The 144,179-nt window shown below is 45.5% G+C and overlaps 1 protein-coding gene across 1 annotated transcript; it reads left to right on the top strand.

Annotated features, from left to right (window-relative positions):
- Nucleotides 1-35,690: 35,690 nt before the first annotated feature.
- LOC147115160 (sorting nexin-31-like) lies at nt 35,691-137,568 on the top strand. Its single transcript, XM_085993462.1, is given in 15 exon segments — nt 35,691-36,201; nt 36,330-36,404; nt 46,956-47,073; nt 49,924-49,988; nt 62,117-62,227; nt 66,316-66,406; nt 68,522-68,609; nt 113,304-113,373; nt 116,016-116,108; nt 118,176-118,379; nt 120,428-120,526; nt 123,349-123,423; nt 133,162-133,221; nt 136,011-136,038; nt 136,041-137,568. Coding segments are annotated over 15 exon segments (1,308 nt in total). The 5' UTR covers nt 35,691-36,141; the 3' UTR covers nt 136,112-137,568.
- Nucleotides 137,569-144,179: the final 6,611 nt, after the last annotated feature.

Here is a 144,179-nt window from a genome sequence, read left to right as displayed (position 1 = left end):
TTAATGGTTATTTTGGCCAGGCCCAGGAGCAGTCCTACAAGGAGGTCCTCCAATCTGCCCGCTCTCCTCCGCACCGGGTGACCAAAGATCAGGATTGTGGGACTGAAGTGCAGCCAAAAATCAAGGAGTAGCCCCTTCAAATAATGGAAGAGGGGCTGCAACCTCTCACACTCTATATATACACACATGAAAAACAGACTCCTCCAGGCCGCAGAAAAGGCAGGCGGCCTGGGCGTCTGTGAACCTGTTTAAAACTTTATTGAATGGGACTGCGCCGTGCAACACCCTCCAGGCCAAGTCCCCAATAAATAAAGGGAGGACTCCGGCCCGTAGAGAGCCCTCCATTGAGGACCTCCGCCTCTGCCAGACAGCAAGATGGCATGCCAAGGTGTGTCCAGATGGCAGACAAAGATGGCAAAGTGGAGAGTGTGCAGGAGTAGCCCGTACAGGAAACCCCTCCGTGCATTTCCCCGAGACGGCTCAAGTTGTGAGGCGCCGGTTCCCAAGAGGGGCTTCGGTGCCGGGCGCCGATGAAGAATTCCGTCCAAATGGGGGTCAGTTCGGACGGGATCGCCCCACGTGCTTGAGCCTCCTCGATACACCTAGTGGAGTCGGGGCCCAGTGCCGCTTTCAGCGACTCAATGGCTTTGGCCGCGAGCTGGATGTTGGCCTAAAACAGGCGCTGCGCCAGCTCTACTGGCACCATCCAGCCCACCCCTCTGCCATTGAGCAGGTCCCCGACTCTAGTCACCTTGCCAGGCACAGCCCTGCACTCCGCCAGCCACCCGAACCCGCGGTCGTGGAGGTGCGGATTCCTGAGCAGCGGCTCCCGAAGGACAGCCGCCACTCCTGACGGGAGAGGCGACGTTGTTCCAGACCCATAGAAGCTCCTGGTAGAAGACAGGCAGCTCCCGCAGGCAAGCATGTGTACCGCCCAGTTTCACAAACAGGAGCTGCGTGTCGTAATTGAGGCCGTGCAGCTGGCAGAAGAAATACGTTGCCAGCACACACCATCTAGGATGATTCTCAACGTACAGGTATCTCTGCCGGGTCTGAAGATGGAAAGTCGCAGCCTGGGTGCAAAGGCACACCAGCACCTGACCGCCCTCCCTAAGCGGGAGACTCAGAACCGCGGCAGAGACCCAGTGCTCCCTTTTGTCCCAGAAGAAGTCGATGAGCTTCTTCTGCATCTTGGCAACAAACACAGGGGGAGGGATCAAAGTGACCAACCGGTACCACAACATGGCGGTCACCAGCTGGTTTATGACCAGCGCTCGACCCCTGTAGGACAACACTCTGAGCAGTCCTGTCCAGCGCCCTAGGCAAGCAGTTACTTTGGCCTCCAGCTCTTGCCAGTTCGCTGGCCAGGCGTCCTCAGCAGGGCTAAGGTAGATCCCAAGTAGAGGAGGTGCGTGGTGCTCCAGGCGAAGGGCCTGAACTCCTCTGGCAGGAAGCCCACCCGTCAGGCCAGTCCTGTGTATCTCCAAAGCAGTCAGCACAAGAGTGACATGGAAAGATCTTTTTTCTTCCAGACTTCTGATCAGTCTCTAATAATTCAAACTGTGCAAACCCTTTGTGGATAATCTGTATTTGTATTTGCAAAGGATTTGGAAAATTTGTATGAGCAGATACTGGCAGAGCCTTATTTTTCTTTCTAATGCAATCTTTGGAGCGGAGTGCTGCTGCTCTTTGAGGGCTGCATTTAAAATAAGGGCAGGAGGTTATTTTCTAATCATACAAATTTGGCTATGAGTTACCTCGCTTACCCTGACCCATGCGGCAATTTGTGTCCAATAATCAAAGCTACTTGGGTAGATTGAGTGGGGATTGTAATGTATGTACCTTTATTAAGGGGGGGAACTACTTTCTACAGCTCATGTATACTGTAGTACCGGCAGTGACCACACCTGTATATAATGCTGAGTAGTAATCTGTTGTTTCAGTTGCAGTTTGAACCACGTTGAGTAAACACCTGTTGTACCGTTCTCTGCAGTCCTTTTCTTATTATTACACGGACGTAACAGTGGCGACGAGCAAGTTCGAACCTACCTGCAACTCTGCATCACCTCCCAGGGATTCGCTCCTGGAGAACAGTGGAAGAAGGTCGAGTCCAGAAGCACGGGCGTCGACCACGGGCAACCGCCCAGTCATCCAGCGGAGATTTGAGCATCGCAGGGGAGGCTGTCGAGAGCCAGGCTTGGCTTTCCAGTCATGGTGGTCCAGCGAAACGGGCTGGCAACAGGTACTGCGCAGACCCTTCCCGGACAGCGATGGGCTAGAGCCCGACCGAGCGGCACAGAAAAAGGCCAAGCAGCGTCGATGGGGGAGAGAGAGAGGGCAGAGCGCACAGAGCGCAGCAGGTGTTCAAGGGCCGAGCAGCGTCAACGGGGGAGAGAGACAAGAGAGAGCAGAGCGCAGCCGGTGTTCAAGGGCCGAGCGGCATCAACGGGGGAGAGAGACGAGAGAGAGCAGAGCGCAGCCGGTGTTCAAGGGCCGAGCAGCGTCAACGGGGCAGAGAGACGAGAGAGAGCAGAGCGCAGCCGGTGTTCAAGGGCCGAGCGGCGTCAACGGGGGCGAGAGACGAGAGAGAGCAGAGCGCAGCCGGTGTTCAAGGGCCGAGCAGCGTCAACGGGGGAGAGAGGCGTGCTGGGAAACGCGAGGTGCTGCCATTGCCACGAGGACCGCAGAGAGCGGCATTGGCAGCAGCGCAGGAGCAGCGCGCGAAACCCACAGGGCGTCGCCATTTGCCACGAGGACCGCCGAGAGCGGCGTTGGCAGCAGCGCAGGAGACGCCATTTTAAGCCGCAGCGGGGAAGAAAGGAAAGCGCGGGAGACGCCATTTTAAGCCAGTCTAACCACACCCAAAAATGCCGAAGAGTGGCAGTATCACAGCGTTCAACAATGAAGTCGAAGATTGGACGACATATGTCGAATGCATAGAAGTATACTGCAAGGCAAATGAAGTGCCAGATGACAAGAAAGCGCTGGTATTGTTGAATTCAATGGGTGCAAAAATGTATGGCTTACTACGAAACCTAGTAACCCCAGAGAAGCCAGTAGAAAAGGATTTTGAAAACATAGTGTCAATCCTACAGGACCACTTAAACCCCACACCGCTGCTGATAGCAGAAAGATTTAAGTTTCACAAAAGGAACCAGCATAAAGATGAAAGTAATGCTGAGTATTTAACGGAACTGCGCAAGCTATCAAAACACTGCCAGTTTGGAACGGGACTAGCAGATACTTTAAGGGACAAGTTTGTGTGTGGGCTTCAAAGTGAAGGAACCCAGAAACGGCTTCTATCAGAAAAGGATCTTACGCTTTCAGCATTGCAGTATCACATGAAGCAGCAGCACGGGGCGCTGCAGAGATACAACGGAGACCGCAAGAATATGGCACAAATGAAATGTCATACGGAACAGTGAAGTGCTATCGCTGCGGCAGAACAACACACGACCATAATGATTGCTGGTTCAAGGACAAAGTGTGCAGACAGTGTGGAAAAGTAGGACACATAGCACGAGTCTGCAGGTCGGGAAAGAAAACCAGCAATAAGAAACCGACCAGAGGGAAATACAAGAAGGTACATAAGATAACGGAGAATAGTTCAGACGAACAAAAGAGTGATAACGACTCCGAAAGCAGGGAACTGAGTTGTCTGAAACTACATAATGTGATCACAACGGAGGATCACCGAACAATTTGGGTCACTCTCAAGATAGCAGGAGTCCAGGTAAAGATGGAATTGGACACAGGATCAGCTCTAACAGTCATAAACCGACGGGACTACGAGCGGTTATTCTCACACATACCCTTGAGAGACACAAAAATTATTTTGAAGACGTACACGGCAAAAAGTCTACCCCAAAGGAAAAATAAGGGTGACTGTTATATATAACGGTAAGGAAACACCATAACTAGACCTGTATGTATTGCAAGATAGAGGACCACCATTACTGGGACATGAATGGATCCGGAAAATACAACTGGATTGGCATTCCATACAGGCACTGACTGTGGCTGACAAAAAGGATGACGACGTCACACCTGGGCGACTGTCAAAGATCCTAACTGATGCGAAAGAAGTGTTCCAGCAAGGACTCGGAACACCTTATGCGATCCGCCCAGCCGTCGAAGCAGAGCTGGAGAGTCTGGAACGTTCAGGTGTACTGTCCAAGGTAGACTGGAGCGAGTGGGCTACACCCATCGTCCCTGTGATGAAAAAGTCGTTGAGCAGCACGCCTGGGGAACCAAGGAAGGTTTGCATCTGTGGGGACTTTAAGGTAACAGTGAACCCAATCCTTCACACCGTACAATATCCACTTCCGCGGATTGAAGATATTTTTGCCTCGCTATCTGGAGGGAAACGCTTCACTAAGATTGATCTGGCCCAGGCGTATCTGCAAATGGAGGTAGAAGAAGCATCAAAAAAATACCTCAGAATCAACACCCATAAAGGTCTCTACCAATACTGTAATGATCAATAACATGTCATTCTATAGTGGTCACTAGGTGGAGCCGTAGAGCTGTGTAGAGCTGTATATAGCTGTATGTATATAAGACTACACTACCCAGCTGTATGTATATTAAGACTACATTACCCATGAGGCACTAGGCTACCCACAAGGCAGCAATCAAGATGGATGCCTCTACAGATACTGTACCTAGTCCACATGTGCTCAATAAAAGTGTCTAGCAAAAGCTAGCTGTGTTCATAATAAGAATGTCTATTTATTAATGAACATAACATGGTACCAGGATGGTGAAGATCTGCTGAAAATTGTGAAAAGCGACATGGAGAATTTGAAGCCGCCAGAGCGTTTGAAATTCACAGGAAATATTGACTACAATTGGCAGACTCTTAAACAACAATTCGAACTCTACATTGCAGCCATCGGATTCGGTATGAAGCCAGACGCAAGGAAGATAGCGTTGCTGCTTACAGTTGCAGGCCCACAGGCGATAGAGGTATTTAATACATTTGTATTTAATCCAGAGGAGAACAGAGAAAAATTAGAAGATGTGCTAAAAAAAATTTGATGCACATTGCTCTCCCAAAAAGAATGAGACCTATGAAAGATACATGTTCTGTTCAAGGACACAGCAGCAAAATGAGACTTTTGATAGCTTTATAACTGATCTGAAACTGAAAGCACAGACATGTAATTTCTCTGAGCTGAAATCATCCATGATTCGTGACCAGATTGTGTTTGGTATTCATAATAAAAAAAGTCAGGGAACGTCTGTCGAGAGAAACCGAACTAAATTTGGAAAATGCAGTGAAAATATGCCAAGCCAGCGAGCTAGCTCGAAAGCACGCGAAGACTTTCAGTGAAATCAATAATGATGCGATTGTAATGAGTGATAATGCTGCTGTCGGTGCTGTGTCCTACAAGGGGAAGAAACGTGGGCAGAACAGAAATGAAAAGCAATCGGAGGATGACATTTTTCATTGTAAACGCTGTGGTTACAAACACCAGTTAAGACAATGCCCAGCGTTTGGAAAAATGTGCACAAAGTGTAATGGAAAGAATCACTTTGCCAAACAATGCTTCTCAAAAGTAAAAACTAAGAAAGGGCAATGAGTTAATGTAATTGAGGACACTGATTTAAGTGAGACATTTTTTGTAGGAATGGTGTCATGTGACAATATCAAAAAGTATACAGAAAATGTGCAGCCCTCAGAAATGGACAATGCTGAACATAAAGTTAATGCAGTAAAAGAGGACAAATGGATGATCCCACTGCAGGTAAATGGAGCATTAGTTACCTTGAAACTAGACACTGGGGCAAAAGAAAACTTAATCAGTATGAGTGACATTAACAATATGAAAGAAAAGCCCAAAATACAGAAAAAGTCAGTACTACTGAAGGACTATAATGGACAGAAAATAGATAGCTTAGGTATATGCAGACTCAAAGTGACAGTCAAAGACAAAGTGCATCATCTCATGTTTTCTGTTGTGGCTGAAAGACTTGATTCACTACTGGGTGACAAAGCTTGTGAGGACTTAGAACTGGTCAAGAGAGTCTACCGTATAAACTGTGCCATAAGCAGACCAGATGACTCGGTGGATTCTGTAGTGAATAATTTCCAGGATGTGTTCAAAGGATTTGGAGTTCTACCATTCACTTACAAGATCCAGCTAAAGCAGGATGCTCAGCCAGTGGTACATGCTCCACGAAGAGTTCCAGCACCCCTGCGTGACCGGCTCAAGAATGAACTGGACAGAATGACCACACTAGGAGTCATCAGGAAAGTCGAAGAGCCAACAGACTGGGTTAACTCCATGGTATGTGTAAAGAAAAAGAACAATGATCTAAGAATATGCATGGATCCAAAGGACTTAAATGCAAACATAAAACGTGAACACTTCCAGATTCCCAAGCGAGAAGAAATCACCAGTGAAATGTCAGGTGCCAGATACTTTACAAAGCTCAATGCCTCACAAGGATTTTGGCAACTAAAACTGGATGAAGAGAGCACCAAATACTGTACCTTCAACACACCATTTGGCAGGTATTGTTTCCTCAGAATGCCTTTCGGGATAATATCTGCATCTGAAATCTTTCATAGAGCGATGGAACACATAATTGAAGGTCTGGAAGGAGTTCGGGTCTATGTTGATGACATCATCATCTGGGGCTCCACACTGAAAGAATACAATGAGAGACTGACTAAAGTGCTACAGAGCATACGCCGGAATGGACTGAAGCTCAACAAAGCCAAGTGTCAGTTTGGCGTCCAGGAAGTCACTTTCCTAGGAGATAATCTATCTGGTAAAGGAATAGAGCCAGATATGGAAAAAGTAAACGCCATACTCAAAATGCCCCGACCCACTGACAAAAAAGGAGTGCTATGCATCATGGGGATGATAAACTTCATTGGAAAGTTCATTCCTAACTTGTCAGCCAAGACAGCCTATCTGCGAGACCTGCTACATAAAACAAATGAGTTCGCATGGACAGAAAGACATGAACAAGAGTGGATGAACATCAAAACAGTGCTGACAACCACACCTGTACTCACCTTCTTTGACCCAACCAAAAGAATCAAAGTGTCAACGGATGCATCAAAAGATGGCCTAGGTGCGGTCTTGCTACAAGCAGAGGGTGAAGATTGGAAGCCTGTTGCCTATGCCTCCAGGTCTATGACTGATACTGAGTGTCGATACGCCCAGATTGAAAAGGAATGTCTAGGCTTGGTAGTTGGACTAGAAAAGTTTCATGGCTACATATATGGACTTCCCACCTTCACAGTTGAGACAGACCACAGCCCTCTGGTTGCCATCATAAAAAAAAACCTGAATGAGATGTCTCCAAGGATTCAACGACTCATGATGAAGCTGCAAAGATATGACTTTGAACTGATCTACACACCAGGCAAATACATAGTGTTAGCAGATGCACTATCCCGAGCACCCAGAATGAGTCATGTGAGCTCTACTGAAGAAGACGTGGATGTTCATGTGAGTATGGTCACTGCTGTGCTGCCCGTGTCAGACACAAAATCAAAGCAAATAGCAGAAGAAACAGTAAAAGATACAGTATTACAAACAGTAATAGAGAACATTCATCATGGTTGGCCAAAAGGTTCCTGTCCAAAATATTTTCACATAAGGTCAGAATTGAGTGTCGCAAGTGGACTATTACTAAAACAGAACAGAATAGTCATTCCACAGGCTCTACATCAAGACATGCTCAAAAGGATTCATGAGGGACACCTCGGAATTGAAAAATGCAAAAGGAGAGCAAGAGACACTGTTTATTGGCCTGGCATAAATAAGGACATTGAGAACATGATAGGCAAATGTGAGACATGTCAGAAACACCAAAACAAACAAGCAAAGGAACCAATGATAGTAGCTGACTTACCAACAGCACCATGGCAAAAGGTTGGTATGGACCTTTTTCATTTAAATGGTAAAGACTATCTAATAGTGATTGACTACTATTCTAACTATCCTGAGATGGCACTGCTCTCAAGCACCACAGCAAGCAGTGTCATAATGCATGTGAAATCCATCTTCGCCAGACATGGAATTCCCAGGATTGCCATTAGCGACAATGGTCCGTGCTTCAACTGTAAGGAGTGGCAACAGTTTGCAGCACATTATGACTTTCAGCACATCACATCCAGTCCTTTGTATGCGCAGTCAAATGGTAAGGCAGAGAAAGGTGTTCAAGTTCTCAAGCAGCTACTGAAGAAAGCGACAGAAAGCAAGTCTGATCCTTATCTCGCGCTGCTGAGCGACCAAGCCTCACCTTTAGACTGTGGTTCTTCACCTGCTGAACTACTAATGGGTCGCAAGTTGTGCACCACGCTACCCTGCTGTGCAAAAGAACAGCAAACTGAGGAACTGAGACAGAGACTTCAACTGTTAAAGCTGAAACAGAAATCATACTATGACAAGTCATCCAAAACTCTAAAACCATTGACAAGGGATGATGTTGTCAGGATTGAGGATCCAGATGCATGGAACAGGAAAGCTACAGTTCTTGAGAAAGTAGGACCAAGGTCATACACTGTTAGAACTGAGGAAGGACAGATTCTCAGGAGGAACCGCCGTTCCCTCCTAAAAACACAAGAGACTATTCAAGAGCAGATTGATGACAATGCCGCAACTGCATCTTGTCATTCACTGCCAGAACAATCTCATGAAGACACATCAGACTTACCCGTGTTGAGAAGATCCACATGTGAAGTAAAAAAGCCTGATAGACTTAATCTTTGAGTAAAATGTAAAGCTTTGAAAATGTGTTGACTGTTTTGAAAATGTTTATGTTTATAGAGCACCAACAAAAGTGTTACTGATATTATCTTTATTGTTTTCTTGAAAGTTGATTGATATTGATTTTGTTAAACCTCAAAGAAAGGGGGATGTAATGATCAATAACATGTCATTCTATATGGGATGCTAGGTGGAGCCGTAGGGCTGTGTAGAGCTGTATATAGCTGTATGTATATAAGACTACACTACCCAGCTGTATGTATATTAAGACTACATTACCCATGAGGCACTAGGCTACCCACAAGGCAGCAGTCAAGATGGATGCCTCTACAGATACTGTACCTAGTCCATATGTGCTCAATAAAAGTATCTAGCAAAAGCTAGCTGTGTTCATAATAAGAATATCTATTTATTAATGAACATAAGAAATACAACCGGCTGGTATTCGGGGTAACATCAGCTCCGGCTATTTGGCAGAGGGCAATGGAGCAAGTCCTGCAAGGGATCCCAGGGACCCAGTGTTATTTGGACGACATCCTGGTCACGGGCGAAAATGACAGTGATCACCTTGCCAACCTGGAGCAGGTGCTCACTAGATTGCAGGAATATGGGCTCCGAGCTAACCGCCCCAAATGCGAGTTTTTTAGAAAACAGATCTCGTATTGTGGCCACGTTATCGATAAAGAGGGGTTACATAAGTCCCCAGAGAAGATTGAGGCAGTAGTCAAGGCTCCAGCCCGGAAAATGTGTCACAAATGAGGTCGTTCCTCGGGCTGGTAAACTACTACCATAAGTTCTTGCCAAATTTGTCTACAATACTACACCCACTGAACACCCTACTGCAAACTGGGGTGCCATGGAAGTGGAGTGATGAATGTAGACGAGCTTTCCAGAAGAGCAAAACACTAATCACATCGAAAGAGGTATTGGCCCATTACAACCCGGCATTACCAATTCGGTTGGCATGTGATGCGTCACCCTACGGCATTGGAGCGGTGCTGTCGCACAAATTCTCGGACGGCTCAGAGAGGCCAATAGCCTTTGCGTCATGATCACTAACCTCAGCCGAGCGTAACTATGCCCAGATTGACAGGGAGGCCCTCAGCCTAGTGTGGGGAGTGAAAAAGTTCAATCACTATCTGCACAGGCAGAAATTCACCTTGCTGACTGATCACCAGCCTCTTGTCTCCATTTTTAATCCGAAGAACGGCGTTCCGGTGATGACTACGCAACGACTACAAAGATGGTCACTTTTTCTAGGGGCGCACCACTATGAGATTGAATATAAGGTCACGAAACAACATGGAAATGCTGATGGGCTATCACACCTGCCACTGCCAACTGCGGAGGAAGCACCAGCAGTGGATCCTGTCGAAATATTCCATTCGACTATAGTTGAATACCTACCGGTAACTAACGCTTGTATCGAAAAGGAAACCCGAAATGACCCGACACTGTCTCGGGTATATGATTTGACGGTGAAGGGATGGCCAGCACATGGCGACTCACTGTTGCCAGCATTCTCGACAAGGAGAGAACAGCTGTCAGTGTGCTGGGGGACCTTGATGTGTGGATCCCGAGTGGTAATTCCACCCAAGTTAAGGGATAGAGTGCTCAATGAGCTTCATGAGGGTCATCTGGGAGGGGTAAAAATGAAAAGCCTAGCCAGGGCTTATGTGTGGTGGCCGGGAATCGATAAACAAATCGAGGACCTAACCAAGAGCTGCTCAGGATGCCAGAAAGTCCAAAATGCACCACCACAGGCCCCTCTACACCCATGGGAGTGGCCCTCATCTCCATGGCAACGGGTGCATATTGATTTTGCTGATCCATTCATGGACTCAATGTTTTTAATAGCCGTGGATGCGCACCCGAAATGGCCTGAGGTCATCAAAATGTCCTCCACCACCACGGAGAAAACTATTGCAGTCCTACGGACCATTTTTGCCAGGAATGGCTTGCCAGAACAGATTTGCTCCGACAACGGACCACAGTTTGTGTCCGAAGAGTTCCGGAGGTTCTTGAATAAGAATGGGGTAAGGCATTACACATCCGCCCTGTATCATCCAGCCACAAATGGATTGGCTGAGAGGTTCGTACAAACCTTTAAGAAGGCAATAAAGGCTATGTACAATGACAACATTCCGCTGCAGCACAAGGTGGACAATTTCCTGTTCGCCTACCGGAATGCGACACATGCAGTCACCAACCAGGCCCCAGCCATGATGTTCTTTAACCGAAGGTTAAGATCTCGCCTGGATTTGCTCAGACCAAACGTACGAAGAGATGTTGAGAGTAAGCAATTCCAGCACATCCATGAGAAGCCAACAAGGAGCTTCAATGTAGGGCAACCAGTCTTGGCCCGCGACTACCGAACAGAAAAATGGCAGCCAGGAACGATATGCACACGGCAGGGCCCACTAATGTACACAGTGGACGTTGGGGAGAGCATCATGAGACGCCATGCTGACCAGATCCTAGAGTCACAGGAACAAGTCAACCCCATGCCTCGCCCATACATACTTGGTGATGAACCCAACGTACAGGTCGCATCTACCCCAGAAACAGTAGCATCGGAAGCTGATGAACCAACCGACGACAGGGGGCCAGAATTGCCTCCGCACCAAGAGCAAGACACTCGGGAAAGGCACTATCCAGAAAGGATCAGGAAGCCACCCCAAAGACTGAATTTATAAATAGACTATTTTCAGCTAATGTTGCATGTTAAAAGTGTTAATTGTAATTAGTTTGATATTTAATTGTTAAATGAGTGTTATGGTACTGTTAATCTAAAAGGGGAGGAATTGTAATGTATGTACCTTTAAGGGGGGGAACTACTTTCTACAGCTCATGTATACTGTAGTACTGGCAGTGACCACACCTGTATATAACGCTGAGTAGTAATCTGTTGTTTCATTTGCAGTTTGAACCACGTTGAGTAAACACCTGTTGTACCGTTCTCTGCAGTCTTTTTCTTATTATTACACGGACGTAACAGGGATACCCAATTTATACAGTGGGGCAGCTTCGTACACCCCCCCCCCCAAATTAAATACCTTTAGTTATACAGTTCTATACTTTAGAGTGAGAGGAGCTTGCTGACAGGGCTAGGATCACCCTCGGTCAGCAGGTACGCTGGGGCGGGTGGGGAGCTGCAATAGGTTACAGGTTGGTACTTTGATGACTTGATCAGAACGCCTCTCACTATTAATTCTCAGGCTGGCACACTAAATGCAGTCAAAGGGATAACTGGCAGCTTGTTCCCAAGACTGTACCAGTCTGTCACTGAAAGCCTTTTGTACTTACCTTTTCCTATTTGTCCTGGTGTCAGGAGAGGGACTTCAGTGCACTGCTCTCCCTCTCTCTCTCCTGTCCTTACTGCCGCCTTGTTCTGCTCTCCACGCAGTGCTGCAAAGCTTGTGACACACAGCAGGAGGTTTGGGAAATCGGGGATAAGCCGGTCCCATTCATCTGTGCAATGACATCTTGAAGCTATTTTGCGTCATGGTGCAAGCAGGCCGATGCACTGAACTGGTTCAACAGTTGTTTTTTAAGAAGGTCACAGGAGAAAGTGGCGGTTCTGATAGGAGACCCACACTTCTGATGCCATCAGCGGTGTAGAGGTGGGGCAATTTCTCCCTGGGCATGCCGCCGAGTGCGTGAACAGTTGTAATGTTAAAGTGCTTTAGGAGAGATGTGAGGCAATTGTGGGATATTTGCTCCAATGTTGTGACATTACTCATGGGGAAACACTTGGTCTATGTTTGACGTCTCCCAATGGCAGGAAAGCGAGACCTGGAACTCAGTGTTAATGGAGAAATTGAATCAGGATCTCTCCAACCATCTTGCCACACTGCTTTACCAACTTTAAAGAAAATGTATTCTTGTATTGCAAATGGCTTGCATAACACAATATGTATGAGTCAGAATATTTCGTTGTAATTTTTTTTAACCAGCATTGAGATACAACAGTGGGTGGTATGAAGGAAATGGGAGGGAAGGAATGGATTGAACTGTATGTGGGGGAGAGGGAGATATTCAGGTCAAAACTCTGATAACAGTTTATATCAATCAACATAAGTGCCAGTCTATCTGAGTTGTCAAGTGAACTTCCTTGAGTAATTAATAACATCAAAAGGAGGTTGTGTTTTGGCAATGAATCTAACCAAATATAAATGGGGCTAATGATTCCTGATGGAAATGCTCTGTAAGGGCTCCCTCTTTTGAGACTAGCAGACCAATATCTTTTTTAAATGTGTTTTCCCCCTCCTTTTCTGAAGGCACTCACTCATGTCGGGGTATGTGTAGTGTATGTACCTTTAAGAGGAACTATGTTTTTGAAGCCCCTGTATACTGCAGTACCAGTAGTGACCACTCGGGTATATAAGCCTGTGTAGCGTCTTGTGTTGTTAGTTCACCTCCAGACTTTGTTCAGTAAACACTTGTTAAATCAACTCCTGCATTCCGTGTCTCTATTAACACACGGATCTAACAGTGGCGACGAGTTAGAAACAAACTTACCTGCAATTCGGCAGCACCTCAAGGGGATCGATTCCTCAGACGAAGGTCGAAGCCAGAAGCAAGAAAAAAAAAATAACTCGAAGAAACTCGAAAACGAGGGCCAGGCTTGGTCTCCAGTCTGTGGTTTCCCCAGCTAAACGGGCTGGTGGCAGGTAGTGCACTGATCCTTCCTGGGCTGCGGTGGGCTACAGCTCGATCGGGTGGCTCTGCAACGGGGCCGGGCAGCGAGTCGGGAAGCAGAAGCAAAGAGAGAGAGAGGGTGGAGCACTCAGGGCGCAGCCGGCGTTCGGACCGAGCAGAGGGAGGGGAATGTCCCAGAGGGTCCGCTCCACGACGGGAACGGTTCTTCAATTACGGAGAGAATATTGAAGCGATATATTTTTTAATTTTTTTTAATAGAAATACCGCGAAAAGCTGCAGGTCGCAACGGGAACCGCGGAGAACAGCGTTGGCAGCAGCGGCAGCGGCGGGAAAGCGCGGGAGGCGCCATCTTAACTCGGCGGGGAAGAAAGAAAAGCACGGAAGCGCCATTTTAGATTTTCAAGATGCCGAAGACTGGCAATATTACTGCTTTCGATAGTGATATAGAAGATTGGACCACATATGTGGAAAGAGTGGAGGTATATTGTAAGGCGAATGAGGTAGCGGATGATAAAAAGGCATCGGTACTTCTAAATCTGATGGGCACAAGGACATACGGGCTGTTACGAAACTTGATCACTCCAGCCAAACCGATGGACAAGAATTTTAATGAGATTGTTGATACCTTACAGGAGCACTTAAACCCAACACCGCTGCTGATAGCGGAACGATTCAAATTCTTCAGGAGGAATCAGCACAAGAATGAAAGTAATGCTGATTACCTCACCGAATTACGAAAGCTGTCAAAGCACTGCCAATTCGGGGCAGGACTGGCAGATTCTCTACGAGACAAATTCGTCTGTGGTCTCCTAAGCGAAGGAACACAGAAAAGACTACTTTCTGAGAAAGATTTGACACTGGACAAGGCTTTCAGTGTGGCTGTATCATACGAAGCAGCAGCAAGAGGAGCTGCAGAGATACAACAAAAGCCACAGGACTTCGGCACCCATGAAATGACACGGGGTTCGAGAGATGTTATCGCTGCGGCAGATCCACCCATGACCAGGAGGACTGCTGGTTCAAGGACAAAGCATGCAGGCAATGCGGAAAGATGGGACACATTGCACATGTATGCAGATCTGGAAAGAAATCCGCTGACAGTAAAAAGGTCAATAAGGAAAAGTACAGAAAGGTACAAATGATGACGGACAGTAGCTCCAAAGACCAGAAGAGCGATAGCGACTCCGGAAACAAGAGACTAAGCTGACTCAAATTACATAATGTAATTGCCAAAGAAGATTACCAGACCATTTGGGTTACCCTCACGATAGCGGGGTCCCCAGTCAAAATGGAGCTAGATACAGGATCAGCTCTGACCGTCATGAGTCGACGGGATTACGAGCGGCTATTTCCGCATATACCTTTGAAAGACACATCCATTGTCTTGAAAACATATACGGGGCAGAAAGTATACCCCAGAGGGAAAATAAGGGTGCCTGTTGTATACAACGGCAAGGAAATACAGAAGTTGTATTTATACATTCTGCAACCGTTGTTGGGACGTGAATGGATCAGAAAGATAAGTTTAGACTGGCACTCCATTCAGGCACTGACGGTGACTAGTAAGAAAAAAAACGATGATGACGTCATACCTGGACGATTAAAAGAAATCTTGACTAACGCCAAAGAAGTGTTTCAACAGGAACTAGGAACCCTGAAAGGCGCCACCGCCTCAATAAAAGTGGAAGATGCGGCAATTTCCAAGTTTTTTAAGGCAAGGCCGGTGCCATACGCAATTCGTCCAGCCGTCGAGGCAGAGCTGGAGAATTTGGAAAAAGCAGGCGTGTTATCCAAGGTAGATTAGAGCGAGTGGGCAACACCCATCGTCCCGGTCATGAAGAAAACGTTGAATAATGATAAATATGAAGAACAGAGAAAAGTTCGCATCTGTGGGGACTTCAAGGTGACTGTAAACCCGGTTCTTCACACGGTACAGTATCCTCTTCTGAGGATAGAAGATATTTTCGCCTCACTATCCGGAGGGAAACATTTCACCAAAATTGACTTAGCACAGGCATATCTACAGATGGAGGTTGAGGAGGCCTCTAAAAAGTATCTCACGATAAACACACACAAAGGCCTGTACCAGTACAATCGACTGGTTTTCGGAGTGGCATCAGCTCCGGCTATCTGGCAAAGAGCTATGGAGCAAGTCCTGCAAGGGATTCCGGGGACTCAATGCTACCTAGACGACATCCTTGTAACAGGAGAAAACGACAACGAGCACCTTGCCAACTTGGAGCAGGTGCTCACGAGGCTGAGAGAACGGGGCCTACGAGCAAATCGCCCCAAGTGCGAATTTTTCCAGAAACAAATATCATATTGTGGCCATGTCATTAACGAAGAAGGGTTGCATAAGTCACCTGAAAAAATTGAAGCGGTCGTAAAGGCCCCAGCGCCTGAAAATGTCTCACAATTAAGGTCGTTCCTGGGATTAGTAAAGTACTATCGTAAATTTTTACCAAACTTGTCGACGGTTCTGCACCCGCTTAACGCACTGCTACAAACAGGAGTAGTTTGGAAATGGAGCGAAGACTGTAAACGTGCCTTCCATAAATGCAAAGGCTTGATCACGTCCAGGGAAGTGTTGGCTCATTACAACCCATCACTGTCAATCAGACTGGCGTGCGATGCATCCCCTTACGGCGTGGGAGCGGTATTATCGCATAGATTCCCTGATGGCTCAGAGCGGCCGATAGCTTTTGCGTCATGCTCATTAAACTCAGCTGAGCGTAACTATGCCCAAATCGACAGGGAAGCACTCAGCCTGGTGTGGGGGGTGAAGAAATTCAACCATTACCTACACGGACAAAAATTTACCTTGTTGACTGACCATCAACCCCTCGTCTCCATATTCAACCCTAAAAAGGGCGTTCCCATTATGACAGCGCAAAGGCTACAGAGGTGGTCCCTTTTCCTAGGAGCACACCAATATGGCATAGAGTACAAAGGAACAAAACAGCATGGGAATGCTGACGGGTTATCGCGCCTACCGTTGCCAACGGTGGAAGAGGCGCCTACAGTGGACCCAGTGGAGATAGTCCACTCGACCATAGTGGAATGTCTACCGGTGACAAATTCTACCATTGAAAAGGAAACGCGAAATGACCCGACTCTCTCACGAGTCTACGATTTAACGGTGAAGGGATGGCCAGCACATGGCGAACCACTGTTGCCAGCATTCTCGCAAAGAAGAGAACAGCTGTCAGTGTGCCGAGGAACCTTGATGTGTGGATCCAGAGTGGTGATTCCACCCAAACTCAAGGATAGAGTGCTAAAGGAGCTTCACGAGGGGCATCTGGGTGGAGTGAAAATGAAGAACTTAGCCAAAGCGTTTGTGTGGTGGCCAGGTATCGATGGAGACATCGAAGAAATGACCAAGAGCTGTCTAGGATGCCAGAAGGTCCAAAACGCCCCACCACAAGCCCCTCTACATCCATGGGAGTGGCCCTCATCTCCATGGCAAAGGGTACATATCGACTTTGCTGGTCCATTTATGGACTCAATGTTCTTAATCGCGGTGGATGCACACTCCAAGTGGCTGGAGGTAATAAAGATGTCCTCCACCACCACGGAAAAAACCATCACAGTATTAAGGACCATATTCGCCAGGAATGGGCTGCCTGAACAGATCTGTTCTGATAATGGACCGCAATTTGTATCCGAAGAATTCAGGAAGTTCTTAAAAAACAATGGGGTTAAGCACTACACGTCCGCCCCATACCATCTTGCCACTAATGGATTGGCTGAAAGGTTTGTCCAGACCTTCAAGAAGGCCATAAAGGCCATGGGTAATGAAGACATAAATCTACAACATAAGGTAGATAACTTCTTGTTTGCGTACAGGAATGCAACGCATGTGGTTACAAACCAAACCCCCGCCATGATGTTTTTCAATAGAAGACTAAGATGCCGGCTGGATTTGGTCAAGCCAAACGTCAGAAGGGACGTAGAGAACCGGCAATTTCAAAGCATGAATGAAAGGCCAACTAGAACCTTCCAGATAGGTCAACCAGTTTTGGCCCGGGACTACCGTATCGAGAAATGGCAGCCTGGAACTATTTGCACACGACTAGGACCGCTGATGTATACCGTGGACATTGGAGAAAGCATAATAAGGCGCCATGCTGACCAGATCATAGAGTCATCCGAAAAAGGACAACCTACACCACAACGCTATATGCCTAGTGATGAAGCAGAGATACCCATAGTATCTACCTCCAATCCGGTGATACTGGAACCAGATGAACCCGACACTGGCATTGAAGCCGAATCGACCTTGCCAAAAGAACCTACTACACCACCGAGGCGTTATCCGGACCGAGTCAGGAAGCCTCCAGAGAGACTGAATTTGTAATTGATTAACTTCAGCAAATGTGTATATTATTGTTCTTGTAAAAATGTTATTTAATGATTACTTAAAATGTTATGTACTATTTATCTAAAAGGGGAGGAATTGTAGTGTATGTACCTTTAAGAGGAACTATGTTTTTGAAGCCCCTGTACACTGTAGTACCAGTAGTGACCACTCGGGTATATAAGCCTGTGTAGCGACTTGTGTTGTTAGTTCACCTCCAGACTTTGTTCAGTAAACACTTGTTAAATCAACTCCTGCATTCCGTGTCTCCATTAACACATGGACCTAACAGTATGGTTTCACGGCTACCCTCTAGCCCAATAGACTTCTTTTGTGAGTCTAGGCAGTGAGTATCGACATCACAATGGAGCCCATCCTGTCTTTGCCCAAAACACATGCATAATTTCCAGCCAGGGTCCTAGATATTGATTATATTATTATACAATATAATGATTTTTCCAAGTCATTCTCACTGATCTATATGGATTGGGTTATTACCTTTCACTGTTGATGATGGTGCCTAGTATTTGGTGCATTGTCACCAGATGTGGAGCTGAAGTTTGGATGAGATTTTTGACTATTGTATAAACATTGTGTGATTTAGTACATCTTTCATGAAATTGCTGGTAGGGTGGGACTGAGGTTGGGCTGTCGGTCTAGTGGAAGTGGGTGTATACAAGCTAGAGCTGGGTGCTGAGCCTGGGTCTGGGAAGCAGGCCTGAAGCTGAGTGTGGAGCGGTGAGGGGGCATGGGCCTAAATGAAAATCAAACTTGGGGTAGATTCGTAAATATTTCAAGATAAAAACAATAACAAAAAATCAGCAAGATAGTAAAGTAAAAGGGAATGGAGTCCTGAGGGGAGTTGGGCAGAGTTGATAGGAACAATCAGACTATTTAACCCATCTAGCTCTTCTTCTGCAGAATAATACAGCACAGAAGGAGGCTATTCGACCCATCGAATCTGCGCCGGCTCTTTCAAGAGCAATCCAGTCAATCCCACTCCCTGGAAACTTTCCCCAAATCCCTGCAATGTTTTCTCCTTCAAGTATTTATGCAAATCCCTTTTGAAGGCTACTATTGAATCTGTTTCTACCACCCTATCAGGCAGTACATTCCAAATCCTAACCACTCGTTGAGTAAAAAAGCTTTTGCTCCTGTCGCCTCTGGTTCTTTTGCCAATCACCTTAAATCTGTGTCCTCTCGTTATCAACCCTTCTGCCATTGGAAACAGTTTCTCTTTATTTACTCTATCTAAACCCTTCATGATTTTAAACACCTCTATCAAATCTCCTCTTAGCCTTCTCTGCTCTAAGGAGAACAACCCCAGCTTCTCCAGTCCATCCACATAACTGAAATCCCTCATCCCTGTCAATTCTAGTAAATTGCTTCTGAACCTTCACCAAAGTCCTCACATCCTTCCTAAAGTGTAGTGCCCAGAATTGGATACAATACTCCAGCTGGGGCCGAACTAGTGTTTTATATATGTTTAGCCTAACTTTATGGCTTTTGTACTCCCTACATCTATTTCTAAAGCCCAGGATCCCATATGCTTTATTAACTGCTTTGTTAACCTGTCCTGCCACCTTCAAAGATTTGTGCACAAACACCCCCAGGTCTCTCTATTCTTGCACCCCCATTAAACTTGTAGCATTTAGCTTGTATTGTCTCTCCTTATTCTTCTTACCAAAATGTATCACCTCACACTTTTCTGCATTGAATTCCATCTGCCATGTGTCCGCCTATTCCACCAGCCTGTCTATGTCCCCTTGAAGTCTATCACTATCCTCCTCACTGTTTACTACACCGCCAAGTTTCGTGTCATCTGCAAATTTTGAAATTGTGCCCTGTACCCCCAAGTCCAAGTCATTAATCTATATCAAAAACAGCAGTGGTCCTAGTACTGAACCCTGGGGAACACCACTGTGTATCTTCCTCCAGTCCGAAAAGCAGCTATTCACCACACTCTCTGTTTTCTATCCATTAGCCAATTTTGTATCCATGCTGCTATTGCCCCTTTGATCCCATGGGATTACATTTTGCTAACAAATCTTCTATACTCAAGGAAATACAAGCCTAGTCTATGCAACCCACCCTCATAGTTCAACCCTCTTAGCCCAGGTATCACTCTGCTGAATCTGCGGTGCAGCCCCTCCAAGGTCAATATATTCTTCCTGAGGTGCGGTGCCCAGAACTGAACACAGCACTACACGTTGTGGTCAAACTGCAGCTTTATATAACTGGAACATAACTTCCGCCCCTTTGTGTTACACATAAGAGACTGTTAACTACGGTAAAAGCTCACAGAATTGAGGGCAAATTATTGACCTGGTTAGGAAATTGGCTGAGCGGCAGGAGACAGAGATGTCTAATGGGCAGGTACTCTAATTGGCAGGATGTGACTAGTGGTGTCCTGCAGGGATCTGTGTTGGGGCCTCAACTATTCACAATATTTATTAACGACTCAGATGATGGCGTAGAAAGTCATATATCCAAATTTGCCAATGACACAAAGATAGGTGACATTGTAGATGAAAGCATAAAATTACAAAGAGATATTGATAGATTAAGTGAATGGGCAAAAATGTGGCAAATGAATTTCAATGTAGGCAAATGTGAGGTCATCCATTTTGGACCTAAAAAGGATAGAACAGGGTACTTTCTAAACGGTGTAAAGCTAAAAATAGTGGATGTCCAAAGTGACTTGGGGGTTCAGGTACATAGATCATTAAAATGCCATGAACAGGTACAGAAAATAATCAAAAAGGCTAATGGGATGCTGGCCTTTATATCTGGAGGACTAGAATACAAGGAGGTAGAAGTTATGCTGCAGCTATACAAAACCCTGGTGAGACCACACCTTGAGTATTGTGAGCAGTTCTGGGCACCACACCTTAGGAAGGATATATTGGCCTTGGAGGGAGTGCAGCGTAGGTTTACCAGAATGATACCTGGACTCCAAGGGTTAAGTTACAAGGAGAGATTACACAAACTAGGGTTGTATTCCCTAGAATTTAGAAGGTTAAGGGGTGATCGGATCAAAGTTTTCAAGTTATTAAGGGGTAGTTAGAGAGAAACTATTTCCGCTGGTTGGGCATTCTAGGACTAGGGAGCATATTGAAAAATTAGAGCCAGATCTTTCAGGAGTGAAATTAGGAAACACTTCTACACACAAAGGGTGGTAGAAGTTTGGAACTCTCTTCTGTAAACGGCAATTGATGCTAGATCAATTGTTAATTTTAAATCTGAGATTGATAGATTTTTGTTAACCAAAGGTATTAAGGGATTTGAGCCAAAGGCAGGTATATTGAGTTTGGTCACAGATCAGCCATGATCTCATTGAATGGCGGAACGGGCTTGAGGGGCTGAATGGCCTCCTCCTGTTCCTATGTTCCTTTATATTCCAGCTCTCTTGAGATAAAGGCCAACATTCCATTAGTCTTTTAAATTATTTTTTGTACCTGTCCACTAGCTTTAGTGATTTCTTTACCGGAACCCTAAATCTCTGCTCCTCCATAGTTCCTAGCTTCTCCCCATTTCGAAAATACTCTGATCTAAGTGGATGACCTCGCACTTTCTTACATTGAACTCCATCTGCCACAGTTTTGCTCACTCACTTAATCCATCAATGTCCTTTTGCAACTTTCTGCTCCCATCTACACTATTTACTGTGCCACCTAACTTGGTGTCGTCAGCAAACTTGGATATGAGGCTCTCTATTCCTTCATCTAAGTCATTTATAAATACAGTGAAAAGCTGAGGCCCCAGTACAGATCCCTGGGGGACACCACTAGTCACATCCTGCCAATTATCCATTATCCCTACTCTCTGTCTCCTACCTCCTAACTAATTCCCTATCAATGTCAATAGGTTGCCACCTTTCGCAGTGTCTTAGTGGAACGTTATTGAATGCCTCTGGAGGTCCCTTATCTACCACATTAGTAACATCCTCAAAAAACTGAACTAAGTTCATTAGACATGACTTATCCTTTACAAATCCATGCTGGCTCATCTGATCAGTTCATATTTGTCCAAGTGCTCAGTCACTCTGTCCCTAATAGTAAATTCTAGTAACTTCCCCACAACTAACAGTAGACTAATAGGCCTATATTTTCCTAGTTTATCTCTCTTACCCTTCTTAAATAATGCAGTGACATTGACAAATTATCCAAATGACTTATAGGAATGCCCACCTTGAAGAAGTTCTGCTCTTCTCTCCGACAGGATTTCTGTTTGTCTCTTTTACCTTGTTCATCTTCATTGCTCGGCAGTCCTGGCAGACTGGAAAACTGCTAATGTAACACCCTTATTTAAAAAGGGCAGTAGACAGAAGGCTGGAAACTATAGATCGGTTAGCCTAACATCTGTGATAGGTAAAATTTTGGAGTCCATTATTAAGGAGACAGTAACAGGACATTTGGACAATCATAATTTAATAGGACAAAGTCAGCATGGTTTTATGAAGGGGAAGTCATGTTTGACAAATTTGCTGGAGTTCTTTGAGGAAGTAACATATAGGGTGGATAAAGGGGAACCAGTGGACGTAGTGTATTTAGACTTCCAAAAGGCATTTGACAAGGTGCCACACAAAAGATTATTGCTTAAGATAAAAAATCACGGGATTGGGGGTAATATTCTGGCATGGATAGAGGATTGGCTATCTAACAGAGGGCAGAGAGTTGGGATAAATGGTTCATTCTCAGACTGGCAATCAGTAACTAGTGGTGTTCCGCAGGGGTCAGTGCTGGGTCCCCAACTCTTTACAATCTATATTAACGATTTGGAGGAGGGGACCGAATGTAACATATCAAAGTTTGCAGATGATACTAAGATGGGAGGGAAAGTAGTGAGCGAGGAGGACATAAAAAACCTGCAAGGGGACATAGACAGGCTAAGTAAGTGGGCAGAGATTTGGCAGATGGAATACAATACTGGAAAGTGTGAGGTTATGCACTTTGGCAGGAAAAATCGTAGAGCAAGTTATTTTCTTAATGGCAAGAAACTGGAAAGTACTGAAGTACAAAGGGATCTGGGGGTCCTGGTGCACGAAACTCAAAAGGTTAGTATGCAGGTGCAGCAAGTGATTAAGAAGGCCAATGGAATGTTGGCTTTCATTGCTAGGGGGATAGAATATAAAAATAGGGAGGTATTGCTTCAGTTGTACAAGGTATTGGTGAGACCGCACCTGGAATACTGCATACAGTTTTGGTGTCCATACTTAAGAAAAGACATACTTGCTCTCGAGTCAGTACAAAGAAGGTTCACTCGGTTAATCCTGGGGATGAGGGGATGGACATATGAGGAGAGGTTGAGTAGATTGGGACTCTACTCATTGGAGTTCAGAAGAATGAGAGGCGATCTTATTGAAACATATAAGATTGTGAAGGGGTTGGATCGGGTGGATGCGGGGAGGATGTTCCCGATGATGGGTGAAACTAGAACTAGGGGGCATAGTCTTAGAATAAGGGGCTGCTCTTTCAAAACTGAGATGAGGAGGAACTACTTCACTCAGAGGGTGGTAGGTCCATGGAATATGCTGCCCCAAAAAGCTGTAGAAGCTACATCATTACATAAATTTAAAACAGAAATAGACAGTTCCCTAGAAGTAAAGGGAATTAAGGGTTACGGGGAGCGGGCAGGAATTTGGACATGAGTCTAGGTTCGGATCGGACATGGCCCTGTGGGTAGCGGAGCGGGCCCAGGGGCCATGTAGCCTGATCCTGCTCCTATTTCGTGTGTCTAATTCTGTTAGATTCAGGAGATGGTTCTATGATAGTAGATTGGCGGTTAGGATCAGATCAGCCATGATCTTATTAAATGGCGGAGCAGGCTCGAGGGGCCGATTGGCCGACTCCTGCTCCTATTTCTTATGTTCTTATGTTTCCCTTCTCATGTTTGATCAGGTATCTACCAAAACTCGCTTTCACAGCCACATCTCTTTCCTCAGCAACTGTCCCCGGCTCCGACTTATTCCACGTGAATTTCAACTGAAAATTCCACCCTTCATGTTTTGGATCCACCCAGGATTACAGTTATCTCCGAGATATTCAGCGTTCCTTGAACCACTGCTCTCGCCGTATCCTGAGATCCACGCTCAATGTCATGCGCCGCCACATGAACACTCTCGACCTCTGTCTTCAGCAGCACCAACTCACTCTGTCTCAAAGCTGTCCTGGTCTGCAGTTCCATTTCATCCTTCGCCTCATCCGGCGCTTTAAGAAAAAACATTTTTTCTTCCTTTCAGGTGTCAAGGATCGCAAACTTCAACAACTTTTGGACACCAAAGCCCCTTCGGAACCTTCTTCCCCTGCACTTTCCTCTGACCCCATCCCTTCTTCCAATCTCACCCCCTGCTGTGTTTTCACTATCCCCTCTGACCTTCCCTTCTCTGACCCCGAACGATCAGTCCTCAGCAAAGGTCTGAGCTTCATCCCCTTACGCCCCCACCTCAATGAATTTCGAGCTCGGCACGACGCTGAGCCCTTTTTCCATCGCCTTCATCTCCGTGCCCACTTCTTTGGCCAGGTGTCTTCCCCCCACATGGCTGACCCTTTCTCCCATTTTCAGAATTCTCGTTCTACCTGGACCCCTCCCTCTGGCCTCTTAACCTCTCTAGATCTTTTCATTGCAAACTGATGGTGTGACATCAGCCATCTCAATTTCTCTGCTCCCCTTACCCACTCAAACCTACTCCCTCTGAACTTGCAGCACTCCATTCTCTCAGATCATTATCATTAAACCTGATGACAAGGGTGGTGCTGTTGTTGTTTGGCAAACCAACCTCTACCTAGCGGAGGCTGAACGCCAACTCTCTGACACCTCCTTCTACCTCACCCTGGACCATGGCCCCACTACCGAACATCAAGCCATCGTTTCCAAGACTGTCTGGAGATCTTCCCTCCACAGCCGCCAACCTCATAGTTCCTCAACCTTACACAGCTTCCTTCTACCTCCTTCCCAAGATCCACAAACAGGGCTGCCCTGGTAGACCATCGTTTCATCCTGTTTTTGCCCCACAGAACTGATTTCTTCCTATCTCAACTCTATTTTTTCTCCCCTTGTCCAGTCTCTTTCCACCTACATCCATGACTCTTCCAACGCCCTCCGCCACTTTAACAGTTTCCAGTTTCCTGGCCTCAACCATCTCCTTTTCACTATGGACGTCCAATCCCTCTACACCTCCATCCCCCAGCAGGATGGCCTGAGGGCGCTCCGCTTCTTCCTTGAACAGAGGCCCAACCAATCCCCATCCACCACCACCCTCCTCCGCCTGGCAGAACTTGTTCTAACATTGAACAACTTCTCCTTTGACTCCACTCACTTCCTCCAAATTAAATTTGTTGCTATGGGAACCCGCATGGGTCCTAGCTATGCCTGCCTTTTCATGGGATATGTGGAACATTCTTTGTTCCAGTCCTACTCAGGTCCCCATCCCTCACCTCTTTTTCCGGTACATTGATGACTGTATCCTGGTGCCGTTTCCTGCTCTTGCCCTGAACTAGAAAATTTCATTCACTTTGCTTCCAATTTCCATCTCTGACTCTTCCCTTCCCTTCCTCAACTTCTCTGTCTCCATTTACCTACCTGGACTACACTTCCTCCCACCCCGCTTCCTGTAAGGACTCTATTCCATTCTCCCAGTTTCTCCATCTCCGTCACATCTGTTCTGACGATGCCACCTTCCATACTAGTGCTTCCGATACGTCTTCCTTTCTCCTCAACTGAGGATTCCCCTCTACCATGATGGATATGGTCCTTGACCATGTCTGTTCCATTTCCCACACTTCTGCTCTCACCCCTTCCCCTCCCTGCCAGAACCACTTGTCCTCATCTTTCACCCCACCAGCCTCCACATTCAACGGATCATCCTCCGCCATTTCTGCTACCCCCAGCGTGATCCCACCACCAAACACATCTTCCCCTCAGCTCCCCTTTCAGCATTCCGAAGGCACCGTTCCCTCCTGGTCCACTCCTCAATCACCACCAACACCCCCTCCCCTTCCTATGGCACCTTCCCATGCAAGCACAGGAGATGCAACACCTGCCCTTTTACCTCCTCCCTTCCCACCGTCCAGGGCCCCAAACACTCCTTCCAGGTGAAACAGCAATTTACTTTTACTTCTTGCAATTTAGTATACTGTATTCGCAGCTCATAGTGCCGTCTTCTCTACATTGGGTGATCGCTGTGCGGAACACTTCTGTTCAGTCCGTAAGGATGACCCCGAGCTTCCAGTCACCTGTCACTTTAATTCTCCGCTCCACTCCCACTCTGACCTCTCGGTTTTTGGCCTCTTACACTGTTCAACGAAGCTCAACGCAAGTTCGAGGAACATCACATCATCTTTCGATGGTATCCACATTTACACCTCTTCTTGACTCATCTTTTGTTTCTTTATTTGATCGCGAGAATATCAGTGCTAATTTGATCCTGTGAGAAACAACATCATTCATGTCCGAGGCCGGGACCCAGGAGCGAAGACGAGCCCAGCAGCGAGGTCAAGGCCCAGGAGTGGCGCAGTGTGGACCAGCAGTGGGGTCAGGGCCCAGGGAAGGTGCGGCACGGGCCAACAGTGAGGTCGGGAAGACCACAATGCATCCTACAAAACCCAGGCAGAGAGGACCTGCGGGAAGGAGGGAGGAGGACAGTAGGAGTATGTTTGTGTGTGTGTGTGCGAGGCCATTGTAGCAGAGCCTGGTCTCCAATCGTCTTGGATCCCCTTGCCATTGGACCAAGACCTTGCTCTGTCAAGCCCGAGTGGTAGCTGGTGTGCAACGGCCACCCCACGTTAAAAGAATTCACGCACAGGCATCTTCCACCCTTTAAAATGAAGTTCAGGACCTGGAACGTCAGGACCCTCATGGACAACCCCAACAGTGACAGACCGGAACGCCGTACTGCTATCGTTGCCCGGGAGCTCATATGTTTCGACATTGACATCACCGCCCTAAGTGAGACCCGGCAGGCAGGGGAAGGCCAGCTCAAGGAGCAAGGCGATGGTTACACCTTCTTCTGGAAAGACAAATCTGAAGAAGAACGCCGCCTCCATGGAGTAGGCTTCGCCATAAAAAATGAGCGAGTTGGATGTCTCAGAGACTCCCCTAGTGGTATAAACGAGTGCCTCATGAATCTTCGGCTCACCCTAGCCTGGAACCAGTGTGCTACGGTCATCAGTGCCTACACCCCAACACTGGAAGCCACAGACGAGACCAAAGAGGAATTCTACTCCAGCCTCGAACAATCCCTGTCCCGAGTCCCAATGGGCGACAAGCTGATCCTCCTTGGCGACTTTAACGCCAGAGTTGGAAAGGACACAGACCTCTGGGGAGGTGTGATCAGCAGTAGGGAAAGCCAACTCCAACGGTACCCTCCTCCTGACGAAATGCTTAGAACAAGGCCTTGTCATAACCAACACCTTGTTCCATCAGAGAGACAAGTACAAGGCTTCATGGCAGCACCCTTGCTCCAAGCACTGGCATCTGCTGGACTACGTCATCATCCGAGCGAGGGACTGCAAGGACGTCCATATCACCTGCGCCATGACAGGAGCCGACGAATGCTGGACAGACCACCGCCTAATCCATTCTGTCATCTCCATCATTGTAGCCCCAAAAGAGCGGCGACAACAGAAACAATGCCGCAGGAAAATCTACACTGGAGCACTCAAAGACCCTGCTAAGAAAGCCCTATTCAGCCTGCACCTCACAACCAATCTGACGACTCCCAGTGATTCAGAGACACAGAGTGTCCACAGCGCCTGGTCTGCACACAAGCCCTCCATAATCAGCACCTGTGAAGAGACGCTCGGTCACTCGACCAGGAAACACCAAGACTGGTTCGACGCGAACGACCAGGAGGTCCAGGAGCTAATAAGCCGCAAGCGCAAGGCATTCCTGATCTAGAAACAGCAACAGAACTTGAGACAAGAAAGCAACTCTACAGACGCCTGAAGGCCGAGGTCCAACAAAAAACTCGTGACCTAAAGAACAGATGGTAGGTGGAGAAAGCACAAGAGATCCAGCAGCTAGCCAACAACCACGACGTGCGTGGATTCTTTAGCGCAGTCAAGACCGCCTACGGCCCAAGCACCCAAGGTCCTACCCCACTGCGGGCCAAGAACCGAGAGGTACTTATCAAGGACAGGGACACAGTCAGTGCCTACTGGAAGGAGCACTTCGAAGATCTCCTTAAGCGAGACTCTGTCTTCGACACGAGTATCCTCAACTCCATCACGCAGCATGCTACCCGCCACCACCTCAGCACAACCCCAGCCCGGCATGAGGTTGAAAAGGCCATCCGACAACTGAAGAACAACAAGGCCTCAGGAGCAGATGGAATCCCTGTCAGGACACTAAAGCATGGCGGAGAAGTACAACTGGCGCAAATTCATGAACTCATTTCTCTTATCTGGAAGGAGGAGAGCATGCCAGGGGATCTCAGAGATGCCGTAATTGTGACCATCTTCAAGAAAGGTGACAAGTCCGATTGCGGTAATTACAGAGGAGTTTCCATGCTGTCTGCCACAGGGAAAGTCATCGCAAGAATCCTCCTCCCAGTGGCTGAAGAGCTCCTCCCAGAGTCGCAATGCAGATTCCGTCCACTAAGGGGCACAATGGACATGATCTTCACTGCGCATCAATTACAAGAGAAATGCAGGCAACAGCACCAACCGCTGTACATGGCTTTCTTTGACCTCACAAAGGCCTTCGACACTGTCAACCGTGAGGGATTATGGAGTGTCCTCCTCAAATTCGGCTGCACTCAGAGGTTTGTCACCATCCTCCGCCTGCTTCACGACAACATGCAAGCCGTGATCCTGACCAACGGTTCCACTACAGATCCAATTCAAGTACGGACCGGGGTCAAGCAAGGCTGTGTCATCGCACCAATGCTCTTCTCGATCTTCCTTGCTGCATTGCTCCATCTGACCCTCAGTAAGCTCCCCGCTGGAGTGGAGCTAATTTACAGAACTAACGGGAAACTTTTCAACCTCCGTCGCCTCCAGTCCAGATCCAAGGTCGTCCCATCCTCTGTCGTCGAATTACAGTATGCAGATGACGCTTGTGTCTGCGCACACTCGGAGGTCGAACTCCAAACCATCGTCAACACCTTCACTGAAGCGTACGAGAGCATGGGCCTTACATTAAACATCCGTAAGACAAAGGTCCTCTACCAACCTGCCCCCGCCACACAGTACTGCCCCCCGATTATCAAAATCCACGACAAGGCCTTGGACAATGTGGACCACATTCCATACCTCGGGAGCCTACTGACAACAAGGGTAGACGTCAATGACAATGTCCAACACCGCCTTCAGTGTGCCAGTGCAGCCTTCGGTCACCTGAGGAAGAGAGTGTTTGAAGACTAGGACCTCAAACCTGGCACCAAGCTCATGGTCTACAGAGCAGTAGTGATACCTGCCCTACTGTATGCCACAGAGACATGGACCATGTATAGCAGGCACCTCAAAGCACTGGAGAGGTACCACCAACGCTGGCTCTGCAAGATCCTGTAAATCCATTGGCAGGATAGGTGCACCAACGTCAGTGTTCTCGCTCAGGCCAACATCCCCAGCATTAAAGCTTTGACCACACTCGATCAGCTCCGATGGCCGGGTCACATCATCCGCTTGCCCGATATGAGACTCCCAAAATAAGCACTGTACTCGGAGCTCCGACACAGCAAGAGAGCCCCAGGAGGGCAGAGGAAACGTTTCAAGGACACCCTCAAAGCCTCCTTGAAAAAGTGCAACATCCTCACTGACACCTGCGAATCCCTGGCCCAAGACTGCACAAAGTGGAGGAGACACATCCGGGAAGGCGCCGAACACCTCGAGTCTCTTCGCGGGGAGGAAGCAGAAGCCAAGCACAAACAGCGCAAGGAGCGTACGTCAACCCAAGCACCCCAGCCACCCGCCCCTTCAACCACCGTCTGCCCCACCTGTGACAGAGGCTGTAGGTCCCGCATTGGACTCATCAGTCACCTGCGAACTCATTTTTAATGTGGAAGCAAGTCATCCTTGGTTCTGAGGGACTGCCTAAGAAGAAGATAACCTCTGCTCCTATTTTTTCACATGGCAGCTATTGATGATACTGCTATCCACATTTACACCTCTTCTTGACTCATCTTTTTTTTCTTTATTTGTCCCATTACCATTTCCTTTTGCTTTGTACTATCATCCCTTTTGTCATTTAATCACTCCTGCCTTCCACCCTATCACAGTCCTTCCTGTTTGTTCTTTCCTCCCCTCCCCCCTTTCCCTACACTTGCTTAAAATCTGTTACATCTCTAACTTTTTCCAGCTCTGACGAAGGGTCATTGACCTGAAACGTTAACTCTGTTTCTCTCTCCACAGATGTTACCTGACCTGCTCTGTGTTTCTGGCACTTTCTGTTTTTGTTTTTATCCAAATGACTTATTACCCACCTTGAGTTCTACTAATTTTTTCAGAACCAATCTTTATCTACAGTTATCTCTTCCAGTTGTTGCAAATGCTCCTCCAGTACACCTACACTCTCACTTCCATCAACATTTGTAAAAAAAAATGCAAAATATTAAAAAGGAAATAGTTCGGGTACAGTCAAGGTACATTCCCACTAGGGAGAAAGGTAGGGCAACTAAAGTCAGAGCTCCCTGGATGACGAAAGAGATAGAGAGTAAGATGAAGCAAAAAAAAGAGCGTGTATGACAGGTCAGGTCGAGAATACATCTGAGAATCAGACTAAATATAGAAAGTTCAGAGGAGAAGTGAAAAAGAAAATAAGAGGGGCAAAGAATGATTCGAGGGATGAGGGACTTCAGTTACAAGGATAGACTGGAGTAGCTGGGGTTGTTCTCCTTATAGCAGAAAAAAGTGAGAGGAGATTTGATAGAGGTGCTCAAAATCATGAGGGGTCTGGACAGAGTAGACAGAAAGAAACTGTTCCCATTGGTGGAAGGGTCAAGAACCAGAGGACGCAGATTTAAGGTGATTGGCAAAAGAACCAAAGGCAACATAAGAAAAAACTTTTTTACGCAGCAAGTGGTTAGGATCTGGAGTGCACTGCCTGAAAGGGTGGTGGAGGCAGACTCAATCACGGCTTTCAATAGGGAGTTGGATAAGTACCTGAAGGAAAAAAATTGCAGGGCTATGGGGAAAGGGCAGGGGAGTGGGACTAGCTGAAGTGCTCTTGTTGGGAGCCAGCACAGGCTCGACGGGCCGAATGGCCTCTTTCTGTGCTGTAACCATTCTATGATTCTATGATTTATTTAATATCTCTGCCATAACCTCATCCTCCACAATTAGACTCCCTCCTTCAGCTGAGTGGTCCTAACCTCTCTTTAATTAATCTTTCAATTTTTATATGCTTATACAAACCTTTACTATTTCCTTTCACATTATCTGCTAGTCTTTTTTTCATATTCCCATATAGTCTTTCTAATGTCTCTTTTCACCTTCCTGCTACACTTCCTCATGATTATCTTTAGTATTATTAGCCCTAACTTTATTATATGCCTCCTTTTAAGTCTGTTTAGTTTTAATCTATTCATCCACAGACATCTATACTTTGATACACCCCCTGTTCGCCTAATAGGAATATATTTATTTTCTACTTTATGCATCTTAAATTTGAAGATCTCCCACTGCTGATCTGTCAACCTGTTTGTGAACATTTCTTCCCAGTTAAATTAGGCCAAATGCCCTTTTATCTTACTGAACTTTGTCCTTTCTCAGTCCAGCACCCTTATCTTTGACTCTTTGTTGTTTTCTGTTGTTACTTTGAACCTAACTATTTTATAGTTACTATTTCGCAATTGATATCCTACTCTCACATCAGCTATTTGTCCTGTTTCATTTCTCAGAACAAAGTCATGCAACATTTATTTCCTTGCTGGACTAGAAACACACATTCTACAAATTCCTCACTTTGATCACATGCGTTACCTTTATTCCAGTCTCTTTGGGGACAATGAAAATCATTCATTATTTCCATGTTGTTCTTGCATAGCTCTCTCAACTATCTTCAGATCTCCACTTCCATCTTATCTCCACTGCTTAGAGGCTCGTTCTACTCACCAAGAATTGTACCATTTCCCTTCCTATTTCTTAGTTCTACACATATGGGTTCTGTCTTACCGCAACTCCCAGGACATCTTAGTAGTAGAATTTTAGCGGTTTAGTAGGATTCTTCACTACCAGTGCCACTCCACCACCATTCTTTCTCCCCTTATCTGTCCTGAAAATGTTAGAACTAGGAATATTAAGTTCCTAGTTCAGTCCACACTTAAGCCATACCTCCATTATAGCTTCCATATCATATCCCTCCACAACGTCTTCTAGTACTCCAATTTTTTTTGCATTCTCTGTGCATTCACATACATACCACTCAATCCTGACTTCAATTTGATCATGGGGAGGCATCATTTGAGCCTGATGTTGTGCTGGTCCAACCTGCATATGCATACTGTCCAGCATGGTTCATTGGATAGAGAGCAGGAGGGCGAACCCTTTTCTACTCCCTAGCCTAGGGGTACCAGGGGCACTTGTAATGTCCTTGCCACCACCTGGCTGAGATCAGAATCAGCTGTAATGTTCCCATGTCAAATAGCTTGCTTATGCTCACATTATAGGCTCACCCATGAAAAATGACTACTTGGACGAGGTACCAGAGAGGGCTGCTGGCACCCAAAATAATTTATTGCAGCAGAGGTCAGTATCTTGAAGAGAGAATTGGTGAAAACTGAATCAGTTTGATATGCATCAATTCAAAAATAAGCCCGTGTTTGGACCTGGATGATTCAGGAGTTGTATGGTTCAGTTACACAATAGGTGGGCATTGCATTAACACACCAAGCTATTGGGGAAAGCAAAAACAACTGACATTTATATAGCACCATTAATGTAGAAAAAATGTCACAAGGTGCTTTACGGAGGTGTAAAGAAAAATTGAATGCCAAACCAAAGAAGGAGCAATGAGGAGGGGGTGGCCAAAAGCTTGGTCAAAGAGGTGGGTTTTAAAAGGGTCTTAAAGGAGGAGAAGGAGGTGGAGAGGCAGAAGGGTTTAGGGCAGGAATTCCTAGTATGCAACCAATGCAGTTGAAGGCATGGCTGCTAATGTTGGAATGAAGATGAAGATCAGTTGTTTAACAAAGTTGTAAGCATACAAGCTTTGAAATGGGAATTAGTTAAATATATTAAAACAATGACCCTATTGAAATGGCAGTTTGGTGATTCCAGAGGGTCTGGAGTTTGGAGGGATCACAATGAAATGCCCAGTTTAAAGTGTTAAAGAACTAACACGTGAAACAGAAACACAGAATATTAAAAAACCATATGCCTTTGAAAAGATGACACCAAGTAAAAGAAACACCTGCTGGTCAAATAGTTTTTATGTTAAACTTGGAAGACAGGAAACACGATTAAATATGCAACCAATTGAGATAGCTAGAAAACAAGTAAGCACTCAGTCAAAGTGTCTTTAATTTATACATAGTAAATATGATACCAACAAGAACACTTTGAAGATATGACTTCAATAGATACACCAAGCAATTACATTGTGTTTGTATTGAACTTGGAGCAGTTAGGAGACTCGAAGTCTGTTAAACCAGCTAAAAGTGATATTAAGAATTGAATGGAAAATCTTCGATAAGAATGTCATCAAACAGAAACCATTGCTGTCATATTGTTTTTATGATAGTTTTTGGAACACCTAAAGGTAGAGACATAATTATGCATGCAGCAGCTAAATTGACAGTAAGAATAGAAAGCATTCAACAGAGAGAATGAATAAGACAATTAGCTTACACCAGCAGAGAACTTCAAAGAATAAACCACTGCAAAAAAGGTATAAAAGATAGACCTTTTCAAACAGAAAGGCAGAAGTCGCTGAAGGGGCCAAGCATTTCTCAACTTTACAGGCACCATCTGTAAGTTTTTAACTTTGAGTCTTGGGGATCAAACGGTACTGTCATTTGATTTTGGTGGATGTTCTGGATTTAGAGATAAGTAAGAAATGTAGAAATGTAATGAAGTAAAGATTTGAGAATAAGGATCTCTGAGAAATAAGAAACGTAAGCTATTTGTATTTTGAATTGTTAATGTTGCGACTGACTCAACAGCTGTTAAATGAATGTCGGCTCTTAAATAAAACTATATATTTTTAGAATTGTCTCAAAGAGTATTTCTGTATAAACTCGCGAACCCAATTTCTGTACACTCTTTTGTAAGGAGTTGCAGAATTCTGGGGGGTATTCCGGACCCTCATAATATCCGGAAGGTTACAGTCTAGTTAAACTTATTAAAAGTGCTATCTGGAGGATGGTAACATCTTCACATCGTTCCTTTCCTTTAGGGAGAGATAGCCTGAACCTTTAGACCCATTTAAGCGTATTATAGAATTCAGCTACCTTTAACTTTAGTTGAAGGTGAACATCTGGGGGATACACCTGATCTGGGGTAGCCCAAAAAGGGCTAGGACTTGTAATTATCCCTTCAAGGGTTTCAGCAGAGGCAGGTGATGCTCTGGAAGTGGAAGTAGATGGTCCTTGTGTGGAAAGGATATGGGGTTTAAATCTCAACTCGGGTTGAATAGAACCCCATTTTTGTGAACAGTCTAGTTCTGCCTGAGTGGCTGGGGTGGGGATTAGGGGGTGGAATTGGTGGCAAGGGTACTGGGTTTGTGGCAGGGGCCAAAGGCAATGGCTTGAGTCTTCCCAATGTTTAACTGGAGGAAATTGCGGCTCAATCAAGACTGGATGTCAGACAAGACAACACAGGCAGTGGATGGGTCGAGACAGGTGGTGGAAAGGTGGAGCTGGGTGTCATCAGCATGCATGTGGAAGCTGACTCCATGTCTACGGATGATGTCACCAAGGAGCAGCATGCAGTTGAGGAAGAGGAGGGGGCGGGCCAAGGGCAATGTTCCCTTTAAGCTCCAGGGATCCCGCGCAGCCGGTGAGCTGGCTTTTAAATTGAAAAAAGAACGTGCATGCGTGGACATTTGAATGTGCCGCGCAGCCCCTTAAAGGGGCCGCTCGGTCCAAAAAAAATGACGGGGAACATTGGCCAAGGGTAAATGCTTAAGGGTCTCTGGAGCTAACAGTGTGGGGGTGGGAAGAGAAGTCAGTGCTGGAGATGCACCAGCAATGATCGGAGAAGTCACATTAAAACCGAAATGAGCAATTGTCACTTCTGATGAGTAACATTTGGTAGATTTTGTTAGACAATCGCTCCTGTGAAGCCCCTTGGGATGTTTTACTATGTTAAAGGCGCTCTATAAATGCAAGTTGTTGTAGATGCAGGGGCTGAGGAAGGACATTCTTGCCATGGAGGGGGTGCAGCGAAGATTCACCAGGCTGATACCTGGGATGGCAGGAATGACGTATGAGGAGAGATTGTGTCGATTGGGCTTATACTCACTGGAGTTTAGAAGATTGAGAGGGGATCTAATCGAAACCTATAAAATTCTGTCAGGCCTGGACAGACTAGATGCAGGAAGGATGTTTATGATGGCCGGGGAGTCCAGAACCAAAGGTCATAGTCTAAGGATAAAGGGTAAGCCATTTAGGACAGAAATGAGGAGGAATTTCTTCACCCAGAGAGTGGTGAACCTGTGGAATTCTCTGCCACAGAGGGCGGTGGAGGCCAGTTCATTAAATATATTCAAAAAGGAGTTGGATATATTTCTTGAGGCTAAAGGGATCAAGGGATATGGGGAGAAGGCAGGGACAGGGTACTGAATTTGGATGATCAGCCATGATCTCATTGAATGGCGGAGCAGGCTCGAATGGCCTACTCCTGCTCCTACTATGTTTCTATGTAGGAGATAATACTATGATTTCATTTAAGTTTCCTTTTGCTTTGGAATGATTTGGGGGTTTATTGTTGGTGCCCCTCTAAAAAGGGGGCACTTTTGTTAGATTTCTTTTATTTGGGTTGATGGTCCCTTTACGGGTAAGGTTGGACAATGCATTTGGTAGATGTCCCGTCTCAAACGATGGGAGGGAGTGTAGTTAGACAGCCCTCCCCCACCTGCTGCTTCAGCTTGCTCAGCCTTCGGGCAGCAGCGAGTTTTGAGCAGAAGCAATCCTGTTTGATCTGTTTTTAAAACATTGAAACGGGTTTGATATTTTTTTTGTGGGGGGGAGGGGAGGGAGAGAAGCGCCTGCCGTATATTGCAAGAAACAAGTCCTGCCAGGGTGTAATTTGAGCCGCTCGCCTGGTATCTGAAGAAGCTCTGGTATTTGCAGCGGTGAGTTCCGCCAGTGGGTTTATCCTCCATCTGCTAAATCTCCATCCCTTACACCGCCTAAAGCTCCCTGGAGCCCGGCACCACCCAAACTACAAGCGTGTCTTCTGTTCAGTTCCCGGTGAAACGGTGTCCTTTGCCCCGGTGTAGAGGGCCAGAGGCGAGATGCAGTTCACCATCGGTCAGACTGAGCAAGGGAGCGACTCTCTGGGAGCGCCCTATGTGGTAAATGCAGCTTCTCACTTTCCAAAATAAACCACTCGGCGGGTCTTTGCTGCTGGTTTTATTTCTCACTGAAATGTTCATTCACTCACTAAAGGCGTCTGTTATTCCTCTCTTTTTGTGTGTGTCAGATTTACGGTATTCACCTGGAGGGATTTCTCTTCTGTAAACTGAGGTACAGCCAACTGCACAGGTGGGATGCAAAGGTAAGGAATTGTGTCCCTATATGTCTACTTCAAGGATAGGTGAGATTTGAGTTAGTTTACGTTGGAGAGATGGTATTGAGATAAATTCAATTTTGTTCTTAAAATGTGACCAAAATTTCTAATTGGTGTTCTTTAATGTGTAGCTGGCCGAATGATGGATATTGAACTTTTGCTTATAAAAGCTAAAGGTGACTGGCTCCAGATCTATGAACTATACGGTGCTTTGAAAGTGTTTCACAAATTAAAATCTTAAGGAAAGGTGCACAATAATCAGGTTGTCAAGTACACAGAGTTATGGCTACCCTTGACTCTTTTTCTTGTCCAGTTACTACATATATGGGGCATTTATCCATTTCTCTCCATTGTTGTTTATAAAACTGGAAAACAAATAACTTCTAATCTTGATGAAAGGGGCATTGGAATCTAAGCTTGCAAGTAGAAGAGCTTGTTTTTCAGCCTTTTTTAAAAATTGGGCCACAACACAGGTCATATTAACCATCATGTCTGTCACTTTTTACTAGAAACTGTTTCAGTATAATTTTGTTTTCAGTGGTACTGAGTGTTAATACACTTATCATAAGATGTCACAGAGGATCCAAATTTACTCCTGTTCTACAGAGTTCCCAATCTGTGCTGTGTTGGATCGAAGGAACCAAGTGAAGGCTACAGTGGACAATCCCATCTGGATGACCCCTGATGCCTTCTGGCATCTAAGTATAATGGGCAACTTTGGGAGCAGGTTGTAAGCCCACCCTGTTGACTTTAGGTGTCAACCTTGGCTCAGTCGGCAGCACTCCTCTGAATCAGAAGGTTGAGTTCAAGTCCTACTCCAGAGACTTGAGCACATAATCTAGGCTGAGACTCCAGTGCAGGACTGAGGGAGTGTTGCACTGTCGGAGGTGCTGCCCTCTCAGGTGGACATAATAGACACTATTCGAAGAAGAGCAGGATAGTTCACCCCGTAGCAGGGTAGCCCTGGCCAATATTTATCCCCAACCAACATCACTCAAACAGACTGTCTGGTCATTTATCTCATTGCTGTTTGTGGCACTTTGCTGTGTGCAAATTGGCTGCTGTATTTCCTACATTACAGCAGTGACTACACTTCAAAAGTACTTGGTATCATAGAATGTTACAACACAAACGGAGGCCATTTGGCCGTGGTGCCTGTGTTGGCTCATTGAAAGAGCTATCCAATTAGACCCATAGCCCTGCAATTTTCCCCCCTTTAAGTATTTATCCAATTCCCTTTTTGAAAGTTATTATTGAATCTGCTTCTACCATCTGTTCAGGCAGTGCATTCCAGATCATTATAATTTGCCAATTACTTTAAATTGATGTCCTCTGGTTACCGGCCCTTCTGCCACTGGAAACAGTTTCTCCTTATTTACTCTAGCAAAACAGTTCATAATTTTGAACACCTCTATTAAATCTCCACTTAACCTTCTCTGCTCCACTTAATTGGCTGTAAAATGCTTTGCATCATCCTGAAGTGGCTAATGGTGCAATATAAATGCAAGTTCTTTCTTTTAGGATGGTGAAAAGGGAAATAATTACTATAAGAAAAAGAACAAGCCAATATACCCCAGAAAAACAAAGTTTAAAAAAAATAATGCACTTTTGTAGCAAACACTATCGTACAGTTTAATGAGCCATCTGTTACTGGACTTGAACCTACCCCCCCAATGCCTTTATTGAGATGATAATACCCCTCTCCAAGTAGCAGATGTAAAGTCATTTAAAAAAATTGCCATGGGAATGCTAGTGTAATGATGACTAAATTGTTGCCTCATTTTTCTGGGCTACAGATTAAAATTGCTAAATATTGTGACGCATCAGTGCATGCCAGATTATTTTAAATCAGATAATAGCACATAAAAGTAAATGAATTAGTCATAAAATAAACAACTCTATTCACACAAGTGACTGATGATGAATAGTGCTGACATATTAGTTGTTAGACATCCTGTGCACAGTACACTGATTAATAATAAAGGGTGTTTACCTCAGCAGAGTTTTGGTCAATGATTGTTAGCTGTGTATTTGATGTAAAGCTGTATTTTTGAGCTGAGATTGAATGCAACATTCTGCACTCTGCACAGAATTTGAGTCAGTTCTGTGGGGCAGACATGGGGTCTATGCAATGGGATTGTACATGTCATTATATCAGTCATGGAATTTTCAAACAAGGTTGTGTATTTGACTGTAGAGTTAAGGACATGGTTGTAGTACAATATTGTATAGCTGTCCTGTCTGAAGCTGAACCAGACTGTTTGCAATCTTGGTGTCATATTTGACCCTGAAATTAGCTTCCGACCACATATCCACGCCATCACTAAGACCGCCTTTGTCCACCTCCATAACGTTGCCCATCTCCACCCCTGCCTCAGCTCATCCACTGCTGAAACCCTCATCCATGCCTTTGTTACCTCCTAGACTTGACTATTCCAACCCACTCCTGGCTGGCCTCCCACATTCCACCCTACATAAACTTGAGATCATCCAAAACTCGGCTGCCCGTGTCCTAACCCCCCCACCAAGTCCCGTTCACCCATCACCCCTGTGCTCTCTGACCTACATTGGCCCTCGGTTAAGCAACGCCTCAATTTTAAAATTCTAATCCTTGTTTTCAAATCTCTCCATGGCCTCACCCCTCCCTATCTCTGTAATCTCCTCCAGCCCCATTCCCCCCTCCCCCCCCCCCCGAGATATCTGTGCTCCTCTAATTCTGCCCTCTTGAGGACCCCTGATTATAATCACTCAACCATTGGTGGCTATGCCTTCAGCTGCCTAGGCCCCAAGCTCTGGAATTCCCACCCTAAACCTCTCCGCCTCTCTACCTCTCTTTCCTCTTTTAAGACGCTCCTTAAAACCTACCTCTTTAACCAAGCTTTTGGTCATCTGTCCTAATTTATCCTTGTGGCTCGGTGTATGTAACACTCCTGTGAAGCGCCTTGGGATGTTTTACTATGTTAAAGGTGCTATATAAATACAAGTTGTTGCCGTTGCTGCCTCTCGGTGACATTATCGGAAAACAGAGTCAGTTTCCACATGTACGCTGACGACACCCAGCTCGACCTCACCACCACCTCTCTCGACCATTCCACTGTCTCTAAATTGTCAGACTGTTTGTCAGATATCCAGTTCTGGATGAGCAGAAATTTCCTCCAACTAAATATTGGGAAGACCGAAGCCATTGTCTTCGATCCCCACCACAAACTCTGTTCCCTGGCCACCGACTCCATCCCTCTCCCTGGCAAGTGTCTGAGGCTGAACCAGACGGTTCGCAACCTTGGTGTCGTAGTTGACCCCAAATTAGCTTCCGACCACATATCCGAGCTACCGCTAAGACCACCTATTTCCACCTCCGTAACGTCGCCTGACTCCGTTCCGCCTCAACTCATCTGCTGAAGCCCTCATTCATACCTTTGTTACCTCTAGACTCGACTATTCCAATGCACTCTTGGCCGGCCTCCCATCTTCCGCCCTCCATAAACTTCAGCTCATCCAGAACTCGGCTGCCTGTGTCCTAACTTGCACCAAGTCCCGTTCACCCATCACCCCTGTGCTCATTGACCTACATTGGTTCCCGGTTAAGCAATGCCTCAATTTTAAAATTCTCATCCTTGTTTTCAAATCCGTCCATGGCCATGGCCTTGGCCCTCCCTATCTTTGTAACCTCCTCCAGCCCTAAAAAGCTCCGCGATATCTGCGCTCCTCTAATTCTGGCCTCTGGAATTCTCGATTTTATAATTGCTCCATCATTGGTGGCTCTGCCTTCAGCTGCCTAGGCCCTAAGCTCTGGAATTCCCACCCTAAACCTCTTCGCCTTTCCACCTCTCTTTCCTGCTTTAAGATGCTCCTTAAAACCTACCTATTTGACCAAGTCTGCCCTAAAATCTCCTTATGTGGCTCGGTGTGAAATTTTGTTTGATAACGCTCCTGTGAAGAGCCTTGGGAGGTTTTACTCAGTTGAAGGTGCTATATAAATGCAAATTGTTGTTCTGGCAATGAGCAGAGAACAACAACACCACCATTTTAATAACGAACTTGCATTTATTTAATGTCTTGCTGTAAAATTCTGCAGTGTAATATGATAAGTACCCTCAATAACTGGAAATGGAGGTTTGCTACAATAGCTGCTCTTTAATGTTTAAAACGGTATGCACTAATTCACACACTATCCAGTAATTTGCAGGCACCTTTACTCTGCATTTTTGAATTTGAAAGCCCCTCATATTACTAATTAGATTCATGTGCAACCATCAGTGTGCCAGTAACACTCCTGTATATAGTAATAATAAACTAATGCCAAGTGCCTGGAATGTTGTTGACTGGAATTGTCACAGTGATTTAACAATATCCCTTTATTTGCAGACATAAGTCACTTGTCTGAGCGACATTACCACAATTGTCCTGCTGCAGGTGATGTGTGTTGGGAAACAAGAGAGTTGCAGATTCTGCTGCTCTTGGTGCAGTGCCAGACTGCGTGTTTATCAATGTGTGTCCCTATTCTTGAAGATAAGAGGAAGAGTCGGAAAAATGCAATTAATGTAAACTTTCTATTGAATACAACAAATTCCCTAAGTTTTTTAAAAAATTGACAAGCCAAAGCTGGAGTGCCAATGATCCCACCAAAGTTGAAAGGATGCATCCTCTTTTTCAAGTACCTCCATGGCTTCGCCCCTCCCTATCTCTAACCTTCTCCAGCCCCACAACCCTCTGAGATCTCTGCGCTCCTCCAATTCTGGCTTCTTGAACATCCCTGATTTTAATTGCTCCACCATTGGCGGCCGCGCCTTCAGCTGCCGAGGCCCTAAGCTCTGGAATCCCTTCTCTCAAACTCTCTGCCTTTTTACCTCTCTCCTCCTTTTAAGATGCTCCTTGAAACCTACCTCATTGACCGAGCTTTTGGTCACCTGCCCTAATATCTCCTTATGTGGCTTGGTGTCAAGTTTTGTTTGATAATCGCTCCTGTGAAGCACCTTGGGATGTTTTAAGCGCTACATAAATGCAAGTTATTGTTGTTGCAGTAAAACAGGAAGTTGTGATTAGATGATGAACCCAAGTGTGTGTTTTAAAGGAGTGAAGATTGTAGGAGGAGGGAGAACTTTAACTTCTCTGCTGAGCCATTAAAGGGAATATTTGAAGGCAGATGGTAATACAGGTAGAACGTCCCGAATCCGGCAACCTCGGGACCGAGGCCGAGCCGGTTTTCATGTTTTTTCCAGACTTTGGAACGTGTTTCTGATGTCCGAAGTCCGGAAATGCCCGAGCCCAGGTTGCAATATTTCCGGACTTCGGACATCAAAAACACATGCCGAGTCCGGAAATGCCTGGGCTCAGGTTGCACTATTTCCAGTTTTTGGTAAGCCTCTCTCAGGGTGTCTGGATTCTAGGACATTCCGGATTCCGGAACTCCGGATTTGGGATGCTCAAACTGTACTACAAAGTAACACAAACATTAACAAACTCTCAGTTTTGTAGAGGGGTCTGAGGGAGGTGACGAATGTGGCAAAAGCAGAGTTTTTGTCTTGAGAGCTGATGGATTGCGTTTTATTGAAATGTATATATTTTTGCACACTAGAGGGGTTTATTTAATATAGAATGCTGATGCGCTATCAATTACTCATAAAAGACTGAGAGTTAAGAGAGTAACTAAAGGCTTTTATTAACAAAAGAATGAAGGTCTGCCTCGAGTGGTCGACCGGTCCAGAAATACAAAGGGCTGGGGAGCAGTCACCTTTATACTAGGACTTGTGGGAGGAGTCAGCCGAGGCATGTCCAGGCATGTACACAGTGGAATACAAACAGTGGTTTACCACATTCACCCCTTGTTTAAAATTGAGTCCGGCAGGGTGAAGTGTATTAAAAGTTAGTGTATTGGAGTCTCTCCGGAGGTCTTGTCTGCCGCTGTGATCGGCGTGGCGACGGCAGGGGTAGTGGAGCTTCCGGCGTCGAGTCCTGCGTGGGCTGTGGCACAGGCGTGTCGTCCTCGTAGATGTCGAGTGGGTCGCGGGGCCCAGGCCTGCCGTCTGCTGGGGCTGGATATCGGATCGTGGGGGGGGGGGGGGGGGTGGTAGTGAGTAGTGGGTTACTGCGGCCCCTGAGGGTGCAAGGTCTCTTATGGAGACTGTGTCCTCCCGCCCGTCCGGGTATGCAATGTAAGCATACTGGGGGTTGGCGTGGAGGAGGTCGACCCTCTCGACCAGGGGGTCCGTTTTATGGGTCCTCACGTGCCTTCTCAGTCGGACTGGCCCTGGGGACGTCAGCCATGGCGGTAGCGATGTCCCCGATGTGGACTTCCTTGGGAAGACAAACATTTTCTCATGAGGGGTGGCGTTAGTGGCAATGCAGAGCAGTGACCGAATAGAGTGGAGTGCATCGGGGAGCACATCCTGCCAGCGGGAGGTTGGAAGGCCCCTAGACTTTAAGGCTAGCAGGGCGGCCTTCCAAACTGTCGCATTTTCTCTTTCCACCTGTCCGTTTCCCCCGGGGGTTGTAACTGGTGGTCCTGCTTGTGGCAATACCCCTAGTTAGCAGGTACTGACGGAGTTCATCGCTCATAAACGATGAGCCCCGGTCGCTATGGATATAGCTGGGGAAACCGAACAGGGTGAAGAGGTCGTTCAGACATTTAATGACCGTGGCACTGGTCATGTCCGGGCAGGGGATGGCGAACGGGAAACGGGAGTACTCATCAATAATATTGAGGAAGTACACATTGCGGTCGGAGGAGGGGAGAGGCCCTTTAAAATCAACGCTAAGGGGCGAGTGGCTTTTATCAGGTGGGCCCTGTCTGGTCTATAAAAGTGCGGTTTGCACTCAGCGCAGACTTGGCAGTTCCTGGTCATGGTCCTGACCTCCTCAATAGAGTAAGGCAGGTTGCGGGCCTTGATGAAGTGGAAGAACCTGGTGACCCCCGGGTGGCAGAGGTCATTGTGGAGGGCCCGCAGTCTATCGATCTGCGCGCTGGCGCAGGTGCCACGCGATAGCGCATCCGGGGGTTCATTGAGCTTCCCGGGCCGGTACAAGATCTCGTAATTGTAGGTGGAAAGTTCGATTCTCCACCTCAAGATCTTGTCATTTTTGATTTTGCCCCTCTGCTTGTTGTTGAACATAAAAGCAACTGAACGCTGGTCAGTGAGCAGGGTAAATCGTTTTCCGGCCAGGTAGTGCCTCCAATGACGCACAGCCTCCACGATAGCCTGGGCCTCCTTCTCGACCGCGGAGTGTCTGGTCTCCGGGCCCTGGAGGGTTCGTGAGAAGAATGCCACAGGTCTCCCCGCCTGATTAAGGGTGGCGGCCAGAGCGAAGTCGGACGCATCGCTTTCCACCTGGAAGGGGATGGATTCGTCCACTGCGTGCATGGTGGCTTTGGCAATGTCTTCCTTGATACGGTGGAAGGCTAAGCGGGCCTCTGCCGTCACGGGAAAAGAGGTGGACTTGATCAGCGGACGGGCTTTGTCTGCATAGTAGGGGACCCACTGAGCGTAGTAGGAAAAAAACCCTAGGCACCTCTTCAGAGCTTTTAGGCAGTGGGGCAGTGGGAGTTCCATAAGGGGACGCATCCGGTCCGGGTCGGGACCGATGACCCCGTGTTCTACAACACAGCCAAGGATGGCGAGGCGGTCTGTGCGGAATATGCACTTCTCCTTGTTATATGTCAGGTTCAGGAGTTGGGCGGTGCGGAGGAATTTCTCGAGGTTTGCGTCATGGTCCTGCAAGTCATGGCCGCAGATGGTCACATTATCTAGGTAAGGGAAAGTGGCCTGCAGCTCGTTTTGATCGACCATCCGGTCCATCTCCCTTTGGAAGACGGAGACCCCGTTGGTAACGCCGAAGGGAACCCTAAGGAAGTGATAGAGGCGGCCGTTTGCCTCAAAAGCAGTATACTGGCGGTCTTCAGGGCTGATGGGGAGCTGGTGGTACGCTGATTTCAGGTCAATGGTCGAAAAGACGCGGTACTGCGCGATCTGGTTGACCATGTCAGCTATGCGGGGGAGTGGGTAGGCGTCCAGCAGGGTGTAGCGGTTTATTGTTTGGCTGTAGTCGATGACCAGGCGTTGTTTCTCGCCGGTCTTAACGACCACAACCTGGGCTCGCCAGGGGCTGGAGCTGCCCTCAATAATCCCCTCCTTCAGGAGCCGTTCCACTTCGGTTTTGATGAAAACCCTGTCCCCGGCACTGTATCGCCTGCTCTTTGTGGCGATGGGCTTACAGTCAGGGGTGAGGTTAGCAAACAGTGGGGGGGGTGGGACTCTGAGTGTGGAGAGGTTGCATCTAGTGCGCGGCGGGCAATTTGGAGGCTGCTGGCTGCGGACTATGAGTGGGGGGAGGGGGCCACCGTACGCCATCGTAACGCTTTTGAGGTGGCACTGGAAATCCAACCCCAGTAGAACGGCAGCGCAGAGGTCGGGCAGGACCAGGAGTTTAAAATTATTGAACACAGTCCCGTCTACTACTAGTGTCACCACGCAGTAGCCGCCAATGTCCGCTGACTGGGACTCGGAGGCCATAGAAATCCGCTGGTGCGCAGGCAGGACTGGGAGAGAGCAACGCCGCACCGTGTCGGGGTGGATGAAGCTCTCTGTGCTCCCGGAGTCAAAAAGGCAGTTTATTGCATGGCCGTTTACCTTAACGTCCATTTTGGACCGAGCTAACTGGTGCGGTCTCGTTTGGTCCAGCGTCACAGAGGCCAGCGTAGGGGTCGGTGTGTCGCTGCGAGTATCAGATGGGTGGGGGTTGGCGGTCTGCTGCGTCCCGGCTGGTGTCCAAGATGGCGGCGCCCATGATTCCCATGTGGCTGGAGTCGTCCAAGATGGCTGCTGCTGCGGTGGTTCGCACATGGCTGGGGAGGCCCAAGATGGCGGCTCGCACGGCCCACACGCGGCGCTGCTGGCGTTCGGGGTGGCTTTGGCCTTGCAGACGCTGGCGTAGTGTCCCTTTTTCCCGCAGCCCGAGCAGGTTGCATTCTTCGCCGGGCAGCGCGCTCTGGGGTGTTTGGCCTGGCCACAGAAGTAGCATTTCTGGCCTTGGGATACTGCTGTCTGGCTTTGGGACACTGCTGCGGTAGTTGGGCCGTTGTTGGGCTGTGGCTGGGGTGGCACGGTGCTATGGGGCTGTCCTACCGTGTCCCAGGTTGTCGTTCCCCGCGGCGTCCACGGTGCAGAGGAGTAGGCATCCATGCCCCGGAAGGCTGCGTCCAGCGTTAGTGCGATGTCGGAGGCTTTGTCGAGGGTGAGGTCACTCTGCTCCAGCAGTCGCTGTCGGGTGTAGTTGGACCTGTGGCCCGCTACGAAGGCATCCCGGATCAGTTCCTCCGTGTACTTAGTGGGCGTTACCGCCTTACACCCACAGGCCCGGCCAAGCACGGACAGTGCTTGGAGGTATTCCTCAGTCGATTCCCCAGGTTGTTGCTTGCGACTCCCCAGAAGGTGCCTAGCGTATACTTCGTTCACAGGGCGCGTGTACTGGGTCTTGAGGAGCTGGAGGGCGGCTGTGTACGAGGTCGCATCCCGGATGACTGAGTACACTCGGTGGTTCACCTTGGAGATCAGGACAGACAGTTTGTCCGCATCCGTTTCGACCGCAGTGGAGGCAGTCAGGAACGTCTCGAAGCACGTGAGCCAGTGAGCAAACTTGGTGGAAGCGTCCGCTTCCCGACTGTCCAGGTCCAGGCATGCTGGTGTGAGGATCTTCTCCATTATAAAAAATTTAGTTAATAAAATTGATGCGCCATCAATTACTCAAAAGACTGAAGTTGAGCGAGTAACAATCAGGCTTTTATTAACTAAAGAATGAAGGTCTTGTCTCGAGTGGTCGACCCGTCCAGAATACTAAGGGACTGGGAGGTAGTCACTTATATACCTGGAATAGTGGGAGGAGTCAGCCGAGGCATGTCCAGACCTGTACCTAGTGGAATACACATACAGACACAGACAGGTATGACAGTGGTTTACCACAGGTGTCGAATTTTGTTTGTCGACGCTTCTGTGAAGCACCTTGGGACCTTTTTTAAACTAGTTAAAGGTGCTATATAAATACATGTTGTTGTTGTTGTTGTCTACACCAGCCTAGATTTTGTGATCAAGTCACTCCAGAGACTTGAGCACAATCCAGGCTGACACTCCAGTGCAGTACTAAGGGATTACTACACTGTCGGAGGTGCTGTCTTTCAGATGAGATGTTAAACCGAGGCCCTGTCTGCTCTCTCAAGTGGATGTAAAAGATCCCATGGCACTATTTCGAAGAAGAGCAGCAGAGTTCTCCCCAGTGTCCTGGCCAATATTTATCGCTCAACCGAACCTTTTTATATTTTAAAAAAACCCCAGATTATCTGGTCGTTGTCAGATTGCTGTTTGTGGGACCTTGCTGTGTTTCTTACATTACATCAGTAACTACTCTTCAAAAAGTACTTCATTGGCTATTGAGCACTTTGGGACATTGAGGTTGTGAAATGCGCTACATAAATGTAAGTTTTTTTCTTTTTACACAGTACTTGCATACGTATATACCTGGATTAACGCTGTAATATTTGATTTCTTTTAGCTGAGACGATATTTTGGGAGCAATCTTGTGCCGCATTTTCCGCCTAAGAATTATCTTGCGCAAACTGAGTCTATGGCTGAAGAAAGAAGACTTCAGTTGCAGCAGTATCTTCAGCAAGGTAGGTCTATCAGATTAATTCTGGGGAAAACCCCTTAAACTTGATAGGCTGGTCTTTAAAAGATCAAACCCATTCTTTTATACGAGTGACCCATTGGCTCAAACAAGTCCATGCATCAGGGCTTCTGAGCGAAGAGGGGAGGAATATCAGCTAGTGTTCCTGCTTCTAATCCTGACACTACATTGGAAAGTGACACTACGTGACTGTTGAGTGAGGAGAGAACCATGTTTTCTTCTTTTCCCCCACCCCCAATCCATGGTCAAATATCCTGCTAATACTCGCTCTCTATGCTACATATGAAGAATTATCACCTGAGAAAGGTACAGGAGAGCCCCTGGAATTCATGCAACAATATCCCAGCAACTTCAGAAGCAATAAAAAATATTTCCAACAGTGGTGGTGATGCTTTTATTAGAAGCAAAAGCTAATACCTTTTTTTAACAAGTTGAGAATGGGAATGAATTCAGTCCCAAAATTGAAGCTGCTTTTATATTGCCCTCTTGCCACTGGCTCTTGCTGAGTGGGCATCATCTAGCTGGTAGCAACTCCGAATAATGGCAACAGTGGGCTAGGATCATGGAAGCATACACTAGATTTCCCGGGGGGCCTTCATTTCTGCTGGTCGTAGGAATTTCTGCTGTTGCTGAAACATTCATACTATGCAGCCAGTGTGGCTTTGCCTTTTGTAAGTTCTTACAATTTGGCCTCCTCCTAACATATCCGTGCTTCCAGCACCAAAGCAGTTTCCATATACAAGCCTGCGTCTCCTGTGAACTGGAACTTGTATACCTTTTTGTATGGAGCGAAGGGGTTAGAGTGTCACAGGATTTTTAAAAATACCTTTTTCTCATTTACACATTAGAAAGTGGTAAAGGATGGCACCATACTTTCTTGATCACGCCTATAAGTGGAAAAACACTACAATGACTGACCACATATTAGAAGCCTATATATTGTAAATTTATACAGAGCAAAATAAAGCCACAGACAAAGAGGAATACACTACTTAACCTTTACCAGTACATTTCGGATATTGAAGCATTTTGGAATTCTTAGTCCTTTAACTACACAAGTGCTTAGCTTTGTGCATTTCCATCTCACCGTTGTGATGGGAAACTAAACGGTAAAAGAAAGACAAAGACCTTGCTATACCTATCTCAACCCAAGAGATCTTTGGACACAGAACTGCGAATTATGCCAAATCAATGGAAGGAGATGCTTGCAAGCCCTATTAATAATCACCTGATAAGTATTAATAAGCCCAATGCAAAAATTTGAAATGAAAAGATATAATATAGAAGTATAAGACATTAACAAACTTGCAGAATGGGTGTGCAAATGAATTTCAATATCGATAACCGAGAGGTGTTGCATTTTGGTAGGCGAAACAAGGAGACCACATTGGAAAATAAGAGTCTAAATGAGGTAGAGGCGCAAAGGAATCTAGGGGTACAGATTCACAAATCATTAAAAGTAGGGATGCAGGCTAACAAAGCCATAAAAAGTGCAAACAAAGCACTGGGGTTCATTGCTAGAGGAATAGAATTCAAAAGCAGCAAAGTTGTTAGACTTGTATAGAACCTTGGTTAGACCACACTTGGAGTACTGTGAACAGTTCTGGCCTCCATATTACAAAAGGGATATAGAAGCACTGGAGAAAGTGCAAAAAAAAATTACAAGGATAATACCAGAGCTGAGTTGATACAACTGTCAGGAAAAACTGAACACGTTGGGGCTCTCTTTAGAAAAGAGAAGACTGAGGGGTGACCTGATAGAGGTCTTTAAAATCATGAAGGGGTTTGATAGGGAAGATATAGAGAAGATGTTTCCACTTGTGGGGGAGTCCAAAACTAGGTGCCATAAATATAAGCTGGTCACTAATAAATCCAATCAGGAATTCTGGGGAAACGCCTTTACTCAGAGAATGGATAGAATGTGGAACTTGCTACCACAAGGAGTGGTTGATGGGAATAGCATAGATGCATTTAAAGAGAAGCTAGATAATTACATGAGGGAGAAAGGAATAGAAGGATATGTTGATAGGGGTAGATGAAGTACGGTGGGAGGAGGCTCATGTGGAGCATAAACACCGGCATGGACCAGTTGAGCCGAATGGCCTGTTTCTGTGCTATGTAATTCTAAGTAATATGCATGTATGGAGCCTGTTTCTGTCACTCAAGTGTTAAAGCAGAACGATCAGCCCTGTTTTCAGGGCAGATATCTTCACTGATGGCACTTGTGTGCAATAGCCCAAGTTTGTTGATTTGATTCGTAATGTAAATTCCATGATCTATCATGAGAAATAGCAGGAAGCAAGAAGCTTGGAAACTATTAATACCATTTATGGCAGCATGAAGCTGTGCTGAAGAGGGCTTGTGCTGCTACTTTTCAGTGTGAACGACCTCTCTACTGGTTTTATGTTTGTACTACACAGGCTTTAGTAATATCGCTTGTAAGTGAGATCTATCTGAATATACAGTACAGAACCTGGGAACAAAAAGGTTTGACTAATGGACACTGTAACTAGATGTTTTGAATTTGAAGTGCCTATGCTTTTTTTTTCTGCTGATCTACTTTTTGATATAATTCACCTGGATGAGTGCAATTCCCAATTTGAAATTTACAACCCGTGTGTGTGTATACAGGTTTTCTTCAAGCTGCTGAATACGCCTTGTCATTTTCCAAAGGAATGCAGTTCTTCAATTTTCACGAGCATTTTTATTGCCGTCCCTGTAAATAAGTCTCTAATGTTGGAGGTGCAAGTCTGGTGGGTACTTGCCATCTCTAGTTTTATAATCATGATAAAGAAACAAAACCAGCTGCTGAACATTCATGTTCTTGCTTTTACAGTTGGGGAGGATCCTGCTATATCTGTCAGTGAAATATTCACCACATTATTAAAGAATGCACAACAGGTAAGGAATGATTTCAATTTTCCTAATCCTGAATTAGCATATTGTAAGATGCAAAGTGTCACGGTAGCTATATACATTGTACTTCACTTGAGTATGTACTCTTTTTAAATGTAGTTTTAACAAAAGGATTCTCTCCCACATCCACGCTATCACAAAACACTATTCCATGGATGGCCTACCATGCAGTGTTTTTTTTTACCAAAACCAGTAACCTGATTTCCATAAAGAAGTTTAAGTATGAATGTCAGTGGAGACTGGTATTGAAACACAAGTCTTCTAGGCGAATCCAGTACTGATGCATTTTAGTTCTAGGGTTTTTTCCCCACTGTGGGTTTTAGAGCTCGTGCTTTGGGTGCTAGGCATGTGCAGGAGAGCATTATTAAAGAACTAGGAAGAGCCTCCCAATGCATGTCATCCTGTCTCTTATTGCCAAATCTTAACTGAACAAATCACTTCGCCAGTACCGGCCGGCACCAACTCAAATTAATGTTATCATTTGGTGAAATCCAACAAACTCCTTGTTTCCTAACAATCAGCACGATGGAGGGAGGATAGGATCATGCAGCTTATCCTGATGCTATACAGAAGAACATTCTAAGGGAATCTCGTTTCATATGGACTTTGAGAGCTTTGGAAGCAATAAAGAAACTAGGGAGATAGATTGCTTGCTATATAATGTAACATACAAGCCTGCATAACGTGTCAAACAGATGATGCTTCATGCATTCTCTATATGATAAATCATTTAACTGAGAGGGCCAGATTATGTAATGTCAAGTGTTCTGTTTGGGCATGTCAGTGAATAGCATTATGTTGTATCACACGGGGACCATGAAATGTAGTTATTCAATTATTTATTATATGCACTTAAAAATATTTAATTGCTATGATCTATTAAATCATCTATAATATATTAAACATCAAGGATATTCATTATATTTGTGCAGTAAGACTTACAAGAACATTTGCACTTGGTGACTTGATTAATGGTTAAGTTTAGCTCTTCCTGGTGTGTAGGCTTCAGAGGCTGTGGGGAAGTGTTGGTGTGTAGTTTAGGGCTGTAGTGTAGTTGTTTTAGCAATCAGTTGTTAGTTTTGTGTGAGGACCTGCTGCATTCTGAAGTGTAGTGTGGCACTATGAATCTTGGTAGATTTGAATGAATATTTCTGAGGCTTATTTATTTCATCATTTATACATTGAAAAATTGATGTGCAATGGGGTCACCAATTAGCGATCAAGAGTGGGAACCCTGACAGAATTTTTTCCCTCATTTTCCAACCCCTCCCAAACTTAGTTCATGGACACTGTAATACTCCGATCGCCGCCCTGACTGAGTTCACCTTGGTCTCAACCTGGGCCTTCATGGCTCAGGTTTGTACCAGTCAGTGCATTTCTCTACCAAGCTACCTGGCACGTATTCTTCAGTGAAGTGTTAGTGTAACAGTTGCAATGCAAATTAATAGTTCCATGAAGAAGTGGGGTTGTACTATTCTAGAAGTTACAACTATTTGCTAAGTTATTTTGGGATCTGGATGCAGTTTCCATGTTAACCGGATGGAGGGCTTCCAAAATGGGTAATCGATATTGGTAGGAAGTACTTGGGCAATTGCAACCCACTTTAGCACCTGGAAGCTTTAAGGACAATAGTGAGTAGAGTTATAGTATACTAATGTAATGGGCTGGAAATAGTGTTCAAAAAGGGAAGAAATCTGGGGAGTGGGGCGAAAAAGAGTCTTGGATGAGGAGCAGTAAAGGATGACCGCATGGAAGGTTAAGGCCAACTGACTCAACAGGGAGAACACAAGTTTTTTTTCATTCGTCCCTGCGATATGGGTGTCGCTGGCAAAGCCAGCATTTATTGCCCATCCCTAGTTGCCCTTGAGAAGGTGGTGGTGAGCCGCTGCAGTCCGTGTGGTGAATGTACTCCCACAGTGCTGTTAGGGAGGGAGTTCCAGGACTTTGACCCAGCGACGATGAAAGATCGGCGATATGTTTCCAAGTCAGGAAGGTGTGTGACTTGGAGGGGAACTTGGAGGTGGTGGTGTTCCCATGCGCCTGCTGCCCATGACCTTCTAGGTGGTAGAGGTCGCGGGTTTGGGAGGTGCTGTCAAAGAAGCCTTGGCGAGTTGCTGCAGTGCATCTTGTAGATGGTACACACTGCAGCCACAGTATGCCAGTGGTGGATGGGGTGCCAATCAAGCGGGCTGTTTTGTTTTGGGTCGTGTTGAGCTTCTTGAGTGTTGTTGGAGCTGCACTCATCCAGGCAAGTGGAGAGTATTCCATCACACTTCTGACTTGCACCTTGTAGATGGTGGAAAGGCTTTGGGGAGTCAGGAGGTGAGACACTTGCCGTAGAATACCCAGGCTCTGACCTGCTCTTGTAGCCACAGTATTTATGTGGCTGTTCCAGTTAAGTTTCTGGTCAATGGTGACCCCAGGATGTTGATGGTGGGGAATTCATCAAAGGTAATGCCTTTGAATGTCACGGGGCGGTGGTTCAATGCTCGCTTGTTGGAGATAGTCATTGCCTGGCACTTGTGTGGTGCGAATGTTACCTACCACTTATCAGCCCAAGCCTGAATGTCGTCCAGGTCTTGCTGCATGCGGGCATGGACTGCTTCATGATCTGAGGAGTTGTGAATGGAACTGAACACTGTGCAATTATCAGTGAACATCCCCACTTCTGACCTTATGATGGAGGGAAGGTCATTGATGAAGCAGCTGAAGATGGTTGGGCCTAGGACACTGCCCTGAGGAACGCCTGCAGCAATGCCTGGGACTGTGATGATTGGTCTCCAACAACCACAACCATCTTCTTTTGTGCTGGTTTTTCAGCTCTGCTGGCTTGTAGGTAACCGCTCCACTTGCTGTCCGGTGACTTGTTTTACCAATTTTCCGCTTTGCTGGTCACTGGCTTGTGGTTTTACTTTTTCTCCGCCGCTTTGAGCTACGGTGGCCTCCAACTTGCGTCAATTTAGCCATCATGGTTCTGCATTGCTACCGACACACATTCCTACAGCAACAACCTTCATCCTCGAACTCTCTACACTTCAAATAGCTTCTGGACTTCACTCACATGCTTTGGACAGCGGTTCATCGATACTCCATACAGGCTCCATTCTGCTCACGTCGGCTTGTCCTTCCATGAGACCTCTGACTTTGACCCTGGTCTCCCTACTATTGTCCTCAACCTATTCCCTGCTACCAGGAAATATGTATTCCATTAATTATTACAGTTAAACAGGTCTTTGTAACCTGAGCTTTTCCCGTGTCCATTCGAGTGTGCACTTTGGCTGCTGCTCCGGCCGGACCCAAGCCATTCCGCTTTTTCTCCCTATTTTCCTTTTCTCGCTATCCCTCCCTGAAAGCGCACTCCTGTCGTCCTGCCTCCTTTCATCTCTCCTCTCTCGGGTAATCTGCCTTCGCAAATCCTTACCCCAATCCTTCATTACTCTTCAACCTTCCTACTCTCCTGCCGCTGTCCCAGGCTTGACTCCCTCTTAGATAAGCCCACAGCTTCCCTCTGTGGCTCTCTTGGCATCCTATGAAGGGCCCATCGAGGTACTCGTCGCTGCTGCCTTATGAGCAGCAACCCCAACTGTCCCATCCGACTTTCTCCCCGACTTTCCCGCCCAGCGCGCCCACTGGGGGCAAATCTTCCCAATCTCCTCCCCATCCAACTCATCCCCCCCCCCCCCCCCCCCCAAGCGCTGACCCTGTGGAAGCTGGCAGTGGGGCAGCTATCACCGACCCTCTCCACATCTCCCTCCAGAATGTCCATTCACTTGCAAACAAGGCCTTTGCCATCCAGGAGCTTATCGTGGATGACTGCATCGATATCATGGCCCTGATGGAAACTTGGTTGAGGGGTGATGACACCTTACCCTTAAATGAAGCGTCCCCACCTGGCTATATCTTCCACCACTTGCCCCCATCAGACTGCCGTGGTGGCGGTGTGGCTCTCATCACCAAATCACACCTTGGTCTGTCCCCCTACTCCTCTGGCAGTTTCTCTTCCTTTGAGCTTCTCGCCTTATTCCATCCCTCTCACCTCTCATTTAAAATTCTTGTTCTCTACCGCCCACCCAAGTACCATAAAAATGTTATTACCGAGATATCTTCACTGTCCTCCTTCAGCCTCTGCACCGAACGACTTCTCATCCTCGGTGATTTAAACCTCCATCTCCATTCATCGTGCTCTCTCTCCTCTGAGTTCACCAGCCTCCTATCCTCCCTTAATCTCTCCCTCCATGTAAACTTCCCAACCCATATTCACAGCCACCCCCTCGACCTTGCCATCTCTCGTGGCCTCGCTACTCCCATCGTGTCAATTGCAGATAAGGCCATTTCTGACCATTTCCTCGTATCGTTCTCCACCAACATCCCCCTTCCCACACCGCCCCAAACCCTACTTCCTTCTGTGTCCGCCCCTGGAAAAAACTCTCTCCCAACTCTCTTACAACTGCAGTTATGAAATCCCTCCATTCACCATGACATTTCTGCAGCTACCGATCTGCTCAACCACACCCTCACTAGGGCATCTTTGATGCCCTAGTCCTTACTAAAACAATTGCCCTCTCTCATCCTGGCCGCTCCCCCTGGTATGGCTCTCATCTTCGCTCCCTTAAGTCCAAGGGACGCAAACTTGAACGGATATGGCAGACAACTGGCTTAGCCACTCACCGCCAGACCTGGCTGGACCACATAAAGCACTATCGGGCCCGGCTCTCGTCTGCCAAAATTGCCCACTATTCCAGAATCATTCTGGAATGCAAGATAAACCCCAGCTCCTATTTTCTACTGCTAACCGTCTTCTTAAACCCCTCTCCCCTGTCTCCTCCGCCCTCACCTCCAATAACAAATGTGAGGAGCTCATGGACTTCTTTGTCTCTAAGATTGAGACCATCTGATCAGCTGCCTCTGCCACTTCCCTTCCTTCCCCTAGCCCACTGGGCCAAACTTCCTCTAAGGTTCCCCCCTGCCCTAGCCCTGAACTCTCATCTTTCTCCAGTTTCTCTCCGATCGCCCCTCGTGACTTCTCCGCGCTCATCTTGTCCATGAGACCCACTTCCTGCTACCTCGACCCTATTCCCACCAAACTGCTGACCACCCAACTTCCTTTTCGGGCTCCCATGTTAGCTGACATTAATGGTTCTCTCTCCTCAGGTACTGTTCCCCCTCTCCCTCAAATCTGCCCTCATCAGCCCTCTCCTCCAAAAAAAAAAAACAACCCTTGATCCCTCCGTCCTTGCAAACTACCGCCCCATATCCAACCTCCCTTTCCTCTCAAGTCCTTGAACATGTTGTTGCCTCCCACATCCGTGCCCATCTTTCCTGGAATTCCATGTTTGAATCCCTCCAATCAGGTTTCCGCCCTTGCCACAGTACCGAAACGGCACTCCTCAAAGTCACAAATTACATCCTTTGTGACTGTGACAAAGGTAAACTATCCCTCCTCATCCTTCTTGACTTGTCTGCAGCCTTTGACACGGTTGACCACTCCATCCTTCTCCAACGCCTCTCCACCGGCATCCAGCTGGGTGGGACTGCACTCGCCTGGTTCCATTCTTATCTATCTAGTCATAACCAGAGAACCACCTGCAATGGCTTCTCTTCCTGCTCCCGCATTGTTACCTCTGGTGTCCCCCAAGGATCAATCCTTGGCTTCCTCCTATTTCTCATCTACATGTTGCCTCTTGGCGACATCATCCGAAAACACAGCGTCAGTTTCCACATGTACGCTGACGACACCCAGCTCTACCTCGCTATCTCCTCTTGACCACTCCACAGTATCTAAATTGTCAGACTGTTTGTCTGACATATAGTTCTAGATGAGCAAAAATTTTCTCCGAGTAAATATTGGGAAGACCCAAGCCACTGTTTTTGGTCCCTGCCACAAACTCCGTTCCCCAACCACTGACTCCATCCCTCTCACTAACATCTGCCTGAGGCTGAACCACACTGTTCGCAACCTTCGTGTCATATTTGACTGTGAAATGAGCTTCCGACCACATATCTGCAGCATAACAAAGACTGCCTACTTCCACCTCCAGCATCGCTCGTCTCCGCCCTTGCCTCAGCTCATCTGCTGCTGAAACCCTCATCCATGCCTTTGTTACCTCTAGACTTGACTATTCCAACGCACTCCTGGCTGACCTCCCACATTCCACCCTACGTAAACTTGAGGTCATCCAAAACTCGGCTGCCCGTGTCCTAACTCGCACCAAGTCCCGTTCGCCCATCTCCCCTGTGCTCGCTAACTTACATTGGCTCCTGGTTAAGCAGCGCTTTGATTTCAAAATTCTCATCCTTGCTTTCAAATCCCTCCATGGCCTTGCCCCTTCCTATCTCTGTAATCTCCTTCAGCCCCACAACCCCCCAAGATATCTGCGCTCCTCTAATTCTGCCCTCTTGAGGATCCCTGATTATAATCACTCAACCTTTGGTGGCTGTGCCTTCTGATGCCTAGGCCCTAAGTTCTAGAATTCCCTGCCTAAACCTCTCTGCCTTGCTACCTCTCTTTCCTCCTTTTAAGACGCTCCTTAAAACCTACCTCTTTGACCAAGCTTTTGGTCACCTGTCTTAATTTATCCTTACGTGGACCTGTGTCAATTTTTTTGTCTTAAAATACTCCTGTACAGCGCCTTGGGACGTTTTACTATGTTAAAGGTGCTATATAAATGCAAGTTGTTGTTGCTAGGATGACTCCAACCACTTGAGAGTTTTTCCCCTGATTCCCATTGACTTCAGTTTTACTTGGTCAAATGCTGCCTTGATATCAAAGGCAGTCACTCTCACCTCCCCTCTGGAGTTCAGCTCTTTTGTCCAGGTTTGGACCAAGGCTGTAATGAGATCTGGAGCCGAGTGGTCCCAGCAGATCCCAAACTAAGCATCAGTGAGCAGGTTATTAGAATAAGTGCCACTTGATAGCACTGTCGATAGCACCTTCCATCACTTTGATGATTGAGAGTAGACTGATGGGGCGGTAATTGGCAGGGTTGGATTTGTCCTGCTTTATGTGGACAGTGCATACCTGGGCAGTTTTCCACATTGCCGGGTAGATGCCAGTGTTGTAGCTGTACTTGAACAGCTTGGCTAGAGGTACGGCTAGTTCTGGAGCACAAGTTTTCAGCGCGACAGCTGGGATTTTGTCGGGGCCCGTAGCCTTTGCTGTATCCAGTGCGCTCAGCCGTTTCTTGTAACAGAAGTAGTAGAAGCTAGACCTTAAGGCAACCTGTTGAAAAATAAGGAGTCTGAATATCAGCAGAGCAATGCCCGTCAGTTAAAGCAATAATAATGCTAAGTAGTATTTTGAGTTACTTTAAAAAGAAAAAAATAATCAGCTAGCAGGAGTTGTGCTAGCCAAAAAGGCCTGCGAACTGATGCACTCCGATTCTGTATCAAGACCAGCAATTAAAAAGAGCACATAAGATTGAGGAACATAGGAGGAGGATTATGATTATGTCACTCCACTGTTTAAGAAGGGTAAGAGATAAACTAGGAAATTATAGGCCTCTTAGTCTAGCATCTGTTGTGGGGCAGTTACTAGAATCTATTGTTAGGGACAGAGTGACTGAGCACTTGGACAAACATGAACTGATCAGAGAGAGCCAGCATGGATTGTAAAGGGTGAGTCATGTCTAACGAACTTAGGATATATTAGCCCTTTGAGGGGGTGCAACGCAGATTCACCAGAATGATACCGGGGCTAAACAGGTAAAATGATGAGGACAGGCTGCATAGACTAGACTTGTATTCCTTTGAATATAGAAGATTAAGGGGTGATCTAATTGAGGTGTTTAAGATGATTAAAGGATTTGATATGATCGATAGAGAAACTATTTCCTCTGGTGGGAGGGTCCAGAATATGAAGGCATAACCTTAAAACTAGAGCTAGGCTGTTCAGGGTGATGTCGGGAAACACTTCTTCACACAAAGGGTAGTGGAAATCTGGAACGCTCTCCCCAAAAAGCTGTTGAGGCTGGGGGTCAATTGAAAATTTCAAAACTGCGATTGATAGATTTTTGCTAGGCAAGGGTATTCAGGGTTACGGAACCAAGGCGGGTAGATAAAATTAAGATACAGATCAGCCGTGATCTAACTGAAACAGGCTCCGAACTGAATGGCCGACGCCTGTTCCTGTGTTCCTGTGAAAGTAGAAGGTGGACATGGAGAGGATGAGAGGTGCAATGGCAAAAGAATTATTGCCATTTAGAGAAAAAAACAGCTGATAGCGGCAGAAGGGAGAAGAAAAGATTCGTAGAGGTAATGCCTTACAGTCTATTTCTTAGTATTTCTGGTGCTGGAATGAAAATTGTTGCTGAACAATAGGAGTTAAAAGCAAGCAGAGCTGAAAAGCTGTGGGATGACGTAGTCATGTTAAGATTTTTAAAATTGCTATTGGCTTGAATGCGAAGAATTTGAGGCATTTGGGGTTATTGTAACCAATATAAATACAATAAATGTGCATAGTTAAAGATGATTAAAATGTATAATAACTGATTCTTTGGAGTCAGATTTTGATATTAATTAGCCAGACAATAAATGAATTTTTTTGAGGTCAGTTGAAATTCATTTTGTGGTGTTGATCCAGTGACGTCTGGGGATTGATACTGCTTGACAACTGGTTTGAGCTAATAGGCACCAAACCAACTGAAGAGAAAAGCAAGCAGTGCAATACATTAAACCAGTGCTGCTGTATTTAGTGCCACCAGGCTTCAAATGTGAAGGCTTGCAATTTACTTACTTCAATGACTAGTCTTTCCTCTTTTTAACTCTGGGGCAGGAATAAAATGTGCTAGTGCACTTCCTGCTATTAAAATGAAGTTCCACCCTTTAAAATGAAGTTTGGGATCTGGAATGTCGGGACCCTAATGGACAACCCCAACAGTGACGGACCGGAACGCCGTACTGCTATCGTTGCCCAGGAGCTCAGACGTTTCGACATTGACATCACCGCCCTAAGTGAGACCCGGCGGGCAGGGGAAGTCCAGCTCAAGGAGCAAGGCGGTGGCTACACCTTCTTCTGGAAAGGCAAACCTGAAGAAGAACGCCGCCGCCTCCATGGGGTAGGCTTCGCCATAAAAAATGAACTGGTTGAGCGTCTGAGACTCCTAGTGGTATTAACGAGTGCCTCATGACTCTTCGGCTCGCCCTAGCCCAGAACCAGTGCGTACGCCCCAACATTGGAAGCCACAGACGAGACCAAAGAGGAATTCTACTCCAGCCTCGAACAATCCCTGTCCCGAGTCCCAACGAGCGACAAGCTGATCCTCCTTGGTGACTTTAACGCCAGAGTTGGAAAGGACACAGACCTCTGGGGAGGTGTGATCGGCAGAGAGGGGGTTGGGAAAGCCAACTCCAGCGGTACCCTCCTCCTGTCGAAGTGCTTAGAACATGGCCTCGTCATAACCAACACCTTGTTCGTCAGCGAGACAAGTACAAGACTTCATGGCAACACCCTCGCTCCAAGCACTGGCATCTGCTGGACTATGTCATCGTCCAAGCGAGGGACTGCAAGGACGTCCGCATCACCCGCGCCATGACAGGAGCTGATGACTGCTGGTCAGACCACCGACTAATCTGCTCTGTCATCTCCATCAACATAGCCCCAAAACAGTGGCGGCAACAGAAACAGTGCCGCAGGTAAATTAACGTTGGAGCACTCTAAGACCCCGCTAAGAAAGCTCTATTCAGCCTGTGCCTCACAAACAACCTGACGACTCCCAGTGATGCAGAGACACAGAGTGCCCACAGCACCTGGTCTGCACTCAAGGCCTCCATAATCAGCACCTGTGAAGAGACGCTCGGTCACTCAACCAGGAAACACCAAGACTGGTTCGACGAGAATGACCAGGAGATCCAGGAGCTAATAAGCCGCAAGCGCAAGGCATTCCTGATCTGTAAACAGCAACAGAACTTGAGACAAGAAAGCAGCTCTACAGAAGCCTGAAGGCCGAGGTCCAACAAAAAACTCGTGACCTAAAGAACAGATGGTGGGTGGAGAAAGCGCAGGAGATCCAGCAGCTAGCCGACAACCATGATGTGCGTGGATTCTTTAGCGCAGTCAAGACCGCCTACGGCCCAAGCACCCAAGGCCCTACCCCACTGCGGGCCAAGAATGGGGAGATACTCATCAAGGCAGTCAGTGCCCGCTGGAAGGAGCACTTCGAAGATCTCCTTAACCACGACTCTGTCTTCAACACGAGTGTCCTCAACTCCATCCCACAGCATGCTACCCGCCACCATCTCAGCACAACCCCAGCCCGGTATGAGGTTGAAAAGGCCATCCGACAACTGAAGAACAACAAGGCCTCAGGAGCAGATGGAATCCCTGCCGAGGCACTAAAGCATGTCGGAGAAGCATTACTGGCGCAAATTCATGAACTAATTTATCTGGAAGGAGGAGAGCATGCCAGGGGATCTCGGAGATGCCGTAATTGTGACCATCTTCAAGAAAGGTGACAAGTCCGATTGCGGTAATTAAAGAGGAGTTTCCCTGCTGTCTGCCACAGGGAAAGTCATCGCAAGAATCCTCCTCAATCGCCGCCTCCCAGTGGCCGAAGAGCTCCTCCCAGAGCTGCAATGCGGATTCCGCCCACTAAGGGGCACAATGGACACGATCTTCACCGCACGTCAATTACAAGAGCAATGCAGGGAACAGCACCAATTGCTGTACATGGCCGCCTTTGATCTCACAAAGGCCTTCAACACTCAGCCGTGAGGGATTATGGAGTGTCCTCCTCAAATTCGGCTGCCCTCAAAAGTTTGTTACCATCCTCCACCTGCTTCATGACGACATGCAAGCCGTGATCCTGATCAACGGTTCCACCACCGACCCAATTCACGTATGAACCGGGGTCAAGCAAGGTTGTCATCGCACCAACGCTCTTCTCGATCTTCCTTGCTGCAATGTTCCATCTCACCCTCAGTAAGCTCCCCACTGGAGTGGAGCTAATTTACAGAACAAACGGGAAACTGTTCAACCTCCGTCGCCTCCAGTCCAGATCCAAGGTCGTCCCATCCTCTGTCGTCGAATTACAGTATGCAGACGACGCTTGCGTCTGCGCTCGCTCGGAGGTCGAACTCCAAACCATCGTCCACACCTTCACCGCGTACGAGAGCATGTGCCTTACGCTAAACATCCGTAAGACAAAGGTCCTCTACCAACCTGCCCCCGCCACACACTACTGCCTCCCGATTATCAAAATCCACGACAAGGCCTTGGACAACGTGGACCACTTTCCATACCTCGGGAGCCTACTGTCAACCAGGGCAGACGTCGACAACTAAGTCCAACACCGCCTTCAGTTTGCCAGTGCTGCCTTCGGTCGCCTGAGGAAGTGTGTGTTTGAAGACCAGGACCTCGAACCCGGCACTAAGCTCATGGTCTACAGAGCAGCAGTGATACCCGCCCTGCTGTATGCCTCGGAGACATGGACCATGTACAGCAGACACCTCAAAGCACTGGAGAGGTACCACCAATGCTGCTTCCGCAAGATCCTGCAAATCCATTGGCCGGATAGGCGCACCAACGTCCGTGTTCTTGCTCAGGCCAACATTCCCAGCATCGAAGCTTTGACCACGCTCGATCAGCTCCGATGGACGGGTCACATCGTCCGCATGCCCGATACGAGACTCCCAAAAGAAGCGCTCTACTCGGAACTCCGACACGGCAAGAGAGCCCCAGGTGGGCAGAGGAAATGCTTCAAGGACACCCTCAAAGCCTCCTTGGAAAAAGTGTAACATCCCCACCGACACCTGGGAATCCCAGGCCCAAGACCGCACAAAGTGGAGGAGAAGCATCCGGGAAGGCGCCGAACACCTCGAGTCTCTTCGGGAGCAAGCGGAAGCCCAGCGCAAGGAGCGCACTTCAACCCAAGCACCCCACCCACCCACCCCTTCAACCACCGTCTGCCCCACCTGTGACGGAGACTGCAGGTCCCGCATTGGACTCATCAGTCACCTGCGAACTCATTTTTAATGTGGAAGCGTCATCCTCGGTTCCGAGGAACTGCCTAAGAAGTTGTTACAATGCATTTAGCCAGTTATACAAAACATGAAAACCATGTTCTGAATCTCCATGCAGGAAACACCACCGAGCTGATCCTTTTTAATTTTTGTTGCAGGAAACGTTTAAGATTCGTGCACGAGCTATTCTCTTGGAGGTTCTTCTTGCAAATGGAAAAAAGCTTCTGATTGACACCCACACGTCTGACTCGACAGAGAGGATGTTAGAGGTAAGTTTTCGCCTTCCTCTCCCTTCCCCCAAATCTCCTAAGGCCATGCACATTGTACAACCCAGGAGGACAGGTCATTGGTTGGCCGAGCCTCACCCCCATTTACACTGCAAGAAAGAATTCCGCAACCTCCCTGGTCTGTACTGAGGGAGTGCTGCACTGTCAGATGGGGCATTAAACAAATGTCTGCTCTCTCCTGTGGATGTAAAAGATCTCGAGGCACTATTTCGAAGAGGAGCAGGGAAGTTCTCCCTGGAGTCCTGGCCAATATTTATCCCTCAACCAGTGTCACTAAAACAGATAATCTGGTCATTATCACATTGCTGATGTCAGGCTAACTGGCCTGTAATTCGCTGTTTTCTCTCTCCTTCCTTTATTGAATAGCGGGGTTACATTTTCTACCTTCCAATCTGCTGGGACCATTCTAGAATGTAGATCCCATAGCACTATTTTGAAGAAGAGCAAGGGAGGTATCTCTGGTCTCCGGGCCAATATTTATCCCTCAATCAACATCACGAAAACAGATTATCTGCTCATTATCACATTGCTGTTTGCAGGAGCTTGCTGTGTGCAAATTAGCTGCCGCATTTCCTACATCACAACAGTAACTACACTTCAACAGAACTTAATTGGCTTTAAAGAGCTTTGGGACATCCCAAGGTCGTGAAAGGCGCTATATAAAGACAAGTCTCTTTTTCTTTGTATGTTTTGTTGCCGCACCATATGGTGCACTTTCCTGCTGAGCTGTTGGAGAACATCTCATTATTTTTTTGTACAAAAAAAAGCAATAATTTAGATATGCAACTGAAGAGCTGCCAAGTTAACTTAGTAAAGGTTTCTTCTGTTAAGTGTTTTACTAGCCCAAATGCATTTATTTGGCAAACCGAAGTTGTGTGTGTGTGTGGCCTATTCATGGGGCGGGGGAGGAGGGGAAAGGCATTGAGTAACTGCTGTATTAGATTTGTTTACTTGATTAACACATTAAGTGACTGGGCACTATATTTAACTAAAAAGGAGCTTGTATGGAATGCAAAACCTTCAGCTGGGTGTGGTCATTGCATTGGTCAGAGTAAACAGTTGTGCCGGTATCAAGTTTAATACATGAAGTCAAAGACATTTTGCGTAGTCACTTAGCCTTAAAATGCAGTGACCTTTCTGAAATGCCACTTTGTAAAGGACAAACCAAATAACACTAATTGCTGGTTCAATTATGAAAAATTTGCAGTATTACCTGTGTCAACTTCCTGAATGTGTTACTTTGCATTGGGTTTGGAGAGGCCTGGGTGATGTGATTTATAGTGGCAGATTTTTTTTTTTAAAAGCTGGAACTGCAGCAGGGATCTACAGAAGATTTATGGGGCTGCATTATATTTTCCACAGCCTTGTTTTTAATGAAACCGGCAAACTTGATTGTGCCCTTAGGCAGGTTTGCTAGCAGCTTGAGTTGCTGTGTTTAGATTGCTGCATTATTGTGTTAAATAGCTATTCCATTTTGATTTGAGGGTGCGGAGACGCTATTTAATAGGCTGTAACGATATTTGTTTACACAGCAGTCATTTCTACCACAGTTTATGCCCACTTAAAATTTTTTAGAAGTTATATATTTAGCTGAATAGACTGAATTGCAGCTATTTATTGTTCCTTTTTAAAATTAATGGTCTGAAACAAATGTGCAGTCACGTGCAACTTCGTTACAAAATATACCCTTAATGCAATTATTTAAACAAGATGTTCTTTTAAAAAGACAGGCACGTGCTTAACTCCTTTTTGAGGAACAAAAAGTGGGTCCCAGGCACTGTCTGACGATGTAGAGCTGTGCCACACAGTTATGGGTTCGATTCCTGGTCTGTGCTGAATTAGCTGATTTTAACATGGGCAGCACTTAGGCTGCTTCAGTCGGCCTCAGCGTCTCTAGGCTAGGCATAGTCAGCAACTTGTGTGGGATATTAGGGGAGCAGGACTCTGCAACTGTCAGGGTTGTGTACTATTGGGAATTTTACTGTGGTAATGGGGGGGTGGAGAGAGGAGATAGAAGGGCTTTCTGTGCTTGTAAAAATAATTTACAGGAAACTTTTTTTATCCGGCACCGATGGGACCGGCGTGGTGCCAGTTGATCAGAAAGTCCGGATTACAGAGAGGTATATTTACCAAGGTACGAGAGCCCCGTACACGGCCACAGGTGCAGGAGCCCCGGTTACACGGCACGTGTGTAGGAGTCCCGGTTACACGGCCACAGATCCAGGAGTCCCTGATGCACGGCCACAGTGCAGGAACCCCAGTTACACGGCCACTAATATATAGTAAAACTTACCTGAACCTACTCCTGAATTTTGCCGGTTAAGACAGATTTCCGGATAATTTAGGTGCCGGTTAAAAGCGAGTTTCCTGTACTGCAGAAAATAGTTCTTGGTTTCCTCATCAAATGTGGAAGAATATTTGTTTAATAGATATGATCTTTCCAGCCTTGCTGCTCTGTGAAAGCGCTGCCTGTTTAGTATTTAATGTGATGTGAATCAGCTAAAGTAATTTGTTTTATTTTAGAGCTGTGGATGTACAGGGATTCTAGGCACTGCATGACTCTTGTCAAGCTCCCAGCCTGATTTTTTTTTTTGCTTTCTTCTTTGTGTTAATGAGGATAGCAAGCTGCAATTTGCCAGTGTACTAAACCAGTAAAGGAGAGCAGTTATTCCCCCTCCCCAAGTTAATGCCTGTTGGGTTAGGGAGGGAATATTAGCCTGGGTTCTAGTTTCTGATTTGTTACCCTTTCTGCTGGAAAGTGCCAATTATTCGTGTGTGATCCTTGATGATTGTTGACCGGGAAGCATCACAAGGAACGTAATCCTATCCTTAACTGACGTCTCTACACGCACTTGCGACAGGAGTCATTGGATAGCCATCTGGACTAGGAACCCTGGGTCACTGCGACTAATTGTAGCGTCCCCTAGTACCCACCCAGCTGCCCCTGATCTGTGTGAGTCAGCAGCTCGCTGGATAAACTCGCTGGACCATTGGGGGAGTTTCAGTTCTGTTCATAACCCAATGTTTGTCAAGCTCCTTGTTTGTGGAGGTAAATTACATAGTCTTAAACTGCTTTTAATGTCTGTTGCCCATATTTGTGTTCGAGGCAGGGGACAGTTTTTATTAATCTCTAATCTTGCTTGAGGCCAGTTTTTTGCACTCCAGGGCTCAAGTCTTGCAATCACAATTTAAGTAAAGTAACCTACTCCCATATACATAATCCATGTTTTTTGTCATTTTCAAAGAAGTGGGTTACATCCCTGCACAACATTCTTTTCTCTAACTCGAACAAGTTCACTTTTGGCAGCCTAGCCTCCGTTGGCTTGAAGTGCCAAATTATCATTAACTCTTCTCTGAATACCAGGTGTATATAAATAAAAACAGAAAATGCTGGAGATACTCAGCATCTGTGAAGAGAGAAACAGAGTTAACGTTTCAGGTCAATGACCTTTCGTCAAAACTGGAAAAAAGCAGGAAATGGAACTTGTATATAAATGTTGTGTGCGAGCAGATAAGTAACTTTCCTTAAAAAATATGGAAGCTTTTTGATGGGCTTCTGAAGGTTGGAAGTGGCGGACACGCTTTCAACTCTACTTTCCTGGATGAATTTAAATTTTTCTTCAAAAAAATAAAATGTAATGCCGTGTGTTGGTCTGCTCCACAGCCAGAAAATCCTTTTTGGATGATCACATGATCGGGCTTGGTTGTGATCCTTCCAAGTTTGGACAGCCTGTTGACGCTCCTTGTCCAGGCTCACCAGGGAGAATGACGACTTGGACAAGGTAGCCGAGGGTTGTTGGTAATCGAGAAACAACCAGAAATGGCACCTTCAGAAAGGGGTGGGGTGGGAAGAGGAGAAATAATGAGAAAAAATGTGTTTTTAAAAGAAAATAATTGCTGGCTTTCATCACTGCTGGTCTGAAGGAATTGCTTCATAAACCGTGAAGGCTTTCCATGTATGCTGTTGGTTAATGGAGTCTTAAATTTGTAAATTCCTGATGACTGTATGTCTCTTATTTCTGCACCAGATGCCTCACAATAACCTGCTGGTTAATTGATTTTTTTTAAAGGTTGCTGCCCAGAAGATTGAATTGTCGAGGCAGTTTTTGGAACACTTTGCCCTGTATCTTGTTTGTGAACATACTAATGGAGGATATTCTGGTAAGTTCCAAACTAATTTAGCTCCGTAGGGTATTCAAGATATCATCCTTGTGGAAGATGCATTAGCTTCATAAGTGCACGTTGTCAGAAGTATATATAAATGCATATATTATGTCTTTCACAGTTGATCCAAGATTTCCTGTGAGGCTGCAGTTTTATTCAATAAATTATATAAAGAAATGGTTATTATGGAACTGCAAATATCTGAACGTAGAGATCTATAATTGTAAAATAACTGCATACTTTCTAGTGCATTTCTCTCTCCCACTCTATCTCTCATATCTGGCTTATAATTGTATTAGACTCTTCATGTGATGTATTGCTTATATTTCCAGTAAACACACGGTACCAGCATTGTACGTGTTTTCTTATTTCTCTTTGTCTATTAATTTTTAGAGTTTTTATAGACGGAAGATGAGATGACAAAATTGAAATTCTTCAATTTTTCACAATACTATAGCTGCAGCAATATGTTTAATGTCTCAATCTTGATGGTTTGTGTTCACCAAAACATGAACAGGTGCGCATATTCACTTGTATCTCAGCTTTTATAATAAAAGGTTTAAGAACTGACCTTTTAACATCTGCACCATTTTGATGGAGAAAGTCTGTCATGACCCTGTCCATTGTGGATTACGTAATGTTTAATGCAGTACTTTCAAAACTTCTGCCTATGGGCGCCCCCTTGCAAAATGCTGATTTATACCCATGAACGCACTGCAAATGGTTACACAGTCCTGGGGACCCCTCTTTCCTTCCCCACCAAACCCTCAATCCTAGCTTTTTTAGGTGTCCGCCTTGGCTCGGTGCGAGCACTCTCTCCTCCGAGTTAGAAGTGCATTCAAGTGGCACTCCAGAGACTTGCGGACACTCCAACGAGTACTGAGGGAGTGCTTTCAGATAAGGCATTAAACTGAGGCCCATCTGCTGTCTCAGGTGGATACTAAAGACACCATGGCACAGTTTGAAGACGAGCAGGGGAGTTCTCCTAATGTCTTGGCCAACATTTATTCTTCAAACAACATCACTTTAAAAAAAAACAAAAAAAACACATACAGCTTATCTGGTCATTTGTCTCATTGCTGTTGCATTTCCCTACACTACAGCAGTGACTACATTTCAAACGTACTTAATTAGCTGTTGAGCACTTTAGAACGTCCTGAAAGAAGTCACGAAAGACACTATATAAATGGAAGTTAGTTCTTTTTTTTCCAAAAGACAGTGCCAGCTACCCATATAAAAACAGATCTATCATTTGCAGAAAACATTTTTTTATTCATGTGCAGCAGCATACAGAACGTGCTAATAAATACAGAATTCTCATGGCATTCTTCCAATGTCCCATATCCCCTGCTCGAGATGAACTGAAACCCTGCAAACCCAGTTTATAAACTTCTGTCCCAGTGCTTCCACTCCAGATATTCCCAAAGCCCATATCAGCTCTTATACTATAGTCATAACAAGTAACCATAGACAACACAGGTCTTTTAAAATGAGGACAAGATAATTAATGTGTGTAGACAACACCAGGCCTATAACTTTATGAGCACAAGGTCAGGTTAACTATAGGTATTGGCCTTGTGCCGGTTTAGCCTGTAAGCCCAATTCATATTCGAAATGGCTGTAAAATCTCACTCTTAGAAATGTGCAGATATTGGCAGCAATGTGCTCTATTGCCTTGACTTGGCCAAGTAACTATTACTTATTGGTGAGTGAGCATCTGCAACCAGAGAATGTAATTAACTAGCATTGAGCTGACGGTCTCTAACCAGAAAATGTAAGTACAGTATCCCAGTGTGGAGTTGCAGCTGGCTGGCACCGAGTGCTAAAATACTATCTTTGTAAGATTGAGCGACCCAAGTGTGCAGTATCCGTGCCCTCGGTCACTTTTATCAAACCTTCAGAGATTGTGTGTGATTGAGCCCATCGTGCCTGTGCTGACTCTTTGAAAGAGCTGTCCAATTAGTCCCACCTCCTCGCTCTTTCCCCATAGCCCTGCAGTAGACTTCCATTAAAACAAATTGAATATAATAAATTATATACTTGAGGATGGGAATAAAAAGATTTTCAAGAGTATGATGATTTTATGTTGTCTGTTTCATATTCTTGGGGCAGTGCTGAAAAAGCTGAATGCATTTGAGCTGCCATATGTGAGTCTATGGAGCCTGCAGGACGAGAACTGCAGAATAATGATCAGGAAAAGGTGAGTGCAGTATATTTTCCTTGGCAGCATATTTTTTTAAAAAGCAGTTGTTTCTTTTCGATTTTCTATGTTCCCATGCTTCCCAGTCGTGTTGATTATCTTCAGTGAGAATGCAATAAAGATGCTTGCTTTTCTGAAATTGATGGAAGCTAGCTATTCACTACAGAACTGTGGGAATAGCAAGTTCACAGTGATAACTAGGAGGCAGCATTTAATTGAATGTAAAACCCTTGCTAAGTTTGCGTCGAGCCAGCCAGTTTTATTGTTATTTTTCCCCTGTGTCGTTTCCTTCCTATCAATGACTTTTAAACAGCAATGAAAGAGAAACATTGGGGCTGTTGCAGCTTGACGTAAAGAGAGTCTCACAGCTAGGGCTCCCTTAGCTGCTATTTAAAGACTTTATGTTGTCTATGATTTTGTATTCTTTAGTTTGTTCATTTCTAATTTGATTTTGTTTCATTATTAAGCGCTTGTTGGGTGTACTGATTTGGAGGAGCAGAGCAGTGTAAGGGAAGGGAAAAATTACAAACGAATGTAATAAGGATGATATTTTCAACTTTTTAAAAACTGTAACATTTTTATCAATCTTTTTAAAGTGTTTTTTGTTTAATTCAAAGCATTTTTTTTTAACTTGAAACTTCCTGCTTCAAAAATGTTTTGTGGTTAATTCTGTCACCCCTAGATGGCATTGGTATGTCATTAGTGGAGCCATCTTTGAATAGTTAGTCAAAGTGAATATGATTGGTACAGCTTTGTTGACTAAAATAAATATAAAACCTTTATCAATATTCTATGTGCATTAAATTATTTATAAATTAAATGAGGTTAAAAGCATGCATACTTAAACTATTAGACTTGTATTTATATAGCACCTTTCGCTACCTCAGGATGTCCCAAACCGCTTTACAACCAATGAAGTACCTTTTTTGAAGCGTAGTCACTGTTGTAAAACACAGCAGCCAGCTTGCACACAGCAAGGTCCCATAAACAGCAATGTTTTATTGACCAGATAATCTGTTTTTAGGTGTTGGTTGAGGGATAAATGTTGGCCAGGACTAGGATATTGAGAGAACCCCTCTGCCTTTTGAAATAGTGCCATGGGATCTTTTACGTCCACCTGAGAGCGCAGACGGGGCCTCGGTTTAATGTCTCACTCGAAAGACAGCACCTCCGACAGCTCAGCACTTCCTCAGTACTGCACTGGAGTGTCAGCCCAGATTTTGTGCTCAAGTCTCTGGAGTGGGACTTGAAACCATAACCTCCTGACTCGGAGGTGAGTGTGCTACCAACAGAACCACAGCTGACATAGATATGTATACTCTCAGACGGGTATTGAACAGGCCAGAATAATGCTTGCTCCATTCTTCCTCTAGCTCACAAGAGCACCCATTCTACATCAGTGTGAGTTTCCCTGCCCCACCATTTCCCCACACAAAACTTTTCTTGTGTTTTTTGAGCGTGGAAGAGGGGCGGGCCATTGATGGATCCTTGGAGGACCCTGGAAGTGATGATGCGGGGTGGGGAGAGAGGCTGTTGCTTGAGATGCTTGGGCTGCGATTGGATAGGCAAGAGTGGAAAGAAGTGAAGGCAGTCTCGAGGAGTGGATGTTGATGGTAGTCGAGAGAGAGGAGAGATGTTTATTCCATCAGTCATTGATGGATTGAAACTCAGTTCACCCTTGTATCGATATACTAGATTGGGCTTTTCGTCCTTCTGAAGCAAATTAAGATTTATGGTTCACTGATCTGATAGGTGAGACATATTGAGGGGGAAGACAACTGTCATGCATGATTTCAGTAACCTTTTTATGTCTGTATATCAGAAGAAAAAGAGAGTAGAGGGGAAAGAAGTGTGTAGTGGGAGAAAAGTAGTTAATGGCTTTGAAATTGGGCTGCTCAGCACCTTTTTTTGGGTGCTAAATGGCCTCCAATAAGCTAGGCAGGAAGCGCATGTTCATTACAAGCTGGAAGTGCGCCTCCCGCCATATTGGTAAACACCAAAAGAAAATGCATGCAGTACCCACGCCTGGAAAAGGCATATGCAAATAAGGGTCCACTTTGCGAATTTATTTACCCTGAGGCAGCTGTGCTCATGAAAGCCACGTTTGGTGTGGCCTAACGGGTGGCTGCAGGCCACAACCAACCAGGTAAGTGTTTAAAATATACCTTTCTCTCTCCACGGATGCTGCCTGACCACCTGAACGTTTCTAGCATTTTCTGTTGTTGTTTAAAATATACTTACTTGATTATGGAGCTGGGAGGAGCAGGAGTGCTCCTCCAGACCGTGTTCAAAGAACGTGGGCTGCTACTCTCTCCTGATCATGGCCACTGCCTCCTCCGGCCCCCCACCCCCAGCGTGACCGACGCCGATGCCTTTTCAAAAAGCCATGTTATTTCATGGCAGTGCAGGAAAGATGGCAGATGGGTATGGGGCCAATGGACAGCAGCAATGCCTTCTACTCCACAGCTGCAGGTAACGCGGTCTCTTTTGAAACACAGGCGATAGCTGTTGGGAATTGCAGGCAGTGTAGTGCACAGTGCCGCCTCCTCCGCTCTCCATGCTGCTCTGCCAGTTGGGTTATGTGTATCTATGAATGCTGCTCATCCTCATTCCAGAAAACAAAGAGATCACTGTGTGAGCAGGACCATTTGCCTCGCCTTGAATCATTTGTTGATCCCACTTGGTGTGAAGAATGATTTATTGACGTCATTTGTACATTTAAATCTAGTGATTTTTCTCTACACGGGCCCCAGCACATCAGTAGCTCCCTCGTGCCTCAGTGGACAACACTGCACAAGCGAGTCAAGGTGTGCTCTGAGCAGCAGACTAGTCACAACTTCCACTGACACACAGGCCAGAAAACCATCCACTTCTGGGTGGTGGTCTGGCAAGTGAAGTGGGGCAGGGTCCCTCGGTCAAAATTCTGCACCAGAACTGGCCACCTCGATTTCTGCCATGATTTCCCTTCTGTGGCCCTGATCATTCAGCTGGCAGCGCATCCGTCAGAATCAAATGAATGGGGGAGGGGGGGTGGGTGCGGTGCTGATGGGGAATGGCTTAATGCAGAGTTGTGATTCTAGAACACGGATTTGACCAGGAGGCAAGTCTACTATGTTGAAACTGCAGTTTCTGAGTAGTCAAGTCTACTATGTCAGACTGCCATGTATGGAAGCAGTAACTGCTTCCAGTACAGAAGGGACAACAGCTCTTACAGATCCTCCTAATGTCTGGTTGCCAGCTACATTGATCTCCTAGTCTGCCACATTCGCCAGGTTCTTCCTCGCTTCGTGCCCTGCCTCCCTCATTGCATTGCAGATGCGGGTGCTGGACTCCTTTAATTGTCCCGCCATCAGCACCGTGAGAGAAGAGCCTGTCTCCACTGCCTGCCCGTGAGACCAGTGCTCCTCAACCATTGATCTTTAACGGCCTCGGCACCTGAGAGCTTGGTCTTGGAATCCTCAGCGGAGGCCTCTTGCTTATGTCACCTCTGGGGGGAGAGGGAGATGTCTCCTCAAAGTTGCCCACCAGCTCCTCCTGCTTTGGGATTCACCCAGTGATATTTGCTGTGTGTAGGTAATACCGTCACCCTGAATGAATCTATCTGAACTGTTGCTTGAGTAAACCAGATGCCAAGGCAGAATGGGTGGATCAGTGCAGGAAAGGACCCTTCTGGCGGCACCAGGCTGCTCGGATGCTTTTTTCTCCAGGCATTCAGCACCTTTTGAGGGATGCCACTGACTTGTGCATCATAAGGTTGTGCCGCCCTTCAGTATTGCAGTGTTTTCTTGCACCTCGTCGAGAGCTGACTGCTGCCATTGTAAAGGCTTTAATGTGATTCTCTCTCAATTTTTGACCCTTGCCCACCTGGAGCTGGGTGGTAATCATTTGAAGTTTCATACACCAAAATCCAAAGAGAACCCAGTGAGGAGGAACACAACTAATTCTGAGGCCAGGCCGAGGGGCACAAAATAGCTACTTCCCTGGTTTAGGGCTGGCCAAACGGACAAGCAGGTGAATGAAGTAACTATACCAGTTAAGCAGTCTGGCAAACCAGGCCCAACTCTATATAGAGAGCTGAACGGCACCAATTTATGCCAGTCATACACTATCAACATGATCAACTGAAAACAATAAAACAATCCCTGACCCCCACACAATGTCCCAGTCACCACAACTCTGAGTGTATATTTTGATGGAGTGATTACTGAGTGTGGATACTTCCGGTTTCCAGTCAACCTGTGATGTCATCGTCCTGACTGTTGGGGGAGTGATGCCTCCACATTGAGCAGCCTCCCATCTCACTTTGACTCTGAAAATTCTCCACGCCAGCCAACACATCTACTTGTGAGCCCCTTCAAATATGTAACCCCGTGAACAGGCACTGCAGGATCCTGCGGGGCACTGTAGCCATTTCTGAGGCTGAATTTGGCAAATCCGCAGCAGTGACTATTTTACATAATTTGAGTTGCAAGGTTGGTTTGGTGAAGCGCATTTCATTCAATAGGAACGGGTGAGGGTGATATAATGACAAGTGACATCACTGGCAGAGGCGTAGCTTTAGCGTGCGTGAGACTGACGTCATCGGGTGGCCCGGCACAGGCGCGGTGATGTCATAGAGTGGCCGGCGCAGGCTCGGTGATGCCATCGGGTGGCCCGGCGCAGGCTCGGTTATGCCATCGGGTGGCCCGGCGCAGGCTCGGCGATGCCATCACAGGTTGACTGGAAACCGGAAGTATCCACACTCCGTAATCACTCCGTCAAAATATACACTCGGGGAGAGAGTTGAGGTGACTGGGACATTGTGTGTGGGTCATGGATTGTTTTATTGTTTTCAGATTTATTGGCTAGGAAGTGGTGTGGGAGGGGGTGGGGTGTCACCTTTAACATTACAAAATGAATAGTGATAATGTGTCCTTATTTCTGGGTTTTGGACCGTCTGATGGTGTTACCTGTTGCGGATTGCCCCCCCACCGTGCTCCTTCCAGGCACGTGCTTCCCTCCACCCGAACCCCCACCCCCTCCCAGGTGCTCTGCTCCCTCCGTGCTCTGAGCGGGGAAGAATTGTTTTTACCCAGTGAGTTGTGATCTGGAATGCACTGCCTGAAAGGGTGGGGGAAGCAGATTCAAAAGGGAATTGGATACATATTTAACAAGGAGAAATTTGCAAGGCTATGGGGAAACAGCATGGGAGTGGGACTATTTGGATAGCTCTTTCAAAGAGCCGGCATGATGGTCCGAATGGCCTCCTTCTGTGCTGTAAGATTCTATGGGGGAAAAATTGAGTCGCGCCCCCTTTAGGGTGCTAACTTCGCCAGCGCCCTGAAAAAATTAGCACCCCCACGGCTGAAATTCACTGGCAGCGCCCCAAGAGGGAAGTGGGGTGCTACTGGAAGTGCCCCGCCTCCCTCTTGGGACGCTACGAGTGAATATCGTAGCTCTATGTACCACGGCGCCACGGTACTGCAGGCCTAGCGCAGCGCAATCCAGGGCCCAGCTGGGCCACCAGAAATTGGAGTGTCGGCAAAAGAACCCGGCACTCGAAGTGCCAGGCTCACGGAGTGCAGCCAGCTCTCCGCGGAGGGGCTGCAGAGGAGGCCAGGGACGGCAGAGGGGGCAGGTGCTGGCAGGCGGCCTGCAACAAAAATGGTCGCCCGGCACCTCCCCTTTAATTTGCGCCGCCCCGGCCGCAGGTAGGCCCTCCGACCCCGTCGGACATGGCGTCCGGTGGTAAGTCAGGGTGCTACCGAAGATCGCAGCCAGGGCGCTGCGCACGGTGATGACGTCATCGCTGGCGGTGCAGGAAGTTATGTCCTGGTGCCTTGGGTGGGGGGGGGGCGGGGAGCTGGAGTAAGAAACACACTGCATTCTGTTTAGGTTTTATATGTACCCTCTTAGGGCGCAAACGGGAGGCGCAAAGCCACCGAATGTGAATGAATTCATAATCAGGCTGGTCAAAAACCAAAGTTTTTTGGTTTTAAACAAGAGTAACTTTGATGGAATGTGGAAGGATAAGGTTGGGAGAAATTACGTGTTGGTTAATCTATAAATCGACAGTGGAATCTATTTTAAAAGATAACTAATGGATTACAAAGCAATTATGTACCCTATAAGTCAAAAGGGGCACTTGTGGGGTGATGCAACTCCAGTCTGAGAGTGATTAGCACCCATATTAAAAAGGCAGCTTATACGACAAAGAATAGTGGCAGGAATGAGGACTGGGAGGACTGTAGAAAGTAGCAAAAGAAAGCCAACAAAGTAATATGGAAGGCAAAAAAGGAGTATTTTATTTTTGGTTCTTAACTCTCGGCATTTTTTTCACGTTTCTCACTGCGGTATCTCTTTCTATATTCCCAGTTCAATGAGTTTAACAAAATGTTTAGTGAAGTTATGTCCTGGTTCCTTTGCGGGGGTTGGTGGGGGAGCTGGAGTAAGAAACACACTGCATTCTGTTTAGGTTTTATATGTACCCTCTTTAAAGGGGAGAGAAGGTGGGAGAGATTTCCACTGCTTATTATGTATAGTGAAAGTGCATGTTAATGATTTCACTAAGTAGACTTCTTCTCCACCCCTCCAAATACTTTGCAGCTGTCAAGTTTATAACTTAATGAGAAGCATAAAATCATAGACGATTACAATACAGAGAAGGGGGCCGTTCAGCCCATCGCTGCTGTGCTTGCTTTCTGAGCGTGCTATCCATTTAGTCCCATTCTGCTGCCTTTTCCCCCATACGCTTTAACAATGTTTCGGTTTCAAATATTTTTCTTCATTTCCTCTTTTTAAAAAAAAAAAAAAAAGCTGTTCTGGATTCGTCTTCCACCACTGGTCATCCTGTTTAAATCAAATACAGAAAATGTTTGGTGATCTGGCATATTTATTGAAGGAACATCTCTGTTCAAAACCTCAAGTTAGCACAGAACGTTTCAAATTTCATCAGATAAAACAGGAGGAGGGATTTAACCAGTCTTGACTGAATTAAGGAGATTGTGGACTGTGATTTTTTTGTTGTTGTTGTTGAAGGGGAGATTATCGACCACAGCAATAACAACTTGCATTTGTACAGCACCTGTAAGGTAGGAAAGCACTCGAGGCGCTTCACAAAAACATAAACAGACAAAGTTTGACAACAAGCCAAAGAAAGAGATATTGGGAGGGATGACTAAAAGCTTGGTCAAAGAGGGCATTGAAGGAGGAGAGGGAGGTGAAGAGGCGGCGGGGTTTAGGGAGGGAATTGCCGAGCAGACTGTTGAAGGCACACCAGCCAATGATAGGGGGGGAAGATTTCGGGGGATGTGTAAAAGGCTAGAGTGGGAGGAATGCATAGTTCTTGGAGGGTTGGAAGGCTGGAGGAGGTTATAGAGATAGGGAGGGGTGAGGCCATTAAAGGGATTTCAACCCAAGTTTAAAATGGAGGCATTTGGGGGGGAGTGAAAGCTAATGTAGGTCAGTGAGCACAAGGGAGATGGGTGAACAGGATTTGGTGCTGGTTAGGATACAGACAGCAGAGTTTTGGATGCGCTGAAATTTCCGGAGGATGAAAGATGGGAGGCCGGCCAGGAGAACATTGGAATTTATGCCTTTCTCACCTCCAGATGCAACTATTCCAAAGTTCCCATTAGATGGAGAGTAATTAATGAGGAAGCTAATTGTAGACTGCAGGAAGATATCAATGGACTGGTCAGGTGGGCAGATAAGAGGCAAATGGAATTCAATCTGGAGAAGTGAGAGGTAATGCTTCTGGGGAGGGCTAACAAGGCAAGGGAATACACAATAAATGGTAGGATACTGAGAAGTGAAGAGAAACAGAGGGACCTTGGAGTGCATGTCCACAGATCCCTGAAGGTAGCAGGACAGGTAGATAAGGTGGTTAAGAAGGCATACGGAATACTTGCCTTTATTAGCTAAGGCTTAGATATAAGAGCAGGGAAGTTATGCTTGAACTGCATAAAACACTAGTTAGGCCACAGCTAGAGTACTGCGTGCAGTTCTGTTCATCACATTACAGGAAAGATGTGATTGTACTAGAGAGGGTGCAGAGGAGATTTATGAGGATGTTGCCAGAACTGGAGAATTTTAGCTGAGGAAAGATTGGAGAGGCTGGGGTTGTTTACTTTGGCACAGAGGAGGCTGAGGCGAGACTTTGAGGTGTATAAAATTGAGAGGTCTAAATAGAGTGGATAGGAAGGATCTATTTCCCTTAGCAGAGAGATCAATAACCAGGGGGCATAGATTTATAGTAATTGGTAGAAGGATTAGAGGGGAGTTGGAGAATTTTTCTTCACCCAGAGGGTGGTGGGGGTCTGGAACTCGCTGTCTGAAAGGGTGGTAGAGGCAGAAACCCTTATCACATTTAAAAAGTATTTTGATATGTATTTGAAATGCTGTAACCTACAAGGCTACGGACCAGGAGCTGGAAAGTGGGATTAGGCTGGATTATTCTTTTTCGGCCAGCACAGACACGATGGGCTGAATGGCCTCCTTTTGTGCCGTTAATTTCTATGAAATGAGGGTTTCGGCTGCAGATGGACTGAGATGGGGCAGAGGTGGAAGTAGCCAGTGTTTGTGATGGAGAGGAGATAAGGGCGGAAGCTTAGCTTGGTTGCCGAGGATGCCGAGGTTGCAAACTGTTGGCTTCAACCAGACAGTGGCCGGGGAGGGGGCTGGATTCAGAGGCGAGAATACGGAGTTTGTGGCTGGGTCAGATGTGTTTGCGGTCAGTTCAACGTAATTCAGAAAAACATTCTAGCAGAAGTTGTTTTAACATTTTTAGAGAAAAATACATTTGACATTGCCCTTTAGTATGGAGGCTGCAGGTAAACAAATAACAGCCCACAGTGCATGAGAACAGAACCCTGACTGGAGGGAATGTTTTTACAAAATGATAATGTGATCAGATTAGACATAAGTAGAAAGTGTTCTAGCTTAAGGCCAAAATTTATAGCAAATCCTTGAGCAATGAGGAGTGAAGTAATTCATTTTGAAAGGAAAAATGAGGAGAGGCAGTATAAACTATATGGTGCAATTTAAAAGTGAATGCATGAACAGAGAGACCTGGGGTTCACATGCATGAGTCTTTGATGGCTGGACAAGTCAGTAAGATTGTTAAAGCATACGGGATCCTTGGGTTTATTAATAGAGACATAGAGTACAAGAGCAAGGCGGTTGTGGTAAACCTTTATAAAACACTGATTGGGTCTTAGCTGGAATATTGTGTCCAATTCTGGGCACCACACTTTAGGAAGGATGTCAAGTCCTTGGAGAGGGTGCAGAGGAGATTTACCAGAATGGTCCCAGGGAAGTTATGTGGAGAAGCTGGGCTTGTTCTCCTTGGAGAAGAGAAGGGTAAAGGGAGATTTAAGAGGTGTCCAAAATGATCAGGGATTTTAATAGGGTTGATGGGAAGGAACTGTTTCCACTGGCAGGAGGGTCGGTAACCAGAGGACACAGATTGAAGTTAATTGGCAAAAAATCCAGGAGGGAAATGAGGAGAAATTTTTTTACACAGAGTTATGATCTGGAATGCACTGCCCAAAAGGGTGGTGGAAGCAGATTCAGTAGTAACTTTCAAAAGGGAATTGAATATATATATTTGAAAAGGAGACATTTTCAGTGATCTGGAGAAAGAGCAGGGGAGTGGGACTAATTGGGTAGCTCATTCAAAGAGCTGGCACAGAAACCATGGGCTAAATGGCCTCCTCCTGTGCTGTATGATTTATGAATGTGATTGAATTCATCATTAGGCTTGAAAGGGAGAAAAGCTTGCCAAAAACCAAGGTTTTGGTTTTAAACAAGATTAACTTTGATGGAATGTGGAAGGATAAGGTTGGGAGAAATTAAGTGTTGGTTAATCTATAAATCAACAGTGGAATCTATTTTAAAAGGTAACTAATGGATTAGAAAGCAATTCTGTACCCTGTAAGCCAAAAGAGGCACTTGTGGGGTGATGCAACCCCAGTCTGAGAGTGATTAGCACCCGTATTAAAAGAAGGCGGCTTATATACAGCAAAGAACATGAATGAGGACTGGCAGGATTATAGAAAGTAGCAAAAGTACGACAAAAAGGGAGTATTCTATTTTTTGGTTATTAACTCTCTAGACATCTCTCTTGTGTTCAGTAGCTCAGGCCATTTCCCCAGGCAAGCCTTCACAACTTCACAACCGCCATCAGTGTGCCTTTACCTGTCCAATATCTAGGTAATTTTTAGCGAGCCTCTGGGTCTAACTGGGAACTCCTCTCCACTGTATTTTGTCTTGCATACATGATCTTTCTCTACTTCTTATCAGAGTCACAAATTACATCCTATGTGACTGTAACAAAGGTAAACTAACCTTCCTCATCCTTCTCAACCTGTCTGTTGCCTTTGACACAGTTGACCACTCCATTCTCCAGCAGGGTGGGACTGCACTCACCTGATTCCATTCTTACCTATCTAATCGTAGCCAGAGAATCACCTACAATGTCTTCTATTCCCAATCCCACATCGTTGCCTCTGGTGTCCCCCAAGGATCTATCCTTGGCCCCCTCCTATTTCTCATCTACACACTGCCCCTCGGCGACATCATCCGAAAACACAGCGTCAGTTTCCACATATATGCTGACGACACCCACCTCTCGACCCCTCCTCTATCTATCTCTTGTTAGACTACTTGTTCGACATCCAGTACTGGAGGAGTAGAAATTTTCTCCAATTAAATATTGGCAAGACCGAGGCCATTGTCTTCGGTCCCCCCACAGACTCCATTCCCGAGCCACCGACTCCATCCTTCTCCCTAGCATCTGTCTGAGGCTGAACCTGACTGTTCACAACGTTGGTGTCATATTTGACCCTGAAATGAGCTTCCGACCACACATCCGCAGCACAAGACCGCTTATTTCCACCTCCGTAACAACGCCCGACTCCGCCCCTGCCTCAGCTCATCTGCTGCTGAAACCCTCATCCATGCCTTTGTTACCTCGAGACTTGATTATTCCAACGCACTCCTGGCTGGCCTCCCACATTCCACCCTACGTAAACTTGAGGTTATCCAAAACTCGGCTGCCTGTGTCCTAACTCGCACCAAGTTCCGTTCACCCATCACCCCTCTGCTCGCTGACCTACAATGGCTCCCGGTTAAGCAACGCCTCGATTTAAAAATTCTTATCCTTGCTTTCAAATTCCTCCATTGCCTCGTCTCTCCCTATCTCTGTAATCTCCTTCAGCTACGCGACCACCCCCCCACGAGATATCTCTGCTCTTCTAATTCTGCCCTCTTGAACATCCCTGATTATAATCGCTCAACCATTGGTGGCCGTGCCTTCAGCTGCCTAGGCCCTAAGCTCTGGAACTCCCTACCTAAACCTCTCTGCCTCGCTACCTCTCTTTCCTCCTTTTAAGATGCTCCTTAAAACCTACCTCTTTGACCAAGTTTTTGGTCATTTACCCTAATTTCTCCTTATATGGCTGTGTCAAATTTTATTTCATAACACTCCTGTGAAGCACCTTGGGACGTTTTATTATGTTAAAGGTGCTATATAAATACAAGCTGTTATTTGGAAGATGGAAGAATAAATATTTCACTTGACCTTGTGTTTGTGAATTGCTGAAGGGCGATAATATTGGTTATTAATCTGATGCCCTTGATGTACTCTTCACAGAGGAGCTGTGCACCCCAGCCAGTCACAGTGCTTCAAGCTATAAGAAGTGTGATATGAACAAAGCTCACTGCTACATGCATATGTGGTAGATGAGGAGAGATGGGGCTTCTACTCTTGATGCACTGTTTCACCCAGGTTCGGACGGTTAAGTCATTTGGAGCCTGTGCCATCTGAGGCCTCTCCAGAGCCTTCTGAGAAGGGTTTCCAAGTAAGCTTAAGAAAGTTCCATCTGGACACTTTGCAGAGCCTGACCTTTACCAGCATTTATTTCCAATGTTCCAGGAACACCAGAGCTGCTGCATCTCTGCATTATTTAATCTAAAACATCTGCAAAGCAGAGCTTCACCTACTGCGTTTCCCGTCTGTGCCACTATTGCCCAGAAACTCGTTCCCTGGAACTCTGTCCTTGTAAAACTTTAAAATGCAATGTTAAGTCACTTTCTGAATCATAGGTACTGTAATACTCAAGATATGGGAAACCTGTTACCTATTGGTAGCTCTCTCTATGCTGTCAGTTCTCTGATTTAACAAAATGTTAAGTTATGTACTGGTGCCCTCGGGGAGTGGGAGGTCAAACATTGCATTCTGTTTAGGCTTTGTATGTACCCTCTTTAGGGGGAGGGTGGATGGGGAAGAGGAGATTTCCACTGCTTATTATGCATAGTGAAAGTGCATGTTTATGATTTTACTATAAGTAGACTTTCTCCCTACCCCTCCAAATACTATGCAGTAGGCAAGTTTATAATTTAATGGGAAATGTAGAATTATAGATGATTACAGCACAGAGGTGGCCATTCAGCCCATTGCCCCTGTGCTAGATTTCTGAGAGCGATCCATTTAGTCCCATTCCCCTGTCTTTTCCCCAATGCTTTCTTTAAAAAAAAAAAAAAAATTAAAAAAAATTTAAATATATTTTTCAATTATTTTTTTCCATCTCCTCCTTTATGCTGTGATGGTTTCATCTTCCACCACTGGTCCGCCCGTTTAAACCAAGTGCAAAAAAAACCATTTGATCTGGCAAATTTATTGAAGGAACATCTCTGTTCAAAACCTTAAGTTGGCATGGAACATTTCAAATTTTAGCAGATAAAACAGGAGGAGGGATTTAACCAGTTTTTGACTGAATTAAGGAGATTGTCTGAAAAGTGCCAATTCAGTGAATTTTTGAGAGGAGCTATAATCCACAACTTGCATTTTTACAGCACCTTTAACGTAGGAATACATCCAAGATGCTTCACTGAAGCGTATCAGACAAAGGTTGACACCAGGCCAAAGGAAGAGATATTAGGAGGGAAGACAAAGATTGCTCAAGGAGGGAGAGAGAGGCGAAGAGCCAGAGAGGTTTATGGAGGGAATTCCAGAGCATAGGGCCTGTTGTGTATGTACCTTTTAAGGGAATAACTGGTCTCAGACTGCAGTACCGGCAGTGACCACCCCTGTATAAAAGGCCCTAGCAGGCTTCTGTAGTTGCAGTTTCCAGGTTGTCTCCATTCAGTAAAGGCTTGTTATATAATCAACTCCTGCAGTCCGTGTCTCAATTATACACGGCCATAATACTGGCGACGGGTAAGAAACGAACTTACCTGCAACTCGGCAGCACCTCAGACGACGTTATTGAAGGTCGAAGCCAGAAGAAAGAAAAAAAAATAATCCAAAGAAACTCGAGAAACGGGCGTCGACCGTGGACAGCCGCCCTCCAAATCATCGAATTGAAAAGTGCAGGAGAGACTGTCGAGAGCCAGGCTTGGTCTCCAGTCTGTGGTTTCCCAGCTAATCGGGCTGGTGGCAGGTAGTGCACTGATCCTTCCTGGGCTGCGGTGGGCTAGAGCTCGATCGGGTGGCTCTGCAACGGGGCCGGGCAGCGAGTCGGGAAGCAGAGAGAGAGAGAGAGAGAGAGAGAGAGAGGGTGGAGCACACAGGGCGCGGCCGGTGCTTCGCAGCCGGGCAGCGTTCGGACCTAAGAAGAGGGAGGGAAGTGTCCCAGAGGGTCCACTCCACGACAGGAACGGTTCTTCAGTTAACGGAGCAAATATTGAAGCGCAATAGAAAAATAAAAATACCGCGGAGAGCGGCGTTGGCAGCAGCGATCGGGGAGGCGCGAAGACCATAGGGCGTCGCCATTACAGGATAGTAAAATAAATATAATCGCCAGCAACAGCGTTGGCAGCGGCGGGAAAGCGCGGGAGGCGCCATCTTAACTCGGCGGGGAAGAAGGAAAAGCGCGGGAGGCGCCATTTTGATCCATCGGGGACGAAGGCAAAGCGCGGGAGGCGCCATCTTAGATTTTCAAGATGCCAAAGACTGGCGATACCACTGCCTTCGATAATTCAATAGAAGACTGGACCACGTACGTGGAAAGAGTCGAGGTTTATTGCGAGGCAAACGAAATAGCCGATGAGAAAAAGGCATCAGTATTGCTAAATTTAATGGGCGCAAGAACGTACTGCCTATTGTGGGACCTGATTACTCCAGCCAAACCGAAGGCGAAGAGTTTTAGCGAAATTGTTGCTATCCTACAGGAACACCTAAATCCTACACCGCTGCTGCTAGCAGAAAGATTTAAATTCCACAGGAGAAATCAGCATAAAAATGAGAGCAATGCTGATTACCTTACGGAACTACGCAAGCTATCAAAGCACTGCCAGTTCGGAGCAGGACTGGCAGATACCTTACGGGACAAATTTGTCTGTGGACTCCTGAGTGAAGGAACCCAGAAGAGGTTACTCTCAGAGAAAGAGCTGACGCTAGATAAGGCTTTCAGCGTGGCAGTATCGTACGAAGCAGCAGCAAGGGGAGCTGCGGAAATACAACAAAAGCCACAGGAATACGGCACCCACGAAATGACACGGGGATTTGCAAAATGTTATCGCTGCGGCAGAACAAACCATGACCAGAAGGACTGCTGGTCCAAGGACAAAATATGCAGGCAATGCGGAAAGATGGGACCCATTGCACGAGTTTGCAGGTCTGGGAAGAAGACCAACGACAACAAAAAGGCTACTAAGGAACTGTACAGGAAAGTACAAAAGATGACGGAAAGTAGTTCCGAAGACCAGATGAGCGATAGTGAATCCGGGAACAAGAGGCTAAGCTGTCTCAAACTTCACAACATAATCGCAAAAGAGGATCACCGAACCATTTGGGTCACCCTCACGATAGCAGGGTCCCAAGTCAAAATGGAATTGGATACAGGATCAGCTCTAACCGTCATGAATCGACGAGACTACGAGCGGCTATTCTCACACATACCCTTGAGAGAGACATCCATTGTCTTGACGTATACGGGGCAAAAAGTATACCCCAGAGGAAAAATAAGGGTGCCTGTCGAATACAACGGCAAGAAAATATGGAAATTGTATCTCTACATTCTGCAAGATGGTGGACCACCGTTATTGGGACGTGAATGGATCAGAAAGATAAGTTTAGACTGGCACGCCATTCAGGCACGGACGGTGGCTGGTAAAAAGGATGACGACGTCACTCCTGGACGATTGTCAACAATCTTAGCTAATGCCAAAGAGGTATTTCAACAAGAACTAGGCACTCTTAAAGGCGTAACCGCCTCGATAAAAATAGAGGAGAATGCAATTCCCAAGTTTTTCAAAGCAAGACCGGTACCATATGCAATTTGCCCAGCCGTCGAGGCAGAGCTGGAGAATCTGGAGAAGGCAGGCGTGTTATCTAAGGTAGACTGGAGCGAGTGGGCGACACCCATCGTTCCTGTCATGAAGAAAACGTTAAACAATAAGTCTGAGGAGCCAAGGAAGGTTTGCATCTGTGGGGACTTCAAGGTGACGGTGAACCCAGTCCTTCACACAGTACAATATCCTCTTCCAAGGATAGAAGATATCTTCGCCTCACTATCTGGAGGGAAGCGTTTTACAAAAATTGACCTAGCACAAGCATATTTGCAGATGGAGGTTGAAGAATCCTCTAGGAAGTATCGCACGATAAACACTCTCAAAGGTCTTTACCAGTATAATCGACTGGTATTCGGAGTAGCATCAGCTCCGGCGATATGGCAAAGAGCGATGGAACAAGTCCTGCAAGGGATTCTGGGGACTCCGTGTTACTTGGACGACATTCTAGTGACAGGTGAAGATGACAGTGAACACCTTGCCAACCTAGAGCAGGTGCTCACTAGACTACGTGAACATGGGCTACGAGCCCATCGCCCTAAGTGCGAGTTTTTTAAGAAACAGATATCGTATTGTGGCCACGTGATTGATGAAGAGGGGTTGCATAAGTCCCCTGACAAAATTGAAGCGGTAGTTAAGGCTCCAGCGCCTGAAAATGTGTCGCAACTGAGGTCATTCCTCGGATTGGTGAATTACTACCATAAGTTTTTGCCGAATTTGTCCACAATTCTGCATCCACTGAACGCCCTACTACGAACGGGAGTAGCATGAAAATGGAGCAATGAATGTAAGCGGGCCTTTCAGAAGAGTAAGGACCTAATCACTTCAAGAGAAGTATTGGCTCACTACAACCCATCACTACCGATAAGACTGGCGTGTGATGCGTCTCCCTACGGTGTTGGGGCGGTACTGTCGCATAAATTCCTTGATGGTTCAGAGAGGCCAATAGCTTTTGCGTCACGCTTGTTAACTTCAGCCGAGCGTAACTACGCCCAGATTGACAAAGAGGCCCTCAGCCTGGTGTGGGGGGTGAAGAAGTTGAATCACTACCTGCACGGTCAGAAATTTACTCTACTAACTGATCATCAACCTCTCGTCTCCATTTTCAACCCTCAGAAGGGCGTACCGATAATGACGGCACAACGGCTACAGAGGTGGTCCCTTTTCCTAGGGGCGCATAAATATGACATCGAGTACAAAGGAACTAAACAGCATGGGAATGCTGATGGATTGTCGCGCCTACCGTTGCCAACGGTGGAAGAAGAACTGGCAGTGGATCCAGTGGAGTTATTCCACTCGACTATAGTCGAATGTCTCCCTGTGACGAATGCAAACATAGAAAAGGAAACACGAAATGACCCGACACACTCCTGGGTCTATGATTTAACGGTGAAGGGATGGCCAGCACATGGCGAGAATGCTGGCAGCAGTGGTTCGCCGAGAAGAGAACAGCTGTCAGTGTGCAGAGGAACCTTGATGTGTGGATCCAGAGTAGCAATTCCACCCAAATTGAAGGATAGAGTGCTCAATGAGCTTCATGAGGGTCATCTGGGAGGGGTAAAAATGAAGAACTTAGCCAGAGCGTTTGTGTGGTGGCCGGGAATCGATAGAGAAATCGAAGAGATGACCAAGAGCTGTACAGGATGCCAGAAGGTCCAAAACGCCCCACCACAAGCCCCTCTACATCCATGGGAGTGGCCCTCGTCTTCATGGCAAAGGGTACACATTGATTTTGCTGGTCCATTTATGGACTCGGTGTTTTTAATTGCGGTGGATACACATTCAAAGTGGCCAGAGGTAATAAAAATGTCCTCGACCGCCACAGAAAAAACGATCACAGTCTTACGAACCATATTCGCCAGGAATGGGCTGCCTGAACAGATTTGCTCTGACAATGGACCACAGTTTGTGTCTGAAGAGTTCCGGAGGTTCTTAAAGAACAATGGTGTTAAGCATTACACATCCGCCCCATATCATCCAGCCACTAATGGATTGGCCGAGAGGTTTGTTCAAACATTCAAGAAGGCTATCGAGGCAATGTGTAATGAAGATATACCCCTACAGCACAAGGTGGATAACTTCTTGTTTGCCTACCGGAATGCGACACATGCGGTTACCAACCAAACTCCAGCCATGATGTTCTTCAATCGAAGACTACGATGCCGCTTGGGTTTGGTTAAGCCAAACGTTAGAAGAGATGTGGAGAACAGGCAGTTTCAGAATATGAATGAAAGGCCGACCAGGAGTTTTAAGATAGGTCAACCAGTTTTGGCCCGGGACTACCGCACAGAGAAATGGCAGCCAGGAACGATCTGTACACGGCAAGGACCTCTAATGTATACCGTGGACGTTGGAGAGAGCATTGTAAGACGCCATGCTGACCAGATTCTAGAGTCACTGGAAAACGTCAACTCCACACCACAATCTGATACACCTGGCGATGAAACCGAAGTACCAATTGCATCTACCGCAGAATCAGTGATATTGGAAGCAGACGAACCAAACAACGACATTGATCCCGACGCAACCTTGCCAGAAGAACCTGATATCCCAAAGAGGCGTTATCCAGACAGAATCAGGAAGCCTCCTCAAAGACTGAACTTATAATTGCTTAACTTCAACCAATGTATCTAGCAACCGTAATTGTAATTAGTTATTATTTAGTTGTTAAATGAATGTTATGTACTGTTTATCTAAAAGGGGAGGAATTGTTGTGTATGTACCTTTAAGGGAATAACTGGTCTCAGACTGCAGTACCGGCAGTGACCACCCCTGTATAAAAGGCCCTAGCAGGCTTCTGTAGTTTGTTTCCAGGTTGTCTCCATTCAGTAAAGACTTGTTATAATCAACTCCTGCAGTCCGTGTCTCAATTATACACGGACATAATAGGGCCTAGACAGCTGAAGGCACATCAGCCAATGATTGCAGTTAGAAGGGAATCAGGGATGTGTAAGAGGCCAGAGTGGGAGGAATGCAGAGTTCTTGGAGGGTTGTCGGGCTGGAGAAGGTTACAGAGATAGGCAGAGGCGAGGCCATGAAGGGAATTGAACACAATCTTAGCATGGAGGCGTTGGGGGAGTGGAAGCTAATGTAGGTCAGAGAGCACAGGGGTGATGGGTGAACAGGACTTGGTGTGGGTTAGGATTCGGGCAGCAGTTTCGGATGAGCTGAAATTTTCGGAGGGTGGAGGATGGGAGGCCGGCCAAGAGAGCATTGGAATAGTCGAGTCTGGAGATGATAAAGGCATAAATGAGAGTTTGGGCAGCAGACGGGTGATGTTGCAGAGGTGGAAGGAGCCAGTGTTTGTGATGGCGAGGAGATGGGGGCGGAAGCTCAGCTTGGGTCAAATAGGATGCCGAGGTTGCAAACAGTGTGTGCGGTCAGTTCAATATAATTCAGAAAAAATTCTAGCAGAAGTTGTTTTAACATTTTTAGAAAAGAATCATTTGACATTGCCCTTTCGTATGGAGGCTGCAGGCAAACAAATAACAGACCACAGTGCATGAGAACAGAACCCTGACTGGAGGGGAATGTTTTGCAAGATGATTCCTGTTTATACAAAATGGTAACATGAGCAGATTAGACACAAGTAGAAAGTGTTCCAGCTTAAAAGCAAAATTTATAGCAAATCCTTGAGCAATGAGGATTGAAGTGGAACATAAAAAACAACATGGAAGAAATTAAATTAAATCAGCAGCAATTAAAATAGAGACTGTGGCAGAGTTTGCACAGCAGCAGCACACATTTGGAATTTGGGTGCCAGTTTTAATCTAGTTGGCAGCAGCACCATCCATTTATGTTCCGCAACACACATTGAACAGTATTCAGCGAGGTTTTTAATTTAAAACATTTTTTTTGCGAAAGCTGTCGGTGCTGAGGAATGAAATTCTCTCCCCTCCCTCTATCTCAGACACCCGGGAAGGGGGGGGGGTGGGGGGATGGCGATGGATGGGTGCGATTTAATCCCTGATCAGCAGAAAGCAGGCAGTGGGGGCAGTTAAAATAGAGCGAGGAACTTGCTGTCTTGGTTCCTGGCCCGAACTGGCCAACTGTAATTTTGTCAGTGGGGTCCTTCTCTAAATATGCAGCTCAGGCTCCGATGTCATTGGGGCCCAAATGCAATATTCACTGGAGTTCTTGGCAGGAGAGCGGTGGTGGCTTGTAACCTGAGGCCAAAGCTGTGTCGGGAGCTGCATCCAGGTGCAACTGAGGCCCAGCAAGGTAAAGTTTACTTGTGGGCTGGGAGGAGAAGGAGTGCTTGGGCCTCCCCTGCCCTGGGTTTCTCCTCCCCAACCGCAATGGGGCCCGGACCCCCTCCTATACATTAACAGTGGTGGGGGCTGTTCCCTCAGGTCCCGGCGGCTGCCCCCGAGCTGCTTTGGTCGGGAAGCCAGAAAATGGCATACTAATGAGGCCTGGCTGTTAAAATTGGACGTGCCTTCGGACCGTTGAAATCGGCCGAGCCTCCCTACTACTGCTGCTACAGGCCGGCCACTCACTAGGCTAGGTTCCCACCTGGAAATTAATGTCGACCACCACCACCCCCCCCCCCCCCCCCCCCCCCCCCAGAATGTCTGCATCAGGCACTCCCAGGCCAGGCACAGAGTTAATCTCCATTCTGCCCCACCACTGTACTTGAGCCCCAACATATCAAACCTCTGAAGAACGCCACTGCGGCACCAACTTTTAAACACATCAACCACCCTGTGGCCTTCCTTGGTGAGATTTTCAACTAGTGCTGAATTGAGGCCAGTTGAGTGCTGTAGACTTCTGCCCACTAGGTACTGGCTCAAAACTGTCCAAACTCCTATTAATATTGGACCATAACAGCCAGCTAAGACTACATCCGATCAGTGTGGGCTGGATTTGAACCAGGTCCGAGAAATGAAAAGGTCAGTCGCCGCCACACTGTGCCACTCAGCAAAGTATATACTCATTTACCATTTGATGTTGCGACAACTCCTGCTGTATTCCAAGAGGCTACATGTAAAATTTTACAAGGAATACCTGTAGGATGTTGTGACTGCTCCAGATAATTCAGAACATTTGTAAAACTTGGAAGCTGTTATTCAGTGTTTAAAGCTGAAAAGATCAAACTGTTCCATCATACAATGTCCTATTCAGTATCTGACATTCACTGTTGATGCTAGAGATCTCCATGCATGCCCCAAGAAAATTGCTGCAATCTTGGAAGCATCGCCACCTGACAAAGTGATTTGAATTACAGTCTTGCCTTTGGTTAGTGAATTATTATAGAAACTTTGTTCCAAATTTGTTAAGCATAGACAGTTCTTTAAACACTAAAACAAAAGCAAAATACTGCGGATGCTGGAAATCTGAAATGCTGGAAATACTCATCATAGGATTACATAGGATATACGGCACAGAAACAGGCCATTCAGCCCAACCAGTCCATGCCGGCGTTTATGCTCCACTCGAGCCACCTCCCGTCTTTCCTCATCTAAATCTATCAGCGTAACCCTGTATTCCCTTCTCCCTCATATGCTTACCTAGCCTCCCCTTAAATGCATCTGTACTATTCGCTTCAACCACTCCCTGTGGTAGCGAGTTCCACATTCTCATCACTCTCTGGGGAAAGAAGTTTCTTCTGAATTCCCTATTGGATTTCCTGGTGACTGTTATATTGATGGCCTCTAGTTATGCTCTTCCCCACAAGTGGAAACATTCTCTCTCTATCCACTCTATCAAAATTTTTCATAATTTTAAAGACCTCTATTAGGCCACCCCTCAGCCTTTTTTCCAAGGGAAAAGAGACCCAGACTGTTCATCCTTTCCTGATATGTATACCCTTCTCCTCACCCTCTCCAGTGCCTCTATTTACTTTTTATAATATGGCGACATAACTGTACGCAGTACTCTTAAGTGTGGTCTAACCAAGTTTCGATACAGGTTTAGCATAACTTCCCTACTTTTCAATTCTATCCCTCTAGAAATAAATCCTAGTACTCGGTTTGCTTTTTTTATGGCCTTGCTAACCTGTGTCGCAACTTTAGTGATTTGTGTATTTGGACTCCGAGATCCCTTTGTTCCTCTAATTCAAATTCAAATCGCTTTATTGGCATGATAAGGTACATCTTATGTTGCCAAAGCATCAAAATACATTCATGGTTGAACACATAAACGCAGTTCTATTCATACAGTGTATAAACAGGTATATCCCTGAGTGTATAAATATACATTCGCATTATTTATATATACTCTTTTCTTAGTTTACTGGTTGTCCCTCTGTTCATGGCAAGCTGTAACATAGTGTGCTGCCAGTGCTACACAGCTTCTCTCCTCCCCCAGTAGGTATGGGAGTTTTTGGTTGTCATTCAGATTTCTGAAGTGATAAGTGACCTCCCTATTCTTCCTACCAAAATGCAATACCTCACATTTATCTGTGTTGAACTTCATTTGCCAATTATATGCCCATTCTGCAAGTTTATTAATGTCCTCCTGTAATTTGTTGCAGTTCTCCTCCGTATTGACTCTTCTTCCCCCCCCCCCCCCCCCAAATGTGCGTCATCCACAATTTTAGAATTTGTTTTTGATTCCGAAGTCTAAATCGTTAATGTAAATTGTGAACAGCAGTGGTCCCAGCACTGATCCTTGTGGAACACCACTACCTACCTTCTGCCACTGTGAATAGCTACCCTTTACTCCTACTCTCTGCTTTCTGTCCTGAAGCCAGCCAGCAATCCATTCTGCTACTTGTCCCCTGACTCCACATTCTCTGACCTTGTTCGTTAGTCTATTATGGGGTACCTTATCGAAGGCCTTTTGAAAAAACAGATAAATTACATCTACTGCATTACCATTGTCTGCTCTCTCTGTTACCTCTTCAAAAAATTCAATCAGGTTTCCCTTTTGAAATCCATGTTGACTATTCATTATCATTTTTGGTTTCTAGATGTTCTTTTTTTCTTCTTTTAGTAGGGATTCCATTATTTTTCCTACCGTCAATGTTAAGCTGACTGGTCTATAATTCCCTGACATGTTCTATCTCCCTTCTTAAATATCAGTATTACATTAGCTATCCGCCAATCCTCTGGTACTACACCTTTTTCTAACGGATTATTAAATACTAGCTGGGGAGCCCTGCGTTGCGAGGGCAATTTTGGGGCGTTTGGTCTCCCTGCCCCTGTGTGTCCCCCCTCTCCCTGTCATGTCCTCTCCCTGTCCTATCCCCCCCTCTCTCCCTCCCTCCCCTCCCCTCCCTCCCCCCCCACCCCTCCCCCACTCCCCTCTGTCCCTCTCTCCGGCCCCTCCCCCTGCCTAGCGAGCCCCATTGCGAGGGCAATTTTGGGGTGCGAGGGCAATTTTGGGGCGTTTGGTCTCCCTGCCCCTGTGTGTCCCCCCTCTCCCTGTCATGTCCTCTCCCTGTCCTATCTCTCCCTCCCCTCTCTCCCTCCCCTCTCTCCCTCCCCTCTCTCCCTCCCCTCTCTCCCTCCCCTCTCTCCCTCCCCTCTCTCCCTCCCCTCTCTCCCTCCCCTCTCTCCCTCCCCTCTCTCCCTCCCTCCCCTCTCTCTCCCCCCCGCTCCCCCACTCCCCTCTGTCCCTCTCTCCGGCCCCTCCCCCTGCCTAGCACCTGAGGTCCGGTGCCGTTGCTGAGGTCCCCCGCGTATCGCGCGGCTGATGGACGGCCGCTGCGTGCGGGCGGGCGGCGCGGGCGGCGCATGCGTGGTGAGTGCGGGCGGCGCATGCGCGGTGAGTGCGAGCGGCCCGCGGGAGCCGGCAAGGCCGTTAGCGAGCGGGAAACTTCGGGCGGCGCGCCCGCGCTCCGTCCGCGACACCTGAGAGGGGGAAGTAGAGAGAGACAGAGAGGGAAGAGGAGAGAGGGAAGAGGAGAAGGAGAGAGAGGGAAGAGGAGAAGGAGAGAGAGAGAGGAAAGAGAGAGAGAGAAATTTTTTCAGCTTCAGGCCCCGAGTCCCCCCTGCGCGAGGGTGAGGAGGAGGGGGGGGGGGGGGTTGCTAAACACAATATAAAACTCAAATAAATTGTTAATTAATTGCCTAACACATAATTGAAATATTTACCTTAGTTCCCTAACACACAGAATGTGTGGGGGAAAAAATCGTGGAAAATCAAGATGGCGGCCACTCACCTCGGTTCAGAAGGATAAGGCCCGCCCACACACGCACCGATTGGTCGACCGGTCAGGTCACCGAAGCGTAGGATTGGTCAATGGTCGAGTCACTCGACACTCAACTGTAGGAAGACCTCGACGTCACACGGTCGCTAATGAGATGCTAATGAGCGGAACGCTGAACGTTTTTGGGATACCGCGGGCGGGATTTTTGTCCGGCCGAAACGTAAATAGGCCTATAACCGGTCCGGAATCACAAGCTTTCTTTTGAAGTGACGCGCGCGTCGGTACGCTCTGTAACTTCCAAACGCATAGAGACCAGGCGGACAGACAGACAGACATCGGGACAGACAGAAGAGCCGCTTTATATATATAGATGCGTAGCAATGCCTCTGCTATCTCTCCCCTAGATTCTTTTAAATGCATGGATGCAATCCAGGGTTTTATCCTCTGATTAGTTTATTTAATATATCTCCTTTTTAATTTTGGATGCACTTATCTCATTATTAATCTCATCATCCAATGTCGTGTCCACCTGTTCTATCTCCCTGGTAAATACTGAAGCAAAATAATTATTTAATATTTCTGCCATCTCTCTATCATTACCTGTGGTATTATCCTGTCTATCCCTTAATGGCTCTATTCCCTTCCCAACCTTCCTATTTTTTATTGATGTGCCTATAAAATATTTTACTATTTTGTTTTATGTTTCTTGATAATTTAACTTCATAGTTCCTCTTTGCCTCCCTAATTGTTTTTTTGACTTCTCTCCTAATCTTTTCGTATTCTCCCTTATCATGCACTCCCCTGCTGTCTATGTACTTAACGTATGCCGCTTTCCTTACCCTCAATTGTTCCCTTATGGCTTTATTCAACCATGGAGTCTCATTATTGTTTAGTTTGTTCTTTCCTTTTAGCGGAATATATTTTTCCTGCACTCTGTTGAACACCGTTTTAAATGTTTCCCATTGCTGTTCTACAATATTGTTGCCCATTTTTTTCCCCAAGTTCTATTCTCAACCCCTCAAAATCAGCTTTTCTCCAATCTATTAACCAGACGGTCAGGCAGCATCTATGGAGATGCACAGGACAGTGCCGTTGGAGGGGGAGCGGGTGTTGGGGGTGATGGAAGAATAGACCAATGTGTCGCTGTTGGAATAGTCCCTTTTGGAATGCTGAAAGGGGAGGGGAGGGGAAGATTGTTTAGTGGTGGCATTACACTGGATGTGGTGGAGGATGACCCATTGAATCTGGAAGCTGGTGGGGTGGGAGATGAGAACAAGGGGGACTGTATCGTGGTTCTAGGAGGGAGGGGAAGGGGTGAGGGCAGAAGTGTGGGAAATGGGACGCACACAGTCGAGGGCCCTGTCAACCACGATGGAGGGGAATCCTTGGTTGAGGAAAAAGGAAGACATATCAGAAGAACTGGTATGTAAGGTGTCCTCTTCAGAACCAATGTGATGGAGATGGAGAAACTGGAGAATGGAATAGAGCCCTAGCAGGAAGTGCGGTGGGAGGAAGTGTAATCAAGTTAGCTGTAGGGGTCAGTGGGCTTATAGTGGATATTGGTTGGCAGCCTATCCCCAGAAATTATGATAGAGAAGTCGAGAAAGGGAAGGAAGAGTCGGAGATGGACCATATGAAGGCGAGGGAGGGGTGGAAGTTGGAAACAAAGTTGTTTAAATCTTCCAGTTCGGGGCGAGAACAGGAAACTGCACCGATAGTCATCAATGTACTGGAAAAAGTGGTGAGGGAGGGGATCTGTTTAGGACTGGAACAAAGAATGTTCCATGTATCCCATGAAAAGGCAGGCATAGCTAGGACCCATATGGGATCCCACAGTGACCTCATTTATTTGGAGGAAGTGAAAGCAGTCAAAGGAGATGTTGTTCAATGCAAGAACAAGTTCAGTCAGGCAGAGGAGGGTGGTGGATTGGGACTGGTTAGGCCTCCGTTCAAGGAGGAAGCAGATAGCCCTCAGCAATGTTCCCCGTCATTTTTATTGGGTGTGCAGCCCCTTTAAGGGCGCAACTAACATTGCAAAAGCCTGTCCCGGGTTGCGCAGGACCGGCAGAAAGCCGCACGGCCCTCAGGCTGTCCTGATGGGGAATGGAGGTGTCGAGGGATTGGATATCCACGGTGAAAAGGAGACAGTTCGGGACTGGAAACTGTTAGTGGCAGAGGGCGTCGGAAGAGTCGCGGATGCAGGTCGGAAGAGAATGGACAAGGAGATAAGAAGAAATAAATTCCTTGGGGCAAGAAAAGGCTGAAATGATGGATCTACCAGGGCAGTCCTGTTTGCGGATCTTGGAAAGGAGGTAGAAGCGGGGTTGGGGTCTGTGAGGTTGGAAGTCGTGGGGATAGATCTCCAGAGGAGATGAGGTCAGTGACTGTCTGGGAAATGATGGCTTGATGTTCAATGGTGGGGTCGTGGTCAAGGGGAGGTAGGAGGAGGTGTCTGAGAGTTAGTATTCAGCCTCCGCAAGGTAGAGGTCTGTTTGCCAAATAACAACAGCGCCACCCTCATCAGCTCTTTGCTTCCGAAGATGTGCCACAGAATTGGATTGGTGAGTGTAAGGTTGGTTTTCAACAGTTAAAACAACTGGTGGTCTCGGCTGATGTTTTGATTCACTGTGATTCTACCGAAGTGACCACTTCACAGAATCACAGAAACCCCACAGTGCAGATAGAGGCCATTTCAGCCCATCGAGCCTGCACCGACACATATCCCACCCGATTTCCGCAACCCCTACACCAACACATATCCCACCCTATCCCCGTAACCCCACGTATTTAATCCCCCTAACACTAAGGGTCAATTTATCATAGCCAATCAACCTAACCCGCACATCTTTGGACTGTGGGAGGAAACCGGAGCACCCGGAGAAAACCCACGCAAACACGGGGAGAATGTGCAAACTCCACACAGTCACCTGAGGCCGGATTTGAACCCGGGTCCCTGGCGCTGTGAGGCAACAGTGCTAACCACTATGCCACCGTGCTGCCCTTGTGGTGGAATCCTCCCTTTTTTTATTCGTTTATGGGATGTGGGCATCGCTGGCAAGGCCAGCATTTATTGCCCATCCCTTGCCCTTGAGAAGGTGGTGGTGAGCCGTCTTCTTGAACCGCTGCAGTCTGTGTGGTGAAGGTACTCCCACAGTGCTGTTAGGGAGGAAGTTCCGGGATTTTGACCCAGCGATGATGACTGATCGGCGATATACTTCCAAGTCAGGATGGTGTGTGACTTGGAGATGGTGGTGTTCCCATGCGCCTGCTGCCCTTGTCCTTCTAGGTGATAGAGGTCGCGGGTTTGGGAGGTGCTGCTGAAGAAGCCATGGCGAGTTGCTGCAGTGCATCTTATAGATGGTGTACACTGCAGCCACAGTGCGCCGGTGGTGGAGGGAATGAATGTTGAAGGGGGTGGATGGGCTGCTTTGTCCTGGATGGTGTCGAGCTTCTTGAGTGGTGTTGGAGCTGCACTCATCCAGGCAAGTGGAGAGTATTACATCACACTCCTTAATTGTGCCTTGTAGATGTTGGAAAGGCTTTCGGGAGTCAGGAGGTGAGACACCCGCCGCAGAATACCTAGCCTCTAACCTGCTCTTGTTGCCACAGTATTTGTGTGGCTGGTCCAGTTAAGATTCTGGTCAATGGTGACCGCCCAGGATGTTGATGGTGGGGGATTCGGTGATGGTAATGCCATTGAATGTCAAGGGGCAGTGGTTAGACTCTCGCTTGTTGGAGATAGTCATTGCCTGGCACTTCTGTGGCGCAAATGTTGCCTGCCACTTCTCAGCCCAAGCCTGAACGTCGTCCCGGTCTTGTTGCATACAGGCATGGACTGCTTCATTATCTGAGAAGTTGTGAATGGCACTGAACACTGTGCAGTCATCAGCAAACATCCCCATTTCTGACCTTCTGTTGGAGGGACGGTCATTGATGAAGCAGCTGATGATGGTTGGACCTAGGACACTGCCCCGAGGAACTCCTGCAGCGATGTCCTGGGGCTGTGATGATTGACCTTCAACCAGCGCAACCATCTTTTTTTGTGCTTGGTATGACTCCAGCCAGTGAAGAGTTTTCCACTCTGATTCCCATTGACTTCAGTTTTACTAGGGCTCCTTGATGCCACACTTGGTCAAATGCTGCCTTGATGTCTAGGGCAGTCACTCTGACCTCACCTCCTTATGAATTGGGTGGTGACATATTGCATATTTTCAACGGGGCTGAAGCAAAGACCAATAGCAATTGCATTGAGCTGTTCTCCGATTTGAAAAGGAGTGCTGTACATTTGGTCTACTGAAATCCTAATATCTGTCTAGTGGAATGTTTCTTTTGATAACTGATCATGAGCTGGTTAAGATGACAGTGGGGCCAAAAAGATGTATTCCATATCAAACAGCTTTTAGACTGCTAAGATTGACTATGCAGTTGTCAATTTATTACTACTTTAAGCATAGATCTAAGAAGTAGAATGCTAATTCTGATGGATTACTTCAGTTCCCCCGGAAAGGTACAACATCAACCAATAAGTCTGGGAAGCTATTTTTTGATGTGAAGCTACTTTTTGACGTGATACTGTTTTAAACATTGTTCAGTTGTAAATCCTTCCAGTAACACTCGATAAAATCTGTCGAGCTACATTTGGAGACGAACTTTCATAACAAATTTGGCATCTCACTTAAAGTTGAACAACGAAGAATAATTGAACAGTAGAGGTGAAACTCTTAAGTGGAAAAGGATGAATTAATTGGAAGAAGGCTGCCTGCTGTTAGGATTATGAGTTATCATACCAGTTCAAATTAAGGTCAGGTATTGGTGAATTAACATGAGAACATTCTGATATGGTGTGAATGATAGCCCTAGCTAATATGCATGTTCGGTGGCTAAGTTTGGATTCTGCTATTGACCAGGCTTTATGCGAGTGTCAATCTTATTAAGCACCTGAATCTTAACCTGTTACGAGGCTAACTAATTACTGATTTGGCCTTCAAGACCATGGTGACAGATTTCTATTGATTTTTGTAGGAATGCTTATGAATTAGATTTATTTTTTGGTGGATGCTATCCAGGTGACTTCAAGTGCCCCATATTCCTTCCATGTCCACCATTCAACAACCACTAGTAATGGACTGAGAATTGTTTTTCTTCATCCTCCTGGTTTACCAGAAGGACAGATTCCAAACAGTGGCACTCACTTTTATATCCCAAGAATTTTTAATATGTAATTTTTTTCTTCACCTTTTATCATCCCAATTGAAATAGAGAGGTAGAACATTTTGTTAGAACTTTCAAACAGAAATCAGAAGATGTCTTTTTTATTATTGCGATGAACCACATTGCACTTGCCTGTTCTATCAGGTCTTAATAAATTGCCTGACGTAAAGAAGGTCGTAGTTGAAGAAGACACTGCACAGTTGAAGAATCGGTGACTGAGTCATGCAGTGAAATTGTGCTTCCATCGCCTAAAAGGTCAGAAATAAACTCCAAGATTGGAAAGAGCAAAGATATCCTTAAAGACCAAAATTTAAACCTAAAGAGACTCATTGAAAGTATATGTAGACATGTTTTAAACATGACTAGATACAGGTAATTTGTATACGACATCTGACATTGGGAAAATAACGTTTCAGGTGGATGACCTTTCATCAGAGTTGGAAAAAGTTAGAGATGTAACCGATTTTAAGCAAGTGTAGGGGCAGGGAAAGGGGGGAGGGGACAAAAGAACAAAGGAAGGTCTGTGATAGGGTGGAAGGCAGGAGAGTTAAATGATAAAAGGGATGATAGTACAAAGCAAAAGGAGATGGTAATGGGACAAGTAAAGAAACAAAAGATGAGTCGAGAAGAGATGTAAATGGAATGGCAGAATCATCAACAGCTGCCATGTGAACATTTACTGTGTGTTTATAGGGAACATGTTTTAACTGGAGGCTGAGTTTTGTAGTAATCTTGGGGTAACTGTCGGTACAGCATCATTTGTCTTTAAACATTAAAATTTAAAACATTTTTAAACGTTTAAACATTGGGAAGTCTGAAGCCATTGTCTTTGGTCCCCTCCACCGTCTCCATCCCCCACCCTGGCCACTGTCTCAGGCTGAGCCAAACCGTTTGCAGCCTTTGACCCTGAGCAGAGCTTCCGACCCCATATCCTCTCCATCACAAGGACAGCCTACTTCCACCTCCATAACATCACCCGCCTCAGCTCATCTGCTGATGCAGCCTTATCCATGCCGTTGTTACCTCTAGACTCGACTATTCCAACGCTCCCCTGGCTGGCCTTCCATCTTCCACTCTCTGTAAACTTAAAGCTCATCCAAAACTCTGCTGCCCATATCCTAACTTGCACCAAGTCCTGTTCACGCATCACTCCTGTGATCACTGACCTACATTGGCTCCCGGTCCAGCCATGCCTCAATGTTAAAATTCTCATTCTTGTGTTCAGATCTCTCTCTGGCCTCGCCCCCCCCCTATCTCTGTAACCTCCTCCAGTCATACATCTGTCCAAGAACTCTGCATTCCTCCAACTGTAGACTCTTGTGCATCCTCCACTTCCTTCGGCCCACCATTGACGGCTGGGCCTTCTGTCATCTAGGCCATAAACTCAGGAATTCCTTCTCCTAACCTCTCTGCCTCTCCACCTCACTCTCCTTTTAAGATGCTCCTTAAAAGCGATCTCTCTTACCTAGTGTTTGGTCACCTGTCCTAATGTCTCCTTTGGCTCCGTGTCAATTTCTGTCTGGTTATGCTCCTGTGAAGCCCCTTTGGAAGTTTTACTTTGTTAAAGGTGCTATATAAATACAAGTTGTTGTCTTGAGAGGGAGAAAGTGTTGTGGGTTAAAAGTGGTTTAAATTAAATTATATACGGAGGGGATTGAACTCTTCAGTTCTTTATGGTGTTGTCTTGGAGCAATGGCTTTCAACTTTTCTGTGTGGTGGACCACTGCGAATATTGACTCATTGCCAGTGGACAATTTTCCTAATTTCTGAAAAATATTATCAGGTACCCAAAGGAATGGGTTCAATAGCAGTGCTATATTACAGAAAATACAGTAACGTAAGTAATGTGCAAGTAAATCAACAAGTACAAGAGAAACAAGATACTGGATGACCTTGGGAATCTCCTTGTAGATTCCTTAGAGTCCAGGAAGCTCCGTTTGAAAACCTGTGCCTTTAGAAGTAGAGTTATGCCTTCAATGTTAATCATGTTGAAGAGCTATTTTTGAAGCCAGAAGCCTTTGGATGGTTTCTCACAAAGAATTACAAAGGAATTCACCTGGAATTTCCGCAGGCGGGAGGGAGATTGTCAGAACTCCCGGAGGAAATGACAACTGGCTGAGTACGGTCGTTTATGATGTTCCTTGGGCGGTTCTGCTGAAGATCCGCTTCAGAAATTCTGGGAGACTGTATCCAGCGACCACCAGGGTTAATTGTGAGACATCAGTCCTCGTTACACTTGTCTCCATCTCCATCCGGTTCTTCTGCCACTTAAAGATTGGGGAGGGAAGGGTAAACCTCAGAGAATGTGACATTGAACAGTTTAAAAAGCCATGAATAGGTATGAAAGTGTCCAAGTCAGGGATGACCAAACTGCAGCCTAGTGGGCCATGTGGGGATGTAGCTTCAGAATCCCAGGCAACGCAAGTCTCTGACTCTCATATTTCTTATTTGTTGGTTTGTCCTGTTTGGATTTTGTGGCCCGAGAGTTTGGACAAGGTTATTTTAGTACTTTTGCCTTGTTGCTAGCTAAATTCTAAAACCAAGCTCTGTTAGCATCGGCCTATTTGAGATAAAGCAAATTACAATAGGTACATGGATTTAAACTTTATAAGTGCCCTTTGGACCTCCATGACCTGGACTGTGGGGCCTGTGAAGACAAAAAGCATGAACATCGTTGACCGACGTGTTTCTTTTTCTGACAGTTGTTTGAGTCAACCTGTGAACAAAATGTGTTTTCTTTTTGTCTCGTCATTTTCCTGTCTTAAATTAAAAATTGTAGCGTCACGTCTGACTGTACCCGTATGACTCATGCTAAGTAACTCCAGAATAATGATGCAAGATATTTACTGAACACTACAGGGACGTTTCTTTTGAGGGTGTGTATTTTCTGTTCAAAGTTCAGTGTAGGCTGCTTCAGGGTGGAAGAAAATTGACACGGTAGAGTGAACTAGTTTCAACTTAAATTGAAAATGCTTGAAATTGGTTCCCAGAGCTTTGGCACAATTTACAGGCAAACTTCCCTGTGTCAACACATTTACTTGTGAATTGACTGCAAAACAACGGACGTTCTATCTGCGCTTGGTATTTCGTTGCTGGCATGTGTTCCGAGGTAGTCTGAGAGTCTCGAGCAGCCAGCTTCATAAACTGTGGGGGAGGAAAGTCAAAGAGAAGAGAGAAGGGTTGTGTGATGCTAGATGCCTTATTTTCCAGGAATTTGATAGAATGTGAAGTGAATAGCAATTTTATCAGTGGAAAAATATAGGTTGTTTAAACTTAGCAAATTTTCTCGTTACAAACTGGCTTTTGTATTGGGCTTGAATCATTTTATGGTTTTTATTTCAGAAAGGATGTGCTGTAGCAACACCCAAGCACCTTTTGGATGTTACCATATTGTTTGGCTTGTTGCTACACAGTTTCCTTACTGTCTGTACATTGTGTTTCATAACATGCGTTATTGCCAAGCATCTGCTATCTATTTCTATTCATTTCATGTCGGGCTTAGTTGAAAGCCAGTGTTCGTTTGTTAATGCCTGGAATTTTGTTCTTTTCAAGTTCGTTCCAAATGTCCTTATTTAACAGATGCATTTTATCAGCCAATGCTGTCATCCCTGTTCTTTATGGTTTTGCCTTATGGTTGTGGATTGAGGATGTTTAAGTTGGCAATCAGTCCCTGTTGGTTGATGGGTGACAATTTGACCAATTAGTGAAGTGGATGTAAATTGCTACTAATTCACCGGTCACCTCTTGCCTCCCTGTTGCAGTCTATCTGAGACCCCTGAACCCCAGCAACGACAGATGCTCATTCTGTTCTGGAACATTTGAATTACATTCTTAAGTGTCAGCTTGGCTCAGATGGAGCACTCTCACCCATACTTCAGAAGGTAGTGGGTTCAAGCCGCACTTCAGGGATTTTTAGCATGTAATCTAGGCTAACACATCAATGAAGGACTATGGGAACGCTGCATTGTTGCTCACTCGCACTCTATCTCACCCGCCCTCGATCTCATGCGCGCTCTCTCTCTCTCGCCTGCCCTCAACCTTGCTCTCTCACCCGCCCTCGGTCTCATGCGCTCTCTCTCTCGCCCGCCTCTCTCTCTCTCTCTCTCTCTCTCGCCCGCCCTCTATCTCGCTCGCGCTCTCTCTTGCTCTCTCTCTCTCTCGCCTGCCCTCGACCTTGCTCGCTCTCTCTCGCCTGCCCTCGATCTTGATCTCGCTCTCGCTCTCTCTCTCTCTTTCTCGCCTGCCCTCAATCTCGCTCGCGTGCCCTCTCTCTCGCCCGCCCTCGATCTCGCTCTCTCTCTCTCTCTCTCTCTCTCTCTTTCGTGCTCTCTTGCCCGCCCTCGATCTCCTGCTCGCGCGCTCTATCTCACTCGCGCGCGCGCTCTCTCTCGCCTGCCCTCGACCTTGCTCGCTCTCTCTCTCGCCTGCCCTCGATCTCGCTCGCGCTCTCTCTCGCCCGCCCTCGATCTCGCTCGCGCTCTCTCTTGCTCTCTCTCTCTCTCTCTCTCTCTCGCCTGCCCTCGACCTTGCTCGCTCTCTCTCGCCTGCCCTCGATCTTGATCTCGCTCGCGCTCTCGCTCTCTCTCTCTCTCTTTCTCGCCTGCCCTCAATCTCGCTCGCGTGCCCTCTCTCTCGCCCGCCCTCGATCTCGCTCTCTCTCTCTCTTTCGTGCTCTCTTGCCCGCCCTCGATCTCCTGCTCGCGCGCTCTATCTCACTCGCGCGCGCGCTCTCTCTCGCCTGCCCTCGACCTTGCTCGCTCTCTCTCTCGCCTGCCCTCGATCTCGCTCGCGCTCTCTCTCGCCCGCCCTCGATCTCGCTCGCGCTCTCTCTCGCCCGCCCTCGATCTCGCTCGCGCTCTCTCTCGCCCGCCCTCGATCTCGCTCCCGCTCTCTCTCGCCCGCCCTCGATCTCGCTCCCGCTCTCTCTCGCCCGCCCTCGATCTCGCTCCCGCTCTCTCTCGCCCGCCCTCGATCTCGCTCCCGCTCTCTCTCGCCCGCCCTCGATCTCGCTCCCGCTCTCTCTCTCTCGCCCGCCCTCGATCTCGCTCCCGCTCTCTCTCTCTCGCCCGCCCTCTCTCTCTCGCCCGCCCTCGATCTCGCTCCCGCGCTCTCTCTCGCCCGCCCTCGATCTCGCTCCCGCTCTCTCTCTCTCGCCCGCCCTCGATCTCGCTCCCGCTCTCTCTCTCTCTCTCGCCCGCCCTCGATCTCGCTCCCGCTCTCTCTCTCCCGCCCTCGATCTCGCTCCCGCGCGCTCTCGGTCTCGCCCGCCCTGCATCTTGCTCGATCACTCTCGCCCGATTTCTCGCTTCTCTCTGTGCAGTGGGAGTAACGCAGATCATTTGAAGGAGACTAGAGAATGGGTGATCTCCTACTGGGGCCACAATAACAGCATGGCACCTGTTGAACCTCACCGTATAGGAAATAGTGTGGGACTTGAAAGAAAACATCAATCGCTCATGACTGCTATGGGAAAGCACTTGGCATGACTGACATGAGCTGCAACCAGTCAGAGAGAATGCAAATAGCACCATTTAGGTTCAGTTTCTTGATTTTTCAAGTGCAGTTGCAAAAAAGAATGCAAATTTATCACTGCATACTCATCCACAACTTGAGGCTTTTAGCCAGTCTGAACCTTTCTTGCACTGTACAAGGTCTGCACTAGAGGGACAACTTGAACTTTTCTCTCTCTATTCTGTCCTCCTTACTGGCTACATTGGATTTGCTCTACCTAACTCTTTATACACTGTAGAAGAGGAAGGTCATGTTTCATCCCCCACAAAAAAGATTTGTATGTGTTTATGGAAAAAGCCAATCGACTTTTCCCTAAATATGGTCCGGTAACCTTAAATATTGGTTGCAAGTTAGCTATTTTCATCCCTGTGTAGCTAAACCAACTTGTTAGCTTTGTATGTCTGGTTAACCTAGTCACCATGGCCCCTTGGTGAGGGCTCTTTTCAGGAAACTGCTTGCTATCATCAAGAGGTTCTTGTTTCAGTCAAAACGATTTCAGTAGCTGTCATAAACCCTGCTAACACAGTCTAATAGTGTAGAGAAAAGTGAGCTAACCCTGCTAACACAGTCTAATAGTGTAGAGAAAAGTGAGCTAACCCTGCTAACACAGTCTAATAGTGTAGAGAAAAGTGAGCTAACCCTGCTAACACAGTCTAATTAAATGTAGAGAAAAGTGAGCTATGAGAACTGTGACTCTCAAAGTGCCCCTGTGTTTGAATCTCAGACACTATTAGGCCCGGAAGCAGGTCACTTGCCCAAAACCAAAGCCAGGGAATGATGCCCGAGGCCTTGAATTGAGGAGAAAACAGCTAATAAAAGGGATTTTAATAATTAAGTAAGTGACATTTAAAAAATATTTAGATTCCATTATTCAAATCTAAAAGATGAGCGGGTGAGGGGAGTGTCCTTTTACGTGTTACTCAATTGGGCTTCCTGACAAGTCACCCGAAGGGCAACACTGCTTTGGCCCCAGAGGGGAGACTGTCTTGCACTCGCAAGTTGGTGCAATAGTATCATTGGGGCACAGAATTTCGAAATCAAATTTGCTTTTCTCTGCTTCCCTGATGACTGACTCAGCTGCACAAAGCAGTGAGTGGCTGAGACAGACAAACCAGAATTGTTCCAGGTTCAGTCTGCGTTCATTGTTGAGTTGGCTGGTCTCTGTTTAGGTGCCGGTATTATTAAACCAGACTGGTTAAAGCACAGACCAGCAATGTCCTGCGTTTGATCCCCAGTCTATGCTGAGTTAACTAATCTTAGCTGAGGCAATGGTGTTATTGAACCTGACTGTCTATCACATGACTGACAGCTGTCACTGTACTACGTGCTACATGGATTTCTGCAAATTGCAATTAAATCTAACTTGTCAATTATTCTGCCAGCGTGCACTTTTAAATTAGCACTTAATCATTTTTTTCACCAGCCAGTCCCAGTTGATCGTTTTAAGCAGTGTGTGTTAGAAACTGGCAATTTGGAATCCTTGTCCATACTACGAATTCCCAATCTCGCCTGGGTGAAAACAAGTTGTTTTGCTACAAGTAGGAAAGAACATCAGAAATTAGTTATCTAATCACTAACTATACCTCGGCACACCTGGCTGTAGACCACCATTGTGAGCTGGACACTTGCTTGCTCTCTTGGCTGAAGAGTGGCATGGAGAAACCTAAATTAGGAAAAATAACCGAAGGGATTCTACAGAGATGCGCAATAAAGGTATTCTGTTGTTATTAAAAGCAGCAAACTGACCTGAATATTAAGTTTGCTAATAGCAGGATCTGTATAATTTTATATTGGATAGTTTTGGAGGCTTGAAGTTTTCAATTTGACTGAGGTGAATTTTTAGTGGGGAAAGACCATTGGGCCCAACAAAACCATTCAAGTTTTGATAGACTACCCCCACCTTCTCGCCCATCCCCTCGATTCCTTCTCGCCCATCCCCTCGATTCCTTCTCGCCCATCCCCTTGATTCCTTCTCCTAATCTAATTATGGCCCGAATTTTGCAGTAAGAATAACAGTGAGGCTATCAGTGCTCATTCGGGAGCAAATTGGACAGCAGTTAAATGCGGAAATGAGGAAGTTGCTGCCCTGCTCCTCCAGAAGCTCCGCTGTGCTGGTATCTCGTTGAGCGACTCGGCATTCAAACACATGAAGGGTGTGAAGTTGCAGTACTTGCCCACTAAACATGCCAGAGAAAGTTAGGGCGTGTCCATTCAAGTGGAAGTGAATTTTTAACGGTGTGTTAAGTCTTAATTACTGCCAAACAACCTTTCTGGGACTGAAAATTTACTTTTTAAAAATGTGGAGTCTCATTCCTTCAGATTTTAATGAATGTTGGAGACTTCTGCAAATGATTTGGCATTGAATTAAATATTCTAACTGACACTTTCTGGTTTAGAATCTGCGTGTCTCACTCGGCTATATTCTTTAGAGTTTAGAAGAATGAGAGATGATATCATTGAAACATGCAAAATTCTTGCAGGGCTTGACAGGGTAGGTGCAGGGAGGATGTTTCCCCTGGCTGGGGAGTCTAGAACCAGGGGTCACAGTCTCAGAATAAAGGGTCGGCCATTTAGGACTGAGATGAGAAATTTCTTCACTTGGAGGGTGGTGAATCTTTGGAATTCTCTACCGCAGAGGGCTGTGGAGGCTCAGTCGTTGAGTATATTCAAGATAGAGATCGATAGATTTTTGAATATTAAGGGAACCAAGGGATATGGGGATAGTGCAGGAAAGTGGAGATGAGGTAGAAGATCAGCCATGATCTTATCGAATGGCGGAGCAGGCTCGAGGGGGCCGAATGGCCTACTGCTGCTCCTATTTCTTATGTAAGGATTCTTCAGGCTGATTGGTTAAGGAGACGCGCTGTTTTGACTCACTAATTAACAAGTCGCAGTGAAAAAGCCCACAGAATATCTGTGTGTAAGTGTAATGAATGGTGAGCGCCATTCGTCTGCCGCTGACCACAAAATCCGAGCCATTATCGCTTGAACCTACTTCAGCACCCTTCCTTGGTTAATCGAAGACTGCTATTTAGTTAATCTAGCACAGATCAGGGATTGAACCTCTATGGTGCATTGGATTTACCCACTCGCTGATTGGGGAAAGCAGTTGAATTGTGACCGAGGATTAGTTCAAGTCCAGTGCTTGGTAAGGAAGATTCCAGTTTGTGCTCTTTTTTTTTTCTGAACTAATTCAATAAATGGTGGCTATGAGTGTTCACCGAGGTGTACATCACTATTTATTACAGTGGAGACATTGTGATGAGAGGTTCTAGAAACATGTGCAGATCATTAACTGATCTAAACAGTGCTTTATGTAACACTCCTTATGATATTTGTACACCCTCCATTTCCTAACTGCTTGTTTTAGTATCTGTTTTTAATCATTGTCATAATTTTATGAAACTTTGTATTTGATTTATGAGGGGAATCGATTTTGGAATTTCCTAAAGGCTTGTGTGGACATTAGGTTGAATTAATACCGTGCAGCATTAAATAAATTACCATAAATCCGTATGGGAGATCCAAATGTCAACGGTGTGAATTCTGACCTCTCCCAATATAGTTTTATCAATTAGTCTATTCCAATTTAATACGTAGAAGTCCACCAACAGCACAAAAAGAAACTTGAAGAATAAACTGAAAAGGAGAAGTAACGCAGATGTGCTTGATAATAAGGAAGTAAAATGAAGAAGCGAAAAAAGGGATTTAGAAATGTTGAGTTAGATTTGAATTTCTGTAGCAGAATCTGAAACATTGAATCCATCCATAAAAATGTAAAGCAATGTTTGTGCCATGGTTATAGGTGATGTATGTTGCAGGAATATCTCCATTCCCCATCACTGATGATCCTGATCTTGAGCACAATAATCCACCAAAAAATGCAAGCCAAAAAAAAGCAAACTTTCACTTCAGATGCACTGTTTGATGGGAGTGACTGGTCTGCCTTGTTTGCATAAAATACTGGTCCATAAGTATAAAGTTATTTATATAATTTTTTTAAGTTTCATTTTTTGGTCAACTTTACTTTGGAGTGTTTGATGTCCATTTTCTTTGTGGGCCAAAGAAATATGGAGGCTGTTTTCAAGGTTGTACCTTGTTCCACCACAGGAGTCAGGCATACTCCATATGATGCGCCCAGCTTCACTTCGTTCAGAGAACCATTGAGGCTTACATAATTAAAAGCAATTTGATTCATTTAAAGTATTGATTTAAAAAAAGAGAGCACGATTGATCTGCTTTGCAAATAATTAAATAGATATTTCAAATAGCTGGTTTGGACTTTCAGTCTTCAGCCTCCGCCACCCAAGTCGTTGGCATTGGGCGATGCCCCAGACTTAGCTGCCACTGCCTCACCATGTAGAAGGAAAGACTCCAATCAGATCCAATCCCTCCCTGAAGCAGTATTGATCTGGATTAAGTTTTAAGCGCCTGTCCTACTGTCACTAGTTTTTCAGGTTGAATTTGCATAAGCCATCACCCTTGAGATCATATGCAACTATACCGATATTAATTGGACAGAAGAGGTAGGTAAAGGGGATAAGAGAATGGAGTTCCTACATGTCTACAGGACTCCTTCCTAACCCAATATGTAAAAAGCCCAACAAGGAAGGATTCTCTATTGGATCTAGTTATGGGGAATGAGCCAGAGCAGATAAGAGAAGTAAAAGTAGGGGAACATATAGGCAATAGTGACCATAATATAATACACTTTAAGATGATAATAGAGAAGGATATAAGTATGACAAAGACCAGGTTAATAAATTGGAGAAAAGCTGATTTTGAGGGGCTGAGAATAGCACTTAGGAAGATAAAAAAAAAAGGCAACAATATTGGCAAACAATGATGTAGAACGACAATGGAAAACATTTAAAACTGTGTTCAACAGAGTGCAGGAAAAATATATTTCACTAAAAGGAAAGAACAGATATAACACTGAGACTCCATGGATTAATAAAGACAAAATCAAACAATTTAGGGTAAGGAAAGAGGCATACATTAAGTATATACAGGAAACTCTCGATTTACCAGCACCTAAAATAACCGGAAATCTCGGTTAACTGGCAAAATTCAGGAGTAGGTTCAGGTAAGTTTTACTTCATATTACTTGCCTTCCTCGATCTGTTGCTGTGCAATCGGGTGTGGCTGCAGCTGTTGCTAAGCTACAGAGACGCTTGGAACTTGTGGCCATTGTTCTGCGACTGTTGCTAAGCAACAGGGTTTGTTGCTTTATACGGAGCTCTCCACTCTCCATATCTTTTACTATAGCTCTCGGTTATCCGGAATTTTTGATGAACCGGCACCACGTCGGTGTCGGATAAAAAAGAGTTTCCTGTAGACAGCAGAGGAGCCATGATCTTATTGAATGGCAGAGCAGGCTCGAGGGGCCGTATGGCCTATTCCTGCTCCTATTTCTTGTGTTCTTATGTTCTTAGGCATGCATGATAAGAGAGAATACGACGGGATTAGGAGAGAAGTCAAAAAAACAATTAGGAAGGCAAAGAGAAACTATGAAATTAAGTTATCAAGGAACATAAAACAAAATAGTAAAATATTTTACAGGCACATCAATTAAAAAAAGGAAGGTTGAGATGGGAATAGGGCCATTAATGGATAGACAGGACAATACCACAGGTAACGATAGGAAGATGGGAGAAATATTAAATCATCATTTCGCTTTGGTATTTACCAGGGAAATAGAACAGGTGGACATGACATTGGATGATGAGATGAGTAATGAGAGGTGCATTCAAAATAAAAAAAAGTGGGTAGTGGTGTTCCACAAGGATCAGTGCTGGGACCACTGCTGTTCACAATTTCCATTAACAATTTAGACTTTGGAATCAAAAACACAATTTCTAAATTTGGGGGGATAATCAATACTGAGGAGGACTGCAACAAATTACAGGAGGACGTTAATAAACTTGCAGAATGGGCATATAATTAGCAAATGAAGTTCAACACCGATAAGTGAGGTATTACATTTTGGTAGGAAGAATAGGGAGGTCACATCACTTGGAGGGTGCGAGCCTAGGTGGGGTAGAGGAACAAAGGGATCTCGGAGTACAAATACACAAATCACTAAAGTAGAGACACAGGTTAGCAAGGCCATAAAAAAAAAAAACAAGCACTAGGGTTTAGTTCTAGAGGGATAGAATTGAAAAGTAGGGAAGTTATGATAAACCTGTATCGAAACTTGGTTAGACTACACTTGGAGTACTGCGTGCAGTTCGGGTCGCCATATTATAAAAAGGATATAGAGGCACTGGAGAGTGTGCAGAGATTTACAAGGATGATACCAGAAATGCGAGGGTATACATATCCGGAAAGGTTGAACAGGCTGGGTTTTTTCTCTTGAAAAGAGCAGGCTGAGGGGTGACCTAATAGAGGTTTTTAAAATTATGAAAGGTTTTGATAGTGGATACAGAGAGAATGGCCCGGATATTCCGATCCCTACGGGTGGGTACGGGCTGTGTACACACCTGTAGGGACATCGGAAATGCCGGTTCAGGCATGCACAGCACATGCACTGAAAACCGGCATTTCCGATCTGTCAAGAATACTCTTGACAGATCGGATGCCTGCCCTGGAGAAGGGCCTCTGCGGGCAGATAGTTCCGCTTTCTGGAGACCCTCCGCCCGCAGAAAACCCTTACAATTCTTACGCATGGTAAAGGCTTGCTTTTACCAGGATAAGAGTTGAAAAAAAGTTACAACAACATTTTCAGTCATTTATCATTTTAAAATACTTTTTTTTTTTAAAAAAGGTAAGTTTATTTTTAGCCCTGTAAAAAAATACTTTAATTTTTTTCAAAAAATAAAATTTTGGTTTAAAATATTTAATTTATTGTAATTTCAACTAATTTTAAAAAGGTGATGGTTTTTATAAATGTATTTAAAGTTTTACTATGGTTTTTCATTGATCTCCATTCATATATTTGACAGGTCTGTCAAGTGTATGAAGGGAGATTCCCTTCTCCTATTAGCTCCCCATGGCCCACGTGATCCCAGGGATGCTTGCGAAGCGCATGCGCCTCTGGGATATGTAGGGTCCTGCGCATTTGGAGTTTGGAGAGGCCCAGCATTGGAACTATACGCACCTCTGGAGCCCTCAGGTAAGTGCGTAGATTTTTTTCCAGATTGGAGGCCTCCGCACGCGGGAAACCTCCGATCGGAAAATATGGCCCAATGTTTCCACTTGTGGGGAAGAGCATAACTAGAGGCCATCAATATAAGATAGTCACCAAGAAATCCAATAGGGAATTCAGAAGGAAGTTCTTTACCCAGAGAGTGGTGAGAATGTGGAACTCGCTACAGGAAACTTTCGTTTATCCGGAGGTTAAATGTCCGGAAAGCTCTATCTACCGGCAAAATTCAGGAGTCGGTTCAGATTTTTTTTCTTTTCGTTGCTTCTTTTCTCCATTCCTGGCTCTGCAAGCATCTCTGTAGCTAAGCAACAGCTTCAGCTAGACGCTTGCAAGCTGCGCCGACTGTTTTGAAGCTGTTGCTAAGCAACAGGGTTTGTTGCTTCACACGGAGCTCTGAGCTCTATGTTTTAACATTAGCGCTGGTTTCTATGGCAGTTTTGATCTAACGGCACCAGCTCGGTCCCGTCTGTGCCGGATACCAGAAAGTTTCCTGTACCACAGGGAGTGGTTGAAGCGAATAGTACAGATGCATTTAAGGGGAGGCTGGACAAGCATATGAGGGAGAAGGGAATAGCGGGTTACGCTGATAGATTTAGATGAGGAAAGACAGGAGGAGGCTCGAGTGGAGTATAAGTGCCAGCATGGACTGGTTGGGCCAAATGGCCTGTTTGTGCTGTATATCCTATGTAATATTGGAGTCAGAAACTGGCTGTGAAGGATTTGAAAGTGATCTGCTGACTAGGGTTTCCAACGCTGGTTGGAGGCATTCCTGGAGGTCCGATCACGTGACATTCTGATCACTCAATTTCTACAAATGTTATTGCATTCACCTTATGAAGATTGGTCTTCCTGTAGTTGAATATCTTTGCTCGTGGTTTTACACCAGCAGCTCTTATGCGACAAGTTCCGGGAAGTTTAATTCCACATCTCCCGGGCTGCTGGAGGCAGCGCTCGGGGGAGGGATCCCCTATTCTGGGATGGTTGGGGACCCTACTGTTGACCAAAGCTGCTCGACTTTTCAATGCTTTCAGTACAAAATGGTAGCTAAGATTCTGAGCAATCAGCCCCCAGAAGTCCCTTGGGGTTGGGGTGGGAAGAGACTACCCCCTGCCCTGGTGTCTGGAAGAACCTGTGAAAACTGCCCTAGTGACTGAGAGAATAAACATTATCCAAAGGTTTCAGTCTGATTCACTGCCAGTCAGCCTTGTCCATGGCTTAATAAGCCAAATGGAACCGTTTGCATTTTGGTGCTTCAGTAATTACTTTTATACTTTTTGCTGGAATACTTGCAGTATTTACTGACAAAGTGAAATGCAGATCATTAAAATTCATCTGTTCTTCATGTCCTTATTAACTCAGAATGCTTCACTCTCTGTTTCACGAAAATTCTCATTCCCACATCTGCTTTTGCTCCAGTACAACATCTGAGTGTGTGTCTGTATGTGTCACTTGTCTGTAGGGCACAAATCATAATTAACTTTTCTAATTTCCTTTCTGTTAAGCTACCAGTGAACTAGCCAATTGATTAAATGTATACAAATTAAAAGTAGATAAATGAGGAAGGAAGGTCCCGCAAATCAAGTAATCAAATCCCTCCATTCCACCCCCTGCGCTGCCCCCCCCCCCCCCAAAATTTATTGTTCACAAACCGACCAATAGAATTACTCGAATAATTTTGTCTTGCTGTGTTTGGTTGTAATTTTTCTTCTTCACTCTGCTAGCTCAATTAGATTTGTTGCTAGCCAAGGTTATTAAGCAATATGGAGCCAAGGCAGGTGGATGGAGTTAGGATACAGATCAGCCATGGTCTCATTGAATGGCGGAACAGGCTCGAGGGGCTGAATGGCCTACTCCTGTTCCTATGGGCAGTGTATGCAGCTAGATATAACGCAGTTGTCCTTGACATTGGATGCAGTGTGCAGCCCAGTGAAACTTCCACTGATTGGAAATAATTACAGGTTTCTCTGTAAACCTTTCCTTCACAAAGAAATTTCTCCTTGGCACATAAGTAAAGAGTTGCCGGAAATAACCAGCAAAGTATCAAAACAATTTAGGCAACCTTCCAGGTCCAAGATCCAGACAGCCCAAAAGAGAACCGAGGAACTGGAAGGGAGGAGCAATGGAGTTGAATTACACTCAAAGAATGAGGAAGATCAGACCTGTGGTTGGTATCTAACATTTAAAAAAAATAGTTCTCCAAGTATTGTGAAACTTTGGTAAAAGATGGATCCAGATGGTACTTGTCCTGTTGATGTCCTTTTATAAAAAAATTGTTTCCTCCACTCCTCCCTTCCTGACAGAATTGACTCTCGCTGGGATCTGGTTTCACAGGCACCCTCTCGAATCTTGTTTTAGTGGCGATTATCCATCTGCGAGTCAAAACAATAGGTGTTACCAGACTATTTGTTCATTTTAGGCCATTGCAGCCATGCCCAAGCCTGTTCTCGCCTAACGTCTTCACATGTCCATTTTCCAGCAGTTATTAATCAGGAACCTTGTCTGATTCTCGCCCCCCACCACCCACCACCCACCCCAGCTTCACAGAGTAGCGGCACTGAACCCAATTGTAGTACTGTCACCTAAAATTAGCTAACTCAGCACAGACCAGCACCCAAACCTACAATCTTCTGGTCAATGTGGTCCAGCTAATTGCTGCTTTAACCAGCTGAACCATCTGATGTACACAATAACTATTTCTACACGCACAATGGAAGACCTCTCCTAGGAATCTCTGCATTTATTACCCTCAAAGATAATCCACAGGAAATGATAATCAATAAATGCCGTTTTCTATTCTGTTCGGAGGATTCTTTCCTGCCTATTGAGAAATCCCTATGTAGTGAGTCTTTGCTCCTTTGAGAAAGCTCCTCCTTGGGAAGGGCTATGGGAAGCCTTGTTGCTGCCAAAATATTTACCATCTTTAGCCAGCCCTGACTCTCTGCTTTTGCTCTCCATAAGCTTGCAGCGCTCTGCCCCTAGCCTTGCTGATGATGATGGCTTGGTTCTTTTGTGTTCTGAGGAGGATTGGGGAGATCTATTGTAAGTTAATGGGCTCGATGTAGGAAGAAGGCTATTCCTAGAGCCTCCATTTAAGTAGGATCTATGCCGCTTAAGGAAAAATTAAAAGTAAAGCAGAGCTCAAAAGAATCAAAATGGGGGGGGGGGGGGATCATAGGAAGAAAATCTGTGGAAACAAAATGTAGAAACAAACGGGACTTGTATGTAAATCTGCATTGTTTCTTCACAAACCGCTGCCTGAATGGGCACTTTTATGCATGATTGCAATACCATATCTAAGGGCAAAATGTCAACATCTGGACCTTTTTGGAATACCAGAGTCAGTGCATTAAATTCAATGAATGAGCCAAGTTTATTTTGTGTTTGCAGACGTGTCTTGCAATTGAGGTGGTTTCCAGTCTTTTTAACCAAATTAACGAGATTATATTTCCTTTCTTCTCAGTTACTTGGATCCCTTGGAGGATAAAATGCTTATGGAAAGTAGTGGTGGTGTCACGCTATTGTATAGCCAGGTAAGGGAAATAGATTTCTGCGGACATCAGTAGTACTGTAGTATAGTAAATGCTCGGTGTGAATGTAACTAGCTGAGTGAACTCCGATTGAATATGAGAAGTATAGAACAAAAGGGCATTCAGCCTACCAAGTCTGTTCCACAGACCAGGCACATTATTTCCAGCATTTTCTGTTTGTATTATATACTCAGCAGGTCAGGCAGCATCTCTGGAGAGAGAAACAGAGTTAACGTTTCGGGGCAATGAACTAGAACTTTCAGCAGAACTGGAAAAAGTTAGAGATGTAACAAGTTTTAAGTCAGTGCGGGGGAAGAGAAAGGGGGGAGGGAAGAAAAGAACAAAAGGGAAGGTCTGTGATAGGTTGGAAGGCAGGAGAGATTAAATGACAAAAGGGATGATGGTGCGAGGCAAAAGGAGATGGTAATGGGACAAGTGAAAAAGCAAACGATGAGTCTAGAAGAGGTGTAAATGGGAAGAGAAGAATCGTCAACAGCTGTCATCTGATAAAGTAGGGGCCGAGGTTCTGGTCTGAAATTGTTGGAACTCCGTGTCGAGTCCAGAAGGCTGTAAAGTGTCTAATCGAAAGATGAGATGCTGTTCCTCGATCTTATGTTGATGTAGTATTATGAATCTTACGAACCTTCTTCAATCTTCTGCAACAGGTGACTAACCTTCAATAACGTTGCTAAAAAGATAAAGCCAGGAGATTTTTTTCCGACTCCAAATGTCAAAATTGCAGGGCAGCAATCTAACATTGCAACCTACATCATTCAACTCCCACCAATTGTCATGTAGATGACTGGTCCATTTTTTATCAGGAGTAGATATCATGGGATATATTTACCACTTTTTGCTAACTTAGCAAAAAAAGTAGACAGGAGTATAAAGCAGGAAGATACTCCACTGTATACATAAAATGTTGGATCATCCATATCTATACTTATTTGTATAACTTCCACTCGAGCAAAACAAATTAAATTGGAATGAAGCTGCCTTTGTGAGCTTCATTGTGTGTGTGTGTGTGTGTGTGTGTGTGTGTGTGTGCGGGTAGATATATTTTAGAATCTATCATCCGTGCGCACTTCCTGTCAGCCTTTCCCACCATAAATGTCAATAACCACATTTGTAACAGAGACTGATTGTGTACACTGTCGTGTTGCAATCGCACCTCTTCCTCCCTCCTCCAGCACCTCCACTGGCAGCCAGGTGTAATTACACTGTGACAACTTTGCATTGACAGTTTCCATTATACATGTGGACCTGGGAATTTATAATTGGAAAAATTTGACGGGAACTGCATAAAGATGTAAGAATTTATGCAATATATGTTTCCAACACTCATGCAAGGCCACCATCTCGAGGGGCAAGAGTTTCCGCTAAGTTGTGCTGGTTTTTTTTTTTCAGTGCCTTCGCCCGAAATGGCCAAACCAGCGCGAAAAGCTCGTGGGATTTTAAGCGCAAATTATGTTCAGTGTGTATTGATTTCTTTGTGGGTTCAATGATGAGACATTTATGAGAGAGAATGTCTTTTAATCCAAAGTTTGTTCAACTCAGTTCAACAGCATTTACAGGAGACATCATGTTAGAAATCCATCTAAAGCGAAACTGAAACTAAACTCCTCTGCTTGTCTCTCACATGACCTCTGCTGGTCAGGCATAAGCAATCAATACATGCAACTATGCTGGTAAGGCATGATAATCAAACAGGCAAATAACATCACTATTTGCTGATATCATTACACAGTGCAGATAGAGTTTCTGCGATTTCTTGCGCCCGTTTAAAAAATAATCGCGTTGGAAGCCGGCCCCACCCACAGAACTGGCCACGGGCTCCCCCCCCGGATCGAATTAATCACCGCGGCGAGTTTCCGCTAATAGCACCCGTTTGCGGGCCTTCGGGGAGGCTCTTTAAAATTAAGCTGCTTCTTTTAGGCGCAAGGATACTAATAGGCACCTTTTTATAAGCTTTTAAATATTTTTTTAATTTACTAAAAACTGACTAATGTGCACCAATGAAACTAGTAAATGGTTAGATAGTTTTATTCAGTTATTTAAAATCAGGTTACTCATGGGTGGTGAACTAGACACACTTATTAAAAATGCTTATTTTTTATGATAAACCAATTATTAGCTGTGTTAATAAAACAACACCAGGTTAATGGTCTTAAATGTATCGAGGAATATTTTTTAATGCACTGCCCGATTGCGCTGGTTTATGGCAGATTTTATGTTTGGCAATATGCAAATTAGTTTGAGCGGAAACTTGAGATGATAAACACTTCTGGAAAAACTAGCGCAATTTGCACCCAGATCGCCGATTGCGCTCAAGGCAGAAGCTCTTAGCCATGATGTTTAGATGATGGTTACGAACTGCTCAAGATCAACTTTTCAGTTATGACATTATTTGAAGCCCTTAATGGGAATACTGCCTTGTAATCAAAATGAGGGGTTCATTATTTGTCATCGGTTTGTTGGTTGTGTAATTGAATTATAGCTGAAGTAGAATTTCACTTCACTTCTACTAAAAGTTTACAGCAAATCACCTCTGGAAATACTACAATATAATAAGCAGCAGGAATTTTATTATTTTTCTTCCCTCTCTTCCCACCGCCCCCCCCCCCCCCCCCACCTTCCAATTTCAGGCTACGTACGAGCTGGAGAGAGGCTGGACCAGTCCTACTCAGGAGCAGTACCAGCAACTGAAAACTTTCCAGGATGCTGGAAAGAAAAGAGAGGTAAGACTAGTTTTGTTCAATCCAATGGGCCAGAATTTACTGAAAAATGTAACGACATGTGAACAACGCACGTTGTTATTAATGTGCAAATTAGCCAGCAACTTGTGGCGAGAAAGAGATTCCCAGCGAACTTCGAATCGTCACAATTTAAAAAAAAAAAAAAAAAATTATTTTCCTTTCTAGTTCTCTTTCTCTCTTTCTTAATCCAATTTTTTTCCTCTCTCTCTATTTCGCTTCCTGTATCTGATTTGACATTGAATTCACCCTCCTTCTCCGTCCTCCCTTTGTTTATGTTCAATCCTTAAATCTTATCGATTAAGGAGATGCACAGTTGTTTACCCAAGTCCCAGGTTCCCTGTTTCCCTCGTCACGCCGTTATCGGCTCACACTTCCAGCAACTTTCAGGGCAAATAATGTTTGAGCTGAAGGACGTAGGAAAAAGTCTAAATAACCGCAAGATGCCCCACTCCGGCAAATTCTTTTCTTGCCTACAAAAAACCAAAATGGATGCAATGCACTTATCCAGATATTGTACTGAGACAGACGATCAACGCACCAGTCAATTAGGGGATCTTCCCAATGATGGATTTTCCCATATTTGTATGGATTTTTTTAAGCCTGAAAAATGCAACTTAAAGATTTCATCTACAGGTTTGAGTAAAAAGAACCTTTATTTTTTTCTTCTTACCAATATTCTAACCTTGCTGAGCTATGGGATGGAAGCTCATGAATCTTTAACTAGCATGTTTGTAGTTACTGTTAGATACTGAAGCCCTGTTACAATCTAATGATTTGGTTTTAAGTTATGATTTAAGTAAATGCACAGTCTACATTTCTACTACAAAATAAATAGTCCTTTTTTTAGTATAAAAATAACCTTGGTTTTAAAGGATTATAAACTAAGCATCCAAATTCAAACCGTTTTAAGAAAACCAGAAGAAAACAAATGCTACATTTTATTTTGTTTACAAAAGCAATGGATTTCTCAGTGACGTGTTCCTCCGTGCTTTCATGATTTAAAAATTCTCATCCTTGTTTTCAAATCTTGCCCCTCCTTATCTCTGTAACCTCCTTCAGCCCTACAACCCTCCTAAATATCTGCGCTCCTCCAATTCTGCCCTCTTGAGCATCTCTGATTATAATCGCTCAACCATTGGTGGCCGTGCCTTCAGCTACCGAGGCCCCAAGCTCTGGAATTCCCTCCCTAAACCTCTCCACCTCTCTCCTCCTCCTTTAAGACGCTCCTTAAAACTGACCTCTTTGACCAAGCTCTGCCCTAGTACCTCAAAGTGGCTCGGTGTCAAAATTTGTTTGATAACGCTCCTGTGAAGCACCTTGGGACGTTTTACTATGTTGAAGGTGCTACATAAATACAAGTTGTTGTTGTTTTATGCAAAGAGCAATCTTTGCAATAGACATTGTTATTTGATGTCACCATATATGTTGTACTGGTGGGACAAACCCACAATACAGGAAACTTTGTGATATCCGGCACTGACGGGACCGGCGTGCTGCCGATCTATCAAAACTGCCGGACATACAAAGTTAATGTTGAAGCATACGGAGGTTTTCATCTCCGTATCTGACAACAAACACTGTTGCTTAGCAACAGCTTCTAAAGAGTCGGCTGCAGCTGCAAGCGTCTGTAGCTGAAGCTGTTGCTATAGCTACAGACCTTGAAGTGGCTGACTGGGGGGGAAAAAAAAGAACGAGATCTAAAAAAAACTTACAGAAAACGGCTCCTGATTTTTGCCGTTAGATCAAGTATTCCGGACATACAACCTCCGGATAAACCAAAGTTTCCTGTACAAGCTTCTACAGTACACAATCTCAATAGATTTTATATGACCTAAGCATCCCTGAAATATGTGGGATTAATTAAATGTGCTGAATTTTTATTCTTTTAATCAGCTTCAACCTTGCACTATAGCAGGCCCATAGTCCTGGATTTTTAGAGCCCAAATCAAGGTTGCATTTGCCAGCAACTGCTACTGGGCTGGCAGGAACTTGAGAGAGAGAATGTATATATCAATCATTATCTCTTTGTTTTAAATTGTTCTCCCTCAGTTCCTTGAATCTATAGCGAAAGTAAAGTTCTATGGATATATACAGTTTGAGGCCTGCACCTGTGATTATCCGGAACCTAACTGTCCTGCCGTTGTTCGTGTGGGCAATGATGAAATTAACTGCTGCATCCAGTTACCAAGTAGCCACATCAAAGAGGCCATCTTCAAGGTTAACCGAATAAGGTGCTGGAGAATCAATCTACAGGTGAGTAATATTTTTTTAATTTTTAGCCAAATTTGATCAAATATTTCTGCTTGTTTTGCAAATGGCAATTCTTGATGGATGTAAAGTTTGTTTAAAATACCATCGTGCCATGCTCTTGGAAGGATCGTTATATTTCTGAAGTGAATCCTATTGACCCTCTGCGAAACTTTGTACTAATATTTTATTTACCATTTTATTTTTAATGCTGCTGCACCCTGTGAGGAACTGAAAGTTTCTTTGCCTTTTCCAAAAGATTTTGAAATTAAGCATGGAGGTTGAATTGCCAAAGCTTTTCTTTCTGGCAAGGCTAGCATTTATTTAAATCTGTTGCTACTCCTTTCGTATGACAGGAACGTCTTACAATGGGATGTTTAGTTTGGCTATCCATTAGATGCAGAGTGGAGAAATGAGGCGCCTTCCGCAACAGATCTTAGTGGGCAGGCTGGTGTGATGTGTTCCGTGGTCAGGGACTCGTGGCAACAGTCGCTCTTCGGGTCGTCCATCATCTTCCACTTGTGGAGCAGGTGGCCACATCGTCCATACCCTGTGCGGATTGGGTTGAGTGCTGTCCACTGTCTTCGAGGGAGGTTGGAGCCAGGGACTTCTGCTGTTGGGTCAATGATGAGGTGTTAGTTCTTGATGTTGCATGAGTCCCACCATTCCATCCATCTATTAGCCGCAGATCATGAGAAGGAGCTTTTGTGTTCGAGGTTCACTTAACTGTTGGGAAAGAAAACAAAGACTGTTTATAGAGAATTAATTGTTGTTTGTTGCTGTTTTAAAAAATCTCCTACCAACCTTTTGAGGCTTGAGCAACTTTTGTGATATTAAATACATGGAAACTGCATAAACAACATTTGAGCAGAGACAGAGTGACTGAGCTTTTGAATAAGTATGAACTGATCAAAGAAAGTCAGCCTGGATTTGTGAAAGGCAGGTCATGTTTGACTAATCTAGTTGATTCCTTTGAGGAGGCCACCAACACGGTGGATAGGGGCATGTTTATGGATGTTGTCTACATGGATTACCAGAGGCATTCGATAAGATTCCGCACAAGAGAATATTATCAAAAATGTGAGCACACATAATTGGAAGTAGCCTTGTGGCGTGGGTTGGTATTTGGTTGGGAGGTAGGAGGCAGAGTGTATCTCGCTGGGATATAGGGTATAAACTCTCATTAGCAGGATTTGACATGCGACGTTCCCTAGGGACTGTAAGGGGACGGCAGAAAAACGGGCATGATTGAACCAAGGTACAGTATCACATCTGATGGAAAGGGAAGGTTGAGGGATGAAGATCCATGCCAGCTCGAATAACATGAATTACTTGTTGATGGCTGTGGTTATCCATGCATCAAGGGAGGTTACCCAAGCTATTTCGGGGTTTTTTTTTCCAGTTTTATTTGACATACTGGGATTAGCTCGTGACTGTTTCGGTACGTACGGTTACAGACAGACTCTGAAATTCCTGGGGTCTGAGGGGGCCAAAAGGGTGATGGTGGTGGGAAGCAGGAAATTGGGGCAGAACCGGTTTTCAGCAGATCAATATCCTCTCTTGCCATGAACAATGCCACAACAACTCTACTTCCTCATAAGAAAGCCAAAAGCATATCCTCTGGTTGCCCATGCGTAATGCCACCAGTGATGGTGTGGGTGGGTGGGGTATATCCTGAAGGCTGTTTCAATACATAATATTCATGAAGGACCAAATATCTTTTAGTGCTTGCTTGAATTATGAAAGAGAAGTTGTTTCCAAATTTACATCTGAACGTGGCAGTTTTGAATAGCGGAGCAGTGTGGGTGCTTGCAACATGAGGTGTGGGGGGAAAAAAGGAGCGCTGCTTTCAGAATTTGTTTCTAATCATCTCTAAATCAGATGTTATATTTAGGGTTTTGCTCCCAGTCTGAAGAAATGTTTAACAGTGCAATTAAATTCGGGGAATCTAGATGTTCCAAGAAAACGCAACGCCGGTGACTTTGTGTGTTGTACTGTTTGTCTAATTTTAGCTTTATGCAAAAATTTCTCGCTTCATTGGTTTTCTTTTACAGATACCACTACAAGAAGAAACAGAACTGAAACCAGAACTGAGTTTTGAATATCAAGATAGCCAAGATTCATGGCGATGGATCACGATTTACACTTACCAGGTTGGTGCAGCACAGAGAGTCGGAAACCAGACCAACTGAGCAACACTGTTGTCTTTCTCCAGAATGTTTGTTCCCAACTGCTTGGATCATTAAGGATGGACCTGAATCCTGTTGGAACAGTGTGTATGCAAGTTTTTTTGAAACTTGCAGATGTAAGAAATGAGAGTCTCTCTCCTCACTATTGAGCAGTTGATAAGAGCTCCCTCTATACTCGGGTTTTTCCAGTTTCATGCAGTAACTTTGAAGCAATGCAGGTGATCATCACCATGATTAATTATAAAACGAACTGAACGATTAATTACTGCTGGGAATGGAGGAACTTGGATGTCTGGGTATTTCAACCCTTTTAACCTTGGCTTGGCAAGGTGCACAGTGATAGTTCTCTGGGCATCCCAGCTGCTCCAAGACAACACTGGCACCTGCCCCAAATATGCTAAATTGCCGACCACAGGATTTTGGGCAGCAGTTGACAGTTGGCAGCAGTCCAATTGGTCAGCAGACGCCCTGCCCACTGCCTTCCAGTGGTGCAGCGGCCCGCCAGCAATTTGAGCTATTTTCTCACTGGCTTTATTCTCAACAGAGTTTTTGGTCCATTCATAAACATGTATATCAGTTTGGGCCACTCTGGTAGCTACAGCATTGAGTGTTGGACACTCCTCAATTAGGATCTTAATTACGATCTTAGCTGAAATTTCCCCAAAAATAAGTACAGATGAGGGAGGTCATTCGGCCCGTCTAGTTCGTCCTTCGTTCCTACTTGGGTTTCCTCCTACGGGGGGCTAGTTCACCAGATTTGATGAGGTCATTTGGAAGGGCAAGAGACAGTCATCTGGAAGGACGCCACTCCCTGTATTGATCAACACATACCACCACAATATATTGGTGAAGGAACTACTAGCAATGACAATTTAAATGGGCACCTCAACAAACAAACAAAACAATCTGAATGGAGGCTTTTCTTCAACATCCAGAAGCAAGCGCAAATGAAAATAGGAATTAGAATTTCAATCATTTTTCAACAATATACTGGATGCCATTCATTTTCTCAATCATTACCCTGCTACTTTAATAAATTTAAAAAATGCTTCTTGCTGCCTAACTTCCTCTACTCAAATTGTTGGTTCTTTTTGAAACTAAGTTTGCTGGAAGCTGTATTTCCTCTAAATGCCTCAAATTTCCTCATTTTCTAGTTGTGGTGAATTCACGATTCTTGTACACACTGCAGTTGTGTTCCCCTCCATTCCAGTACTACTTTATTTGAGAGTGTAGGAGAGTCTGAGCTATAAATTTCTGTACAGTTGCCGTCTGTTATAATACCCTATAGCAGTAATAAAAATGTTGAGAAAGGTACATTTTTGAGGTTGAGCGAGCTATTTCCTGCCACACGCACTTTATTTCTAAGAAGTACTCTATCTAATGGCACAGTGAGACCATGACAAACACCGGACAAGGGAGGGGGGGGGGGGGTGGCAAGGTTCAAATAATTTCCGGCCCTCCATTTAAAGAAAGACTAGCATTTATACAGCGTCTTTCATGACCTCCGGATGTCCCAAAGCCCTTTACAGGCAATTAACTACTTTTGAAGTGTAGTCACTGTTGTAATGTAGGAAACACGGCAGATAATTTGCACACAGCAAGCTCCCACAAACAGCAATGTGATAATGACCAGATAATCTGTTTATTAGTGATGTTGATTGAGGGATAAATATTAGCCAGGACACCGGGGAGAACTCCCCTGCTCTTTTAGACGTCCAGCAAGCTACTGCTACAGCAAAAGAACTACCAAAGCTGTTCATTTTATGGACTTTTATTTTTTGTCCCTTTCTAGGGTCAACTCCTATTATGCCCAGCCATGAGCTTGGGCAGCCAACGTACTCCTCAGCCTTCCATCAATGGTGATCTGAAACCAGCCATTGGAAGAGCAAAAGAGCAGTTGGGGAGGCTTCTGATTTTCCCTACCCCTCTGTGGGAGGCACCTGGCCTTTGCTTTTTAACTCTTTTGTTACAACATGGCTGAAGTCAATGGGAATAATTACCCTGTCATTTTTTTAATGCATACAGGAAACTCTTTTTTATCCGGGACCGGCGTGGTGCCGGTTTATCAAAAAGTCCGGATTACAGAGAGGTATAGTAAAAGGTACGAGAGCTCTGTACACAGCAACAAATCCAGGCTTCCCTGTTGCTTAACAACAGGTGCAGGAACCCCGGCCACAAGATCAAGGCGTCCCCGTTGCATAGCAACAGGTGCAGGAGCCCCGGTTACACAGTCACAGATCCAGGAACGGCCACTAATGTGAAGTAAAACTTACCTGAACCTACTCCTGAATTTTGCCGGTTAACAGAGATTTCCGGTTATTTAGGTGCCGGTAAATCGAGAGTTTCCTGTAATTGAGCCCTCCACTACTACATACTGCAGTGCATTGGAGCTCTCGCCTGCTGTATTGCTTACAGTTTTGCTTCTAAACAGAAGTTCTTTTTGGGTTAGCAGCGTGGTATTGGAGCCCCAATCCACAGTACTGAGGAACAAGAAGGTTGCTAGTTCGATTCTCTCCATCCACTTGACTCAGTTTCCATTCTGAGGCGCGCCAGGTGGAGTAAAAGCTGTGGGGGAGGGGGGATAAGGGAAGGGAGGACAGGGCAGTGAAAATCAGTTGGGCATGGCTTAGTTGGGCCGTGCATTGCAGTTAGCAAATGGGCAAGTAATTGGTAAAGGTGCCACCAATCCAGCAGTGTATGTACTGAAATGTGAGCCGTCAAGATGCTATTTTTGAACAAATGTCTATTTTACTTCCAGCATAACTATTACAAATAAACTTTTGCAGGCCTTTCTACTGAGTAGATGCATACAAGACGTCGTAATAGAAAAACTGAAGATAACTGAGGGCTACACAGAAATGGTAGGTATTGAAATAATGGGCCTGACCTTGCTGGAAAAATAAGGGGGTGTTAAAAACGCACGCCGTTATTAATGTACAAGTCGGCCAGTAAGTTCAGGGGATGAAGAGATACGCCGTGAATTGCGAATCTTCAGAACTTGCTGGTCAATTTATGTCGCTCCACCATTTGCTTCACACAGACGGCATCTCGCCCTTAGCCTTCCTGTTATTTTTAAGAACTTGATGGATTTACACATTAATTTCCCATTAAACTCGCCACAAAGATAAGTCTGGTAATTAATAGTGTAAGTACCATTTAATGGCATGATAATTGTTAACGCAGTGCCAGAATGGGAACAATTTAAAGTGTTCAATCTCATTCCTGCATTTAGTCAATTGTTAGAGATTTTTAAAATGTCAAACTTTTTTAATTTTTATACATTTTTTTTCTTACTTTTCTGTCTCTTATCTCTCTCTTCCAATCTTTCTTTCCCTCTCTTTCTCTTTCTTGACTTGACTAATTCACCCTATTTCCTTCTGTCATTCCTCTCTTTCTTTCTCGATCCCTAAATCTCATTGGTTAAGGAGATATGCTGTTGGTCCCGTCGCTCACTAAGGTCCCAGATGCCACGCTGCCCTCGCCGTGCCGTTATCAACTCGCACTTCCAGCACAAAATATTTTTGAGCTGAAGGGTGCAGGAAAAAGTCTAACTAGTGGCGTACGCCACGTGATCCTCACTCCGCTGCAACAAGATCCAGCCTATAGTTACAGCAGGTGGATATTCGTTACTGGATGGGCAAAACTTCCTGTTAAAAAGGGAAATGTGATATCTGTGTTGGTACAAGGCACTATTTTTCCAGACTAGTTTGATAAATTTGAATACTAGGTTTGCTACAGCTATAAAATCTGTGAAGCACCGTGGCTCGGAGTTTTCTCCGCAGTTGCATCTAGATAAATCCGTAATCTGGGCGCAAGCAAGTTAAAAGATTACGTCACTTAAAAGATCATGGCATTTTGGGCGTAAGTGAGTTACGCGCATAACTACATCTTTTACGTCCGTCCAGCGAGCCCTCCTAATCTTCACCCATAAAACTGGCCATGCCCACAACTCTGAAATATGAGTATCCTCCAGTTGTGCTTGTTCAGAGTGGGGTCTCGACATTACGACCAAATTTTCAGGCGCAGCAGGTAAGAAAGTAATTTTTCTGGTCTTTTAATCGCAATTTTTTGAGCGTTTTGAAACATGTTAACCTCTGGGTTTTTTGAATGCATTTTATAGCACAAGTAAAAGCTGCCCCGATTGCAGGTTTTTAAACCGGTTGTTCCTGATGTGCATGAATGATGGTTAAATGAGTTGAAACTTAAATTTTAAGATTCAAAGAATTATTATACTGGTGCGGGTTTGGCGGTTCCTTGGGCCGCAATTGTTTCCACTGATTTCCACCCATTTTAATTGATTTTTTAATGCATTCAGGGGATGTGGGTGTTGCTGCAAAACCCAGCATTTATTGCCCATCCCTAATTGGCCTTGAGAAGGTAGTGGTGAGTTGTCAACCTCTTGACCATTTCACAGGGCACTTAAGAGTCAACCACATTGCTGTGGGTCTGGAGTTACATATAGGCCAGACCAAGTAAGGACGACAGATTTCCCTCCCTAAAGGGAACTAGATGGGTTTTTACAGCAATCCAGTAGTTAACATGGTCACCATTACTGATGCCAGCTTTTTTTTTAAATTCCAGATTAATTTAATTAGCCAAATTTAAATTCCCCAGCTGCCGTAGTGGGATTTGAACATCGTATCTCTGGATTACTAGTCCCATAACACTATGCTACCGCCCCAATCATTTGAGTATATTCTAATTAGATTGGGAGGATACTTGGGCATTTGTTGAAATTGGCAAAATAGTTGCAAGATTGGGTGCCTTTTTGGGGCTAACTTTGTGTCTGCACCCACGGAGGTTGCTTGTTTCTTGAGAGAAACATATAAGGCAAGAATTTGCTGGAGTGGGGCGTGGTTAATTAGGCTTTTTCCTGCAAGCTTCCGCTCATAATTTTTTCCCTGTAAGTTGATGGAAGTGCAAGACAATATCAGTGCTGCGAGGGCAACAGGGTACCTGGGACCTTAGTGAACAACGGGATGAACAGGGTATCTCCTTAATCAATGAAATTTAAGGATTGAGAAATAAACAGAGGAAGGACTGAGAAGGATGAATTCAAGTGGGTGAATTTAATGTCAAATGAGGTACAGGAAGAGAAAGAACGATTGGATGAAAGAAAGAGAGGAAAAAGAGATAGGTAAAGTAAGAAAAAAAATTTTAAATGTAAAATTTGACACTTGGAAAAACTTCAGCAAAAATTCACAATCTGATGGAATGAGACTCCAGACTTTTAATTGTTCACTTTCTGGGCCAGAGAGGTTGATTGACAGTCATTAACAATTATCATATTGCTAAAAGGGTACTTACACTGTTAATTACTAGACTTAACTTTTTGTGGTGTGTTTAATGGGCAATTAATGTGCAAGTGGAGCACCTTCATGACACTCACGGAGGTTAAGCGCGAGATGCCGTTTTCGCGAAGCATTCGGCAGAGCGGCGCAAATCATGCAGCGACTTAGTGATTCGCAATTCACAGGGTATCTTTTCCACACCACATGTTGCTGGCTGATTTGCACATTAATAGCAACATGCGTCTTTAACAGCATTACCTTTTCAGCAAATTCCAGCGCTATAAAATTTTTATTAAAAAAAACAAATTAACAGAATTTTGAGAACTTTGGCCTTAGTCAGAAGCCACAATCTTAGTCGGAAGGTTATGGGTTTCATTCCCACTCCAGGACGTGAGCGCAAAAACCTTGACTGACACACTCCAGTGCAGTACTAAGGGAGTGCTGCACTCAGAGATGCCATCTATCGGATGAGACATTAAACCGAGGCTCCGTCTGCCCTCTCGGGTGGACGTAAAAGATCCGATGGCACTATTTTGAAGAGGAGCAGGGGAGTTATCTCCAGTGTCCTAGACAATATTTATCCCTTAATCAACATCACTAAAGCAGATTATCTGGTCATTATAACATTGCTGTGTGCAAATTGATGGTTGTGGCGGTTGGAGGTCAATCATCACAGCCCCAGGACATCGCTGCAGGAGTTCCTCAGGACAGTGTCCTAGGCCCAACCATCTTCAGCTGCTTCATCAATGACCTTCCCTCCAACATAAGGTCAGAAATGGGGATGTTCGCTGATGACTGCACAGTGTTCAGCGCCATTCACAACTCCACAGATAATGAAGCAGTCCATGCCCGCGTCCAACAAGACCTGGACAGTGTTCAGGCTTGGGCTGATAAGTGGCAGGTAACATTCGCGCTGCACAGGTGCCAGACAATGACTACCTCCAACAAGCGAGAGTCTAACCACCGCCCCTTGACATTCAACAGCATTACCATCGCCGAATCTCCCACCATCAACATCCTGGCGGTCACCATTGACCAGAAACTTAACTGGACCAGCCACATAAATACTGTGGCAACAAGAGCAGGTCAGAGGCTAGGTATTCTGCAGCGAGTGTCTCACCTCCTGACTCCCCAAAGCCTTTCCACCATCTACAAGGCACAAGTAAGGAGTGTGATGGAATACTCTCCACTTGCCTGGATGAGTGCTGCTCCAACAGCACTCAAGAAGCTCGACACCATCCAGGACAAAGCAGCCCGCTTGATTGGCACCCCATCCACCACCTTAAACATTCACTCCCTCCACCACCGGCGTACTGTGGCTGCAGTGTGTATCATCTGCAAGATGCACCGCAGCAACTCACCAAGGCTTCTTCGGCAGCACCTCCTAAACCCATGTTCCCCTCCAAGTCATACACCATCCTGACTTAGAAGTATATCGCCGATCCTTCATCACCGCTGGGTCAAAATCCTGGAACTCCCTCCCTAACACTGTGGGAGTACCTTCACTACAGACTGCAGCGGTTCAAGGCGGCGGCTCACCACCACCTTCTCAATGGCAATTAGGGATGGGCAATAAATGCAGGCCTTGCCAGCGATGCCCACATCCCATAAACAAATTTTTAAAAATTGGCTACTGCATTTCCTACATCACAACAGTGACTACACTTCAAAAAGTACTTCATTGGCTGTAAAGTGCTTTGGAACATCCGGTGGTCATGAAAGGCGCTATACAAATGCAAGTCTTTCTGATTTTGTTCCAGCATTCCTGTCCGCTTATTTAGCTCACATTATTTCTGATTCTGTTTCAGGATCCAATCTGACCATTTATATTTTAAAAAACCTCACCTCCCCACTCAAGCTGTTGAAACTTTCCTGGGATACAGAGCCACAGGCACCAAGACCTTCAGTTTTTCACCCAAGTGGTAATTTTTCATTCCTCAAATTTAAAATTCTCCTTGTGTTCTAATTCCTCCATGGCCTCACCCCTCCCTATCTCTGTAACCTCTTCCAGCCGAGCAACCCTCAGATCTCGGCACTCCTCCAATTCTGGCCCTCTTGAACATCCCCGATTTCCATCACCCCATATTGGTGGCCGTGCCTACAGCTGCCGAGGCCCTAAGCTCTGGACGTCGCTCCCTAAACCTTTCTGCATCTCTACCTCCTTTAAGATGCTCATTAAAACCTACCTCTTTGAACAAGGTTTTGGTCACCTGTCCGAATATCTCTCTCTGCGCCTCAGTGTCAAATTGCGTTTGCGAATGCTCCTGTGACGCGATTAGGGGGCGTTTTACTATGTTAAAGGCGCTATATAAATGCAAATTTTTGTTGTTGTTGTCTACAGCGATCAAGTCACTCTGGAGAGGAGTTGTTGTTATTGACCTTTGATGGTGACTATTGCTAATTCTCATGGAATAGAATGACGACCAGGAGTTTTCTTGGGGGAGGGGGGTTTACATCCCCCTCTCTAACCCAGGGGCACTGAGGCCAATTATAGTGCCCCTACTGTCACCTTGGCTGAGCTCTGCTAGCTCACCACAGAGTAGGGTTGCTAATCCTAGTTGGATGTATTCCTGGACGTCTGATCATGGGACGTCTGCAAATGTTACTGCCTTTACCTTTTATATAGGTTGGATCCCCTGTAGCTGAGTATCTATGCTCGTTGTTTTTGCGGCAGGTGTGTAGGAGTTCCGAGAACCGGGAGGGCACCAGGTAAAGAAGGGAAGCTGAGGGTGGGGCAGAGGGGAAACCGAAGATGTGGGAGGGATTCGCAGAGGGGAAACCAGAGTTGGGAGGAACTGTGATTCCAACCTTAACTGATAGCGACTCTCAGAAATTGCACTGATAATAGTAATACTGGTAATGCTCAGATTCCCCTCATAACCAACAGTAATACTGTAACTCACTGATGGCCTATCTGTAACTGGTAGTAATCGGTGTAATGCCCCAATATCATACCTGTAACAAGTAGTAATCCTATAAACTGTTGATATTCACCCTGCAACTACAGCCAAAATTCCTCTTCACTACACAAGGTACAGTCAGGCTCCCCAGTCAATGCCACTTTTAACAGGCCTCATGTCCCTCCCTATCTCCTTGGACTCTGGTTTGGACACATGTATTTGGACTTCACAAGTCAAAACCAGCTGGCACAGACTAACCGGAATCAAACCAAGAGATCACACAAAGGGTAGTGGGCTCTGTGTTTGGGACACATCTCACAGGGCACACAGTCCTAGACTCAGCTCAGCACCAACATTTCTAAACCACTCCCTGGGCTCGGACTCAATAGCCCGGTGCAAATGCTGGCGCTCACTCCTGTATCCCAATTTCCCCAGATCCTTTTATATTTCTCCATTTCAAATATTTATCCCATTCCCTTTTAAATGATGTTCAAGTCTCTGCCTCAATAGCCACTTGTGATGAAGCATCCCATGGTCTAATAGCCCTTGGTTCAAAAACCTTCCTTCTCCCTTCCTCCTTGATTCTTCCAATGAGAATCCTCAGTCTCTGCCCCCTTGTTTCCCATTAGCCCACTAGTGGAAACAATTTTCAGTATTTACCCACAGTAAGGTCCCCGGGTATCACTCACCCCTTTACTGGCTGCTCTCCTCTCAGTGTCACTCCCTCTCACCACCTTGCTGCCACTGCTCCCAGCTGTGCAGGAACTTCTGGGCCCCACGCCCATCCCATTCCCCGGTCTCCCTCTCTTCCCCCAAGCCCCTTTCCCCAGTCTCCTCCTCCTCTTCACCCCCTGCCCCCAGTTCCTGTTCAACCTCTTCCAACCCAGCCTTTCCCCACCGTTATCTATCTGTCTGTCTGTCTCTCTCCAGTCCCCCCAGACTACCGGATGTTTCTCCACCAGTCAGTCCCGTTTCAGGACTAAGTGAGGGGACGACGATCTGTGATGGTGTGGGGGGAGGGAGGGTGACTTCACTGAGCCGGAGGTTTCTCTGCTGCAGCAGCCACTGGTAACGTGGCGCAGTGGGGGCCGGGCGAGGGTGTGCCGCGCCTTGCCGCTCCAGCAGCGAGAAATTTAAAGGGCGAGCTTCTCCCAGCAGCAGTGCCCGTGGGATTCATGTCCCATTCTGGGAGACTCCCAGACAACCAGCAACCCTAGAACAGAGAGGGGATCGAACATTGGGTTTTTCTTGTCTGTAAGCCTCAACTAAATCCTGCACCTTTTTAGAATATTACACCATAGGAATGAGACATTTGGGCATATCGAGTCTGAGCCAGTGTTTTTTCTCCACGAGTCACCCAGTCTAATCCTGCTCACTCCTCATATCCCTTAATATTCCTTTTACAAGCAACGATCTAATTCCCTTTTAAAATAGTTTATAGACATTGCTTCAACAATGGTTTGTGGCAGAGAATTCATATTCTAACCATTCTCTCTCTCTCTCTCTCTCTCTCTCTCAATATCTATATCTTTTTTTATATATATACATCTCAAACTTGTGCCTCCTCATTATCCTCATTACCATCTCGCTGAAACTATCAATCACTATTTACCTTATCATAATTGTAGAGACCATCGTCCCATCACCCTTGCCCTTCTCTGCTCTGACTTTCTCTAGGATCTCTTCATAAATGTAACCTCTCATCCCTGGTGTTATCCGACTGAATCTATGTTTCACATTTTCCATTGCTTTTATATCCTATCTAAAAATGCGTGTTATCTATCTGGGATTAATGAGTGCACTTTTTTTTAATTTACCGGGATGTCTTTTCACCCAAAGCTTTTATTATTTTTTGCAAATGTTTTGTTTTTAATATTCAAGATGAACTGAATCTGTATCAAAAACTGGAAATGAAACTTGCTTGCATCATATTTACACCTCACAAATCCTGTTTGCTAGTAATTCATGAAGCCCTATTAGAAACTGTAAACATTTTAGAGGAATTGTAGGTTTAGTTTCTGGTAGATACACATTTCACAACAATTACAGATTGCGACACACTTCAGTTTTCTTGTACCTCTCCACTAAAGTAAGAGTGCTAACTCCAACGATTTCCTCAGAGCGCCACGTTCAGCTGCTATCGGTTCCTTTTTTATCTGAGTTTGCAGTTGGCATAAAACAACACCATACTGAGTGGTGGGCGGATCCACGGGTAAATTCATCAATCCCACACTTGCAGCATTCAAACAAAGGACCACCAAACTTCAGAAGCAACTCTACATATTTATATATTTAGCTGCTTCAGGAGATCAATAAGGAGATGTTTGTTATCGGTTGACACCCCCATGTATCACTGATCACCATTTGGCTTGTTCAGCTGATTTTTCCCTGCACCCTTAGCTCGTTAAGAACATAATGATGTATGAGGAGAGATTTGGGTCGATTGGGCTTATATTCACTGGAGTTTAGAAGAATGAGAGGGGATCTCATTGAAACTTATAAAATTCTAACAGGACTAGATGCAGGAAGGATGTTCCTGATGGCGGGGGAGTTAGATATATTTCTTAAGGATAAAGGGATATGGGGAGAAAGCAGGGACAGGGTACTGAATTTGGAAGATCAGCCATGATCTCATTAAATGGCGGAACAGGCTCGAGGGGCCGAATGGCCTACTCCTGCTCCTATCTTCTATGTTACTATAAGAGCATAAGAAATAGGAGCAGTAGTAGGCCATTTGGCCCTTCGAGCCTGCACCGTCATTCAATAGATCATGGCTGATCTTCTACCTCAACACCATCTTCCCGCACTATTCCCATATCCCTTGATTTCCTTGGTATCCAAAAATCCAATGATTTCTGTTCTTTTGCTAATTGTTTTAAATCTATGACCTCTGGTTACTGACTCATTTGCCAGATGAAATAATTTCTCCCTACTTGCCCTTCATAATTTTGAATGCCTCTATTAGGTCCCAGCTTCTCCAATCTCTCCACATAACTGAACTCCCTGGTATCATCCTGGTAACCCTCCTCTGCACCCTCGCCTGGGCCTTGGCATCCTTCCTGAAGTGTGGTGCCCAGAATTGTGCATAATACTTCAGCTGAGGCCTAACCAGTGATTTGTAAAGTTTTAGCATAACTTCCTGGCTTTTGTACTCTATGCCCCTTTGTATTAAATGCCCTGATTTACAAAGTATCCCATATGCTTGCTGCCTTCACCCCCAGCTCTCTCTGCTCTTGCACCCCCTTTAAAATAGTCCCATTTAGATTATACTACCCCTCCATGTTTTTCCAAAGTGCATCACTTCACACTTATCTGCATTAAATTGCCATGTGCCTGCCCATATCAGTCTGTTTATCTCCAAGTCTGTTACTACCCTGCTCACTATTTACTACGTTGCCAAGTTTTGCATCATCCATAAACTTCGAAATTGTACTCCCTATATCCAACTCCAGTTTATTTATATACAAGAAAAGCAATGGTCCTAATACTGACCACTGGGAGACCACACTGCATACTTCTCTCCAGTCAGTAGAAACATCCGCTCACCACTAAGCTCTGCCTCCTTCCTATCCCTTAGCCAATTACGTATCCAAGTTACCGGACACACACACACACACACGCACACGCACACACACCCCTCCAGACCTCTGCCACCACTCCCATAATCAAGTCATCATTGTTGAACCTTTTTCGCCCAATGACTTTATCTGTTTTTAGCCTGTTAATAATTAGCCAGAATACTCAAAAGAAAGACTTCAATTTTCATCTATCCATAATGAATCTAGTCCTAAAGCCTCACTGGTACTGCTCGTTGTAATTTTCTATGCTTCTATAAGTGAGGGATCTTGGTGCTAGGACTGGAGCACTCTTTCAACAAGCATCAGTGTTGAATATTCCCATGAGAGTTGCAGCACAAGCCGGGTTTGGAACTGGTTTGAGACTGCCTGATGGATTTTCATTTAAAACATTTGCAGCGGGCAACTTTAACCTTGAGCTAGATTCCAAACTAGGCTACCGAAGTGAAACTCCTGTGTTACACCACTGTGCCACCAATCCCCTTTACCAAAACTTTCTATCACTTCCTTACATTTCTCTATGGCGGATGTGCTTGTACAGCCTAACGCATTTATTTTGTTAACTGCTGCCAAAGGTGAAATGATGCGTTCAGTACTCAACTGACGCACCCTATTTTGTGTAAGCTCAAACATCTACATTCTGTTAACTTGACACATGTCTATTTCTAAACTATTTTTAAAAAAAAACCTGTTGTAATAACATAATGTACTTAATAAACCTGCCGTGTGCTGTTCTGAATTAGAACTCGTCTCTTGAGTTAATTAAATCTCTGTAGTAACTTGTTCTGCCAAGACATTTAAATTAATTGGTGAACTTGACTTGTATTCTACAGCAGATTGAAAATGCAGCACCAGTATATAGGACAACGCCCTGGAGTTCCCAGTCTGCACTGGTGAGTATATGTTCAGAGTCATACTTTTGGGGGTGGGGGGGGGGGGAATATTTTGTAATTTTCCTTAATCTATATCCTCCAAATCAGTCCCTTCTCCTGTCTAGGCTCATGTATGAAAAATGAGGTGTTCCCACCAGTGGAACTGTATGCTAGCATTAGTCAGCACTTTCAGGGGAGATGATTGGGAAGGGAGAGGGGTTGAAAGATGCATGAGTTGATTAATTTGTTTGTTAGCTTTGGAGGCATTCAATTAAAAGGGATTCATTTCTACATGCTGCCACCTTCACAGATTTGTGTACATACACCCTCCGGTGTCTCTCTTCCCGCAGCCCCTTTTAAAATTATGCCATTTAGTTTATATTGCCTCGCCTTGTTCTTCCTACCAAAATGTATCACTTCTCATTTCTCCGCGTTAAATGTCATCTGCCATCTGTCTGCCCATTTCACCAGTCTGTCTATGTCCTCCTGCAATAAAAACAGAAAATGCTGGAAATACTCAGCAGGTCAGGCAGCATCCGTGGAGAGGGAAACAGGGTTAGCGTTTCAGGGCGATGACAAAAGGTCATCGCCCTGAAACGTTAACTGTTTCTCTCCCCACAGATGCTGCCTGATCTGCTGAGTATTTCCAGCATTTTCTGTTTTTATTTCAGATTACCAGCATCCGCAGTATTTTGTTTTTGTATGTCCTCCTGAAGTCTGTTACTATCCTTCTCATAGTTTACTACATTTCCGAGTTTCGTGTCACCTGCAATCTTTGAAATTATACCCTGTATACCCAAGTCCAGGTCATTAATATATATATCAAAAAGAGCAATGGTCCTAATACCAACCCCTGGGGAATACCACCGTATACTTCCCTCCAGTCTGAAAAACAACCGTTCACCACTACCCTCTGTTTCTGTCCCTTAGCCAATTTTATATCCATGCTGCCACTGTTCCTTTACTTCCATGGGCTTTAATTTTGCCAACTAGTCTATTATGGGGTACTTTATCAAACGCCTTTTGAAAGTCCATATGTGCAATATCAACCGCACTACCCTCATCAACCCTCTCCATGACTTCATCTAAGCACTCAATCAAGCAAGTCATCCACGATTTGCCTTTAACAAATCTGTGCTGACTTTCATTTATTAGCACATAATTTTCCAAATGCCAATTAATTTTGTCTTGGATTATTGTCTGTAAATGTTTTCACACCACTGACCTTAGGCTGACTAGCCTGTCGTTGCCGGGCTTATCCTTTTTTAACAGGGGTGTAACATTTGTAATCCTCCAGTCCTCTGGCACCACCCCCACAACTAAGGAGAACTGGAAGATTGTGGCCAGAGCCTCCGCATTTTTTCACCCTTACTTCCCTCTGTAACCTAGGATGCATCCCATCCAGACCGAGTCTCTTTTCTACTTTGTGGACTGCCTAGCTATTAAGTACCTCTTCTTTATCTCCCTTTATCCTATCCAATATCGCTACTACCTCCTCTACTATATTGGCAGCATCCTCTTCTCTAGTGAAGACAGATGCAAAGTACTCATTTAGTACCTCAGCCATGCCCTCTGCCTCTGCAATTTTTTTATTACATAAATTCCCACCAAGAGAGAGCTATGATATTGATATTGTTTTGGTATTTGATAATCATTAAAGCCTGGCCAATTTCTAAATGTCACCAAAGTGCTAACTTAACCAAAATGTCCTTACTTGTCATTTTTAAAGTTAAAACACAATAAAAACATGAGTTCCGTATTCTTGCTTGTTCCAGCAAATGGATTGGTGTACAGAGCCACTTCCCCCTCCTCCCATCTAGTGTTGTATTCTTAATTCCACCATCCCCATACGTGCTCTAGAATTACCCCTTTCCTTTCTTAAGTCACTGTACAGACTTAGCATTCCTTGTAATGGTTGGTACATTATTCCATTAATTAACAGCCCTATCAGAGTAGAATCCTATTCTCAGCTTGTGGCCTAAGAGGGTCATCTTCAATGTCCGTTCAGTTTAATTGTAAAAGCACATCATGGATTCTGCTTTACCTATTCCCTTTTTTTAAAAACCTAAATCCCATTTCACACTATTGGGCAAAGAATAATCTTGGTTCCCTTCAGTTCGTCCACGTTCAGTGTTCTAATTCCATGACTAGAGTCTTACTTGGTTCAAAGTTGGAGATAAATTCAGTGTCTCATTTTTCATCAATTATGCTCTGCTTGAGATCTGATTACTAAAGGGAAACCAGTATACTTGGCTCTGAGGGTTAAGTCTGTTGCATTGGAAGTTGTAGCCAAAGGGTGTGTGACGTAATAAAACTCACTACGCACTTGGTTCGAGTATAAAGCAAGGCTTTAATCAACTTGTTTCAAAACATGGAGGTCTAGTTATCTTTCACTAGTTCCTGTTTACAAAATGTCCTGGGCAAGCTGGGCCCATGCCCGAGTATTTATACTCCTTGGACGGCACCACCAGCTGGCCGACCAGTGTTATTTCATGAGTCTTTCTTCATGGATCATAAGATTCGTAAGTGTGTGTATATAATATAAAACCATTATCACAGAATAAATATGAATCCTAATGAAGTAATTTACAAACTTTCCAGACTTCAGTGCTTGTCAAATAGATGGTACTTAAGTTATGAACAAAAGTTATCAAATTGCAAAATGCCATTTTCCTGATTTTGTACTATGCTGAGGGATTTCTACTTTGTAAAAGTTCACAGTATTTAGTGAAACTAGTGTTTTGTGTAATAAAAGAAATGAAGGGTTCGTGACTCATTTTAAATTCATGTAATTCTGGTCATTTTTCTAGAGTAAACATTTTGGAGTTGTGCTACAGAAAAGTTATTTAAGAAAGTGAAAAGAAAAGATGGAGCAAGTGTATTTGAATACATCGCTGATGAGGAATTGTGACCACAGTCAAAGCCTTTAAGTACAACTTCAACACGTTTTTTTGCGCAATAGCCTATCGGGTTGATAACTTTTGAAGAGAATGTCGAGAAATGTAAAGTGGGTGTAAATTGTACATTGCCCGCTCCCTATTTAATAACAGTGGATGTTTTGGAGGTTTTGTTCCTCTATCGGGGAACTGGTTACTTATTTAAACCATATAAATTGGGTCAGGTTAGGTCTGGGCTACTATGACTTTTCTGTGTCTAAATACACATTGAGGATTTCTGTGGAATAGATTTTTCTGCAAAGTAGAGGCAATCCCTACGGATTAAGAGTAAATGTCACCGGGGACCCGCAGGGCCTAGGTTTTTTTCTCCCCTTTTAAAGTTTGTGTAGCCAGATCCTAGCACAGAGATGTCCGATTAATTGCAGTGTTTCGATATTTGAATGAGCTCCATCTAGAGCCTGGCTGGCTTCACACTCATTAATCCAAGATGTGCTTTTGGAAGCTATTCCCAGGAAATCTGTCCTTCAGTTTATTGCTGTGACTTTTATTTTTAAAGTTTTCTTTGAACCTTTTCCATTTGATTCAGTGTTTTGGGCTCCAGTCCCTAATATGTTTCCTCAATTCTAAACGCATACGCAAAGCTCACAGTTGACCTGGGAAGGAGTTCGGCATAGGAGAGGAATAAATCTACTTTCATATTCCTGGTTTGACTCTCTCAATTCCCTTTGTGGGGTAGGTATTGTCACGAGTGCAGAAATTAAGCACAGATGATACTACAAACAGGCAAATCTTTAGTATTTTTGCACTTAAAAACCTGGCTGTACTTATGGAAGTGTTGAATGCCTCTACATGAATTTCCACTCCCCAGTCTAAAAAAAAATAAGCCCATAGTTATTGTTTGTGACGTTACTGTGACGCAAGTAATAAAACGGATGCAAATGAGGGTGGCCTATGCACATGACCACAGGGTATTATAACCAGAGTGATAAGAACCAGTTCAAGGGCATCCAGGTTAATTGCATTCTCTGTTTTCTCCGATTCTAGGAAGTTCTGATTTTATTCAGTGCAGTTTGCCTAGACTGAAGGTGTCAATCAATACCTGACTAGATATCCAAGTATTCAGTTATAAATGAGCTCTATTAGTACAAAAGATTAGGAATTAGCAGAACATTTTAAGCTATTTTGGATTGCATATGAATTCCATGGCAGAGAACCGTGGTTAAGTTGTTCTCACTGTTAGTTGCACAGTATATAGTCATGTACCTTTTTTGTTTAAACAATCAAGATTTATAAAATTGAGCCATTTGGAGTCTCATTTGATTGCTTATGCTTGAACGCTGAAGCTCACACATTGTTCACTTCGGCAGAATTTTATCTTTTGTATTGAAAAGTTTCGTGATAAAGCGTATCACTGAATAATGCACAGTGCTACATGTTGAACAGTAATAAACAGTCTTGTTATCAAAAGAAACCATGAATTTGTGCATCATTATTTGAAGTGTCAGATCTGTCATTGGCCTTGCCTTTTTCCACAGAAATGGTAACCTGATTCCTGCCGCCGCCGCCCCCCCCACCACCATCGTTCCCATTCCTCCCGTCGTCCTCCTTGTTCCCAAAGCCAGAGTTTCCACCTTTATTTCTTTTCTCACTGACTGCTAATCATATTGGCTACATTCCTGTAGTCAAATTGACATATTAAATTGTTCCAAGTCTCTCTCAAGCATTCATTGATTTTCTCTCTTCCAATTGTTTAGCTATTTCCCTTCTTAATTGTTTCACAGATGCGGTCCCAAATAGTTTGCTTTATTTTTCTCCTCTCCAAAAGTACCATGCTCATGATTCAGGTACAAGTCCATACAATGAGTAGTGACGGTCTATTCTACGAAAGGTGCATCATAATCGAGTCTGATCCTGTCCTCATCTGAGATCCAAACATGCTCTGACGCTCAGGGTGGATAGGGATCAGAAGTGGGAACCATGGCTGATTTCTCTCCTCTTTGTGCCACCCCACTCTCTCCATTCCAGGAGTAGATAGGCCAACAGTAGCACCCCTACTTCCATGGCGGCCAAGATCAGCTAACTCAGCACAGATTGGACATCAAACCTGGCACCTTTTGATCCGCATGGCTCCGCTACCCCCTGCCCTTACCAGTTCAACTGTTAGGTCACAAACCATGTTATAGATTCCCTACTGTTTACAGGCTAGCCCCTTCAAATGGCCTACATTGATATGGAACAGTAAATTTGTTCAATTCTGCTTGTTAAGAGAGATTCTGTAGCACGATTTTTTTTGCCTGAATGAAATCCCCAGCAACACTAGATAAGTCTTTCCTATGCAAAAGAATAATCTTCTTAAAAGACTACCCTTCTTACCACCCAACACCCACGTACCCGCCCCCCTCCCCCCACTCCCCGATGCAAGATAGATACAAGTTAGAAGTATCTTGTCTCCTCTCTGAGCTTCTGCCCAACCCTTTTTTGTGTGAATGTATAGAGAACGATAGAACAAACTTGCACCTTTATATTGCACCTTTCACATCCTCGGGAATCCCACAAAGCGCTTCTCAACCAATTGTGTGTTTCTGAAGTGTGGTCAAAGATATATAAATGTACATAAACCGTGCTACATGGAGAGGTAAGTAGGAGACGGGCTATGTGGTGTGGTTGCTGTGTTAATGAGGTTGTTAGAAACCTTGTGTGTTGTACGAGATTGAGGTGGGTTGCCGGGTGCTCCAATAAGGGGCTTTGCTTATATTTTTTATTTTAGTATGAATATCCAAAAGGAATTGGGTTTATGTTAATTGAATGTTAATCACATTAGATTTTGTGCTACTTCTGTCCTAAATAAATCTGCAAGGGTACGAACTGTTTGTGATTTTAGTATTCTTCCCCAGGCTTGCATACGATTATCTATATTTATACTTGGGTCATTTACTGTAACAAGACAAATAATCGAGCTGCACTAACATTCAGCTACCTGGTACTTTTTTTTGGAGAGGAAATGGTTCAAGTTGACAAAGATTAAGTTCACATGCTAAAGGAAAACATATGTGGCTGACCGGTTCTGTTTACATTTGGAGGCAATTGTAATGGCCAAGCTGAATCAGCCAGTCACTCGATATTACCAACAGCTGCATGCCAGGGATTCCAGGGCACTCGGCATTCCAATCCACTGGATTCACCAGAAGTTAAGATTTTATGTATATGTCTTTGTCCGAGTCGCAGGTTACAAGGAGGGTCTGCAGTGTTAGAAGGAGGGTGTCACATTTTGCCACTTTTACATGGATGGTCTGGAAGGGATTTTGTTTTACTTTGTTATTGATTATAAGGTCAGATTCAGCATATAAATAGTTAACTCCCAGAGATACACAAGCCATTTAGAATTAGGATGGCTCTGAGTATCAGACAGCCACCTTGGACTGTTTTGCATCTTGTATTAGTTTTGAGACCAGGGGACGATTTTCAATTATAAGGCACATCGGGCGGGCGCAGGAGTGGTGCTGTGGAAACCAAGGGGGCGATTTTGCCAGCCCTGGGGAGGCGGGTATGGAGGTGGGACTGCTGGAAAAATGGCAGAATCTGAGAGCATGTACCCACCCCGCCCCCAACCTGCCTCCATGCCATCTTCCCAGGAGGCGGGTACCCGACCCGCGCCGGGTCCTGTCTCCTCAAGGCAGGAAGGGGATTAGTGCCAATTAACTGCCTATCTTGACATGAAAAGTCATACGCCAATGTTCTCCGTCACCGGCTTTCCCTTAATTGGCCTGCTAAGCCCGCTGGGCGGGTTTAACCAGGTCAATCAAGGGAAAATAGCGTGGGTTGGCCAGACGTCGATGGAGGCGGAACTCCAACCCGACAACCAGCACGTCCCCATTGATAAAATCCCCCCCCCCCCACCCCGAGTGATTGCGCCACATCAGTGAGCTGCCGGCAGCTTTCCGGGGGTGGGACAGGAAATCAGGCAGCTTCTCCCCTGAGCGTGAGACGGAAGTTAAACTTTTTCAGGGGGTGGTCTTTGATACCTGAAAATTGCATCAGGGCCTACAACCGTGCGTAGGAGTCCAATTTTAAATAAGGTTCCCATTTGTTTCAGGCAGGACTTTGGTGACCTGTGGACGATAATATTTTAAAAATGTTTTGTCTACCTATAGCCTCGGTTATTCAGCTTGAACAGGGCAGTAGGTAGATGAAACTTGCCCTTCATTAATGTTCAGTCCTAGGTATTAAGATAGTTTGGTTTTCATTCATTCTGCCTGTTGGGGCTGAGCTGAATAGGTACTTCAGTGCTGTAGCTTCCCCACCAACAGGGCAGCTTTTCATTCAAGGTGGGAACTTTGGCAGCTCAGCTTACCAATCCTCAACACCCAGAAGTGAGAGAAGAGTCCAGACGTGGGGGGTGATTTTGCCAATGGGGGCGCGTTGGAGGCGGGACTGCTGCTTGTCGGACTTTAGTCCTGCCTCCATCAACTTGCGGCCAACCCACGCTACTTTCCCTTGATTGACCTTGATAAGCCCGCCCAGTGGGCTTAGCAGGCCGATTAAGGGAAAGCCGGTGACAGGACGTCAGCGTATGATGTTTCATCTGTCAAAAATTTTTGACATGAATTGTCATCGTTTGACAGCTTTAAGAAGCTGTCAAACACTGACATTCTCTGTTATTTGGTGAGTTCTTGTACTCAAGGCTCACCAAACCTCTTTCCTGAGCAGAAAGCAGATGGCTGTTGCATTGGAGAATGTAGCAGCCATCAATCATCTCTGCCGTGGAAATGCCGGAGCCTCCGGATCCCAACGATTGAAGCCTGCAGGAAGAAACAAAGGTAAGTAAACTTTTTCTAACACTTTTCACTCACCTCACATACTTGCCTTTCTACACTTGCACCCATCACTCGCCTCCACAGTGCACTTTTGGACCCCTCTCACCCCCGCAGACCCACTGCTCGCCTCGCTGACCCTGGCGGGGTTTCCTGACGTCGGGATGCCCGCACCTCTGTTGGAAAAATGGGGATAATCCTCTTAACTACCTGTTAACAGGCAGTTAAGTGGCTGTAATCCCCTTCCCGCCTCCAGGAGACGGGACCCGGCGCAGGTCGGGTACCCGCCTCCTGGGAAGATGGCACGGAGGTGGGATGGGTACCCGCCCCCAGATTCTGCCATTTTCCCAGCAGACCCGCCTCCCCAGGGCTGGCAAAATTGCCCCCATGGTATTTGTTTTCTTTTTAACTCTGGAGTATCTCTGAACGGTGATTAAATTAAAAGTATTTTCCCCATCCAAAGCACGTAGTTAAAGAAATGAATTTGTTCCCCTTGCGTGCCAAAGTTACATCATAAAGCTGTGCATGTGCATATTAAAACAAGGGGAGAGGGATTAACCTGGTAACTGGTCAGTCAGTCTAACAGCAGTGGTGGGAAAACTACTGGGGACCATTTGTCGAGGACAAAATTGATTCTCACTTGGAGAAGCATGGGTTAATAAGGGATAGCCAGCATAGATTTGTTAAAATCAACTGACTAACCTGATTGAGTTATTTGATGAAGTAACAGAGTGGGTTGATGAAGGTAGTGCAGTAGATGTTGTATATATGGACTTTCAAAAGGCATTTGATAAGGAACCACATACCAGACTTATTCAGAAAATAGAAGCATGTGGGATTAAAGGGGCTGTGGTAACTTGGGTATGTAATTGGCTAAGGGCTAGGAGGCAGAGAGTAGTGGTGAGCAGATGTTTTTCTGACTGGAGAGAAGAATGCAATGGGGTTCCCCACCGAATCCGTATTCGGACCATTGCTTTTCTTGTTGTATATAAATGACCTGGACTTTGGTATAGGGAGTACAGCTCCGAAATTTGTGAATGATACATAACTTGTCAACGTAGTAAATAGTGAGGAGGATAGTAGCAGATGTCAGGAGGGCATAGACAGACTGTGAAAAGACACATGCAATTTAATGGCCCAGTAATTCCGGGCCCAACGCGTGAGTAAGGACGGGGTACTCGCGTGTGCCCGGAGGAATTGCCGGTTTTCAGCATGCACAGCGCATGCGCTGAAAACCGGCATTTCCTGTCCTCTGACCCAAGGGGTTAAGAGGCTGAACGCGTGCGCGGTATCGGGCAGCGCGTGCGACTTGGATTTCCTCTTCTTAGAGAGTTGCACATGTGTAAAGGCCTCCGGTATTTACGCATTGAAAAACCACACGTAAGTACTTAGTTTTTCAGGTAAGTGGTCTATTAATACAATTGAGAATTTTTTTTTCCACAGGTTTGTTATTTTTAAAGAATTTACAGTAAGGTAAGTTTAGTTTTAGCCCTGATTTTTTTATATAATTTTTTTTTTCAAATTTTAAAATTATTGTTTAAAATAGTTTTTCAGAGTTCTTTATGGTTCATTTAAGTAGTGCAATGTTTTTTAAAATTTTCTTTCAGGTTTAAGTAGTGTTTTGGGACCAGGAGTTTTCATGAGTTTGACAGCTCTTACTGTCAAACTCATGAATGAACTTTTGCAACCTCCCATTGGTTGCCCTGTGCTCACGTGATCCCAGCCGGCTCATCGCACTAAGTACGCCGCTGGGTCACGCACGCACAGCGCGGCAGGACCTCAAGCGGGCCAGTGAGAGGAAATGCAATGCGGGCCAGAATTAAAATGTCAGCGCGCCGGGTAAGTGAACATCGGGGGCTTGCACGCGCGGCAAGCTCCCGATCCTAATTTCAGGGCCAATAAGTGTGAAGTGAAGCACATCCGTAGGAACAAAATGGTTAGGCAGTATAATCTAAATGGTACTATTTTGAGGAGGTGGTGGTGTGTAAGAGCAAAGATTCACAAATCTTTGAATGTGGCAGGGCAAGTTGATAAGGCAGTTAAGAAAGTGTATGGGATACTTGGCTGAGCGCACTGGATACAGCAAAGGCTATGGGCCCCGACAACATCCCGGCTATCGTGTTGAACACTTGGGCTCCAGAACTAACCGCACCTCTAGCCAAGCTGTTCCAGTACAGCTATAACACTGGCATCTATTCGACAATGTGGAAAACTGCCCAGGTATGTCCTGTCCACAAAAAGCAGGACAAATCCAACCCAGCCAATTAGCGCCTCATCAGTCGACTCTCAATCATCAGCAAAGTGATGGAAGGTGTCATCGACAGTGCTATCAAGTGGCACTTACCAATAACCTGCTCACTGATGCCCAGTTTGGGTTCCGCCAAGACCACTCTGCTCCCGACCTCATTACAGCCTTGGTCCAAACATGGACAAAAGAGCTGAATTCCAGAGGTGAGGTGAGAGTGACTGCCCTTGACTTCAAGGCAGCATTTGACCGAGTCTGGTATCAATGAGCCCTAGTAAAACTGAAGTCAATGGGAATCGGGGGGAAAACGCTCCACTGGTTGGAGTCATACCTAGCACAAAGGAAGATGGTTGTGGTGGTTGAAGGTCAATCATCACAGCCCCAAGACATCGCTGCAGGAGTTCCTTAGGGCAGTGTCCTAGGCCCAACCATCTTCAGCTGCTTCATCAATGACCTTCCCGCCAACATAAGGTCAGAAATGGGGATGTTCGCTGATGACTGCACAGTATTCAGCGCCATTCACAACTCCACAGATAATGAAGCAGTTCATGCCTGCATGCAACGAGACGAGGATGACGTTCAGGCTTGGGCTGATAAGTGGCAGGTAACATTCGCACCACAGAAGTGCTAGGCAATGACTATCTCCAACAAGTGAGAGTCTAACCACCTCCCCTTGACATTCAATGGCATTACCATCGCCGAATCCCCCACTATCAACATCTTGGGGGTTACCATTAACCAGAAACTTAACTGGACCAGCCACGTAAATACTGTGGCAACAAGAGCAGGTCAGAGGCTAGGTATTCTGCGGCGAGTGTCTCACCACCTGACTCCCCAAAGCCTTTCCACCATCTACAAGGCACAAGTCAGGAGTGTGATGGAATACTCTCCACTTGCCTGGATGAGTGCAGCTCCAACAACACTGAAGAAGCTCGACACCATCCAGGACAAAGCAGCCCGCTTGATTGGCACCCCATCCACCACCTTAAACATTCACTCCTTCCACCACCGGCGTACCGTGACTGC

This window comes from Somniosus microcephalus, chromosome 7 (genome assembly GCF_052327205.1).
Source record: "Somniosus microcephalus isolate GS21.2 chromosome 7, FLI_Smic_1.0, whole genome shotgun sequence".
Lineage (NCBI taxonomy): Eukaryota > Metazoa > Chordata > Chondrichthyes > Squaliformes > Somniosidae > Somniosus > Somniosus microcephalus.
This window is presented reverse-complemented; position numbering and strand designations above follow the sequence as displayed.